Source organism: Perognathus longimembris, chromosome 7 (assembly GCF_023159225.1).
Source record: "Perognathus longimembris pacificus isolate PPM17 chromosome 7, ASM2315922v1, whole genome shotgun sequence".
In the NCBI taxonomy this organism is placed as follows: domain Eukaryota; kingdom Metazoa; phylum Chordata; class Mammalia; order Rodentia; family Heteromyidae; genus Perognathus; species Perognathus longimembris.
The window spans coordinates 28,399,359-28,540,124 of NC_063167.1; the positions used below are offsets into that span (position 1 = coordinate 28,399,359).

At 44.8% G+C, this 140,766-nt stretch overlaps 5 protein-coding genes across 9 annotated transcripts; 2 read left to right on the forward strand and 3 right to left on the reverse strand.

The window, feature by feature from the left end:
- Positions 1–4,555: 4,555 nt before the first annotated feature.
- Cdc20 (cell division cycle 20) lies at positions 4,556–9,684 on the forward strand. The gene is made up of 11 exons (XM_048351077.1): positions 4,556–4,634; positions 4,817–5,049; positions 5,167–5,315; positions 5,414–5,510; positions 5,655–5,783; positions 5,877–6,073; positions 6,190–6,284; positions 6,447–6,675; positions 6,849–6,974; positions 8,809–8,926; positions 9,436–9,684. The coding sequence occupies exons 2-11, from the start codon at positions 4,869–4,871 to the stop codon at positions 9,612–9,614; spliced, it is 1,500 nt and encodes a 499-aa protein (XP_048207034.1). The 5' UTR covers positions 4,556–4,634; positions 4,817–4,868; the 3' UTR covers positions 9,615–9,684.
- A 153-nt stretch (positions 9,685–9,837) lies between these two features.
- Positions 9,838–14,499, reverse strand: Elovl1 (ELOVL fatty acid elongase 1). 2 transcript variants are annotated; one of them, XM_048351086.1, is made up of 8 exons: positions 14,353–14,499; positions 11,929–11,988; positions 11,559–11,749; positions 11,329–11,409; positions 11,144–11,200; positions 10,950–11,055; positions 10,725–10,861; positions 9,838–10,570 (listed from the first exon to the last, which is right to left on the reverse strand). In XM_048351086.1, exons 2-8 carry the CDS (start codon positions 11,972–11,974, stop codon positions 10,349–10,351), a joined length of 840 nt encoding a protein of 279 aa, XP_048207043.1. In that variant the 5' UTR covers positions 11,975–11,988; positions 14,353–14,499; the 3' UTR covers positions 9,838–10,348. The 2 variants fall into 2 exon arrangements, with proteins under 2 accessions (XP_048207043.1, XP_048207044.1); XM_048351087.1 differs by lacking the exon at positions 14,353–14,499 and adding an exon at positions 12,685–12,707.
- A 15,444-nt stretch (positions 14,500–29,943) lies between these two features.
- On the reverse strand, positions 29,944–35,661 carry Med8 (mediator complex subunit 8). 2 transcript variants are annotated; one of them, XM_048351090.1, is made up of 7 exons: positions 35,531–35,661; positions 33,868–33,986; positions 33,056–33,200; positions 32,395–32,535; positions 32,136–32,217; positions 31,538–31,786; positions 29,944–30,232 (listed from the first exon to the last, which is right to left on the reverse strand). In XM_048351090.1, the coding sequence occupies exons 1-7, from the start codon at positions 35,534–35,536 to the stop codon at positions 30,168–30,170; spliced, it is 807 nt and encodes a 268-aa protein (XP_048207047.1). In that variant the 5' UTR covers positions 35,537–35,661; the 3' UTR covers positions 29,944–30,167. The 2 variants fall into 2 exon arrangements, with proteins under 2 accessions (XP_048207047.1, XP_048207046.1); XM_048351089.1 differs by having other exon boundaries at positions 33,868–34,005; positions 35,531–35,573.
- A 4-nt stretch (positions 35,662–35,665) lies between these two features.
- Positions 35,666–93,019, forward strand: Szt2 (SZT2 subunit of KICSTOR complex). 3 transcript variants are annotated; one of them, XM_048351062.1, is made up of 72 exons: positions 35,666–35,787; positions 42,790–42,915; positions 43,361–43,534; positions 43,818–43,988; positions 48,763–48,894; positions 49,840–49,981; positions 50,371–50,477; positions 54,316–54,526; positions 54,738–54,908; positions 55,358–55,592; positions 56,000–56,129; positions 57,014–57,156; positions 57,596–57,748; positions 57,890–58,004; positions 58,225–58,442; positions 58,528–58,743; positions 59,089–59,167; positions 59,438–59,532; positions 59,777–59,945; positions 60,294–60,408; positions 60,518–60,631; positions 60,849–61,019; positions 61,173–61,267; positions 67,567–67,687; positions 67,789–67,953; positions 68,039–68,243; positions 68,475–68,587; positions 68,710–68,956; positions 69,973–70,114; positions 70,262–70,354; positions 70,500–70,578; positions 70,670–70,963; positions 71,109–71,250; positions 71,401–71,508; positions 71,598–71,661; positions 71,889–72,074; positions 72,434–72,601; positions 72,689–72,776; positions 72,846–72,938; positions 73,100–73,301; positions 74,524–74,623; positions 75,631–75,760; positions 77,956–78,108; positions 78,187–78,289; positions 78,374–78,479; positions 78,553–78,664; positions 79,235–79,353; positions 80,025–80,189; positions 80,401–80,485; positions 80,646–80,810; positions 80,918–81,085; positions 81,454–81,584; positions 81,994–82,160; positions 82,292–82,389; positions 82,476–82,608; positions 82,794–82,924; positions 83,040–83,140; positions 83,213–83,389; positions 83,561–83,828; positions 83,907–83,986; positions 84,090–84,215; positions 84,329–84,528; positions 85,312–85,402; positions 85,590–85,670; positions 85,985–86,059; positions 88,999–89,212; positions 89,608–89,761; positions 89,878–90,000; positions 90,092–90,497; positions 90,633–90,749; positions 91,942–92,010; positions 92,164–93,019. In XM_048351062.1, exons 1-72 carry the CDS (start codon positions 35,743–35,745, stop codon positions 92,305–92,307), a joined length of 10,329 nt encoding a protein of 3,442 aa, XP_048207019.1. In that variant the 5' UTR covers positions 35,666–35,742; the 3' UTR covers positions 92,308–93,019. The 3 variants fall into 3 exon arrangements, with proteins under 3 accessions (XP_048207019.1, XP_048207020.1, XP_048207021.1); XM_048351063.1 differs by having other exon boundaries at positions 72,867–72,938; XM_048351064.1 differs by lacking the exons at positions 35,666–35,787; positions 42,790–42,915; positions 43,361–43,534; ... (4 more) ...; positions 54,316–54,526; positions 54,738–54,908 and adding an exon at positions 54,947–55,270.
- Positions 93,013–95,518, reverse strand: Hyi (hydroxypyruvate isomerase (putative)). The gene is made up of 8 exons (XM_048351088.1): positions 95,283–95,518; positions 95,081–95,192; positions 94,065–94,179; positions 93,846–93,924; positions 93,710–93,759; positions 93,540–93,609; positions 93,277–93,411; positions 93,013–93,173 (listed from the first exon to the last, which is right to left on the reverse strand). Exons 1-8 carry the CDS (start codon positions 95,479–95,481, stop codon positions 93,100–93,102), a joined length of 834 nt encoding a protein of 277 aa, XP_048207045.1. The 5' UTR covers positions 95,482–95,518; the 3' UTR covers positions 93,013–93,099.
- Between the last annotated feature and the right edge of the window lie 45,248 nt (positions 95,519–140,766).

Below are 140,766 nucleotides of genomic sequence, written 5' to 3' on the forward strand. Positions count from 1 at the left end.
TTTCACTCAAGACAAGCACTCTACCACTTTGAGCCACAGCACCATTTCCAGTTTTCTAGGGGTTAATTGAAAAGAGTCTCACTCATTTTCCTGCCCCTGCTGGTTTTGAACCTTGATCCTCAAGAAGTAGGGTGGATAAAATTAAGGTCAGATCTATATTTAACTCCAGTCTCTACACTTGCTAACTGCAACCCTAGGTAAATAATTGTCTCTGGACTTCATTTTTCACATGGATAAAGAAGGGATAATAAAAGCACCCCTACAGAGTTGTGAAAATAATTGAGGTCATATAAGTAAAGGGCAGTACCTATCTATAATAAACGCTTAATATATCTGAAGTACTGTTGTAACTATTTCTTCTTCATCTCTTTTCTGATATTTCTTTCATTCTTCTATTCCTTAATTATTATAGACTCTCAAGATTGCATTCTGCCAGGCACTAGTGGCTCATACCTGCAATCCTGTCTATTCAGGATGCTGAGATCTGAGGATATCACTCAAAGCCAGCCTGGGCAGGAAAGTCTGTGAGACTCTTACCTCCAATAAACTACTCAGAAAAAGCCAGAGGTGGATCTGTGGCTTTAGTGATAGAGTGCTAGCCTTGAACAAAAGAAGCTCAGGGACAGTGCCCAGGCCCTGAGTTCAAGCCCCTGGACTAGTAAAAAGAAAAGATGGAATTTTCTGTTGTTGTTGTTGTTTGGGTAGTGCTTGGAATTGGACCTAGGACCTTGCACAGACTAGGTACATAGGCACATGCTTGACCACTGAGCTACATTCCCAGTTCTTTTGTTTATCCTTCAAGACAAAAATCTTACTACATAGCCCAGGCTAACCTTGAACTCTAGATCCTCCTGATTTGGCCTCCTATATACTAAGATTACAGGAATGTGCCACCCCACCTGGCAAGACTCCATTCTTAATCTCCAGTTCTAAGTTTCGCTGCCTTTACAGTATGTTGACCATTCCAAAGTTCTTAGCTCCAGCCCAGACTTCTACACCTGTGATGCTTTGTGCAAGTAGCTGTTTACATGTCTGTTTCTGGCTACTTGTTTCTTGAGGGCAAGGGCCATGACTTGCTTTTCCCACAGTTAGAATATTGCTTGGAGCTTGATAATAGGCCTTCAACAATTTTTTTTCTCTCTTTCTTTTCTTTTTCTTTCTTTCCTTATTTATTGCCAATACTGAGGCTTAAATGCAGGGGCTTGCACTCTAACTTGGCTTTTTCAATCAAAGCCTGGTATTCTACCACAGGAGCTACACCTGTACTTCTGGCTTTTTGTGGTTACCTAGAGATAACCATTTCATGAAGCTTTCTGCCCAGGCTGGCTTCATATCACAACCTTCAGATCTCAGCCTCCTAAGTGCAGGTGTAAGCCACCAGTACCCAATCAGGAAAAAAAAATGTTTACTAAATTAGGGATTCCCCTAGCAAACTCAGATTCTCAAACAAACTTTTTTTGTTTATTTGTTTTGTTTTGTTTCCAGCTACAAATATATCCGCTGTGTTATTCAGGATCTTTGCAGAAGCAGACGGCATACTACTGGGTCATGTGATTCCTTTAATACAGGATACATTTCCAAATGTGAGGACAGGATTTAGGAAAACCATCAAGAAATAGTGAAGTATCCCAGGGATAAGAGCTGGCATCAATCATAGACATCAAGGGGTCAGGAGTTACCCCTTGTGACTACGATACCTAGAGAAAATAACTGACATTTGTAGGCTTTGGTAGGAGGACGCAGCCAGCCTCTGGAGACATGCAAGGAGGAAGTCAGGGGAATAACAGCTCAAGTTCATGCTCCTCAGGAGTCAGAGCATTCAACATGGCTGGAGGAATGCATTATGGATATGCTCTAGCCATTTATTTTCCCCAACCAGACCCTCTCCATCCTTCTCCGTTTTAATTTGTGCTCAGCAAAGCTGATTCATGTGGCTTGTAGAGGTAGATGATTTCCCTGGGCTCTGGTTTCTGTTTACATGTTTAATTATGTCCCCGTCAAAATTTGTATATTGAAGCCTCAACCTCCAGTACCTCAGATGGGACCTTATCTGGAAATGGAGTCATTTTGTATACAATTACTTAAGATGTGATCATTAGCCCTAGTCCAATACGATTTGTATTCTTTAAAAAAATAAAAAGGAAAACTTGTAATCCTAGCTATTTGAGAGAGGTGAAGATCAGAAATGCAATTGAGACCAGCCTAGGGGAAAGAGAGTTAAGAAAGACTCCATCTCAATAGCAAGCGGGGCTTAATGGTTTATGCCTATAAGCATACTTATAGAGGATTAATAGGATCAGTCCAAGGCTGCCTCCAGGGAGACAAAATCAGGACTCAATTAAAAAACAAAACGGGATAAAAGTGTGGCTCAAGTGGTAGAGTGCTTACATAGCAAAGTTAAGACTGAGTTCAAACCATAATGCCCCCTTTTCAAAAAAAAGAAAATTTGGGGGCTGGGGATATAGCCTAGTGGCAAGAGTGCCTGCCTCGGATACCTGAGGCCCTAGGTTCGATTCCCCAGCACCACATATACAGAAAACGGCCAGAAGCGGCGCTGTGGCTCAAGTTGCAGAGTGCTAGCCTTGAGCGGGAAGAAGCCAGGGACAGTGCTCAGGCCCTGAGTCCAAGGCCCAGGACTGGCCAAAAAAAAAAAAAAAAAAAAAAGAAAATTTGACTACCACTACACTGGGAGAAAGCCAAGTGAAGAGGAAAGCAGAAACCACAGGTGGCTAAGGCAGAAGCATGGAACAGATTCTTTGTCATACACAAGTGCTAGGACTATAGTTATATACCATTGCACTTGGCATTTAACTGTTGTGTTTTTTGGGGTTTTTTGTCAGTTGTGGGGCTTGAACTCAGGGCCTGGGCACTGTCTCTGAGCTCTTTTGCTTAAGGCTAGCACTCTACCACTTTGAGCCACAGTGCAACTTCTGGTTTTTGAGTGGTTAGTTGGAGATAAGAATCTCACAGACTATTCTGCCTGGGTTGGCTTCAACTGCAAAACTCAGATCTCAGCTTCCTGAGTAGCTAGGATTACAGGTATGAGCCACCAGCGACCAGCATCTTTACTTTAAAATGTGTGATTTCCTATAGTTTAACCCTCACCCTTCCATGGTTAGTTACACTTAGTCTAGAAGTTGCAAACAGGCCATGTTCTCCCCTCAGATCTGTCAGCTCTTTCCTATAAAGAAACTCTTAGTAATTCACCAGTACCTGGCAGATTAAATCCAGACTACTCAAGATAACACACTAGACCACCATCTCTAAGCTTTCTGGGGTTCTGGAAAGCTTTCTTGGGTTCTGGAGTTCTTAGCATAACTAACTCCTACCTTTTCAAAATAACTACAAACAGAAAACATAAGTGTTTTAATGTGAAAGATAATAACAAGATTAAGTTTGGGCTAAGGCCTGCATATTATTTTTGGTTATCATCAGGGTTGATCTCGGATTAATCACTGAAAGTTTGGCCTTTTCAGCCTTTTTTCCAGACAGCATTTTGTTAGGATTGCAGAGGATAGTTGGATTGCTTGAATCGCAGCTCTACAGTGATTGTGTGCCTTTGCTTAAGTTTTTAACCTCATACTGACGCAGTTTCTTTTTGTCTGTAAAATGAAGATAATTATCTGCTTTACAAGATAAAGATTTAAGCTAAGAAACATGTAAACTGTTTTAACACATTTCATGTATATTTTCAATTTTTTTTTTTATTACTGATGCTTCACCTCTGAAGACGTTAACATAATCCAATCATACTGTTATTAGACCTGGAATCCTACCAACATCCTTTATGACCTCGGGCAGATTGTTTCCCTGGGTTTCCGCTTCTCCCTCTGTAAGACATGAATTTGTTGTCCATAGGGGAATGCACCCAGTAGGTGTGACAGGATCTCCAGTATTTCCTGACAGCTCTAAAACTCCAGGGAGTAAATAAGCTACAGGATCTCCTATGGAGTAGTTTATCTCCCAGATGGGCAGGTTTGATTCCTGATCCTTTTCCCCGGACCTTAGGCAATTCGCGTCCTCTCTTTCAGCTCCATTTTCCCTGTTGTAAAACAAGCAAAACCAAACACACACGTGTTAGTTCCTTTCTAGCTCCGTGCTCCCCAACAACTGCATCTCCCTCTTCCCTTGCCCCATCCCTAACTGCCGTCCTCTCGGGCTTTCTTCTCCTTTCCCGGAGCTGCTCAAGGGCTTGGGATCCCTTCACCACTTTTGTGCATCTGTACCCTAAACACGACCCCTCTCTCCCCGAGCCGGCTCCACGCGTGCTCCTCCCCTCTCTCCCCGAGCCGGCTCCACACGTGCTCCCGCTGCGGGTGCCGGAATGTAAAGGAATGAATGGAAGCCACTCCAGAACGCACGCCCCGCCCCGGACTCCAACTTCCACCGACAGGCTGCGGACCAGTCTCTCACCTTTCATTCAAATCGCGCTCCGCCCAGGACTCTCGTGAGATCTCAGACCTCTCCCACCCGGAAATCCCGCCCCCTAGCTCGTAGAGGCCAATGGGCGAGGGCAACAGTTGCGACGGTTGGGTTTTGAAGGAGCCAATGAGCGCTCAGAGCGGAGAGTTTAAGAGAAACAGGCCCTAGACGCCGGGGCAGATCGGGGCTTGGAGTTCTCTTGGCGTCGCACGGTGGGTACCGGCCGGGCCGAGCTGGGAGCGGCTACTCTTGGGGGACGGGGATGGGGTGGGGGGGGGTGTGACATGCCAAGCTGGAGAGAATTAGGCTGCGGAGGGCGGGGGACTCTGATTGTGAGGCTGGCCGGGAATGGAGGCCCCGCGCCGCCCTCGAGCACGGTCATCTCTTCCTCCAGGGCCCAGCGTGCACCATCTCCAAGCACCCCCTTTTGCCCTCCCGGCGCTCCCATGGCACAGTTCGTGTTCGAGAGCGACCTGCACTCTTTGCTTCAGCTGGACACGCCCATCCCCAATGCACCCCTTGCGCGCTGGCAGCGCAAGGCCAAGGAAGCGGCCGGGCCGGCCCCCTCCCCGATGCGGGCCGCCAACAGATCCCACAGCGCCGGCAGAACCCCAGGCCGGACTCCTGGTTAGTTGGGGGCGCGGCCGAGACACCGGGAGAGAGAGAGGGAGACCCGCCGAGAGCAGCCTTGGCGCTTCGCCCGAAGCCTGGTCAGACCGTCTGGCTTCTCTCTCCCTGCCCCAGGCAAATCTAACTCCAAGGCTCAGACCACTCCTAGCAAGCCTGGCGGTGACCGCTATATCCCCCATCGTAGTGCTTCCCAGATGGAGGTGGCCAGCTTCCTCCTGAGCAAAGAGAACCAGCCTGAAAACAGCGAAACGCCCACCAAGAAGGTATGTTTCCCAATGGGGCAAAAACCCTGAGGTCTGACTGTGTCCTTTGGATGTCAATTTGTCTCACCACCACCCATATATATATATATATATACCAGGAGCATCAAAAAGCCTGGGCTTTGAATCTGAACGGTTTTGATGTGGAGGAAGCCAAGATCCTCCGCCTCAGTGGAAAACCACAGAATGCCCCAGAAGGTAAGATCTAGAGTTCTAAGGAGCTTGGTGTAAGTTCATTGGGTAGGGGTGAGAGGAGGGAGAGAGGGAGAGATGCCTGTCTACTCCCTTCCACTAAGGTTGAGGATAAGGGAGGTGCCAGTTTTCCCCATTCTGTTGCCACAGGTTACCAGAACAGTTTGAAAGTACTCTACAGCCAAAAGGCCACGCCAGGCTCCAGCCGGAAGACCTGCCGTTACATTCCTTCACTGCCAGACCGCATCCTGGATGCTCCTGAAATCCGAAATGACTACTGTAAGTGCAGCCTTGTCAGTGGAAGGAGAAAGATAGCCTGGGAACCAAGCAAACAGGATGCTCATGCTCTTCCATTTTTCTGCCTTTGGCCAGACCTGAACCTTGTGGATTGGAGCTCTGGGAATGTACTGGCTGTGGCACTGGACAATAGTGTGTACTTATGGAGTGCGAGTTCTGGTGACATCCTGCAGCTTTTGCAAATGGAGCAGCCTGGGGACTATGTATCCTCTGTGGCCTGGATCAAAGAGGGCAACTATTTGGCTGTGGGCACTAGCAATGCTGAGGTGCAGGTGAGATTGATCCCTTCACTCTTATGCCCACTTGACCTTGGAGGGGCTTGCTTTGCCCAGCTAGAGGATGTTAATGCCAAGCTCCAGTCTTACATTCTACTGTCTCACCTCTGCAGCTCTGGGATGTACAACAGCAGAAGCGGCTTCGAAACATGACCAGTCACTCTGCTCGAGTAAGCTCCCTAAGTTGGAACAGCTATATCTTGTCCAGGTCAGTGGTTTTGTTTGTTTTTGTGTTGTTTGCTTGTTGTTTTTACTATTTATTCTATAGAAAGTAAGTTTACCCTTTGCCCTTGACATATATACACAGAAGCAGCTTTGGCTTGTATTTTGTGCTTCCATAGAACCTCAATCTCTTCATCCCTTCCCCCAGTGGTTCACGCTCCGGCCACATCCACCACCATGATGTTCGGGTAGCAGAGCACCATGTGGCCACATTAAGTGGCCACAGTCAGGAAGTATGTGGGCTGCGCTGGGCCCCAGATGGACGACATTTGGCCAGTGGTGGCAATGATAACATAGTCAATGTGTGGCCTAGTGCTCCTGGAGAAAGTGGCTGGGCTCCCCTGCAAACATTCACCCAGCACCAAGGGGCTGTCAAGGTAAGAAAGGGGTTGGGCTGAGGTCTCTCCAGCCCTCCAGGACATCCTCGAGGTCTATGAATAGGAGATGGGGTGGTAGCATTAGATAACTGGGTTCATCTGTGGGTCCCCTTTAGTTCCTTGTCTAACTTTACCACCACCTGCTAACTTAACCCTGATTTTATTTCACTTAGGCTGTTGCATGGTGTCCCTGGCAATCTAATATCCTAGCAACAGGAGGAGGCACAAGTGACCGTCACATTCGAATCTGGAATGTCTGCTCTGGAGCCTGTCTGAGTGCTGTGGATGCCCATTCCCAGGTACTCTTTTTATCCGTTCGAGCCTCTCACTCTAGACTGTCCTCACTCTATGCAGTCTTCTGCAACTATGTCTACTTTGTTGTTCTGTACATGAACTTCTGACTTAGCTACCATTCATGAACTCTATTTCTAAGTCTGGCTTAGCTCCTTGCCTTCTTGCTTCAGAATGGCAGAACCTGCTCAGGAATCTGGAATCTGAAAAAAGCCTCCTAGAATCTATTTGTACTCATCAGTATTTTACCAGTTGTTCCTCAGAATATTATTGACATTTATTCATTCTGTGGGCTACTTGACTCATCTCCAAGATTGCTCCTCCTCCTCCCCCCTCCCCCGGAAGACAGAGGGAATACTATGGTTTCAACTCAGGGCCTCATACCTGCTAGGCAAGTTGCTCTACCACTTAAGTCATGCTTGCAGCCCTTTTTTCTTTTAGTTATTTTCTAATAGGCTCTTGCATTTTTACCAGGCCAGCCTAGATCAAGATCCTCCTATTTATGTCTGCCACTTAGCTGGAATGATACATGCAACACCTTAACAATTTATTGGTTGAGCTAGGGTCTAATTTTTTGGCTAGACTGGCCTCAAAGTGCTCCTCTCAATCTCCACCCCTCAAGGAGCTAGGATTACAGGCCATGGCCATTGTATCAGACCAACAATTCAGGGTTTTTCTTCTGATTTGTTTTGTTTTGTTTTTTGCCAGTACTGGGGCTTGAACTCAGGGCCTCAGCACTGTCCCTGGCTTCTTTTTGCTCAAGGCTAACACTCTACCACTTGAGCCACAGCGTCACTTCCGGCTTTTTCTATGTATGTGGTACTGAGGAATCAACCCAGGGCTTCATGTATACGAGGCGAGCACTTTACCACTAGGCCATATTCCCAGCCCCTCTTTTGATTAAAAAAAAAAAAATATATATATATATATATATATGTGTTCCTCCAGTCCCTCAATTCCACATGAGGCTTTAAGTCTCTTAGAGAATGAGTTACTCTTGTGTACAAAGGATCCCAGTTGTGGCCCCACAATATTTTACAAGAAGTAGAGCTCAGGCACTGTGAGCTGTAAATTTAAGTGTGGGGGACAACAGGCCTGGTGAGCACTATTAGAAGCCAAGCACAAGTTGGGTCTCCCTACCCCCTCCCCCCTCAGGCTCCCCAGAGGACATACTGGCAGAATACTTAACCAACCTTAGATCTGAGCTGGCCCACCTCGATCCACCAAGGCAGTGGCTGGAGCAGCGTGCACCCCTGGGGCTGGGGTAGGGCTTGAATCCATACCCACTGCAAGCTTCGAGAAGCTCACAGGAGCCTCCAGAAGGGTCTGGGATTTTTGTTGTTGTTTTGAGTTTTTTTGTTTGTTTTGTTACTGGTAGTATTAGGGGTTTGAGCTCAGGGCTTTGCATGCTAAGCAGGCAGTCTATCATTTAAGTCCTACCCCCAGCCCTTTTCAAAGCATTCTGTATCTCATTTCTAGTCTGATCTGAGTACTGTCCTCTAGTAGCTCCCATCACCTATAACATATAATCCAAATTAATTAGAAGGACACTTGCAGCAATTGCTGGTCAGCCTACCTGCAGTGGCCTTCCTTCTATTCCGTTTACTTCACTGGACTCTACCATCAAATAGCTCAATTTCAAATTCTTACTATCACAAACTTTCATGTAGTTTAGGCAACTTACTGAACGTGATCGACTCATCTGTAAAGTGAAGGATAATTGTCTCATATGGCTTTTGTTGGGACTGATCATGAAAGTCTGTGTAACATCTGGTTGAATACCTAATCCTGATTTGAGTGGCCTTAGCTACATGTCATACCCACGCCACCCTTTCTTCACAGGTGTGTTCCATCCTCTGGTCTCCCCACTACAAGGAGCTCATCTCAGGCCATGGCTTTGCCCAGAACCAGCTGGTTATTTGGAAGTACCCAACCATGGCCAAGGTGGCTGAGCTTAAAGGTAGGTGGCTGAGTGACAGAAGCCAGACAGAAAAGACACATATTTTTTGACTTGATGAACAATAAACAAGTAGGTCAAAACAAACTAATGATTGCCAGGGCAGAAAGGAGAGAGGGTAATGAGAAGTAATGAAATGTTTTGAGACTAGATAGTGATAAAGGTAGCTGTATATTTTAAAGGGTGCATTTTATGCTATGCAAATTATACTTCAATTTGATAAATTGAAGGACAGCTGGTGGCCCCTAGCTAGCTATTTAAGGGGCTGAGATCTGAGGATCAGGGTTCAAAGCCAGCCCAGGCAGGAAACTCTGTGAGACTCTTATCTCCAATTAACAACCAAAAAGCCAAAATTGGAGCTGTGGTTCGAGTGGTAGAATGCTAGCCTGGAGCAAAAAAAGTTCAAGGATAATGCCTAGGCCAACTTCCAGCTCTAGGACTGGCACCAAAAAATAAAATTGAGAGGCTGTGGGTATGTCTACTTTCACAAAAACTGCTCTCACTTGTCCCAGGTCACACAGCCCGGGTCCTCAGTCTGACTATGAGCCCAGATGGGGCCACAGTGGCATCAGCAGCAGCAGATGAGACCCTTCGGCTCTGGCGTTGCTTTGAGCTGGACCCTGCTCGGCGAAAGGAGCGGGAGAAGGCCAGTGCAACTAAAAGCAGCCTCATCCACCAAGGCATCCGTTGAAGACAAACCCATCACCTCAGTTTTGTTCTGGTTTTTTTTATTATTTTCTAATAAAGTAATGTCTCCCTTTCTGTCTTGCATGACCTAAGTCCCAACAGCATCTTCTCCTACTCTTATCACAGCTAGAAATGGCTGTGGGAGCCATCACCATCCCTTCTGTTTAGACAGAGATAATGCCAACTGTACCCCACCTCTACTCACACAGGTCTACACACAGCCTTAGTGGTTTCCTCTGTCACTTTAATTAAGACACAAGTGAATAAGCAGCCTCCAAAGGCTGTATTCCCAGGCCCCCAGCCCACCTAGTCCTTTGGCCCAGAACCATCTGTTTCTGCAAGGGGTGGAAGAGGGAGCTTGAGTCCATAGTGACAGTTTATTGCTGACCTCTTCAGTATGAGGAAAAAGGCCACAAGACCCTAGTGGGGGCCAGCCCTGAGTGTTCCTCTCCCAAGTTTAAGGCAGGGAGGGTGAAGCAAGTGTCCAGCCCTTTACGCCCCTAGCTCTGGTAGCAGAGGGTGGTGAGGCCACATCCCTTGGAGCTGGCCCGAAGAGTGGGTGAGGAACGGAAATGGTGATCCCTGTAGACCCAGCTGTGGGAAGAGAAGGACCCATCCCCTGCTTGGTCCTCACTACATGTGCCCTGGTCACAGGTAGAGGTGGGGAGGACACGGATGGATGCTGCCCAAGGTGCAGTCCGGAGGCACTTTGGTGGGCGCCTATCCAGGCCTTGCTTCTCAGTTGGCCTTGACCTTGTCACCACTTGGAGTTCCATTTTGCTGAAGTGCACGAGGCAGCCGCTTGCCCTTGGTGTAAGAGTGATACCAGAAGTTGGAGAACAGCACGAAGAAGATGGTGCCATACATCCAGATAAGATGGATAATGACGGGGTACTGGTAATCGCAGCTGGGCATGAAGTAGTACTGGGAGATGTGCAGAGAGACCAGGACAAACTGGATCTAAGGCAGAGAAAGGCAAAAAGGTCAAACACCAAGTGAAGAGTAGACAGGGTAGAGGAAGAGTGGAAAGAGGTGGTGTCAATGTTGAAATAGAACAGAGAAAGGCTCCAGACTAAGAATTTTAGGGATAGGTAACAGCTACCAAACTCCTCACCAGCTGAATGGCTGTCATGTGCTTTTTCCACCAAAGGTAGGGCTGAGCCTTGGGTCCAAGGGCAGACAATCCATAGTACAGGTACATGACCACATGCACAGAAGAATTGATCATGGCATGGAAAGAACCCATTCCTCCTGTGAAGGAACCAAATACGATAGGTTAGGCAAGTTGAGCCTCTGCTCTCAGTGCCACCTCTCTTCCCCAACGGCCTTCACCACTCACCTGGAGCAATCTTTATGCCCCACCACCAACTCCAGGGAAGCACTGAGTGATGGAAGACATGTAGGAAGGTCACCTGCCCATCTTTCTTCCGGAGAATGAAGATCACCTAAGAGAAGAAAAGGGAAAGAGCTCAGAACTAGGGCCATTCTCCACCCCATCCCCCAAGTTCTCACAGATATATACTATAAACTCACTGTGTCCATCAGCTCAATGAACTTGGAGAAGAGGAAGAGCCAAGCCACTCGAACCATCTGGAAAAAGTGAGGGCAGCCTTAGTACTGCACATAGTACAATGGACCTCCCCAAATTAGGCCATGAGCAAAAGTCCCACTGTTTACAGCACCCAAGTTTGGTTATGACTTTCTCCCTCCCTACTTACCCGAAGTGCCTCAGGGTTGTTGGAGTAGTCCACAGGGTCACAGCGCCAGGTGTAGGTACTCAGCCAACCAGACATTAGGAACTAGGAAGGGATGTGAATTAAACCACTAGTTTCCCACCTCCCTCACCCCAAGAAATGGATTTAAACTTCTCTGGAAAAAAGATGCTATATTTTGGCCCTGTGGCCCACCCTTCCTGCTGCCAAATGAAAACCTAGGCATTCTGACCCACCTCATAGACAATGTAGATGGAGAGTGCTACCAATGAGAAGTTATAGACAATCATGAAGCTCCGGAGTTGGAAGGGCTTCCGATTGGCCATAATTCGAGGCCCAAGTGAGAGGACGAAGTACACATAGGTCAGGAGGATGGAGGTCATTAGCAGGGGAGATCCCATCAGAGGATAGCTCTGGATTCGAGGATCTGTGAATAAGGATCAAGGAGTCAGGAAGGGTCACAGAGTTCAAAGGGGACTCACTAATCTACAGACATGGGACTCACTAGATCTACAGACATAAAAACAAGGCCAAAGGATTCATTAGAGCATAGCCTTAGACCCTGAGATTAAACCGGGAAAATAAGGAGGAAAGACAGCATCTTACCTGCATGCTTCATCATCATCTGGTAGAAGTTCACAACAGCCTCCATCCTGGCTAAGGATTCTGGGGGAGAGATGAAGGGTGGCTATCAGATAGGGCCCATCACATGCCCCTATCTCACATCTGATAAAGAGAAACAACAGAAAGAACCAGACAACTCTGATGCCTCATTGAGAAAGGACAGGGCTGGGGAAGGAACTCAACAGAGCACTTGCTAGAGCACAAAGCTCTGGGTTAGATTCTATAGCAGCACACACATACAGAGCGGGGAGGGGGGAGAAGGGGAGAGGGGGAGAGAGAGAGAGAGAACAGATAGTGAAAGGAAGGAATTATTGGGGACTAGGAGAGGAGGAAGCAATTTGGTGGAGACATCCTGTCATCCTGGAGAGGGTGAAAGTTGTTCCACCTTTCCTCACCATCCCATACACACTGCTCTTGGCTCCTCTCTAGAGTCTTACTTCTTGACATCTCCTTTTCTTCCACTCTATGATCTCTTCCCTGGTCCCTTTCCACAGCCTTCCATCCTCAACTGATAAAGAGCTCTTCTTCAGAAAGGAACCTACCATCCCTGCCTCCATGGCTCAGAGAGGTCATTCTTCTCTCCAGGACTCCTGCCTATTTCTCTCCCAAGACCCCCTCATCTCCCCAGGATTCTTACCTCCCTGCTTCTTTGTGCCCCTTCCAGAAGCTTAGCAGACTAGGATTCTTCCTCACCCCTATTAGACACGTCTCCCTAGGTCTGTCTTCTGGGGCTCTCACCTCCAGCCTCTCTTCTCTTGCCTTCTCCTCCTTGCTGGTGCTCTCCTCTCCTTTTCTCTCCGGGAATCCTTCCTCTCCTGGAGGCCTGGCTCTTTGAGACTCCTGCCCTGGCGGCTCCACCTGTCTGACTAGATCTGGCAGCAGCCCCGCCCTCGGCCCGCCCCTGCTGTATTGGACATGGGGTAGAGGGTGGGTCTAGGCCACAGGTCAATGCCTAGGGGAGCAGGACCCACCAAGATTGAGAAATCCATGCAAAACTCACCACCTACCAGCCTGGATCAGCCTGATGAGTTAAATTAAGTCCTAGGAGCTCCAGAAAAATCTCCTGGCCCTGGCCCTGGCCCAGGCCTTGGCTCTAGGACTTGCTGAAAATCCACACCCAGCACTCTCCCCTGAACCAACCACTAATTCTCAGTTTGTCCCAATTCAGAATGGGTACAATCACCCTTCCCTTCCTGGGAGTGGCAAAAACACCAGTGGCATGTGAGGAGGTGGGGAAGTGGGGGAGGTCTCAGGAATCTTCCCCTCCCTCTGGGAGGGGTATTAATGGGCTAGGCCCCCTCTTCCTCCAACTCTAAAAAATGTCAGGGAAGGACTCACAAGAATACAAAACCCTCTGCCTAGATCCAAGAGCACCTGGACACTAAGACTGCCTCAGAGAGATCACTCAATAGCTAGGACACCAAATGGTCCCTCTTCCCTCATCCAGAAACCCACCATGGCCAGGCCCCAAGCTCTGTCATCCACACCTTCCCACTCCACACACCTGCCCCCCCCCCCCACATACACACAGAGCTAGCAAACAACCCACACACTTCCAGCTGGCCACAAGTGTCCTGCCTCTGACACAATGTCCAAACTGGCCTCTACAGACTGTGACAGGAGACAGGAGGGCTCCTAAGCCTCACACACCTGCTTGGACTGTAGCCCCACTGGCACCCACACATCACCAGTGGACAGGCCCTGAGCACCATGCACACATGCACAGGGTGAACAAACATCTGGCCATGCACACCACATGTGGAAACATCTCCCTCCCTCACACCAATCTCCTGGCCTGTCCTCATTTCTTCACTTATAGTCAGACTTTGGTTGGTGGCTTATGCTGGGGTAGGGCCTAGTGCCTAGGCTTAGGTGTGTGCTTTCACAGTTCCTGTCCAGCACATGTGAGGTTGCTAGCTCCTTATCTTGCTCAAGCACCCCTCCAGGACCCCTCCCTACCCTACACACAGGCACCCTGAGAGGTGCAGGCTTCTGGAAAGCACCTCTCCCCAAGCTGAAGGGAAATCCGGGTGTGACCCCAGCAGGGGAAAACAGCCGGTTCCTTCCTTCCTTTAAGATAGATGGGAGGTAAAAGGGCATCGGCAAAGGACAGACAAGGGGAAAGAAGGAGAGGACCGCAGGGAGAGGGGTAAGCCCAGAAGTGGTGGAGGAAGGCCTCGGTGTTTGCAACTGGGGACCGACCGAGGAGCGAGGGACCGAGGGAGGGAGGGTGATGGCCAGGGCCGGCCCCAGCAGCTAGGACCTCCCACCCACTCTCCCCAGGAACAGCCTCGCCCACAGCCTGAGCTGGGCAGGGCAGGGCTGGGCAGTGAGGGCAGGGTAGGGGCAGGGCTAGCCAAGCAGGGGGCGCTGGCACGTGGGTCGCCGTGGAAGGTCCAGACTCACCAGTGGGGGCCAGGCGGGCAGCACGGAGGGCTCGGAGGGAACCGGACCAGAGCGAAGTCCCCAAGGCCAGCCTGTCGGCCACTTCCTCATCTGCTGGGCCGACTTTCTGTCACCAGAGGGGGAGGGGGCGGGTCGGGTGGGGGGGCCGCCTGCTGATTGGGCGGCCGGCCTAGGCAGGAGGGCCGTCCAGCGCGGGCTTGGCCGCTGGGGCGGGGGCAGGGGCGGGCCGTCAGATCCTGGGGCAGGAAGCACACCCAGCCCCGGCTCCCCACCCCTTCCCTGGGCCCGCCTTGCCCGTGGCTGAGGCCTGGCCCGCCTGGAGAGCACAGCCTTCAACGGTCCCATTCTTGGTCTTCTAACCAGCCCAGCCACAGGCCCCACAACATCTGCTGTCTGAGGCAGGCGCAGCTTAGAACTCTGGGGAAAGTTCCAAGGTTCAGCTATCACCCCAAAGAGCATCTCTTCCTTGCAACAACCCATCGGCAGGGGAGGGGTGGGGAGGCAGGTCCAGCTGTGCGTATTGAAGGCTGATTCCGGTGGCCCAGAGGGCTTAGTGGGAGGGAGCAGCTGGCCACAGAAACTAACCCTCTCCAAGCCCATAAACTTGGATGAGCTCCATGTTAGGAGCACCAGTTTTCTGGAACGGAGGTGAGAGAATAGAAGCTGCTAGAGGCAAACCCATGAATCACGGACTAAACTGGCCTGCAAGGTAGTGAAAGGGGGAAAAGAGATGGAAATGAAGTTGGCTGTAGCTGAATGTAGGAACTGAAGACCAAATGAGGCATTCTGATTTTTATTCTAGAAGCAGAGAACTGAAGCATATATTAACCACCTGTAGTATTCATGACCATGTTAAGCTCTGGTGACACAGTCCCTACCCTCATAGTTTGCCAAGTCTCCCTAGAGAAACATAACAGGAAACAGATGGGATTGGCAGAGGCAGACAATGTGGGAATTTCCTCAAGATGCACCACCTGCCTATTTAGTTATCAATTCTATGCTCTCTGGCCCCGACTTCCATACACTGGCTAACTAGACTGAATCACTGAAGGTAAGAACCAGGTGTCAGTAAAATGAAACCTCTATCTCCAGCTCCTGAAACAGTGCTTTGCATAAGTGATTCAGGAACCACTTGCAAAATTGGATGATATAAATGTGAACAGAATTCAGACTGAAGAAAGAGGTAGTGGCTACATGGTTGTTTTCATCCTAGAGCCAAAATACATCTCTAAGCCAGTTCATTAGTACCTATTCTTTTTTTTTGTTTTTGTTTTTTTGCCAGTCCTGGGCCTTCTTCCCGCTCAAGGATAGCACTCTGCCACCTGAGCCACAGCGCCCCTTCTGGCCGTTTTCCATATATGTGGTGCTGGGGAATTGAACCGAGAGCTTCATGTGTAGGAGGCAAGCACTCTTGCCACTAGGCCATATTCCCAGCCCCATTAGTACCTATTCTTGACAGGAAATAGCAACCAAAATAAAATCCAACTATTGCAATGATTCAATCTCCTTAGCATTGTATATTAAGGTGCTATTTGATCTAGTCTTCTACCTGGTCCTCTCATTCTACCTATATCACTCTTCAGAGCTACCCCTGTGCTTTAACTGTCTTCCAAGAATGTCAGCCTAGCTGCACACAGATGGCTCATACTTACAATCCTAGCTACTCCAGAGGCTGAGATCTGAATGTCGTGGTTTGAAATAATACCATGCAGGAAATTCTCTTCTCTCCAATTTACCCCCAAAAAAGCTGGCTCAAGTGGTAGAGCTCTAGCCTCAAGCAAAAAAGCTAAGGGACAGTGCCCCAAGTTCAAGCTCCTGTAATACACATACACACACACATACATACACACACACACACACATACACACAGAGGTCAATTTATTTCATACTATTCCAACCTTTAAGCCTTACCCCCTGACTTTCACAAGGGTACAGTCCAGTTTCCCAGACAATTTTCTGTCTTCATTTCCTCCAAAAATTTTCCTGTGATGTAATACCTACATTCCCTTCCCAATGATAAGTTCAGCCCTATTGGTTCCTTCTTTCCTTTAAGATGAATAGAAGGGAAAAGGATGCTGACAAAGGAAAAAGGAAACTCTCATAGTTTTAGTAGGGGAGCTCCTATCCCTCCCCATCCACTCCCCCCCCACCCCACAAGTGGGCTTGAACTCTAGGCTTGGGTGCAGTCCCTGAGCTCTTCAGCTCAAGGCTAGTGCTCTGCCACTTGAGCCACAGCTCCATTTCCAGTTTTCTGGTGGTTAAACGGAGATAAGAGGCTCATGGACTTTGCTGCCTGGGCTGTCTTTGAACTGCGATCCTCAGATCTCAGCCTCGTGAGTAGCTAGGGTTACAGGTGTACCGGCACCCAGCTAGGGAGCTCATATTTTAGTCATCTTTGAATCTCCATCATCTGGCCCAGTTCATTGTCCATCATGTTTATCGGGAGACAGTAGAGCGAATGAGACAAAGTAAGAAAGAAGAGATCAAATTACCCAGAGTCAAGTGGAAAGACAGGAAGAATTCAAATGTTTCTACTTCCCTTAAGGTCAGTATTCATTAAGTCAATTAATATTTATGGACTAATTAAGACATTAAAGCCTAATGTTTTCCAAGTATATTCTAGTAGCTTTGAGGTCAGATCTGACTCCAGGTCATGAGTTTAAATGGTCCAGTGAGTACCTGTGTTACCTTATATATATTACAGGAGCACTATAAAATGGAAATAATAGTACCTATCTCAGAATTATTCGGAGGATTAAAGGAGATAACTCATGTAAAGTACTTTGCATTATCACTTTCTCAATATTAATAGACATGGCAGGAATTAGATGTGGTGAAACACAGCTGTAAATTCCACCACTTGGGAAAGACTGATGCAGAAGGATCTCGAATTTGAGGCTAGCTTGGGCTAAATAGAGAGACTCTGTAAAGACAAATAAAATGAATAAATAAATAAAAGACCAGACAAGCTGGGGAAACAGCCCAATTTCTTAACAAGGCATATGCATGTATGTGGATTCATAAGCATTCACTTAACAAATTTTTCCTAAATAATTTACTGTGTGCCAAGCACTGCTTTAAAAGTACTATACTCTAAAAGCACTCTACTGAAGATAAAGAAGACTATTATAGAATATGAGTCTGTCCCAAAGTCCAAACATATTAGTGACAGGAAACTTCAGCTATACATTTATTCACTTGGGCCACACTGATAAATTACCATGACAGGACCTACATAAATGCTGGCTGACTAAATGAAAAATATTCTCAAAGACTCTTTATTCTGTTCTTCTTAAGAGAAAACATCTTTCACTATCTGATAACAGACCCAAATCGTGATAAATGATATATTTATGCCTTTGAGATTCTTGCTAAACTCCCTAACAGAATAGACAAACATAAAAATAAATAACTCCAGTAGCATATAGTATTTCCACAGAGATAAACACAGAGGGTTATGAAAGCACTGAGGGCAGGTGTTAATCCAAAGTGGGGGTTAATTCTTAAAGACTTTACAAAATTGATGCCTACGGTGAGCATTAAAAAACCCTTTCTAGAATGCAGAAAAAGGCCTTCCAAACAGACAGGAACATATATCTGAAGGCAGGGAAGGTAGACATAAGTAATTTGAAGAACCTTGTGGCCATAGTTAAGTAAGGGTAGTGTGTGTGTGTGTGTGTGTGTGTGTGTGTGTGTGTGTGTGACAAAGGCTTGCTATACAGGTGGTTTACAATCCTCCTACTTCAGTCCTCCCACTTCAGCTTTCTAAGTGTTGGGATTACAAATGTGTGCCACCATGCCTAGCCTGTTTTTATTTTTCAGCTCAGCTGCACATTAGAACTATCTGGGGATAATATCAGTGCCTAGCTCTTATCTCCAGATTGATTCTAATGGCTTTTTTTTAATAGGAAAAGGCTGGAGCCTGTTTATATTTGTGGAAGAGAATATGGGATCTACCATACAGGAAGAGACCTTGGCCTTGGCTATGGACTGAAACACATAGCAATGAAGAGTAAGTCTGTGAGTGGATTGGGAGAAATCAAAGAAGTTTTTATCTAAAGGAGTCAATGTTCCCTTTAGTCAGATGGTGAGACATTCGTTGAGCATGTAGGTATTAAGAATTTTAGGAACTGGTAAAAGTCTAATACCAATGATGATAGATACTGGGTAGGCTCAGTGGACACAGATGAAGGCCCCATAGAGTAGGAGGACAATGAGGAATGATATTCTCTAGCAGAGCTTAGGCCCTCTGTTTTGAGACAAGGTCTCACTATGTAGCCCAGGCTGGCCTTGAATTTGGGATGTTGCCTCCCCAGTACTGGGATTACAGACAGCACCACCAAGCTCAGCTCCCAGCAGACTTTAGGGAAGAAGGAGGGAAGACAGCAGGAAATGAGACTGGGGCAAGGACTTGGAGGTGAGAAGACACAGGGAAGGTTAGACAGAAAGAAAAATCAGGTTGGGGTGAGCTGACAAACTGGAGAAACTGAACCCGCAGGTTCAGGATGAGGATGAAGTACTGGCTAAAATTCCACCTCTTTCGTGAAGCCTTCCTGACTCATGGGAAGTAAGGTGATGACTTCCCCCTGGGTCCCACCCAGGCTGACTCACTCTCCACTCACTGTTCTTGAAGGGGCCCTTCTCTGTCATCTTGCCCCAGAAGATAAAACATGATGTGCTTTCTCAGCTTGCAAGCTGCCCCCTGTAGAAACTCTACCAACTCTATCTATTACCATAATTTTTTGAGGCTCTGTGTTTCTGTACAAAAATTAAGTGGAAGTGGAATCAGAGAAGTAGCAATGGCAGTGAAGAAGAAAGCAGAATATGCCTACTTGTTTGTGTGAGTGAGTGAGCAAGTGAGTGGAACAGTGGAGAGAAGACAGTATTGGATATACCATGCAATCAACTACAAAGAACAAGAAGTGACAATCTTGGACAAGGGGCAGTAGGAATAGCAGGTGGAGTTGAGAGAAGTTTCCTGGGGTCTGTGTCAAAATTCTCTCTTCCCCATCTTGCAACAGCAAGAGGCACTTTCTACCTATTACCCACACAGAGGAGCTGAAGGAAGGTTGTATCCATGAGGACAGGGGAGCTGAGATGAGGGCAAAGGGTTTGCCAGTTAATCATTCCTCATGTCTCTGAGCTTCAGTCAGCTAACTTGTGTCCTCTTCCTGTGGACATTGGGATCATAGACTGAGGCTGGAAATACATGAGACTTGCAGAAAGGATAAACTACAGACAAATGCTCCTCTTCATTTGAATTTGAAGGTGTGCCTGGATCTCTAAAAGGTCATTGGGTAGCCAGTGCCACATACTATGGGTAGCATTTAGTGTTCACTGAACTCAAGAAACACAGGAAAGGGGAGGGAAGCTTCCTGAAGAGAGAAAAGGGGTGGCTTTTTGTTTGCGAATAAGCCAGAGCAGACTATAAGGATGGAAGGAGAGTTAGCAAGATATGTGAGAAGGACGAGGGGGAGAAAAGAGAAGTATAGTATTCTATCCCATTCTTTCTTTGACAAGCTGCTTTCCATCTGCTCTTATTGAACCTGGTAAGGTCGGTACTATTATCCCTCTTAGCAGATGAAGAACATGAAATCAGAGAAGTTGATTTACACAGCAAGCAAGCATGAAGCAACACATAAGTATTTCAGGCAAAGGAAAATACATAGGGCAAAGGGATGGATAGAACCAGAAAAGCATAAGACAAGTACAGAGAACTGTAAGGGATTCTGTTTGTTTAAAGCAAATGGTGAATGAAAGGTCTTCATATAATAGGTTAAAAAGTAGGTGGGAGTCCAATGTGGTGGCTCATGTTTATAATTCTAGCTAAGCAGAAGGCTGAGATTGGAGATTCAACAACAGTCAAAAATTCATGACACCTCATCTCAATAGAAAAAGCTGGAGGTGGTAGCATGAACATATGATCCTAGCTATGATGGGAAACATAAATAGAAGGACTGCAGTTCAGGCTAGTCTAGGTTTTTGAAAGCAAGACTCTTATCTCAAAAATAACCAAAGCAAAAAGGGTTGGAGACATGGCTCAAGTGGTAGAGTGCCTACCTGGCAAGCAGAAAACCATTCCAGTACTGCAAACAAAACAAAGTAGGTTGGCCTAAAGTCATGATTTTGGATAGAAAATAAGGTGTTGTTTGTATAAGACCATCTCTGAAGATTTTTTAGGTTGATTTGATCCCCACTGTGCTTTGAAAGACAAACTTGCCACCAAGGTATATTATCAAGAGGAAAATAGAAAGAGAAGGAGAGCCGCTGGGACCCATTCAGGGATACAGGTGTGCAGATGTGACACAGCAAGGACTGACCTAGATCAATAGTGGAGAGAAGGAAGTGGTGATAAAGCAGAGAGTGGGCCCAGAAGTGACACAAGGTGGGCACACTGGGTAACACAGGTGGAACACATAGAGAACATGAATGTAGTTTGGAATACTCCGAGAGTGAGGTGAGATAGCACAGCCAACAATCTGCAACAGGATACTGCAAATTCAGGAGAAACGATGGGACTCAAGAAAAATATGAAAGGATTAGGATTTTCTAAAGAGGTGAAATGAAAGCAATAGTACTATGGGAGCTCTAGCTTTGGTTTAACTTTGGTTGTGTTCAGACATTTGCCTATCCTTAGCTTTTATTTCTTTTAAGGAATTCCTCCCTTCTCCTTGAGCTCATTAATACTGCTGCCCGCCCTATCCCCTACTAACCCAAGCTCTTAATGGCATTTCATCTAGCAAATCAACTTCTTCCATGAGGTGAGCTACATGATGTAGAGTGGAGAAACACAGACTGCTCAGACATTTAAGTCCTTAGGCCTATCAAAAACCATCCATATAACCCAAATACAAGTATAGATCCTATTTTTTTATTAGACAACCATAATGCCTTCTAACTGTAAGGTGTTGTAACCAAAAACAAGTTTTATAGGTGGGCACTGGTGGGTCATGCCTATAAACCTAGCTACTCAGGAGGCTGAGATAAGGGATAGCACCCAACCCCCGAGTTCAAGTTCCATGAGTGAAAAAAACCAAAAAAACAATTTTATGGAATGAAAGTAATTTCTCAGGAGAAAGAACAAGAGGAAAATAATAGCATTTGAAGGATAACTATGTACCTGAATAATGTTGAATGTTCTTCTTAGAAGCTTAGGCTTCTTAATTTTTAAATTTTAAATCTGCTTGATTGAAGGTACTCTTTGAGATCAGTACCATCATTGCCTTCTGCAGAGATTCCTGGAAATGAAATGACTTGTTCAAGATCCCACAATTGGTGCCACAGCCAGCATTTGAACTTATTAAAAAAAAAAACTTCAATGGAGCTGAGCATGGTGGCATATGCCTATAATCCCAGCACTTTGGAGATAGAAGCAGGAGAACTGTGAATCCATTGTGAGCACTGTCTATATGGTGTGTTCCAAGTTAGCCTGGGGTACTGGGCAAAATAGCAAGATCTTATCTCAAAGGAAATATTGCAATAGAATTATGAGTGCTGTAATGGAAGTGCGTAGAGGGTTCACAGGTAGTCTGAGAATAGTCAGGTATACATGAAGTAGGTGACATTTAAACTGAAAGGATGAATTATCCACCATATGAACAAGGGAGCAAGAAAGGGGACAGATATTTGGAGTGAGTATGTTAAGTCATGGGAACTGAGGCAGCTCTTGACACCCCACCACCCCCGCCAGGTATTTCTATATGGCTATAGCTGAGAACACTTACAGCAAAGTGACAAGGAAGGCAGAGATGGTACGAGCCAAGGAGTGAAGGGTTGTTGATGGCAAGAATGAAAGATAAGCATGGGACCAAAGAGCTCTGGTTTTGACATCCAGACAGAGAAGCTCGTGGTGACTTGAGCCTGACCTAGCAAACAAGCATAGACCAGAAAGGTAGAGACCCATCACAACTACAGAGAAAAATCTATCAGTAGTGAAGGATCCCTGTTTAGAACAGAATGCAGGAAGACTATGGAACTGAGTCTTTAGCTAGCCTGGACAGGCAGGAGATACTTTTTAGAAGTAATTTTTCTAAAAGAACATTTTAGGTGAAGGAGCTTATCATTGAGGCTCAACTCAAAATGATACAATTTAAGACCAAACTGTGGCTTAAGAGAACTCAGGTAACATCTAAGTAGGAGAAATAAAAGTCACAAAAAAAAGACACAAAATTGATTCGTCATGTTAGGCTATCCCATATAAAAATGTTCCAGGGCCTTCTCTGTACTAATTGCTAGGGAGATACCATGGGAAACAAAACTGGCACAAAATGTGCCTCCTGAGGACAGTTTCTGAGGCACAGGAAAGCTTCAGGAAGAAGTTCCAACCTCTCAGAAGGAGTTGTCAATCATTTATTCAAACAATGACTAATGTTGTGGGGCTAGCTAATGTGTACTGAGGCTCTCGGATTGTCAGGAACTATCTTAAGCACTTTATATGCATTGACCTACTGAAGTCTCCTAGCCTATCCTCTATAGTCCTATCCTCTATAGGACTAAGGAATTGGAGGCAGAGAGAAGTAACTACTCAAGGCTACACAGCTAGTGACTGTGCAAAGATTTAAACCCAAGCATTTGGGGCTGGGAATGTAGCTTAGTGGTAGAGTGCTTGCCTAGCATGCATGAAGCCCTGGGTCCAATTCCTCAGTACCACATAAACAGAAAAGGCTGGAAGTGGTGCTGTGGCTCAAGTGATAGAGTGCTAGCCTTGAGCAAAAGAAGCTCAGGGGCAGTGCCCAAGCCCTGAGTTCAAGCCCCAGGACTGGCAAAAAAATAAACCTATAGGTATTCTGCCAATATAATCTATTCATTCAACTTGTTACTTTATGTTACCTCTCCAAAGCTATATCACAATGGAAACAACAATACTCCCATTATTAGGGTTTCTGATAGGCCAGATGCTATAATATGTCAGGCACACATTATCTTGCCAAAGATCACATTGTTCTCAGGTAGAAGAAGTATGATCAAACTGACAGTTCAGGGTATTTAGACTTGAAACAGGGTACTCAGACAATAAAGTATAGTAAGAGCTAGAATAGATTTGCACAAGGTGCAAAGGTGAAGCATAATAGAGGAGGTGACTGACCTTTTCCAGTGGGAGTAGCATTGAGCTGGGAACAGCCTGGAACATTAGAAAGTATCACAGTGATTTAAGAGCTGAGTTTTGAAAGATAGTTTTTGTCAGATAGCATGAGGGTACAACATAGAGGAGTAGTGGAGATAAAGGACTGGAGGCTTGAAAGTCAATTACCTTCTGGAAACTAAGCTGTTCCCACCGCAATATCGAAGGTGAAACAGGAGGAGGTAGGGGGCTGTATCATAGACTCTTACTTGCCTTTCCAGGAAATGTGAGCTATTTCTAAAAACTTTTCCAATGGGTAAATATTGCTAAGGAATCTGGTGTCTAACTCTGAAGTTCTTCAGATGAGCAGGAATTCTTTGAAGACTATTTCCTGATAATAATGCATGAATACTAAATACTTCTTACCCAGGTGCTGGTGGCTCATGCCTATAATCCTAGATATTCAAGAGGCTGAGACCTAAGGATCTCAGTTCAAAGCCAACAGGAAAGTTCATGAGACTGTTATCTCCAATTAACCACCAGAAAACTGGAAGCGGTGCTGTGGCTCAAGTGGGAGAACACTAGCCTTGAGCTGAAGAGCTCAAGAACAGCGCCCAGGCCCAGAATTCAAGCCCCATCACCAACCAAAAAATAAATAAGAAGTAAATTTGCACTCCTTATTTTAAACTGCCTGCCCTCAAGTAAAATGAACACTTTGGGATGAATTTATCATGTGATTTTCACATGCTTTGCACATTGCCCTTGCCAAACTGCCAGGTATGTGGGCCCCAGCTTAGAAACACTGGAAGAAAACTGTCAAGAGAATTTTAATCAAAGGATCTGATCTGAACTGTTGAAAGGTCAATCTGGAAGGTTTTTAGAAGAGAAAATGGAATTTCCAGGACTAGAACAAGGGAGTCTGAAGAATATTTTTATTGAGAGAGACCCACTGTATTAATTGTAAGGCAGGATGGATACCAATGAATCATAAACAGAATTATATTGAGGAGACAAACTGATAGGATTCAGTATCTGATTAGCTATAGAAGAGGTAGGGACATGGAAGAGAAAGAGTGTAGGATAGTCCCATATTCCTGGCTTAGATAATGCCCAGAAAAACTGGAAAAAGAAGTTACGGGGGAGAGGGGATGGCTGGATTTGTACATCTATAACCTAAGGAGTCCTATAGGTACAGATACTTGATGGTATTCTGCAGCTCAGCAAAAACATCCAGGCTGTTTATATACATAGGAATAGTGGTCATAGAGAGAATAGGCTTATCACAGGAAGAAAAGAGGGTTAACGACAAATCTTTGAGAAAAAACATTCACAAAGCATGCAGAAGGTCTCAAGTCTAGAAGTTGAAAAAAAGGAATGGCCAGAGGTGAAAGAACAAGTTAACTTTGTACCATAGAAGTTGAGAGAAAAAGAGACTTAAAGGAAATGGTCAGCATTGTTAAATGCTGTCAGGAAATTTGGTAATATAATTCAAGGGCTAAGATGTGGCTCAAGTAGTAGAGGACCTGCCTGACACATGGGAAGTCCTGAGTTCAAACCCCAATATTGAAGAAAAAAAGAATTAAGTTAGAGAGAGGGCATATAGAGCCAATAAGGATTTGTAACACCGAAGACACATAAAAACATTAAGTAATAGTACTAACAATACTTGTCTGCAATCTTAGCTAAGGAGGCTGAGATCTGAGGATCATGATTAAAGCCATCCTGGGCAGAAAAGTGTGAAACTCTTACCTCAAGTTAACCATCCAAAAGCCAGAAGTAAAAGTATGCCTCAAGTGGCAGAGTGTAAGCCTTGATTGAAAAAGACAATTGAGAGTGTGAGACCCTGAGTTTAAGTCCCAGGACCAGCTTGTGCATGTGTATATGTGTACACACACACACACACACACACACACACACACACACACACACACACACAGAATAGGTGGTCAAGTCAGGCACCGGTGGCTCACACCTGTAATCTTAGCTATTTAGGAGGCTGAGACATGAGGATCATGGTTCAAAGCCAGCCCAGGCAGGAAAGTCCCTGAGATGCTTAACCCCAGAAAACTAGAAATGGAGTTGTAGCTCAAACTGGTGAAGTGCTAGATTTAAGCAAAAAAACCTTCAGGACAGCACCCAGGCCCAAGACCAAAACAAAAAATAAATAAAACAACAAAAAAAGAATAGGTGGTCAGAGAAATGAACAAAAGATAGCTTACATGCTGGGGAGGGACAAAGTACAATGAAGAATAAAAAAGACTACAAACTAAAGAATTAGGGTGTGAACAAGGCAAGACAGAGGAATGGCAGAAAGAAAGTAGGAAGGGGAATGGCCCAGGGTACTTCATATTTAGTTCAGTAGGGGAAGTTACTATAATGGGGAAGAAGTCTAAATTCTCCCTCTGTTGGAGGAGTTTCTCCATGTATACATCTTATACATGGGAGAGACAGGTATGTGTAGGAAGGTGATTTCTGACATACATGTACCTTGATGTTAAAACATCTCTTTGGGGCTGGGGATATAGCCTAGTGGCAAGAGTGCCTGCCTCGGATACACGAGGCCCTAGGTTCGATTCCCCAGCACCACATATACAGAAAACGGCCAGAAGCGGCGCTGTGGCTCAAGTGGCAGAGTGCTAGCCTTGAGCGGGAAGAAGCCAGGGACAGTGCTCAGGCCCTGAGTCCAAGGCCCAGGACTGGCCAAAAAAAACAAACAAACAAACAAAAAAAAAAACATCTCTTTGTTGAATCTTCATCAGAGAATAGTATGAAAGCCTGAAAACTGCTAGGGAAGTGGCCTACAGAGATCTTGGTTGCAAAAGGGAACTTTAGGAACAGTTTGGAGGGGACTTAGGGAATTTGGATTGATCTAGGAAAACATTGGCCTAACTATATAGCATGGCCCTATAGTAAGGAAAACAAACCAAACCAAAAACTAAAAAACCTGCACAAGTTTGTCAGAGACTTTCAACCTAGAAAGATCAATGGGACCACTTAGGTAAAAACAAAACAAAACAAAAAACAAAAAAAAACACTGAGACCCAAGATAGTCAGGGAACTCGTGTAAGCCGTGCCTAGGAAGCTGCCACATCCAAATAGTAGCTGATATCCTGAAAACACTCAAGAACAAAGAAAATAGCTAGGTGCCGATGGCCCACACCTGTAATCCTAGCTACTTAGGAGGCTGAAAATTGCAGTTCAAAGCCAGACCAGGAAGAAAAGTCTATGAGCCTCTTATCTCCAATTAACCAGAAAAAAAAAAAATCAAAAGTCAAAAGTAGAGCTGTTGCTAGAATGCTGCCCAAGCGGTAGAGTGCTAGCCTTGAGCAAAAAAAAAAGCTAATGGAGGGGCTAGAAATATAGCCTAGTGGTAAAGAGTGCTTGCCTCGTATACATGAAGCCTGGGTTAGATTCCTCAGCACCACATATATAGAAAAGGCCAGAAGTGGCGCTGTGGCTCAAGTGGCAGAGTGCTAGCCTCGAGCAAAAAGAAGCCAGGGACAGTGCTCAGGCCCTGAGTCCAAGGCCCAGGACTGGCAAAAAAAAAAAAAGCTAAGGGATAGCATCCAGGCCTGAGTTCATACCCTAGTACAGGCACCAAAAGAAAAAGAGAAAGAAAGAGAGGGAGGGAAGGAGGGTTCTTAGAAGGGAGGGAGGGAAGGAAAAGAAATAGAAATTGTCCAAGGGAAAAAGAAAAGTTTGTCCTGTAGGACAAAGCACATGGTGATGTGATGGAGTACTAGGGTCTTGTCAAATGGGCTGGAAAATTGCCACCTTTTCTAATTTACATGGTGGCAAAACTTTTCCAAGTGCGTGCATTCCAGACTTTCACAAAAGAGCCAATCAAACCTCTGTAAGTTGGGGCTATGAAGTCTCAAGCATGACCAGAAAATGGACAACTCTTGGTCCTATTCTTGGCCAACACTAAACTACAAGGTTTAGCATCTGGGGCTACCCCCATTCCAAATCTGAAGCAGATAGAAAACACAGCCCTTAGTAGTTTCCTATGGACAGTCATCAGGAGCTGACCCAGGGTGGGCGTTTGGAAGGATTCAGCCTGTCCTGCCTGGTGCTGGGATCAGCTTACACGGCCCCTGTGTCCACAAGACACAGAGAATACATTGTCCATAAGGAGGATTATTCTGCACAAGAAAATCAGACAAAGGGAGAAGTTGTTTCCAGCTGCCTGGGGGAGGTGGAAAGAGAATGGGAAAAGAGCTGAGCCTTGCACTAGGGCATTCTTGCAGAGTTCGGCTTCTTCCTTGTAGCTACAGGACAGGAGGTGGACAATCACATCCCGCCCCCCCCCCCCCCCCATCCAGGCCATGTGCTGGGATCCATTATAGAGCTAGATGGAGCACTTGGCTACAACCTATCAATCAATCTTAGATGTTTTCCAAAGCAGTGAATGGTTGAGTGAGGGGAACCTGTTAAGTAGGGCAGCAATCCGCACTGGAAGGAAAACAGAACAAGGTGACCTGAGCAATGAGTAGAAGGAGGTTCATGAATGAATGAATCTTAGCTTCAGGGAAGTACTGGAGAGGGAAGTCTTAGGCAATGGATGATAGACTGACATTGATTCAATAACCTTCCGCCTTCAGCAGGATGAACTGTGCTATGTAAGCACTTGAAATTTCACAGCTGCCTCTTCTTTCTCCATCAAGAAACATATAATAATCCTTTGTTCCAGAGTTTCCAAAAGTAGGAGAAAGTGCAGTCTCTGAGAAAAAGTTGGCAATCAGAATCAGAAAAAAAGAATACCAGAGTAGGGCAAAAATCACCTTTTGCCAATCTAAATCTGAGTAGAGAACTGTCATGCATGTCCTCTTCTTTTCACAGGAAACTCCACATACACCCCCTCCCAAGGGAGCAAGTGGCATGGCTGTCAAGATCTATTTTCTCCATTGAGGTGTTCACTAAGTTATATGGGCCCCAAAAGGGAGTTGTGACAAGAGGGAGTTGTGTTTTCTTTTTGGAAGAGATGAAAATGAGAGCGTGTGCTCCTAGAATGACTTTGGAGGTGTGAGCACCTCCATAGCATGGAGTGTTTCTTAAGGGCACAGAATGTAAGTGAGGCCTTGCATTTATTCCTGCTGGAAGATGTTCTACTTTGAAAGGAAAAGGAACCCATTTCAACAGGATGGTGGGAATGGGGGCCCAGAATCAGCCTGGGCTACAAAGAAACTTGGGCTTAGAGCCAGGTATGCTGGTCTGTGCCTTTAATTATAGAACTGGGGAGGATTACAAGTTCTGCACAGATCTGGGCTGTAGTGAGACCCTCTCACAAAAACAACAGGTCTTTGGGGTTGATACCAATGGTGGAGTAAAAGACAGCATTCACTGGAAGATGATCTGGGGGTCTAAAAAAATCCAGCTGGTGCTCTACCCAATATTGAAGTTAGCTTTGACATTGAGTGGAAGGGAAGAGCTGAGAAGATAATACCTCAATGGGCTGTTAGGTCAGGTCTGTTTAAGTGGGAGAAAGGTCTGGGGCCCAAGATATGATGGCCGGACTCTCCTACTGTAGTGTATTGTGGTCACTGAGCTTTGTGGACACATTTACTTGTATTGATGGACCAAATGACATCTGGAACCACTTTTCCAGACCTCTGCTGCCACAGTCTGGCAGAATATTGTCTAATACTGATCAAAGGTCAAAGGACCAGTGTGTGACAAAAGAGAAGAAACAATAGCATCTGGTGGGTATAAACTGGAAATCTCTGGGATCAAAAATAATTAAAGAAATGTTTTATAGAGATCAAATTAGAATTGCTTTTGAAGCACTGTTGACATTCCCTATATCAACTCTCATAAAATGCTGTTAGATAACCCTGAGCCAGTGAATATCAATATAAATAACTTTATTTAATAGAGAAATAATTTTGGTCTACTTTTGCTGACTTAACCCCTGCTCCTGCCTATAAAGGAGTGCTGAAAAAGGCAGCATTGCTGGCTGCCCAAAGCACTCTGTTCTTTAATTCTGTAAAAGCAAAGCTACTGGAGCCTGTGGCTTGGTGAAATGGGGGAAAGGCACTTCCTGAGAAATCTCCTATCTACTGGTCCCTTGACATCTTCCTTCTTGTGTATAGGGCAGAAAAAAAGGATGGAGACTATTACTTATTTTCCAAATAAAAGCTGTATTAAGCCAGTTCAGAAGATGAAGAGCAGCACAGACCCACGCTTATCAGAGCTATAGGTACAAGGTTTGTCCTAGCCCAGAAACTTCGTCACTTGTAGTCTAAAGGGCCAGCAGGATGGAACATGAGCAGGAGTGCTTACAGAAACAATATGCCTCCAAGGACATACAGGCTGCTTTGGTTTCTGGAAGCATAAAATCAGCCCAGGTTTATGTGATCCTGTGTCTATCAGCTTCTCTACTGACATGGAGCAGTATCAGGTAAGGTTGAGTTTTGGATCAAGGACTAGGGGAGGGTGGGGCAGAAAAATGGCTTTAAAAACTATCATTTATTGAGTACCCATTATTTCACATACTGTGCTAAGTGTTGTTTTGTTTGTTTACAATTTTTTTCTCATTTTAATCCTCACAACAACCTTATGAGGTAGGTATTACCATCATTTACAAATAAGAAAACAGGACCAGAAAAATTACATCATTGTTCAATGTCACATAGCTATTCACCAGTGAAGCTGGGACGCGTTGCTGAGAGCCTATATGCGTTTTATGGGGTCTACAGGAAAAATGTAATTTCACTGCCCACCACAGATCACCTGGGAGTGGAGGCTGCTGTCCATGCTACCGTTGGTAAGGATGCATTGAAGCTGATTTGATGTTGGTTTTTATTCCACTTGGCATTTTCCCTAAAAGGAACACAAAGAAAGATATCTGAAGCAAGGTAAGACTTTCACAATAAGCCAAAAAAAGTGGTCTCTTGGGTTCTGTCCTGCCATCATCTCTCATAGTTGGCAGAGATCAAGGATGTGGTTCTTCAATCAGATCCCTGTCTAAAGTTATCTAGGAGGAAGTGATGATTTGGTAGAGCAGTGGCAGGAATCAGAGCATGGTCTCCTGCTTATCTATTTCTGGAAAAGACAGCTAAACCTGGGGCACCAGTTTAACATTATAGGTAATAAGGTACTATCTGCTCTTATTTTAAGGTTTGGGTTGTTTTATCTTTTCCTAGAAAGTCTGGGATAAATCCCTGCTTCTTGCATCTTAACTCCTCCAAACTGTTATTAAAATTCTAAAGGGGCTGGGAATGTGGCTCAGAGGTAGAGTGCTCGCCTAGCATGCATGAAGTTCTGCATTCAATTCCTCAGTACCACATAAACAGAAAAAGCCAGAAGTGGCGCTATGGCTCAAATGGTAGAGTGCTAGCCTTGAGCAAAAGAAGCTCAGAGACAGTGCCCAGGCCCTGAGTTCAAGCGCCAGGACTGGCAAAAAAAAAATACTAGAAAGTGAACACAAAAGAAGACAAGAATCCAGGTGCTGGGGGCTCACATCTATAATCCTAGCTACTCAGGAGATCTGAGGATTGTGGTATGAAGCTAGCTGGGGCAGCAAAGTCCATGAAACTCTTATCTCCAATTAAGCACCAAAAATACTGGAAGTGGAGCTGTGGCTCAAGCAGTAGAGTGCTAGCCTTGAGGGGAAAAAAAAGCTTAGGGACAGTGCCTGGGTCCCAAATTCAAGCCTTAAACCTGGCACAAAAAAGAAAAAAGAAAAGTATGAAGCCAAGAGCAACAGGAATAGACAGAGAGTAATAAGAGAAAACCAACTTTTCCTGTGTAGGAAAAGTACTTGCTTGTCAACTCGTGATTTACCTACCAAATGGTCTTGATTAAAATCTGACTACTGATTTCTCTACACTGACCACACACTTAATATCCTGAGTAAATGGGACAGGACAACTGAGACAGAAGAGATGAGGGTGGGAGGCAAGAGTAGTTTCTGCTACACAAAGTTCTTTATCTGGTGCCTATTACAATCTCAAGTGAGCTTTTTTTTAGCTGCTGAAAATTGTTTTTTGAGTCACTTTTTTTTTTTTTTTTTTTTTTTGCATTGAGTCACAATATAGAAAAGGGAAAATCTTCAGGTCTGAGAATGCTAGGGACCTAGTTCATATACTTCATTCCTATGTATTTGTTCAACCACTGCCACCTTACCTGGTTGACCTGCTTGGGCCATTTGCACCCCACTAAGCATTGGCTGCTGCTGGCTTGCAGCACCTCCCATCTGTACTTGCTGCAGTCCTGAGGCTCCTGCAAGGATTGTCCCAGTTCCTGGCTGGCCTGGTTGGCCAGGACCACTGCTGCCTGAAGGTCTCCAATTAGACAGCCCCTTCCCAAAGGCAACAGCTGCTACCAAGGCATTGGTGTCTGCAGGGTTGAAGGTCTGTTTGTTTGGCCGAAGACCTGAAATAAAAGTGGGCAATCCTGAAATATGTGTCTGGCTTAGCTAAACTTAACAGCTGAAAGACCAGTAATGAGTGCCAAAACTTGAAGTTCTGACTTCAGTAGCATCTAGGCTCCCTTACAACTCAGGGAAAGAGCCAGAAGATCCCAAGTCTATCATTGAGTCTCCATCCCACTTTGTCATTTATCTGATGTGCTCCAAGACTGGCCTTAAACCTACAACATGGATGCAAATCCTTCCCTAAGCAGTTTATGCTGTTCTGTTGTCTTCACTTCACCATCTGAACCACCATTCCTAGCCCAGTGATCTTATACACCTCTGCCTGTTTTAACACCAACCCCTCCTTACCTCCACTCTCTGATTCTCTCTCCTCTTTACTGATTTTTTCCAGAAGGTTTGAGCACATTTTATTCAAGCTCTGGATTTGCTTCTGTAACACAAATTTGATAGTGATTAAGGTAAGCAAGACATGGTTATGGAGAAGTTTCTTCTCTGTGCTTTCATAGACAAGCCAGGTGGGATGAGCTGTGTATCCCTATTAGTGGTGATAGCTTTCTTCTTGTGATGGGATAGGGATGAGGGCAACAGATCAGTGACACTGTCCAACCTGAGCTACATCAGCACCAATTCGGGCAGCATCTGTTGTTAGTTGCTTCTCTTGCTCTTCAACTTCTGGATCAGGCTTGGTTCTCAGATGGTCAGGAACCACCTCATGGCTGAAAACAGGTACCCGTCCTTCAGTCTGCCGCTGTAACACAAATTTTATTGGGTCTATTGGGTCCAAGAAGATTGAGCCTGCTTTTCACAGGCAGACAATGCATGTTCATGTAAAACACAACCTGAGACAGAGTAACTAGCTTCCTAGGACACTGTCCCATTCACTTGCCTTTTTATAACCTAACTCTATCATACTTCAGGGCAAATTAAACACTCTCTCTCTCTCCCTGAAACATTTTAATTAAATAACTGAAAGATGGGAATAGACAAGATCACAAAAGGACAGACCTTTTCCCCCTCAAAAACGGTATCACAAGAGAAAGGTCTTTCTTTTCCTTGGTGACATAGCCTCAGAATTTTAGAGTATTTGAGAGTGGCTCTCTCACTTCTAGAAGGGGAAAAAAAAGCAAGATTTCTAAAATACAATCTTTGGTTCTTATTGCCACCTACTACCCCACACACAGAGCTTCAGAACAATTAATCCATAATTATGCTCTAAATTTTCATTTAAGAACTTATTTTTCCAAGTTGGATCCTTTTTCTCTTCTTACCATGAGATCTTCATCCCGGTCTGGAGACAACACCAGAGGTATGATGACCTGATTACGGAACAGCGGTGTCTTCTCATGCTTCAAGACCTTGTTCAGAGTGTTCAACTGTCCAGACAGCAAGGCAAAGCTGTCCAGGACAGAGGGCCTAGCAATGGTAAAAATATGTCAGAATGTTCTGCTCTTTCTCTGTCCTGTAATCTTGAAGAGGTCCGTCAGACTAGGAACACTCCCAAACACCTGATAGCTGGATGACTACTAGCCTGGATGAGAACCAGATTAGCTAACAGGAAGAGTAGCTTTGAAAAAAGGATGCCCTTTCAATTTCTGAAATAGATGGAGAAAGTAGTTCACAGTTTGACTGGGTTGAGAACAGTGGCAAAACAGGAACCATGGCTATACTGTTACAAGTGAAAACTGAGAAGCTAGGGGAAGAAATAGTATCCACTATTTCAGAGGAGGCTGGATGTTAACATTCAGTCACATCTATAGGAACAAATCTAGCACTAATAGAGCTAAGATTGGTCCTCCAGTGAAAGAAGACCTCCTTACCAAAAAATAAAATAAATTAAAATTTTTTTAAAATCAAAGAACCAAAACCTAGAAACAACCTGTTTAAAGAAACTGGGCATTTCTCTACTTCCTTGCCATTGAGGCTGTAAGCCAAACTGTGCATTAAATATTGGGCAACTCAGCTCTTTCCAAATCAAAAGATGTTTGATAAATGGTTACATCACTGAACATGTCCTATCCATCAGGGGGTCTGGTTCCCCCCACCCATGAAACCCTCCCTGGCTTGCCCTGGCAACCCTTACCAAGTCAGCCGGTCATACTCGTTCTCCAACTTGTAAATGAAACTCCCTAGTGAGTTCTTCAGATCAGCCACTTGATTGAGCAGTGCATCTAATGATGCCTCAAGCTGCTTCTCCTCCCTCTGCATCAATAGTAACAGGCTGGTTACCCAGAGAGATGAGTATAACACATTCAGAAGAAAGCTGAACAGGTATGTTGTTTTCTATCTTTGGCATTTGTGTTACACACAGCATCAACTCTGACCTCAAGTCCTCCTACCAACTGATTTCTTCTCTTAACACCTCCTAATCCATGTATACTTAGCATTAGGTATACCCTGTTCTGCTTCACGGAGAAATACTTGTCAGACCTAATTCCTAAAGTTATCTAATGGGTACTTCTGAACCACATATACACTTTTTTCCCTGCCTTAGAATATGACTTATGACTATTTTCTGCTTTGCAGTACTGGGGTTTGAACTCAAGGTCTTGTGCTTGCTAGGCAGGTCCCCTATTACTTGAGCCACTCTCCAGGCCAGCTGACTATTTTTGTCAAACACATAGTCTCTGGAAAATCTGTCTATACCATAGGTATATTCTGAACACTAGCTCTGTCCTGCTTCTCAGCTCTTCATGTATCCTTACCATTGATATTTCAATCTTCTCCCTGATGACTTAATGTATACTCACTCTGTGCTAATATTTTTGTGTTCCTTTCACAAGCTCAACCATCCACAAACATTTACCAAAGCCGAGCATCGGTGGCTCACCCCATCTGGTCACACCACCTAGTCATGTCTTGCTACTCAGATGTCTGATGTCTGAGAACTGACATTTAGAACCAGCCTGAGCAGACAAAATTGCAAGTCTCTTAAGTCCAATTATCCAGCCAAAAGCTAGACGTGGAGGTGTGGCTCAAATTGTAGAACACTAACCCCATGGGGGGTGGAGGGAAGAAGCTGAGTAAGAATATGTTCAAACCCCAGTGACAGACTACTAGGTGCCAACACTAAAAGAAAAACAAAAACCAAGAATTCCTGAATGTGTTTCTTATCTCTGGGAAGTCTAAAAATCACTTCTTTGTCATATATTATCTGTGCTCTCCTATTTTATGTCAGTGCTTCACACTTAACAATTATTGGGCACCAGCTGAGAAGAATGATGCAAAACCATCTTGCAAATCCCACACAGCGACTGATAGGGACTTGATTCTAGGTTCCACCCACAGCATCAGATTACAAACCGTTTAGCTTCAACCCTCAGCTTCTCTCTCCAATTACAGATTCCCTATTACACTTGTATCCAACAGCCCAGATTGGCCTGAGTCAGCCCATCACTTTCTTCAGCTGTCTTTCCTTGGAATTTCATCTCAGCTTTTCCAAATGACAACCTGATCCTTTCTCACACCCCGGCAGCTCGGTGTTGCCTCACTACCTCCCAGGTTAGCCGAGCTGTCTCTTCTGTCAGCCGGGCTCAACCCCCACCTCTCTGGGACACAGCTATCGGTCCCCGTAAGCCTCGCTTCACCCTCCTCCCCCCCCCCCCACGTCCTCTTTCCTTCCACAGCCACGAGTTCTGCCCACTCCGCTCAGTCCCAATTCTTCACTGTCCTCAGCCAGCCCACTCTCAGTCGGGTTGCCCAAGGTTAACTAGCTGCCAATAGAATCAACCAGGTTCCCTCCTCACCTGCATCCTAGCGGCCCAAATAGAAGCGGCGACCTCCACTTCCGGTTTCTCCGCTTGTTAGGCACCGCCTCCAGAGGGCTTCATTCACCAATCAGAGAGCTCAGAACTCGGCCTTCCCAGTGACTTCCGGTTCCTATTGGGTGCAAAGGTAGCTAGGTCAGGGGTCAAAAGAGGCACTACCTCCCTGGGCCGGGCCGGGCCGGGCAGGGCAGATGCTGGTGGGCTGTACGATGGCCTCGGAGCACCCGGAGCTGGAGGTGAGGGTGGGCGGGCGGGCGGGTGGGTGGATGGATGTGCGCAGCTCTGGGCCCCCGGACTCGAGGGGGCGGATTCGAAGGGCAGGTGTGGCTCAGGCCTCCTCCCGCATAGCCTGGCCAGTGACCAGCCCAGGCCCGGAAGGCTGGACGAACCATCACGGTCGGCGATTTCCTCCGGAGACTAGAAAAGTTACTCTGTGTTTTATTGACTGCAGTTTTATCCTAGTCGCCAGCACGTTGGCCTCATGGTAGTGGTATTAACAAACCTCGTGTTTTAATTAATTGTTCCCGTTTTAGTGGGCAGGTTAGCAGCCGACTGTCTTTGCCGGTTCCAGCATTTCATCAGACGCCAGGAATGCAATAGACAAACATGCGTTGATGTAGTTCTGTCGCTCGTGATTCCTGAAAAATGTTTCCTCGCGAAGTGAGACCTCGTTGTAATTATTGACGCTACCATTTAGCGATCTGCGCAACTCTTAACTTCCCAGATCCCCGTTCCTTCTTTATAAAATATCTGTCCCATGCTGTGATGTAAATGTATTAAGCCAAAAAAGGCACATGAGTTATCTCTGTATATGTACTTTGTCATTCAGATCTGTGCAAGGAAGGTGGCAATGTTCTCATTTACAAAGAAGAAAACTGAAAAGTAAGATGAAGTACCTGACCTCTTCACTGGGAAATAGACTGTAGGTTTCTTAGATTTGAAGGGGGCGGGGGGGGGGGTGTCTTAGATTGGATAGATGCCAGGCACTACAAGAGAATATAGCAGGTGATGAGAAGGACAAGGGTTGTGTATAATGATATAGAGAGTGGCCATTACTTTCTGAATACTTACTGCATGCCAGGTACCATTCTAAGCACTTTACTGATATTTCTCCGAATTCTAGAAAGCATAACTCCTCTTGTTTTGTTTTTGCCAGTCCTGGGGCTTGAATTTAGAGCCTGAGCACTGTCCCTGGCTTCTTTTTGCTCAAGGCTATCTATCACTCTACCACTTGAGTTACCGCACCGCTTCTGGCTATTTCTATATATGTGGTGCTGAGGAATCAAACCCAGGGCTTCATGTATGTCAGGCAAGCACTCTTATCACTAGGCCATATTCCCAGCCCCAGCATAACCCCTCCTTTCCAGTGGAAATAACTGAGGCACAGAGCTATTAAAAGTAACAAAGTAGCCAGGCTCTGGAGGCTGAGAACTGAGAATGTACTTTCAGCCTGGGCAGGAAAGTCAGTGAAACCCTTATCTCTAATTAAACACCAAAAAAGCTGGAAATGGAACTGTGGTGTCAGTGTGGAGTGCTAGCCTTGAGCAAAAAGCACCTCAGGGAAGGTGTCCAGGCCCTGAATTCAGGCCCAGGACTGGCTCAGGGGAGGTAAGAAGAGGGAGGGAACTAGCTTGAAAAAAAATAATAAAGTAACACACAGTACTAAGTTATTAAGGCTAAGATTCTGGAGCCAGACCATGATTAATTGTAGTGTAAATAAAGTAGTAACAGGATGGCAAATGTCTACCTTAATGGTATGTGTGTGAGAGAGACACCCAACATTGAATATGGTTGATTGTTGATATTAAGAAATTACCTTGTTGAAAAGATTAAGATATGTTCAGAAGTGTGATGGATTAGCTCATGAACGAGAAATACCAATATTGAGAAAAACTGAAAAATTTAGAATATTATTTCTGAATGGGTTAAAATGAGAATCTGTGGGGTAAATAAAACATGTCTTTCAGGCAGATGATCTAAAAAGCAGTACTGTTCTACAGAAAACTGATGTAAGCCATAAATGTAATGTTAAATAAATAGTAGTTGACAGCTAAAATTTACAGCATTTGTTAAAAGCGCTTTTGTTTGCAGTGCTAAGGATTGAACCCAAAGTCTCCTGCATGCTAGCTAGGCAAAGAGCTTTACCTGAGCCACATCCCTTCCTTTTTTTTTTTTTTTTTTTTGTCGGTCCTGGGTCTTGAACTCTGGGTCTGGGTACTATCCCTGATCTCTTCAGCTCAAGGCTAGCTCTCTGCCACTTGAGCCACAGTGCTCAAGTGCACGGTTTTCTGATGGCTAATTGAAGATAAGAGTCTCAAGGACCTTTCCTGCCTGGGCTGGCTTTGAACCGAAATCCTCAGATCTCAGCCTCCTTAGTAGCTAGGATTATAGTCATGAGCCACCCATGCCTAACGTTACATCCCCTTTCTATGTTTATTAAGTTCTTAATTTGAATTTCTGAAAATTTTATCTCAGAAAGTAAAGGGAGCCAAGAGTTCTGCTCCTGGAAATGTGACTGGGGATGAGGAGAATGCAATAAATTTTAAAAGGAAAGTGGCTTAGAGGATGTTAAGATCCTAAAAATTGGCATGGTAAGATTTAGGAAATCATCAAATACTTAAGATGTTTTGTGGGTGCTGCTATGAACTCAAAATCGTGTTAAGTATCAGGGTAAATACATGGCAGTGTTAGACTGGTATTTCCTATAAGTGCTATAAAAGAGTGAGGAGGATGTTTAACAGGTTTTTGTTTGTTTTGTGCCAGTCCTGGGGCTTGAAATCAGAGTGTGGGCACTGTTCCTTAGCTTTCTTTGCTCAAGGCTAGTGATCTACCACTTGAGCTACATGCTCTACTTCTGGCTTTTTGGTGGGTATTTGGAGGTAAGAGTGTATAGACTTTCCTGCCTGGGCGAGCTTCAAACCCTGATTCCCAGATCTCAGCCTCCCAAGTAGCTAGGATTACAAGCAAGAGGCACCAGGTCCTCACATGCCTAATAGTTGTCTTTTTAAAAATTATTATTATTGTTAATATATAGGTGGGGTTACAGTTAGATAAGTTTCCTGCCCTGCTGGCTTTGAACCACAATCCTCAGATCTCAGCCTCCTGAGTAGCTAGGATTACAGGTATGAGCCACTGGTACCCAGCATGTTTAACAGTTTAAGAAGTTAGGGGAGGAGGGCTTCTTGTTTTTGGTGTTTGGGTTTTGTTTTTTTTTGCCAGTCTTGGGGCTTGGACTCAGGGCCTGAGCACTGTCCCTGGCTTCTTTTAGCTCAAGGCTAGCACTGTACCTCTTGAGCCACACTGGCTTTTTCTGTTTATGTGGTGCTGAGGAATCGAACCCAGGATTTCATGCATGCTAGGCAAGCACTCTACTGCTAAGCCACATTCCCAGCCCAAGGAGGGCTTCTTGAAGAAATGGCATTTATGTTTACTAAATATCTAATACTTATAAAGTCCTTGTGAAGTAGACACTATTTTTACCTCAACTCACAGATGAGGCACAGATAGGTTAATCTCTATGCCAAAGCTACGTATGTACTGAAAGCCATAGAACTACGTCCTGTGTATGCTAACACTAGAGTACATGCGCTTACCTGAGTTTTGGTGATGTGGGTGTGTAGGAATGGTGAGAGGTGAGACTAGATAAGATTCAATTTAGGGCTGTGTTGGAAGCTGAGGACTTTGGCATAAGTATAATGATAAAGAGGCTTCAGATCATTGGAATAGGGAGAAGTATACATTATTTTGTGGGAGTCTGGTGACAGAAAAATAGCCATGGGCTAAAAATGGGTTCAAAAAAATAATTCAAGCCTGCCCAGTCAGGAAATTCCATGAGATCTGATCTCCAATTAACCACCAGAAAACCAGAAGTGGCACAGTGGCTCCAAGTGGTAGAGTGCTAGCCTTGGGCAAAAGAGCTCAGGGACAGGACTCAGGCCCTGAGTTCAAGCCCCACAATTATCAACAACAAAAAAATAACAATAATAATTCAGATCTTAATCTCAAAGGAGCAGAAAGCAAAAACTAGAAAACAACAAACTAATTAAATGGACCATGTTTCATTCATCCTGGTATCCAGTAATGTTCTGTTTATCTTGATATAAATGGTATGTAGGCCTCAGTAAATATTTCATAGAATGATAGCCTTCCTCTACCATTGTACTGACTGACCCATTTAATTGCAACAACATCCTTATGAAAATATTCTTCTTTTTTTTTTTTTTCCAGTCCTGGGGCGTGGGATTCAGGGCCTGAGCACTGTCCCTGAGCTTCTTTTTGCTCAAGGCTAGCACTCTACCACTTGAGCCACAGCAACACTTCCAGCTTTTTCTGTTTATGTGGTGCTGAGGAATCGAATCCAGGGCTTCATGCATGCTAGGCAAGCACTTTACCTAATAGGCCATATTCCCAGCCCATAATTTGAGAATTCTTAAACAGGAAAAATCCTTTGAGATGCTTGTTAAAATGTAGATTCTTGAGCTCTGTCAACTCTTAGTTTACTTAAATGCCTCTAGTCAAGGTCACCATCATCTCCCCTCAATGTTAGAGGTTGTCTTTATGAATCATATGGTAGCCAGAGAGTTTTCTTTTACTTTAAATGCCAACAAATTGCTTTACCGGAGCCTTTTGCTTGCCTTTACTCTTAGGATAGAATCTAAAATCCCAACCAGAGCCTACTGCAGCAGAGTGTAGGGAAGCAGTATAATAGACAGTTGTGGGCTAGGAATGTGGTGTAGTGGTAGAATGCTTGCCTAGCATGCATGAAGCCCTGGGTTCAATTCCTCAGCACCACATAAACAGAAAAGGCCAGAAGTGGTGTTGTCACTCTAGTGCTGGTAGAATGCTAGTCTTGAGCAAAAAGAAGCTCAGGGACAGTGCTCAGGCTCTGAGTTTAAGCCTCAGGACTGGCAAAAAGAAAAAGAAAATAGTTTTTCCCATATAGATGTTGTAGAAACAAAGCACAAATATGACAGAGTTACAGAATATCAGCCCTTGCCAGTACTATGGCTTGACCTTAGGGCCTCAGCCTCACGGCTAGCATTCTACTACTTGAGCCACAGCCCCCACCTGACTTCCACTGCTTCATTAGACATGGAGTATCTCTCTGTCTAGGGTGGCTTTGAACTGTTTTCTCAACCTCCTGAATATAGAGGATTACAGTATAGGCGTGAGCTATGGCCACCTGGCATACCTATTATGTTCCTTCTTGTTAGTACTTTAGACCTTTTCCGTACTTTTTTTTGTTTGTTCATTGTTGTTTTATCTGTTCTAGGGTTTTAACTCAAGGATTTGTTCTTCCTTGGTAGGTGTTCTGGCTCTGCCTGGTTCTAGCTGGAGCCACACTTTCAGTTCTGTTTTTAAGATAAGGTCTTATTACATAGTCGAAGCTGACTCAATTTTCAGTTCTTTTGTCTCAGCCCCCCAAGTGCTAAGGTTATAGCTATATAGCATTGTGCTTGACCATTTCTTCTCTTCTTTTTAATTTAGTATTTTATTGTAATTGTAAAAGTGATGTACAAAGTGATTGCAGTTACATGAGGTAAAGAGTACATTTCTTTTTGGACATTGTCACCCCTTCCCTCACTCCCAGTTTGTTTCTCCTCTTAAGAGAGGAACAGACATTTGTCACTCAGTAGATGGGCTTTACTCATCAGGCATTGGTTTGATATCTGACTTTTATACTAACTACTCCGTTCAAACTTCATTTTCCTCCTACAAAATATTTAACTATGAAGACCAAGTTTACTTATATGAAACATCTAGTGTAAGACCTACTAATAATCTGTAATAGTTCACTTTTGCTATGTTCTTATGAAGTACCTGGCACTGTATGGGCACTTCATATGCGTGATTCACTTGATCCACATAACAGCACTTTAGATAGGTATTAGGATTAGTTCTATTTTACATGTGAAGACCTGGAAGCTTAAGGAGGTTAAATGCCTTTCCCATAGGCTCACAGCTAGCAAGTCAGCCTAGGTTGACTCATTCAGTTGACTCTAGGTTGACTCTACAGAGTACTATGAATACAATTTAAGTGTTCAATAGGTGTGAATTCCTCCTTGCCTTGTACTGTCAATTTTGTCTTTTTTCTGTATCTGTTTTTGTGTCTTTTTACCCTTGCCTTTTGTCTTGGAGAAGAAGACTATTTATGTCCTCATCTGTTGCTTCTCTGCTCTCTAGACTTTTCTGGCATCAGGCACCCTTCCTTACCATTTTTCCAGTGCTATTTCAATCTCTTTCCTGCATATTTTCTCATTTGAGGCAGGGAGGGATCTTCCTTTCAGCATTAGTATTTATCAACAGGCAGTCATTGGCTTCTGTTCATGTCTTTGCTACCCTGTCTTCAATGCTTCTAGCTGAAGTACTTGCCCTCACTGTCAGGAACACAGGAGGAGAAATGTATGGCTTGTCTAGAACAGCCAGAGTAGGAAGTAAGGCTGGGAGAATGATGACCCTCCCTTCCTCTGTGAACAGTAGGCAGGCTGATCTTCTGGGATTTCAGGATTGAGAGATGAAAAACCTTATGGAGGGTATCAGAAAGCTGCTGATTGGTAAGTCAGTGGACTGATAAAGGCTTGCTAGATTTGGCAGTGCTGGCCAGGTGATAGGTTTCTTCATCTCAGTAATACAGCCACCATGGTATATATGTCAACCAGGGAAAAATGTCACATTCATCCCAAGTCCAAGCTTTGGCAGGGCTTGTATAGTGGAAGGACAAGGACGTGAACAAGGGAACTGAGGCTCATTGGAACATTGCAGTGACCATCTCTGAGGTGTGGAGGAAAGGAATTAAGGCATCTGGGTGGAGATTTGAGATACTGTCTTGGGAGGCTTACATTCAAGGACTGCCATATATTCATGTAGCACTCATTTATGAAACATTTAGGGACCCTATGGTTAATTATGACATTGAGTGTCATCTTTTAAATTAATTTGCCAAGTATGAGTTCAAAAGCAGGACACAATCTCTGTCCTTAAGATCTTATAGTTTACAGGAGAAACTCAAATGTTTGTAGAAGCAATGTGGGAAGTTCACTTCATCTGTCTATTGGAGAAGGAGAGGAGAGTGGAGAATTGACTTGCTGGAAATAGCATGCATGGTAGCAAGAAGAGACTCAATCTCTTCTGCCTGGCCTCTTGCATACAGAGTGTGAGCTTCTTGGTTGCACAGGATCTGTGTATATGGGGAATCCAGTCCCCTTTGTTTTTAGATTTATTAATGTGTCTGTTCTTAGGTGGAAGAAGCTGGGCAGGTGTTCCTGTTGATGAAAAAAGATTATCGAATCTCCCGAAATGTCCGCCTGGCTTGGTTTCTCAATCATCTGCATCAAACTGTTCAGGCCACACCCCAGGAGTTACTGGTGAGGCCTAGAATAGGTGACGTATAAGGGATTATCCCAGAAAGATTGATTTTTCTTTTCAGAGCCCTGACTCTGAGGGGTCCATGTCTGGGAGGGACAAGTGACTTTGACCACACTTTCCTAAAGGAAATGTGTTTGGTAATTTTTCCAGATAGTGGAGGAAAAGATATATGGTTGGTTTATAGAAATGGAGCCAATGATGGGTCATTTGGGATATAAAAGACAGATCCAGGGAGCACTCCATTTGCACGATTTCACTTGATTCACACAATAACAGCACTTTAGATTGGTACTGGAATTATTTCCATTTGTACAACACTTAAGTCTTCAAGAGGTTAAGTGCCTTTTATATGAACTCACAACTAATGAATGATTGAATTGGGGTTCAGGGTAGAAAATGATGACTCTTCCTGACCTTTCTGTTTTTCTCCATCTTAATTGTCAGCTTCAGTCTGAACAGGAGTTGGAAGTCCTCAGTGTCCTTCCCCCCGGGTGGCAGCCCGATGAACCAGTGGTCCCAAGGCCATTTCTTCTAGTACCTTCCACCCGGGTTACCTTCCTGGCTTGGCAGTATCGCTTTGTTATTGAGCTGGACCTTAGCCCATCTACTAGCATTGTGGTGAGCACTTGGAAAGTGGCATTGGGAGGGAAGGATGGGATGGGATGGGATGTCCTGGGGAGGTTAAAAAAAAATGTCCCTACCCTACCATTGTGGGAAGCAGAAAGACTTCATAGAGGAGTGGTGAGCTTTCAAAGACAGATTCCACTGTATGTGATGCACTATTCTAGGGGGCATAATTAACCATAGGGTGCTGCTGACCCACAGAAGCTGATTGTTTCTGTCCTCTGCTTAAAGCTGCCTTTGACCCTGCTGGAGAGATCTTTCTCTGTTTTGCCCTCAGGATGATTCCACAGGAGAGATCCTGTTTGATGAAGTTTTCCATGCCCTATCCCGCTGTCTGGGAGGTCTGCTTCAGCCATTCCAAGTGCCTGGATCTTGCATTGACTTCCAGCCTGAGATCTATGTAACTATACAGGCCTATTCTTCAATCATTGGCCTGCAGTCCCACCAGGTATTGTATCTTCTATCCCAGTTTCTACCCTCAGACCACATTTCTGATAGTCTATTGGACCACATCCTTATCATTTGTAGCCAGGTACCCAGTTCTCTGTTTTCTTATTCCCATGAGTCTCCCCCATTGAAAAGAACCAGTTTCTCTGGTTTTAAAGAGCCTCCTCATGAACTTTAGTTGGCATTGATTGGACAAATACCTCACCTTCACCACAAATCACTTTGAGTCTGACCCTTGGATTTCTCTTTTTTTCTGTTTCCTCCCCAGCTCCTTTAGTTGTGTCATGATCTTTTGGAAATGATCTTTTGGAATAGTTTTGTGATTTTGAGCTGCTATAGATCCACAGAAACATAATCTATTTTAAGGACAGAGTAGATAATTTTCTGAGGGACTTATTATGGTATAATGCTGACCATGTGGATAATGACAGAGCTTCTCCACCACTCAGACAGGTGATCATAAGACACTCCTTTTGGATAATGGCCAAGTTTGTTACAAGAATATCTGTTTTTTTTTTTTTGTTTTTTTTGGCCAGTCCTGGGCCTTGGACTCAGGGCCTGAGCACTGTCCCTGGCTTCTTCCCGCTCAAGGCTAGCACTCTGCCACTTGAGTCACAGCGCCGCTTCTGGCCGTTTTCTGTATATGTGGTGCTGGGGAATCGAACCTAGGGCCTCGTGTATCCGAGGCAGGCACTCTTGCCACTAGGCTATATCCCCAGCCCCAAGAATATCTGTTTTTAACTTAGATAAGCATTGGCCCAGTTTCTCCTTATCAAATCTTTTTTTTTTTTTTTTTTTTTTTTGGCCAGTCCTGGGCCTTGGACTCAGGGCCTGAGCACCGTCCCTAGCTTCTTCCCGCTCAGGGCTAGCACTCCGCCCCTTGAGCCACAGCGCCGCTTCTGGCCGTTTTCCGTATATGTGGTGCTGGGGAATCGAACCTAGGGCCTCGTGTATCCGAGGCAGGCACTCTTGCCACTAGGCTATATCCCCAGCCCCAAGAATATCTGTTTTTAACTTAGATAAGCATTGGCCCAGTTTCTCCTTATCAAATCTTTTTTTTTTTTTTGGCCAGTCCTGGGCCTTGGACTCAGGGCCTGAGCACCGTCCCTAGCTTCTTCCCGCTCAGGGCTAGCACTCCGCCCCTTGAGCCACAGCGCCGCTTCTGGCCGTTTTCCGTATATGTGGTGCTGGGGAATCGAACCTAGGGCCTCGTGTATCCGAGGCAGGCACTCTTGCCACTAGGCTATATCCCCAGCCCCACCTTATCAAATCTTTAACCATCTTCAACTCATTGGTTAGGGGCTTGCCCTCAAAACTATTTCTGATAGCTAAACTCTATTAGTTTATTTGAGAGATGAATGCCAAAAACAGCACCTGCAGGTCTGAAATGTACAATACCAGTAGATATGTACTAAGTCCTAGGGCAGGGACTGCCAGCTGTCTGTCCAAATTTTTTTTTTTTTTTTTTTTTTTTTTGGCCAGTCCTAGGGCTTGGACTCAGGGCCTGAGCACTGTCCCTGGCTTCTTCTTGCTCAAGGCTAGCACTCTGCTACTTGAGCCACAGTGCCACTTCTGGCCATTTTCTGTATATGTGGTGCTGGGGAATCGAACCTAGGGCCTCATGCATACGAGGCAAGCACTCTAGCCACTAGGCCATATCCCCAGCCCTGTCTGTCCAAATTTAAAGTGCTCTCCTGCTACAGCCATTAGCCTAGTGCCTGTGGGCCACTTCCCTGAATGGATCCCAAACTTTGAAGAGATATTGATGGCCAAGACAAAGAGAGTGTCAGGTAATCACTCAAAACTTGGTTCTACTTGGCAAACACTGAAGGCTAAACTATGCCAAGCCCAGGGTAGTTCCCTGGAAACAGAGAAATCGGATATTATCCTTGTTCTAGTAGGAGGAATTGAGAGTTTATAGGGGGAGACAGATATTAAAGGAAATTACATCAATTGAGTATTAAAAGGGCATTGATAAATTATGATTCATATGCTCTGGGAACATTAAGAGGAGTTGGGACAGCCAAAGAGATGTCCTTTAAAATACATCTACATTTGAGCTGAGTCTTGAAGAAAGAATTGAGGTTATCTGTTCAAAGAAGGAGAAATGGCTTTTCAGGGAGAGAGACTAACAGAGACAGAAAGACAGCAAAGACACAGTTGTGAATCTGCACTCTAAATCATAGGTGTTTTAGAGAGATACATATTGTTTGGTAAAAGTTTGGATATAAGAAATTAATGGTAAAAGGAGACTGGAAACATAACTGGGAGTCAAGTATGAATGACTGAATGCCATGCTACAAACTTTGCCCTTTATAGTGGGGTTCAGTGCAGTAGTTAAGAGCACTGGATAATTGTGTATGCTTCCTGGCAGTATCACTTCCTTGGCTTTGTGCCCTTAAGCCAGTTACCTAACTTCTCTGTACATCTATATCTTTTCTCCAAAATGAAGATATTAAAAAGCACTTGTATTACAGAGTGATTGAATTAATGAAAGTGAAGCATTTAGATTAGTGCCTGCCACATAGAAAACATGCAAATGGTAGCTATTAAAATAATTATAGGTAGTAGGGGCCACTGAACGTTTTGAATGGACAGCAACAAAATAAGATTTATGTGCAGGGAAGATCACATTTGTTTGTGGTCAGTATGAAGGATAGATTAGGGGAGGACAAAGTCTCAATTTGGAGATAACAGGCAGATTACTGTAGCATGGGAAAGAAGATAAGGCCTGACAAGGGCAGCAGCTGTAGGGAAGGAAAGGATTTCTTTAGTTAAGCCTCCAGGGCCACTTGTCAGCCCAGAGCTGGACTCCCATGTTTTCTCCATAGTTCCTATAAAAAAGGAAAAAATAAAATGTAAAATTGCATTTATGTCCATTGTAACAGACCCTTGAAGCTACTTTAAATGCAAATGAAGTTATATTATTCTCTGAAATATATTCATAATATATACTCTGAAAACCCTATTGTTTACATTTTATGGATTTTCCTTCTATCTAGTGTTTGTGTGTTGATCTTCCCTCATACACCTTTTGATCCAAAAAGAGGAGACTGGTCAGGTACATTCTAGATCCTTGGCTTCATGTCTTGCTTTTTAAAATACAGACATTTTCTATGTTAGAAAACGTTCTTTGCAAACATGATTCTAATGGCAACTTTCATTCTATTTTATCTTGATATAGTTATTTTTATATATTGATATTTATAAATTAAGTTGTGTCACATTTCACTCTTCTAAACAATACGTGTATGAATATTTTTCTCACCTGTGGTGATACTGATACTTCTAATACTTCTGTTTGTGTTTGTCATTCTCACAGATATACAGTGGGGCAATGTCCAACTTTCCCTGTCTGTCCCCATCCCCTTACCTAGGTAGGAATAAGCAGAAATAGTTGTTCTGCAGGAAGGAGGGGTCAGAGGAAGTGAGCCTGTGGTACAGGGGATGGGGAAGAGAGAGGGGCAAGATCCTGAGGTCCACCAAGGGCTGCTAGGCCCATCTGCAGTATACTTACACACACTAGAAGTAGAAGAAAAGGAGTCCATGAAGAGAGGATGAGAAACAAGGTTAAGATGAGATGGAGAGACTGGCTCTAGGGGAAAAGTGGAGTAAAAGAAATCCTTCCCTGGGCTGGGGATATGGCCTAGTGGCAAGAGTGCTTGCCTCGTGTACATGAGGCCCTGGGTTCAATTCCCCAGCACCACATATACAGAAAATGGCCAGAAGTGGCGCTGTGGCTCAAGTGGCAGAGTGCTAGCCTTGAGCAAAAAGAAGCCAGGGACAGTTCTCAGGCCCTGAGTCCAGGCCCCAGGACTGGCCAAAAAAAAAAAAAAGAAAGAAAGAAATCCTTCCCTTAGTTCTTCAAGGAAGAGCAAGAATTTGGGTAACTGTACACATATAAGCAGATCTCAAGGCTGATTTTCAAAGGGGTGGAATGTAGTACATCTTCTAGGATGGGATGTCAAAGAGGTGTTCCTAGTGGCTGACTTCCTTTCTCTTTTTTTTTTTTTGGCCAGTCCTGGGCCTTGGACTCAGGGCCTAAGCACTGTCCCTGGCTTCTTCCCGCTCAAGGCTAGCACTCTGCCACTTGAGCCACAGCGCCGCTTCTGGCCGTTTTCTGTATATGTGGTGCTGGGGAATCGAACCTAGGGCCTCGTGTATCCGAGGCAGGCACTCTTGCCACTAGGCTATATCCCAGCCCTCTTTTAAGAGGGCATAGGAGTTACTTGCTGAGGGTAAAGTAAGGGAAGGAACTTTTCTTAGGAGAATAAAAGATAATGAGCTAAAAGATCAGGATGGCTTCTATGCGGCAGTGTACTTAGAAAAAAAAAAAGGAATGAATGAACAAAAATCAGAATGGAAAATATTTTGTCTGGCTGAAGTGGAATGATTTTACAGATGACATCCTCTAGCCTAAAATGGAGGGAGCTGGAAGATCTTATGGCACCCCCAAGAGGGAAGTTGGAAAAGCCCAGGGTAGCCAACCATGGTGGGAAGAAAGTTGACTCCAGATTAAGGTGACTGAATGGCTTAGGGCCTCGAGCTAAATTACGGTATACCTGAGCTGAGGACTGCTGGAGTAGATGATCCATGAAGGAGAAGATGGCTGTGGAGTTATAAATTTGATCCTAGCTGGATAAGAGTCAGGATTACCTAGAGGGAGCTATGGAAAATAAATAGAGCAGAGGTGTAGTATCTAGTATTCTACTTCCTCCCCCTCACTGCTACACCACAGACAACTCTTGGCTCAGCCTATCCTCTGTGTTTGTCAGGTATTGGTGCAGGGCTGCCTCTTGGACCCTTCCCAGCGGGAGGCATTCCTGCAGCAGGTGTATGCACAGCTCTGCCTCTTCGAGGATAAGGTGGCTACCATGCTGCAGCAGCAATACGATCCCCAGAGCCAGGTATGTGGAAGACAAGAGTGGCAGAGACCATTTTAAAAGGCTCTAAAAAGAGCCTGGGTAGAACAAGCCAAGGAGGGATATGCTAGTGATAACAATCATGATGAGCTTCCAGCTGGAAGACAATGACTTATGTACACTCCCAAAATACAGAGTTTTTTTGCTGGAAAAAGTATGAAGGCCAATGGGCGCTCATGCTTGTAATCCAACCTACTCAAAAGGTTGAGATCTAAGGATTGTAGTTTGAAGCCAGCTAGGGCAGGAAAGTCTGTGAGACTATCTCCAGTAAATGAACTAAATGCTAGAAGTGAAGCTGTGACTCAAGGGGTAGTACACTAGCCTGAGCAAAAATGTTCAGGGACAGTGCTCAAGCCCTTAAGCCCAAAAGAACAAAACAAAAAACAGTGTAAAGGCCATTTATGTGTGTTTTTTCTAGTCCTGGATTTCCCTGCCTTAGTGGATCCAAAAAGTGATTATGGATAGATTTGATCTCTAGTTAGCATTTACCATCTGGGATAAAGTTACTTCTACTTACTAGAGTGCCCTAGAAGTGGTTAGGCAAATGGGAGTTGTGTGCCTAATGTTTATAACAGTTATGGTTAAAGGTGGAGAAACTCTACCTTGTTATACAGTCTGATGCTTTGTGTTAAATTCCCTTCTGAGGTTCATCAACTAAGCATACACTTCAGGAAGGAGCACAGCAGACCTCTGCTACACAGTAAGGGGCCAGAGTCTTCACAGAACTAGTCATATCTGACCTGTCTATCCAACCAGGACTATAAATTCTGGTTTGTGGGCTAGGGGTTTAGCTTAGTGGTAGACCACATGCCCATCATGTGAAGCTCTAGGTTCAATCCCTAGCGCTGCCACAAATTAATTATCCTTTCATTGTGGATGGAACAATAACAACATGTGTCACATTCTGTCTTTTCTATAATTTGGGGCCAGGCAGAAGACCAGTCCTCGGACTCTGGGGAGCCTTTGGGCCGGAAGGTGGGAGTCTCCATGGTGACAGCTGATCTTGGGCTGGTCAGTATGATTCGTCAGGGCATCTTGGCACTGCAGTTACTGCCTTCTAACTCTAGTGCAGGTTAGTAGAAGGAATATTGGTGGGAATGGGGAAATAGGGATTCAAGAAAGGTATGGGTTATTAGGAACGCTAGGCGTTCCCCAGGATCAATGAAGTCATGGAAGAAAATCATTTGCTTGTTTGCTAAATACAAGTCTACTTCTGTACTAGTGCATATCTCAAGTTCAGTGACCCTAGAGGGAGGGACATCATCTATGGGACGTTTACCAGGAGAGACTAGTCTGGCACCAAGAGAGAGAGAAACAAAGGAAGAGAAAGAAAGGTGTTTGAGGTTTATAAAATGCTTGGTGAGCAGACACTGAGATCTTCAGGAATCTGTCAGATGAGTGCCTCCCTGTGACTTTGGTCTGGCTAGTACTTCCAGGTCTGAGTCTTATTTTCTCCTTAAGGTATCATTGTGATTACTGATGGGGTGACCAGTGTCCCTGATGTTGCTGTCTGTGAGACACTTCTGAATCAGCTTCGCAGTGGCACTGTGGCCTGTTCCTTTGTGCAGGTAAGGACTTTCAAGGAAGGGAGGGAAGCAGAATAGCTCACAAAGTAAGCATAGTTACTTTCTTAAAGGCAAGATTTCTCAAGTGAAGCTGATAACCTGATTAGCTGGGGAAACGTGCCAGGTCTAGAGCAGGGTAGGTGTCAGTGGCGGGAGAGGACTTTTGTCCTCATCTCCTTTCTTTAGGATTGGGAAGACAGCATGTTGACAGTAAAAAGAAGAGAAAGTCTGAAAACTGAGTCAGTTCTAGTCCTGCCTGTCTCATTTAGGCTAGTTGTTATTGCTAATCCAGTTCAAACTAAGCAAAGGAGGGAAGGAAGGCATATTCAGACAATTGCAGCTTATTTCAATGGACAGATTGTAAGAAAGAAAGCAAGGGTGGAGGGGTAGGCATAGCCAGAGCATAAAAAACTGGTTCTGCCATATTGAGATTTACAAAATGCTTTGGTGGGCAGACGCTAAGGTGTCTGCATAATTTTATGAGTGATGCAGGTGATATGTAACAAAAGTCACGAATTGGGTTTTGCTGCTGGGTGAAGAACATGAATAGTGGCAGGACAGTATTTATTGCAGGGTTCAGGACAGAGGGAATTAGAGCTAAAAAGGTTCAGAAAATGAAAAGGTAGCATCCATATAATTTATGAAGCTGGGTGTGGCACAGGTCTATAACCTAACACTGGGAAAGTTGAGGAAAGACGATCATGAGTTTGATGTCAGCCTAGATTACATTTTTAAGACTTCCATCTCAAACATCAACCTCAAAAAAAAAAAAGGAAAGAACATGATTAGCAAAATAGGGGCAGGTGAGGAAGAAAGAAGAGCTACTGTTGTTTCCAAGTTTTTTTGTTTTTTTTTGGCCAGTCCTGGGCCTTGGACTCAGGGCCTGAGCACTGTCCCTGGCTTCTTCCCGCTCAAGGCTAGCACTCTGCCACCTGAGCCACAGCGCCCCTTCTGGCCGTTTTCCATATATGTGGTGCTGGGGAATCGAACCTAGGGCCTCGTGTATCCGAGGCAGGCACTCTTTTTTTTTTTTTTTTTTTTTTTTTTTTGCCAGTCCTGGGCCTTGGACTCAGGGCCTGAACACTGTTCCCTGGCTTCCTTTTGCTCAAGGCTAGCACTCTGCCACTTGAGCCACAGCGCCGCTTCTGGCCGTTTTCTGTATATGTGGTGCTGGGGAATCGAACCTAGGGCCTCGTGTATCCGAGGCAGGCACTCTTGCCGCTAGGCTATATCCCCAGCCCCAAGGCAGGCACTCTTGCCACTAGGCTATATCCCCAGCCCTGTTTCCAAGTTTTTGACATCAGCGATAACTGGGTTACAGGCAGAAAACAAGTAAAGAAGCTGTTAAGACTAGAGTGAATGCAGGTGTTGCAGTTGTGTTTAAAATGCTTAGCAGGTAATAACTTTCCCTTTGGAATTAGGCCTGGCTAGTCTGAATCCTTGTTCTACTTACTATTGGGTTGTGACAGTGAGCACATCACTTCCACTTTAAGTTGGGTTCATTTGTAAATGGAAGGTGAGATGATACATTTGGAGTACAGAGCATAGTACATAGTTACATGATTAATAACTACTGTTCATAGTAATTAGCAATTGGACATGCAGATCCTGATCCAGGAAACAGTAGTTGAGAGGTAGATGGTGACACCATTAATGTTTAAAGGTCTCTCACAGGAAGAGGAAGCAGACAGGAGAATGAAGGAAACGAAGTTTGAGAAGAACCTGGAGATTCTAATGTGAGAAAAGTCAAGAGTTTCAGAAGAACGGAGTAGTTAACATTTTAAGACACATGAGAAAGATCAAGGCGGGGGGGGGGGGGGCTGGGAGTATGGCCTAGTAGTAGAGTGCTTGCCTAGCATGCATGAAGCCCTGGGTTCAATTCCTCAGCACCACATATACAGAAAAGGCTGGAAGTGGCGCTGTGACTCAAGAGGTAGAGTGCTAGCCTTGAGCAAAAAGAAGCCAGGGACAGTGCTCAGGCCCTGAGTTCAAGCCCCATGACTGGGGAAAAAAAAAAAAAAAGAAAAAGATCAAGTGGGAAGAGGAATTTAAAGCACCCTTTGGATTTTGGTGGTTTCCAAATCACAAGGAAGTTTTTCTGAGGCATTTCAATGAAGTGGTGATGAGGGAAATGATTGCTACAGGTAGAAGAGAAGGAGGTAATGACAATTGTTGATAAAAGAAAGTAGGCTGTTCAGATCAAGTAGGGAACACGAGCTAGAATGGTAGCCATAGGGAAGTACAGAGTAGGGGGGTGTTGTTCTGTTCTGTTTGAAGTTAAGCATGATTTTGAGGGGCCATAGTGAAAGGGGATAGGGAATGAAAAGGTGTCAGTGGGCGTCATAGCCCACAGAACCACCTCCAGGTTATAACCCAAGACACTTGTAGCAGCTGCACGTTGTTGTTAGGTGCCGCCATCTTAGCCACACATGGCCCCAAGACTGAGAAACAGGCAGGGCCAACTAGTTGACTTCCAGGTGTGCCCCACAAAAAGGGATCTTGATAAAACCCCTAAATTGACAGGAGGACCCTGCCTCTACAAATAGATCAAGAGAGTCTTTTCAGAGCAGAAAAGCATCATTTTCTTTCTCTGAGATTCAAAAGTAGAGTGACTAGCAGAGCGGTAGGGTACCTGAGTTCAAACTTGCATACTAAATGAAAAAAAAAAAAGTACAAGATTGAAGTGATTAAATTCCACTAGCGACCTCTGATTCCTCCAAGAAGTAAAGTGAGCGTGAATATATAAGGAAGGGAGATCTGCATTAGGAAGAAGAAATGGTCCTGCAGACTGCCTTGAAGCAATAGCTGGATAGTGTGTCATGTTTTAATGTGTTATCAGGCTATACAAAGGTAGGTTTCTTCATTAGGACATCATTGTCAGAATCAATGTAAAGGTAGTGATCCTAGTTGGGATTTTGAGGTAGGAGGAGAAAAAGTGAAAAGGGCCAGGGACTTAGGAATGATGTTTATGAAGTTGCTTGGATATAGGGCTCAGGCTGGATTGAGAAAGGAGGAAGAAGATGGTATCGATGGACTTGGACAGAGCAGAGGCTGGAGGCCTGGCCAATCTAGTGAGGTCAAAGTGCTGCTATACAAGAGTGGGTAGAAGGAAGCTAAAGGTAGAATGCTATATCATGGGATGTGGCAATTTGGAATTGCAAAGATGAGTTTGTTTCAAATGAAGCCAAGGGCCAAGCATGTAGTCAGTATGCAAGTAAACTGAAGAAAAACAAGAGTTAAAGAAGTCAGTGGCCCGGGAACTGAATGAGTCATCTAGACCAGCAAACATTTGCTGAAAAGGCCTGATAGAAGATATGTAAGTTTTGTGGTCCACTCAGTCTTTCATAGCTATTTGGCTTTGCTATGGTAGTGTGAAAGCAATCACAGAAAGGCAGTGAATGGTCATGGTTGTGTTCCGATAAAACTTTATTGACGAACATAGGTTAATGGGCTGTATTAGGGCTGATCTTTAGCCTTAGTGTTGGCATTACCAGAAAACTTATTTGCAACGCAGACACTCTCAGACCCACCCGTTATATTTTAACAAAATCCTTGGGAGTTTTATCTGTACCCTAAAGTTTAAATATAACTGAAGTCTCAGGATGATAACAAGAAGCCAATGAACCAGTTGCCAAAATCCTTAGTGAAGGAATGGAAGCATATTTGATGTTAAGGATGAAGAGCAGAGGATAGTGTGACCAACTGGCATCGGCATTAGGCAGAAAGGCTCCACAAAAGAGCAGTGGTCTGTCCTGGAGCTGGCAGCCCCTTTCCCTCAGTGGTCAAGGGGAGAGGAATACTTCCATTGGAGCAGATCTCTACTTGCTCATTTCTTTTCCAGGTAGGAGGGGTTTACTCTTATGACTGCAGTTTTGGCCATGTGCCCAATGTGGAATTGATGAAGTTCATTGCGATGGCAACGTTTGGCTCCTACCTATCCACTTGTCCTGAACCTGGGCCAGGCAACCTGGGTTTGACTGTCTACCACCGAGCGTTTCTGTTCTATTCATTCCTGCGCAGTGGGGAGGCACTGAACCCTGAATATTACTGCGGTAAGAGTCAGGCTGGGTAGGCTTGGGAAGGAAGGAATGTAGGATGGGCCCAGAGATAATATGGTCTAGGGTTAGGGACTGGAAATCTCACTGAGCCCCAGGCTGCTCTAACACTATTCTCCCAAATGATTTCTGTGTACCCACTTCCCCTAGATACCTGTCCTCTAATAGCTCACTGCCTTGACCTTCCCTATCCTCACTCATCCTCCAGGCTCTCAGCACCGATTGTTTAATGAGCACTTAGTTTCTGCAAGCAGCAACCCAGCCTTGGCCTTGCGCCGGAAGAAGCACACAGAGAAGGAGGTGCCAGCTGACTTGATCAGCACTGTGTCTGTACGCCTGCGAGAGGGCTACAGTGTCCGAGAAATTACTCTGGCCAAAGGTAAGGGTCTCTAGGCCTCACTATGATTTCATAGCCCTCTGAGTGCTCAAATGTGGGTAGATTTGCAGAACAAGGCAGACACTCAGCTCTCATTGAGGAATGTCACCATGAGAGCCTCTGCTTATTAAGGCAGGAGAGCTTTGAGCTATTTTCAGGGCTGAGTTCTCCTAGCATGTGGCTTCCCAATTCCATATCCTTTAGCCAAAGTGGGTCAGCTGAGAGGGATCTGGTGTGCTGAACTGGGCTTTGTTTTCAGGTTACTCTTGTAACTTCTATTTGCATCCTTTGGGAGGTTCTGACTCTGAAACCCATGGAACCATGCTTGGAACCTTTGACCAAGCCAGTAGTGTTCTATGAGATAGGTGAGGCTTCAGATAGGACTCAAGGCTCAGGCCTTGAGGACTCCTATATTGCCTTCCCCTCACTGGCCTTCCTGCTCCCCATTGAAGGAGGGTCCCAACTGGAGGTGAAGCTGGTGCTGCTTTGGAAACACAACATGCGCATTGAGTATGTGGCTGTGGCACCCTGGCCCCTGGAGCCTGAGGGCCCTCAAGGAACACGGGTAGAAGTGACAATGGAAGGTGGCTATGACATTTTGCATGATGTCTCCTGTACACTAAGGCAACCCATCCGCTCATTGTATCGCACCCATGTTATTCGCCGTTTCTGGAACACATTACAGAGGTAAGTGAGGTCACCACTTGATGAGTTATTCCCCCATTTATTGGGTAGAGGGACAGGTTTGCGAAGCTGGGAACTTGAGGGGAGTCAGTGAACAGGCTTATGTCCAGGGTGTTTTTCTTTTGTTGTATGCCAGTACTAGGGCTTGAACTCAGGACCTCAAACTCTGGCTTAGCTTTTTCCACTCAAGGCTGGTACTCTAGCACTTGAACAACATCTCTAATTCTGGCTTTTTGCTGATTAGTTGGAAATAAGAGTCTCACATATTTTTCTGCTTCGGCTGGCTTCAAACCACAATCATCAGATCTCAGCCTCCAGGGTAGCAAGGACTGTAGGCGTGAGCACTGGCACCCAGCTTGTCCAGAGTTTCTACTTCCTCATTCAGCAGTCATCTGTGACTTGTTCTGCAGCATTAACCAGACAGACCAGATGTTAGCCCACCTTCAGTCCTTCTCTTCGGTGCCAGAACATTTCACCCTCCCAGACAGCACCAAGAGTGGAGTGCCCCTCTTCTACATCCCTCCAGGCTCCACCACCCCGGTGAGTGGCTCTGATGCTCAGTATCCTCTCTCATGCCTACCCAGACTGGAGCTGGCACAGCAGCTGGAACCCATGATCACTTCTTTTCCCTCTCTGTCAAATCTGAGGCCCCCTGTCCAAAGGCCTCAACTTCAGCTTTAAAAGCATCTCTTCTCCCCCTCCTAAGACCCTGGGGAAGAGAACAATCTAAGAGACTGCCCTTAACAGACCATAGATGCATGACATCTTGCAGTTGGTGGCGTTCCAACAAGCTATAAGCTTCCTCGCCCCGTTTCCATGCAGCATCTTTTATAGCTTCTTTTTTTTTTTTTTTTTTTTTTTTGCCAGTACTGGGCCTTGGACTCAGGGCCTGAGCACTGTCCCTGGCTTCTTTTTGCTCAAGGCTAGCACTCTGCCACTTGAGTCACAGCGCTACTTCTGGCCATTTTCTGTATATGTGGTGCTGGGGAATCGAACCCAGGGCTTCATGTATACTAGGCAAGCGCTCTTGCCACTAGGCTATATCCCCAGCCCGCTATAGCTTCTTTTGTCTTTTGCTTTCTTCACACTTGGTCCATGGCACTGATGGGTATACAGACCGCACAAGCAGTGGCTTGCATTACTCAGCAGCTTTCCTCTAAAGTTAGTGACATAAGCCAGGAAGATTCCATCCTCTTAGTGGACCAGCTTTAATAAGCTCTGAAGTCTGTCTCTGACTCAATCATCTTAATCCAGCCTTTATACTGGAAACCATTTTTGCCTCCATCCCAGGCTGGGCTATAACCCTTAACATTAACCCACTGCTGACTCTGACCTCCTGAATTGTCTGGGCTCTGTTTGCTCTTTGGAAGTTGTATCCTGCTTGTCCACAAATGCTTCTCTACAACTGCCTTTTCTGTCCCCAGGTGCTCTCCCTTCAGCCCAGTGGTTCCGACTCATCCCATGCCCAGTTTGCTGCCTATTGGAAGCCAGTGCTATCCATGGATGCTAATTCATGGCAGCGGTGGCTGCACATGCATCGCCTGGTGCTAATTCTGGAGCATGACACGTGGGTACCCTCAGGATGAGGGCCATGGTTTGGGTGGAGGAGCAAGAGCCAAAGGATAGAAAATGGTGGGAAGAGAGCACCAATTATTACCAATTTTCCTGTTCATTGGCCCTTATCACCTTAAGCAGGCCTATAAGAGAGAGATGGTCATCTTTCCTTTCCTCAAGACCAGGTCTAGGGACTGGGAATATGGCCTTGTGGCAAGAGTGCTTGCCTCGTATGCGTGAAGCCCTGGGTTTGATTCCTCAGTACCACATAAACAGAAAAGGCCAGAAGTGGCACTGTGGCTCAAGTGGGAGTGTGCTAGCCTTGAGCAAAAAGAAGCCAGGGACAGTGCCCAGGCCCTGAGTTCAAGCCCTAGGACTGGCAAAGCAAAAACAAAAAGAAGAAGAAGAACAGGTCTAGGAGGTCTGATCCCACTGTACACCCCTATTCCTAGACCAATCCCCAAGCACTTGCATACCCCGGGCAGCAATGGACGCTACAGCACTGTCCAGTGCAGGATCTCACACTCCTCGCTGACCTCTCTGCTTCGTGATTGGAGCAGTTTTGTGCTGGTTGAGGGCTATTCTTATGTCAAGCTGCTTTCCAGGTGGGCATTGTGATGTTCCTCACCCTTCCCCCATCATCTCATCCTGCATCTTCTCCTCTAACACCATGCCTCACCCTTACCTCCTCCTAAGCCCATTTGCTCCCAGCATAGGACTGTTGACTCACTCTCATTTCTCCCCAGTGCCCCAGACCAGCCCCCTTCCTCCTTCTACATGGTCCGCATCATTTCCAAGGCCCCGTGCATGGTTCTTCGCCTGGGTTTTCCCATTGGCACGCCAGCTCAGGCCCGGCACAAGGTGAGCTGGACCCTGACTGACTTCAAGACTGAGGATCCCTGGGGTATAGACAAACCCTGTTTTCCTCATCACCACAGGACCAAGTCTAGTAGGAAATGTTACCCCCAAGCCAACTAAAGCTTGAGAAATATGAAGGAGGCTTCTCTTGCCATGTAGGCCTCTCTCCCCAGACTTGGGAAGAGTTGGGAATAGTAGGGCATTGGCCTCATTTTCTCTACAGATCGTGTCAGACTTGCGGGAAGAGATCCTTCGCCTTCGTTTTCCCCATCGAGTACAAAGTAAAGAGCCTACACCAAAAGTGAAACGAAAAGGGCTGGGAGGTGTTGGTGGGGGCAATTCTCCCTCCAAGTCACCCCCCATGCTGGGACCACAGCAGGCCCTGTCAGACCGGCCCTGCCTTGTGGTCCTCCATAAGCCACTGGACAAGCTCCTCATTAGGTTTGTTTGGAAAACGGGGAGGGGGCCAGGAACCTGAAGGATGGCTGTGAATGGAGGTCAAGTAGGGAGTTGCCCCATTTTCCAGGTATGAGAAGTTACCTCTGGACTACCGAGCACCCTTCTTGCTGACACTGGAGCCACCAGGACCATTGCCTTTGGTGTCAGGCCGCTCAGCCTCATCTAGTCTAGCATCGCTGTCACGCTACCTCTACCACCAGCGCTGGCTGTGGAGTGTCCCATCAGGCCTGGCCCCAACGCTGCCACTCAGTGCCATCGCCCAGCTCCTCTCTGTCCTCACTGAGTATGTTACCTGGGCCTTCCAGGATTCTGGGGCAGGGTGAAAACAATGTGAATTCTGGATTTGGACACTGGCAGGCAGCTAAACCATACATTTCCCCTCTCCAAGCCCCAGTGGCAAGTACAGAGCAGGACTTGTGCTACTGCCCTCCTCATCTGTCCCCTGCCAACTGCTTATTTTGGCCACTGGCTTGGACCTGTGCCCTAAAGGACTGTTAATCTGGGCAGGGCCTGCACTGGTCTAGGCTGCCATGATGACTGCTGGGGGCTAGGTTTGTTGGGGCTCTATACTGAGTGTTTGTTCTTTCCTTTTCTTACTCTGATTCTGCCCCACTTTTATGGGTTTCAGAGTCCGACTTTCTGAAGGGTTCCATTTTGCCTGCAGTGGGGAGGGAATCATCAACATGGTCCTGGAGCTTCCAATTCAGGTATGTGGCAGTCTTCGTGATAGCTAACCCTAATGTCCATCAAAATCTAGAGACCCTCACCTTAGAGCTGTGGAGGGCTGTGGAGGGCTGTGGAGGGCTGCTGTGAAGTGTGTCTCACAGGAATCAGAGAACTTGGTTCCAGGACCAAGGCCTGAGGCCAGAGTCATAGGATCCTGTAGTGAGAGGATTCGATTTCTGAAGGCCATATCCAGGTCAGGCCAGGTCTCTGTACCATCCATGATTTACCCGGTGTCTCCCATGTATCCTTAGAATGAGCCACTGGGGCAAGCCGCTGCAGAAGAAAAGCACACGTGTGTTGTCCAGTATATCCTCTTTCCTCCTCACTCTACCTCCACCAAAGACAGGTAAGGCTCAGCCCTCTTTGAGAGGCATATCTCTGCACAAGCTTCCTCTTCATAGGGTCCCCTAAATGTCTAGCTCCCTTATCTTGAGATGATCTCCATCTCAATCCTGGAGGAAGGGCTGCTAATTTTAATTGTGTTACCAGTCCTTCAGCCTCATGCCTGCCTCGTTCTCCATGAGGCCCAACCCCTGCCAAGAGGCTCGTAGATTCCCTCTTGATCAGGCTCAGATCTCTTCCTCCTTTAGCTTCTCAACAGATGATGACAATGATGTGGAGGTAGAGGCGCTGGAGGGGGACTCTGAGCTCAATCTGGTCACTGAGGTGTGGGTGGAGCCACAATACGGGCGAGTGGGACCTGGCCCTGAAAGCTGGAAGCACCTACAGAACTTGACATACTCTGAGATCCCTCAAGCTGTAAGTGACCTCTGAACTATACCCCACCTCTTTTTTTTTTATTATCTATCCATCATTTATTCTTATTTGGCAAACATCAGGTGATAGGAGCAAAGGGTACATTGCTCACTACAGTTACACAATCATCTTTGCTGTATACAAGTTGTAAACATATTTAAGTTCATAAAATTCTGAGTGGAAAACATTCTATACCCCACCTCTTACTGGATTGTATCTCCTTTGGATACTGAAGCCTATGGGCTTCCTGGCCCTCTGAGTCTCTATCTACAATTATTTGGACTTCCTGGAGAGCCAGAGAAGGCCAGGGCTAGAAGAGGATAACTCCTGACCTCTGATGTTTTCTCCTAGCTCCATCCAAGGGATGCTGCCTGTATAGGCTCCATGCTGAGTTTTGAATACCTGATACAGCTATGCCAGAGCAAGGAATGGGGTCCTCTGCCCCCAGAGCCACGAGTCTCAGATGGTCAGTGGGGAAGGTGGCTCACTGGGTGGAACCGAGAGTGAGTAGAATGAAGGAAGCCACAAATAGATAATCTAGGTCTTGCTGTGTATCCTTCACCGTTCCCTCCCAGGACTGGATCAGGGAGGAGACACCTGTGTCCACGAGATCCCCTTTCACTTTGACCTACTAGGATTGCTCCCACAGTGCCAGCAGCTGCAGATGTTCTTCCTTCTGCTGTCCAGAGGTGGGTGATTTTAGTACCCACTCACCCTCACTGGGGGGCCAGCAAGCCAGGCCTTAAGGATATAGAGAACTGAGCACATATGAGTCCAGGAAGAACAAGTGCAGGATGTAGGGTAGGGGAGGCTAAGGTTGGAGGAAGGGCTTTGCTGGTTAGGGTGGACCCATGGGCTGTGGGCAGCAGGAGGCTCTCAGTGCTGAGCAGAGTATGTGTTGGGCAGAGCCAGAGGGTGTCCCTCTCGCCGAGGGGCCCTGTGCCACCAACGACATGGTGCTGTGCCTGCTGCACAGCTGCCTGGGACAGGAGCTGAGTGACCGGGAGATCCCACTGGCCCCTGCTGACCATGCTGCCTTCTTGAGCGAACTGTTGAGGCGGACCTGCTACGATCCAGGTGAACTCCCCACCTCTGAATGCCAGACTCCAACCCTTCCCCTATCCCCCTGGGTGGTTTCTGCCTTTAAGCGCTGGCCTCCCCATTCTCTTCCAATCAGAGCCCTGCCTCCAAGCTGGCTTTTCCTTCTTTGCCCTCTCTACTCCATTGTAGGTACAGAGGCCCCACCTACTGGGGGTGATGGGATCCTGAAGAATCAAGTAGTTGAGAGCACCCAGGCCCCTGGAGACCCAGCCCTTCCTTCCTTGGTGAGCACTGGTTCTTCCCTGTGAGCCCTTGTTATACCGGCTCCTTTCATCACCACACACCCGTGCCCATGCCAAATTTTCTTTCTTTCTTTGGTGGTGAGCATCACACCCAGATTTTTATTTGTTGAGATAGCGTCTCAAACTTGTAGCCCAGGCTAACCTAGAACCACAATTTGCTAACTTTCCAAGTAATTAGGATTACAGGTGTAAGCTACTGTGCCTGGCTCACAGCACTTTTCTTTCTTCCTTTTTTTTTTTTAAATTAGCATACATTAGTTGTACAAGGGCAAGTTCATTGTGACATTTCTACACATGTAAACAATGTATCTTGGTCATCCTCCTTCCCTCTGTCCCTCTCCATCTCCTCCACTTTCTTAAAACAATTTCAAAAGGTCTGACTCCTCTATTTCAATACATGTAAATAAATTATGTCAACTGTATTCATCCCCATTCATCTCTTAGCCCTCTTACTAATGGCCACCCCCTCCCTGTCATTCCTGTGTGTGCACACACACGCGTGTGTCTTAACTGCACCAAGAATTTTCACTATGGTATTTCAAATGTGCATATATTATGTTTTGCTCAGAAAAACCCTCTCTGTTGCTTTCTCTGCCCCTGCCCCCCCAGCCCTGTCCCCTATTAATCAGTATCTTTCACTGAGGTTTTTTTATGCCTTATTCATACATAGGTACACTGTATTTTGAAATTATTCACATTCTATCATTTTTTCTCTACCCCTTTCTCGACTCATGTTCTATATCGTATTTATGTGTATAAATTTATGCCTCTGGCATGTGTGTGGTATATGTGAATATGCATGTTTTTTAGGTGTAGCTTCTACATCTAAGCAAAAGCATATGGTATATGGCTTTTTGAGTTTGGCTTATCTCATGCAACATGATGTTCTCAGGTTGTAGATGACATTATTTTGTTTTTCTTTATTACTGTGTGATATTCTATGGTATGTATGTACCATAGCTTTTTTATCCATTCATCTGCTCATTCCACTGTTTGGCTAGTATGAACAGTGTTGCAATAGACATGAGTAGGCAGGTGTCTTTCTTACATATTTTTTGCATTTTTTGGAGTATATGCCTAGTAGTGCTATGGCAGAGTCATAGATAGGTCTGATTTTAGCCTTTTGAGAAACCTCCATACTTATTTCCAACAATTATACTGGTATATTCTCACCAGTAATATATGAGGGTTCCTTTATCCCCATATCCTCACCAGCTTTTGTTGTTTTCTTGATGATTACCATTGTTAAATGGAATGGTAGTGCAGTTTTGACTTACATTTCCTTTATGGTTAAGAATATCGAAGACTTCTTCATGAATTGGTTGGCCTTTCTATTTCTCCTTCTGAGAACTTTCTGTTCAATTCACTTGCCATTTATTAATTGGATTATTATTTATCTCTTATTATTATTTATCTCTTTTGTTTCTTCTATCTCTTTGTATATTTTAGTTATTAATCTTTCATCTTTTGACTAGCTGGGGAAGATTTTTCTCTCATTCTGTAGGCTGTCTTTTGGTTCTGGTAACCGTTTTCTTTTGCTGTGCAGAAACTTCTATGTGTGCCATTATTGAGGCTTGAACTCAGGGCTTCATGCTCTCACTTGCCTTTTATTTGTTTGTTTTTTCTTTCACTCTTAGCTGGTCCTCTACAACCTGAACCACTCTTCCAGTTCTAGCTTTTTGCTGGCTAATTGGAAATAAGAGTCTTTGGGCCAGTGCTGTAATCTACCTACTTAGGAGGCTGATCTTTTTCAAAAGACCTACTTGTTGTTTTGCTGCTTCTTTATATAGTTTTTATTTCATTCATTTCTGTCTTTATCTTTACTGTTTCTGTCTATGAATTTTGGATTTGGCTTGTTTCTGTTTGTTTTAAAAGATTTTCTAGAAGTTTGCATTTTTAGGCTGTTTGAAAGCTTTATGTTCTTTTGATGTAGGTACTCATAGCTATACATTTTCCTGTTAAACTACACTGCCTCTGCTATATCCCAAAGGTTGTGGTAGGTTGTGTTTTCATTTTCATTAGATGGAAGGGACTATTTGATTTCTCTTTTTATTTCTTTAGTGATCCACTCATCATTCAACAAATGTATTGTTCGTCCTCCATGTGTTTGTTTTCTGTGGAATCTGTGGTCTGCTGTTGAGTTCTAGTTAAATTCTATTATAGTCTGATAGAATACAGAGAGTTATTTCAATTTTCTTATATTTCCCTAGCCTCGCTTTATTTCCTGGAGTATGATCTATTTTGGAGAAGGTTCCATGGGCTGCTGAAAAGAATGTGTATTATATTGCTACTGAATGAAATACTATGTAAATACCTGCTTAACCCATTTAGCCTATGGTATCATTTAGTTCTGTGGGGGGTTTTTGACCAATGCTGGGGCTTGAACTCCGGGCCTCAGCACTGTCCCTGGCTTCTTTTTCTCAAGGCTAGCACTCTACCACTTGAGCCACAGCATCACTTCTGGCTTTTTCTATATATGTGGTACTGAGGAATCGAACCCAGGGCTTCATGTATATGAAGCGAGCACTTTACCACTAGGCCATATTCCCAGCCCCTGTGGTTTCTTTTGATCTTTGAATGATATGTTTATTGGTGAGAGTGGTTTACTGAAGTTTCACTATTATTATGCTTGTAAGTCCCAAAGTGTGCCAGTTTGGGGTGGATCCTTCCCTTTATTAGCATAAAGTAACTTTTGTCTCTTCTGACTGATTTCTGTTTGAAGTCTTTTATCAGGTATAGGTAAAGCTACTTCTGCCTGTTTTCAGGGTACCTGTGCTTTTTCTATTCTTTCAGCCTATATTTGTCTTTGTCAGTGGCAATGTGTTTCTTGTAGACAACACATGGCTTAATCTTGGTTTTTAATCCAAATTGCCATTTTACATCTTTTGAGTTAAGACAATTAACATAAATATTGAAAGGTATGTCATATTTCCTGTCATCTTGTTGTTTTTAATGATACTTTCTTTCCTATTCCTTCTTTTCTAATCTACTTATCTAGTTGGGTTTATACTTTCCTGTATTTTCTTTCCTTTTTTTTTTTTTTTAAATCATTCCTGGGCTTGAACTCTAAAAGGCTTGCAATTATATATTACTTGGCTCCTCTCTTTTGAAGTTTTCCATATTCTTTGTTCTATATATTTGCATATACAAACACTGTAATGTGTCTAGGGATGTATCTTCTCTGACCTTGCCAATTTGGTTCACACAGATGACCTCTTTCTTGAAGCTAGGGATGTTTTCTGCTATTACTTTATTGAATAGGTTTTCAATACCTTTCGTTTGTATTTCTTCCCCTCTTTTTGTACCCACAGATTTATGTTTGATCTTTTTGTTGTTTTGTTTTGTTTTGTGTTTTGCCAGTCCTGGGGCTTGAACTCAGGACCTGAGCTTTTTGCTCGAGGCTAGCATTCTACCACTTGTGCCACAACGCCACTTCTGGTTTATATATATTATGTATTATATATTATATATATAATATATATATTATATATATATATATTGCTGAGGAATCGAGCCCAGGGCTTCATGTATACAAAGTGAGCACTTTACCATTAGGCCGTATTCCCAGCCCCAGGTTTGATCTTTTGATGAGGTCTGAGAGTACTTGCAAATTCCACTCCTATTTTTTCCCAAAGTGTTTGACTTGTGTTTTTCCTCTGCATTATCTTCAACCCCTAATTACCTGGTACAAGTTTTCGACTTGTTTTATTACCTGAGCTTTTGATTGAGTTTTTTGTTTGGGCTTTTAAAATCCTCATGTCCAGGATCTCAACTTGATTTATTGAATTCCTCTCTTCCTTCTTCTGGTGCTGGTACTGCAGCGTGAACTCAGGGCCTATGGTCATGTCTGGCCCTCTACCACTTAAGCTATACCTCCTGTTCTGGCTTTTTGTTGGCTAATTTTAGACAAGATTCTCGAGGATTTGTCTGCCTGGGCTGGATTTGAGTTGAAATCCCCAGATTTCATCCTCTTGAGTAGCTAGGGTTTCAGACATGAGCTACCCATGCCCAGTTTGAATTTATCTTTTATAACCTGCTTGTCTTCTTTATTTTATTCAGCTATTTGTGTTCTCTGTTTTTAATATTTCATTATAATAAAAGTGATATACAGAAGGGTTACAGTTAAATAAGTCAGACTAGTATACTTATTTTTAGACAGTGTCACCCCTTCCCACACTCTCTCCTAGTATTTATATTCTCTTGTTTGAATCCTCTCCGAATTTATTCAGGTGCTTAAACATTACCTTCTTTATTTTATTGAGCATTCTTGTCATTGTTTTTTGAGCTCTTTATTTGAACTTTTTCATAACTCTCACTTCAAGTCTTTATAGTGGAGTTACTGGCTTTGGAAGGAGACATGTTGTCTTGTTTATTTATGAATTTAGTGCCTCTGGAACTTACACATCTGGGTCTAAGGTTTTGTGGCGATTTTATTCTCCCAGCTTTTTAGTTGGTGATTTCTTACAGATTACTTAAGATTGGATAATCACTGGGTTCCTATTAATAGATATGAAGGGTGAGTCTCAGTTGTTAAATAATTCTGATACTCAAGATACCGTGTACATAACTCTTCTCCACTCAAGGTGAAGAAGATAGTCTGTAAAAGCTGTGGCAGTTGATAAACCACACCACTTTATATTTGTGGCTATCTGTAATGAAAAGTACTACTCTGTCACCACTAGTCTGATATCTTTAGATGAATATAGAAACAAATAGGTATCTTCATGACCCAGGAACACCTTAATTAACCAGAGTGGTAATAGGAAGGAGATAGCAGAGCTACTGCTCATGAATACTAGGTGTTTTGTTATACAGGGAAGGAACTTGTGGGAAATAAGTCTAATAGGAAAAGTTAAAGAGGAAATGGATTGAGTTAGTAAGGAAACAAAAATCTAGCTAACATACCAGGTAGGGTAGGCAAAATTAAGAGAATTACACATATACAATAACAATGAAGAAACAAAAGGAAGCAAAAAGAAAGCCAAGTAGAACTCAAAACACCGAACATGAAACAAAAACACATAAAAGGAATGATATTCAGGCACTTAATGAGAGTATAGCTGATGAGAAAAGATTAAGGTTATGGGAACAGAGGTAGAAGGAAATGTGGGTAACAAAATAGTTATACTTGGTAGATAGAAGTAAAGTATACATGAGGAAGAGCTAGTAAATGAGGATGAAAGTATTGAATATTGAAAGGTAGATGTTATTGTACAGATATTTGATGAATTCAAAGAAAAGGAAGGGAGGAGGGATAAACAGAACTTTTTGAAAAGTGAACCGAAAAGGGCTAAATGGCTTATACTAAAAAGTGAAACTAAAAAGTAAATGGCTTATGTCAGACACACAGAAAAAAGTATACAGTTAAACAAATAAAAAAGTTAAAACCAAGCTGGACACTGGTGGCTCATGCCTATAATCCTAGCTACCAGGAGGCTCAGATCTAAGGATCACAGTTTGAAGCTAGCCTAGGCAGAAAAGTTCCCGTGAGACTCTTACTTCCAGTTAACCACTCAAAACCCACTTGGCATTGTGGCTCTCATGGTAGAACACTAGATTTGAGCACAAAGGGGCTGAGAGACAATGCCCAGGCCCTGAGTGCCCAGGCTTCAACTCAGGGCTTGGGCACTGTCCTTGAGCCTAAACCCTACAACTGACCAAGAAAGAAAGGTAAAACTGAAATAGTAAATTAGACATGTAAAAAAGTATGAGTTTTTAAATTATTCTTTTATGTATATATGTAAATATATTTCTATATATGCATGTATATTTGAATATATGTATGCATATTTATACTTGTATATATACCTGTGTGTGTGTATACACATACCCATACCCATATACTGCTGCAAGGTGCAGGGGGCTGTGGAAATAGTGTGTTCTTTAGATCTGGGTTTGAGGGCTCTATCCTCCTCAGCAGTCAGCACTCGGAGCTTGTATAAAAAGTAATTCATAGAACTCCCATTCAAAAGTTCATTTTATCCTAGCCTCTGGCTATGCAGTTCTCTCCTAGCCAGTGAGGGTGGAGTCGTGGAAAATTACCACACCCCTACCTTCAGAGTCTCTGCTGCCTGTTTGTTATAGAGCCTGAGCTCTGTGACCTGGCCAGTAGTCTCTGAGCTCCTTGACTTCCAGATAGCTGCTGCCTTGTGGGATCCTAGCTGTCTCTGATAGTGGCTTTTTCTGGGCATTATGAATGGCCAAGATTCAGCTCTCTGTGGGAGAAAACAATGGCCAACAGATCTTGTAGGTTGCTCTAATAGTCTGTTTCTCTCTTACAGAGTATGGGTCTTGAAACTTTAAGGCCTCTCATCTCTACCCAACCCCCTCAGTGGCGCTGCTATGCAAGGCTTGTGACCCCACAACATATGTTTCTGACTTTTCTCCCAGCGACTTTCTCAGGTACCAACTGCTAACCTTCCTCACTAATCACTTTTGGTATAAAACCTTGAGCTCACTCACTGGCCTATCAGATAGCCCTGATTTTTTTGTCTCTTCCGCAGATGTTCAACGTCTGGCTGCTTGCGGCTTGGAGGGCCCCTTTCAAGAGGAAGCAAAGCCTAAGTTTGGGGATTGGAGTGGAGTCCCCAACCTGAAAGAGATGGAAGGAACTGGGATCAAGGCTACAAAGCCGCAAGTCCCTGTTCTCAGTATAACCCCAGCTGATGGTAAGGCTGCTGATGGAAGTCAGTTAAGTGGGAATGGGATGGGCAAATAGAGGGTGTGAAGACTATGGGACATCTTTCCTCACAGACAGTGTCTATGATCAAGGCGAGCCAAGCCTACCCTTCCGTCGGGATTTACCGGCTTATACTGGGCGTCAGATTTCCCAGACAGAGGGTACAGAGGGACTGCGGACTCGGTGTCCTGTCTACATCTATAACTGTTCATTGGAAGCACTAAGAGAGCAAATGGTTGGCGTACAGCCCCCTCAGGCACCTCGAGACCTCATCTTTAGGTGAGTGAGTGCCCTTGACTTTGACCTGATGTCTTTCCCAGACAGTTTGGACATACATTCAGTGGTAGTCAACAGGAACTTAGCTTCCTAGGTGCATCCCACCAGCTTCTTGGTTAGTTTTCTTCAAGTCATTTGAACATGCTATGGATGATCCGCTGGAGTACAGGCGGCTGATGAGTTCAAGGTACCCCTTAGGGGAGTTGTCTAAGCTGTTTTCCCTCCCATTCCTAGGACTCAGTTCCTGGACCATCCCTCTGCCTCAGTGTGGATGGAACCCAGGTATAAAGAGGCAGCCACACATTGTACCTTGCTACAGGAGCATGCACAACGGTGCTATGTTCGTGGTGAGTAAGAAGGCCTTGTAAAGGACTGGATCAGTGGGAGCAGATAAGTGGAGATGGCAGGTGGGGAATGGAGAGACTGTTCCAGAGCTGACCCTGACCATGGTCCACCCTACTTCCATCAGGGCTGTTCCGGAGCTTACAGCAGGCACAGAATGTGACTTGCCAGGATTTGCTGACAGCAGTGGATGCCTGTGAGGAGCTACTACAAGAAATAGACATCACCTCTTTCTTGCTTGCACTGTGTGGCCACACTTGGGGTTTGCCTCATGCACCCCCAAGCCCTGGTCCTCTAAGCCCAGGGCCCTTCAGCAGCAGCATTGAGGAGGGCCCAGAGCCTCGAGAACGAGCTATCTTAGCTTCTGAGTCCAGGTTAGGGTTGTTCTTGAATGATGTTGGGGCAGGAAGGCACACAGATCAAGTCCTTATTCAAAGGCATAGCCAGATATAGTGGCCCACATCTGTTTTCCCAGCTACTTGGGAAGAAGAGGCAGGAGGATCACAAGTTACTGTACCAACAAAATACAAACAAAAGGCTAGAGTTGTTGCCTAAGCGGTAGAGTACTTGCCTAGCATGTTTGAAACCTTAGGTTCAGTCCCTAGTACTGGGGGTTAGAGGAGGGAGGAATGGGGGACCTTCCAATCCAGGAATGTAGCATGGCATGTTACTAGCTTTCTACCTGCCATACAGGATGCTTTCTCCCACTTGGCTCTAGCAGCAGTCTCACTCCCAGGCCAGTGCCCAGGACTTAGCTTCTTTGATGTGGTGTAATGAGCCACGTCACAGCTATCGAGTTCCCAGTTACCAAAGTTCACTTTGGCAAAGTGGAGGCTTTCTTTGAGGCCCTCCATAGAATAGTAACAGTCTCCCAAACTAATTTGTGTATATCATCAAGTCAAAACCTATTTTGCTCACAGTGAGCCCCTCCCTTAAGGCTTGACAGGTTCCAGGTGAAGGACTGGAGGGAAAAAGCAAGCAAGCAGACAGCTCTTGTGTTAGCCTCCACAGTGTGTTGCCATTGGAACTAGAGTGGTGGGGATACTCCTCGGTCAGAACTTGGGAGTTCCCAATTCTCATGCCCCCAAAGTGAATGCACAACCAGCCTTGCTTCTGTACATGCCTTCTCCATTCATCCTCCACCTAGTGAGACAAATCAGAAAACTACCATCATCCATACTTTGTTTCACAGAAATGTCTGGCCCTTAGATGTGGAGGTTAGAACTCAAATGAGTGGGTTGGTTCCCCTTGCTTGTGTCACCACACAGCTGTGGTGCTACACTACACAGGTGGAGACCAGTGTGCACTGCTCCCCAGTTGGGAAGCAGACACTTTAACACTTACTAGTTCTTAACACTGGTTTGCTTTCTCCCCAACCTCAACTACTCAGTATAGAGACAGAGGACCTAAGTGAGCCAGAGTTTCAGAGCACCCGTGTCCTTGGTAATTCAGACCCTGGCCCAGAGATCTTTCTGACAGATGTCTGCCAGCTCAGAGGGGAAGCACACGATGCCCTTCATGGTCTCATCCAGGTGAGGACAAAAGAGGGATAGAGTCCTACTCATTCAGAGGACAGTGTTCTCCGGGTTGAGGGTATGCATCTGTCTTGTTCTAGCAAAAAAGACTAATGTTCTTCCAGGGCAGACTGACATCATAGCTCTTTTTAAACCCCACAACAGGAGAAGTTCCTAGAGATCAGCCGTCTCCACTTCCGCACAGTACCCTCCAATCCCCACTACTTCTTCTACTGCCCTCCCTCCAGTAGGCGAGAGGTGAGTGGCTTTCTTCCTTCCGGCTCTTGTGTCCCCATCCCAGAGCCCCCAAGGACCTACCTGGATCCTCTTGAAGCCTGAGTATGGCTCTTGTCCTGCTTGGAGCCGCTGTATTTTTCTTAATTTTTTTTTTTTTTTTGGCCAGGATGAGGGTCCCCGGGACACAGTAGACAGAAAAGTCAGTGACCTTGAGTTTTCAGAGGCTGAGCTCATGGGAGAAGAAGGTGTGTGATCAAGGTGGGGGAGGCTGTATGTCAGGCCCCAGGGACCTCCACTGCCATCCTTGTCTGTTGACCATGTTCCATGCCCCACCAGGATATACATCTGCCTGTTGTGTGGTCACTGAGAGTGACCCAGAGCTGGAAGTGGAATACCGAGAGAGCCGTGAACCTGACCTGGGGCTCACAGGGCTAGACTCTGCCTCACTGTCAGACGCAGACACTGTTAATCCTGATGAAGACTCCTTCAGTATCTTGGGAGGCGACTCACCCACTGGGCCTGAAAGCCTCATGCATGACCTGCCACCCCTCTTCCTACACCTTACATGCTCTGTGCGGCTGCGTGGGCAGCACAGCTCAGTACCTGTGTGCAGCCTGCCCACCTGCCTGAGTGAGTTTTGGGGAACCCAGGGGGTAAGGCCAGAGTTCATAGTAAAGCTTGCTTACCTGTCTGGAAGTAGAGGACAGCCTGGGAGTACGGAAGCTATGCTTTTCCCAGGGTCCCCAGCAACCTCTTAACTGTCCCTCTCTCCCAGGTCAGGTGCTTTCTAGTCTGGAAGGACCCCCAATTGGAGGCCGAGTTCTCCTAAGAGACCTCAGTATCACTCTGGATGTCTTTGTGCTGACTTTGCCACTAGAAGTGGAGCTCCCTCCCGCCTCGGACCCTCAGCACCATCGGTGTGGCAGCCAGCTTGGTAGGGGGTGGGGGGCCTGGGACCTTGTGGAAATTGGGGACCATTAGAAGGGGACCTGGGGACTAAGGAGACCTGGAGGATACACTGGGAGAATATTACCCCCTGACCTTTGACTTTTGCTCATCCTGTTCAGGTCAACATCTGAGAGCAGTGCTTCATTCCCACGGTCCCCAGGGCAACCATCATCCTTAAGATCAGATGATGGCCTGGGGCCCCCACTTCCACCCCCAGAAGAAGAGAGGTATATGTTCTTACGCTCCTCTCAGAGTTCCTCATTTCCTTCCGTTTCATTTTTCTGGAAACTAGTATCTAAACCTTTCTTCCATTTAGGCACTCGGGACTATCCAATTTAACCATACCCCACAGACTGGCTATTGAAACCACCATGAGTGAGGTGAGGGCCTTCTATGCCCCAGCATGAGCAGCAGACGCCTAATGCTGTAATCCATACCCCTTCCATCATATGAATGAGATGAGGTACCCTTTTATTCTGATATTGAAAGGAGGTCTGGAAGGCATCTCTCAGGATTCTCAGTCTAGAAGACAGAGTATCTTCTAAAATGTTCTGGTCTAGAATTGAGATAAAGCTTCATTAAGCGAGGGGTTGCGCTCTGCCTGTAGATCCGCTGGTTGTTGGAAGATGAGATGGTGGGGGCACTGCGAAGAGGGGGCATTCCCCAGAGCCCTGCCCTGCATCGAGCGGCTGCCCACATCCATAGCTCTCCCGGGCGCTCCACCTGCCTTCGACAAACCCTTCCACTGAGTTTTGTGTTTGGGCCAGAGCGCTCCCTCACTCAATTCAAGGAGGTAAGCTGCCTTCAAAGTACTTTATGGTTGGATTGGGCCCAATCTTCCTGGACCCCAGGCACAGAACTAGAAGATTTTCTTAGTGTGAGTCCATAGAATTATCCTTCCTGTCTCCCCCCTCATCATATTGTCTGCCCCCTCATCCCTATGCCTGGCAGCCCAACTCAATGGAAAGAGTCCCAGCTTCTGACCTTGTCACTGGGCCTGTTGCCAAATCACCAACCTTTTCTTACCTAAGCAGTGAGGTTGTTGGCATCTGCTTCACCTGATAGTTGAAGTGTCTGGTAAGGAAGCGTAGGATGCTGTGTATTGGGAAGGCTGCTTTTGCTTAAGCTATGACCTTGGCTCCTGCTCCCCAGGAGTTCCGCCACCTCTACCTTCCTGGACACATTCTCCTTGAGGACCCTGACAGTGGCTTCTTCTTTGTGGCAGTTGGCCAACAGCCAGGTGGGCCCCAAGGGGAGACCCCTTCAGAGGCCTGGGCTTGGCACAGCCATGAGGACAGGGCTGAAGGTGGTGAAGGGGAGGTAAGTCTGACCCGGGGGTGGGGGAGGGGAAGAAGGGTGGCAATGTGTATGTGGTACTATACATCAGTCTTGATTTCTGTCCCTCAGGCCCTGACAGCCAGCCCCCATGCCCTTGGCTCCCCGGAAGATTCTGAGTGCACCCCCATCATCAGTCTGCCGAGCCTACCAGAGGAAGGTAAGAGGCTGTAAATCTGGCCCAGCTTCTGTTTCTAGAGGCCCTAGAAAATATCCAGAGAAGTTCCAGATGTTTCCCTTCTCTGTCCAGGGAGTCAACCTGGGCCCAGCCGGGGACCAAGCCTCATGTCCAGTCAAGGCAGTGTGGACTCAGATCACCTAGGTAAGCTGGGGCAGAAGTGGAGAATTTGAAGATGACGGCAGGTGGTCTAGGACTGTACAGAGAAAGATCTGGGCAGGGGCATCAGAAGGAGCTCATTTGAAGGGAATCATTAAGCTCAAGCTGAGCTAAGGATGAGTTAAACTTCATTATGTTTGACACAGGTTATGATGGTGGAAGCAGCGGCTCTGACAGTGAGGAGCCCAATGAGACGCTTGGTGAGAAGGCTTCCTTCACACTGCGGACTCCACCTGGGCCAGCACCTCCTCAGCCTTCATTCTCAGGCCTGCCTGGGCCTTGCTTGCCTGACTTCTGGCTTATTGCTCGAGTACTGCAAGATCGTGTGGAAGTGTATGCACATGCACGGTAAGTGGAAGCCTTACCGGAAGTTAAGGAAGGAAGGCCTACATCCAGGCCTCATTTAGCCACTTTTTCATGTTCCCACAAGACCTGACTGGTGTTATTAAGAGTTAGACTTGAGACTGAGAGCTTCAGTCTAATTTGTACTCTTAAGACTGAAGCTCCAGATTGCTTCCCAGATCTTCCTAGCAAAGCACACTGCTCTCACCTTTCTTAATGGAGTAGCAAAGCTAATGGGGATTTTGGCTTCCAACTGAGCATTAACATTTACAATTCAGAGCAGCTTCAAAGAATGATATAACAATGGAGTAATAAAGCCAGGCACCAGTGGCTCACACCTGTTATCTTAGCTACTCAGGAGGCTGAGTTCTGAGAATCAAGGTTTGAAGCCAGCCCAGGCAAGAAAGACTGTTAGACTTTTTTCTCCCCTTTGGCCAGTCCTGGAGCTTGAACTCATGCTGCTTTTGCTCAAGCTTAGCACTCTACCCCTTGAGCTACAGTGCCATTTTGGCTTTTTCTAAGTAGTTTATTGGAGATAAGAGTCTCGCTGACTTTTTCTGCCCAGGCTGGCTCCAGACCGAGATCCTCAGATCTCAGCCTCCTGAGTAGCTAAGATTACAGGTGTGAGACTTATCTCCAATTAGCCACCACAAAACTGGAAGTGCAGCTGTGGCTCAAAGTGTGGTAGAGTGTTAGCTTTGAGCAGATAGTGCCCAGGCCTTGAATTCAAGCCCTCATGACTGTCAAAAACAAACAAAAAAAGGAGCATTCTATAGGCACTCTTCAAGCATTTTACATGGTTCAGCTTATCTAATATGTATAACAGCCCTACACTATATTATCCTGAGGATATGAAGGAAGTAACTGCATAAAAGCAGTGAAATACTTGCCCAAGGTCACATAAGTGGTCAAGCCAGATTATAGCTAGCCATCTACTTAAATGTTCTCTGTTCTTGGGAATGGGGTTGAGAGAAGAAAAGACTACTCTGATGAAGAGCCTCTGTGTATGATGCAAGTGTTAGTGTAGTACCATCTTGGAGCAGGTAGTGAGGCAGGCATGATGCTGAGCCTTCTAGAACTGCTCTTGAGAATTCCATTTTCTCCCTTTCCTGTCAGTTTCACTTCCCTTTGTCCAGTCCTGCTTCCTTCTTGTTGTTCCCCAGCTCACATTCATGACACAACTCCCTCTCCACCACAGTTCTGTGTCTGATCCATCCATCCTTCCTAGGAGCCTGATTCGAGAGGATGGGGGACCTGGCACTGAGTGTCGCCATCTGCAGCAGCTCCTGGTGAGGCGAGTTGGGGAGATCTGCAGGGAAGTCAACCAGGTAAGAGTAGCCAGGGCCAGGGTTCTCCTGCACTTCAATACAACAGACCAAAAGAGCAAGTGGTTTCCAGAAACTTGACTTTTAGAGGCTGTCAGTGTATCTCAGACTCAGTAACTATGGGCTATTCTCTTTGACCCATTCTGTAGTTACTCCTTACCAATCAGGAAGCTCTCCAACCCATCCCCAGAAATGGAGTTACCTTTTTTTTTTGTTGTTGTTAGTAATGGAGCTTGAACTCAGGGCCTGAATGCTGTCCCTAAGATCTTTTTGTTCAAGGCTAGTGCTCTACCACTTTGAGCCATAGCATCACTTTTGATTTTCTGATGGTTAATTAGAGTTAAGAGTCTCATGGACTTTCCTGCCCAGGCTGGCTTCAAACCTTGATCCTCAGAGCTCATCCTCCTGAGTAGTTAGGATTACAGGAATGAACCACCAGCACCCAGCTGAGTTACCTTTTTATTTCTTAGCAGTAACTGCAACATTCCCTACCCTTGCACTGTGTGCCAGCACTAGAGATTTACTTTGAAACTGATTCTGTGGAGCTTAGAGGGACAGAGATATTGAATAAAAGTATACAAATTACTTCAGTGATGGTTGTGAAGAATTCTCAGAGGACAAGCAGAGACTGCTATGAGAACATATAATAAGGGAGAAGCTGACCATCCAAAGTAGTTTTTAGCTTGAGGAGTGAAGGAGGGTTTCTAGATTCTGACCAAGAGAAAGGACAAGTGCTCTTCACTGGGTTTACTTTCAGACCTGAGCTCATTTAGAGCAGGGCACTAGCTCGTATTACTGAGGTCCTTTTATGTGGATGGTGGTATTGTTTTGGTTTTGAGATAGGTTCTCAGTATGTAGCCCAGTCTGGTCTCCTAATTTTGACCTCTTATTTTGACCTTCAGTAATGGTAGTCAAAATGGTGGGCATTCTCTCTGGCCTCTGGTCCTCCTGACCCTTATCCATTTAGTTGGAGGAATTTTGGTTTTCTTACGTCTTACTCTTTTTCCCAGCGACTGCTCCTTCAGGACCTGCATGACAGTCATGTATGTAACTCCCTTCTGGTGGCAGAGAGTGAGGAAGATCTGTGGCGTAGCGAGACACCCTTCCACTCCCGTCAGCGGGCACTGCTACCTAGTGACGGTAGGACCCCACCCAACAGACTCCCCCACACAGTGGTGCCACTGCTCTTCCTTATATCTAGTCCTTGGATTAGAGTCATGGGTAAGTTAGGATGCCTGAATCCTACTCCTGCTAGGTCATCAGTGACTTTCATGAAAGCAGTTTCATTGGAGAGATGGAAGCTGATAACATGAAAAAGTCAAGATAGAGAGGAGGGAAGAGAATAACTGTTATTTCAAGTCGTGTTGAAAAAAAGAGAACAACTGAAGGAAGATAGAGGCAAGGAAGGAACTTTAATACAGAGACTTGTGTATGTTTATGTTCCATAGTGATAGTGCCAATAAGCAGGAAGATTAACAGCTGGGAATCACATGGCTCCTTACGCTCAAGCCTCCAAATGGCCTTTCTTTTTTTTTTTTTTTTAGCCAGTCCTTGGGCTTGGACTCAGGGCCTGAGCACTGTCCCTGGCTTCTTTTTGCTCAAGGCTAGCACTCTGCCACTTGGGCCACAGCGCCACTTCTGGCCATTTTCTGTATATGTGGTGCTGGGGAATCGAACCCAGGGCCTCATGTATATGAGGCAAGCACTCTTGCCACTAGGCCATATCCCCAGCCCCAAATGGCCTTTCTTGATACTGACTGTGGTGGTTTGGTTTGGTTTGGTTTGGGGGCTTGAACTCAAGGCCTCTCAGCTTTTTTCACTCAAGGCTGATGCTCTACCACTTAAGCCAGACCACCACTTCTGTGGCTTTTTGCTGGTTAAGTAGGGATAAGACTGTCATGGATAGCTGGGCACCAATGGCTCATGCCTGTAATCCAAGCTCCTCAGGAGGCTGAAATCTGAAGATCACAGCCCAGGCTGGCTTTAAACCTTGATTCTCATATCTCAGCCTCTTAAGTAGCTAAGATTACAGATGTGAGCCACCAGTGCCCAGCTTTGATATCCAAAGTGTTTCTCTTTCTCGTAGAGGAGTAGACAGGGATGAAGAGTCTAAAAGAGTGAGAAAAAGTAGGCCAGTTCCCACATGGAAGAAAAACAGAAAGGAGAGGCTGTGGTCCTGTAGAAGGATTTGCTTTTTGACTGGCTGTCCCTCTAGACAGTCAGGCACAGTGCTCCTTTGAGTGTTTGGGGATTTTATGTCATGGTAAGGAACTGGTAAGTAAATCTACTTGAGCTGGTAATAGGAGTCTCAACACTTCCTTCCCCTTCTTTTACTTTTAACCTCTTTTCCTAGCCCCTAGAGGAGAAACCAAATCTTGTTCTTTTACAATTCTTCCTTCTGGCTTAAAATCAGACCACTCTTTATTTTTAACATTCTCAAGAATGCCAGGACAATGCCTCTCAGCACATCTTGGGACGTTTCCTCGTATTAAAGCAGAAACCCCATAACTTGAGGACTCACATGATTTTCAAGACAGTTTCTGCAACCTGAGAACATGGCTAGGACAACAAAGCACCTCTACTTCAGGGTGACTCCTACCAGCCTGGGATGTTAGACCAGTCAGAATCCAGACACAGCTTTTCTTCATTTTAGTTGCTATCTTTTTCCCTGAAACCCTTAGCAACAGCATTCTGTGCCAGTTTCTATGCAGAAACTCTGAAGTCTCCTGAGTATCCTGTTTGTTGCTGACATCTGACAGCATTTCTGGGAAACAAGACTTTTCACCTACTGAAGGTTCCTTGTCCACCTACAAACCTGACAAAGATCAAACAAGGCATTGGACTGTGGCCATGGCTCTTAAGTATTGTCATACCACCCTTTGGTATATCTATCCTCCAAAGCACAGGATATATTTTCCCCCACTCCACAGCTGGAATACATAAATAACCTTAGCCTTTCTGTTTTAATGAGGCTACTGTTGCAGCTTCCTTTGAGGATGATGGCTAATAGGGCTCCCGACATATGTCATAACAGGGCCCAAACCCCTTGGCATCGTCTTCAGAATTGCCTCATGCTTTGCTTTTGTCAACACTTGTCCTTGGTTCCTTCTCAAGTCTCCTTGAGATGGTTCTGAAAGCCTCCGTGTGTGACCTGGCTTCCTAAGGACATGCCTTTGCCTTGCCATGCCTTGTCACCAAAGATCAGCTTTCCCTGACAAGCAGATAGACAGGGTCAAGAGATCTGGGGATGCTGAGAATAAGTGGCTAGTTCCCAGGTGAGCATTCTGGTGAAGAGCTAGGAATCTTGTTCCTAATCCATGTTTTCTCTCCTCCAGATTATGCTGCTGATGAGAGCTGTGCACCCCGAGGGTATCTGGCAGCCACCATGCAGTTTGTCCCTGGCCATTTCTCCTGTGATGTTGTATGGGGAACTGTGATCCGAGTCCATTCACGCCTCAAGATGGGGCCTAGTATGGGGGTCTCTCGGGGTATGTAATTGGCACGAGACAGCAGGTGGTGGGTGAAAGTAGGGAAGGGAATTTTTTAAGTCCATGTTACTCCCCTAGCCATACAGGCCCTGCGCTCTGTGCTCAATGCCTTTTCTGTGGTGAACCGGAAGAATATGTTTGTTTATCAAGAGCGAGCAACCAAGGCTGTATATTATCTCCGGTATGTAGATCCTGAAAAGATGGGTTAAAGTTAGGGACGAGTTGAAGTCAAGAGACATGTTCATACCTCGCCACTCTTTCTCAGGCTCCTGGAGACATCTTGCAGTGACCGGCCATGGGAAGGAGATAGCCTGCCCCCTTCCCTAGCTCTGTCCCGGAGCCAGGAGCCTATCTACTCTGAGGAAGCCTCGGCATGTATTATTCCCACTCCTCATTTCCCCTGTGCTCCCTAGAGCTAGAACCTGACCGTATTTGTCCCTGCAGGGTCCTCGTTCTCCCATGGACATGGCTTCCAGCCGCAGTTCAGATGCTGCTCGCCCTGTGGGCCAAGTGGACAGACATATCCAGTTATTGGTACATGGTGTCGGGCAGGCAGGTAAACACTGAAAGGTTTGGAAGTGACTCATTATATCCCAGAATCCTTGAGAACTTCTCTCAGAGTCGCCTCCTACTCTGCCCTGAGCCCCCTCTTCCAGTTACTGCTATGAGCAGGAGCTAGGTGGGGGAGGACAGACTCCAGTAACACTTAGGTGGATTGGAATAAGAGCCAACTGAGATACAATGGGAAGAAGAGCTGGGTGACTATAGGATAGTTGGCTCCATTGGTCTGAGACCAGGGGTGGACTAGAGTGAAGATGAAGAGTTCGTTTTGGGCTATGTTGAGTCTAAAGTATCTAGGTAAGGTGTGCCAGGTCGCAGGCTAACACTGTTACATGCCTTCTTCTCAACATTCACAACACACATGCGGGGTTGATGAGTGCACCGAGCCTTTGAAGTAAAATTTTTCATGTGCCCATAGGTACAATGAGTAGCTTGGCAGAACTAGACCCTACTTCTGGCACCTTCCAGCGCTGGCACTCCCCACAGCCGCCAGTATATGAGGGTTGGCATGGGGGCAGCTGGATCTTATACCAATGTCCCTGTCTTTGGCAATGGCTTTGTGCAGGCCCTGAGATCACAGATGAGCTAGTGCGGGTCCTGCGTCGGCGCCTGGATGAGGCCACGCTGGATGTCATCACAGTCATGCTGGTCCGGAACTGCAAGCTGACACCAGCTGACGTGGGGGTCAGTTCCTTCCACACGCTCCTTCTCAGGCCCAGCTGTAGGTATCTGACCAATCTAGGCTGGAGCTTAACACATTCAGCTGACTTCCCTTTTGCCGGGCTAAATTTACCTCCCCCGGTGTGGGGATGCTAAGCTTACTCCCTTATCAGTGCTCCCCTTTTCACCCTCTCCCCTGGGCACCCGACCAGCAGGCGGCCAAGGTGGAGCGAAGGGACACAGGCTAGCCTAAGGTGCACGTGGCCAAACGAGATCCCCTTTTCCTCCCTCCTTACCCACCAAGGAAGCCAGGCGCAGACGGATCTCGGAGATGCTTCGGAGAGCAATCCAGTTTAATCGGGAGGGACTCACAGTAATATAGTAGTGATGACGAGGATTGAGCTTGTCCATCCAAGAGCAGCTCCCAAGGACCTCCCTCATGGGTTAACGTCACTTCCCATAGTACCGCCCTCTGGGCAAAGCGCGTGAAAAGGGAGCACACGGTGCTTGCTGGCGCAAGGTGGGGGATGATCTCAAAGCTATCCCTTCTGGTTCTGGACCCAGAAGGAGATAGGTGTGGCTCACTTCCACACTGCCCCAGGGCTGGCCGAAGGGCGGCGTCTCGGGAGCGCTCTCCTCGCCCTTCCCCCCCTTAAGGCCAAGATGAATCCCCAACACCCTTTTCTGATTTTCAGTTCATTCAGCCTCCCGGAAGTCTCCCCTCAGAAGTGCTACATCTGGCCCTGCCCTGCTCCTGTAGGCCCTGGCTTCCAGCCCTGGCCTGGTACCTGAGGCAAAATCTGCTCATCTTCCTGCACTCTCCAAAGTACACAGACAGCAACAGCCGGAACCACTTCAAAGTGAGATTGTCTTCACCCCTCTCCACATTCATGTGGACTCATCCCTTATCACCCTGACTACTCCCATGTGTCTTTGCCCATGGGCCTGTATGCACCCAGCCCTCTACATACCTTCATTTTCTGCCTCTGCCCTCCTGGTCTCCCATGTGCACTTATTCCTGTGCACACTCTGGATGCCTGTCTCAGTGCTCCATGCCTTTTCTCTCCCCAGCATCCACTCCCACCACAAGGTGGCCTTCCTGACTTGGACATCTACTTGTATAACAAGCCTGGTGGACAGGGCACTGGAGGCAAAGGTATAATGCAGGGCATGAGCCTATGGTACTGCCCAGTATGGGAAAGACTTTTCTGATCTGGTGGCTGAGAGAGCCTTTGCTAGCCTTGCAACTGAAGGGGTTCTTGGGAGGGGAGGTCTGCAAGTGCCAAAGCTAAGCCTTCCCATGGGTTTCTATGCAGGGGTCGCCTGTATCACTCTAGCCTTTGTGGATGACACAGGAGCCCCCATTTCACTGGCACTGTGGCCCCCATCTTCTCCGGGGCCCCTAGACCCACTGCAAGAAGAAGAATTTGAGCAACTGACTCAGGTCACTCGCTGCCCAGTCACAACAGACAGTGCTTCAGGTGAGGTGACTTGATGAAAGAATGAAGTGTTCAATCAGTGGAATGCAAGAGTGGCGAGTTGGGTGGCATCTAGGGGACCCTCAAGTAATTCCCATTCTTTTCTCCAGCTCAAAATGGGGCCCCAAGGCTTCGCCTGGATGTGTGGGAAAAGGGGAACATCAGTATAGTGCAGCTGGAGGAGAAGCTACGGGGAGCAGCTCGTCAGGCCTTGGCCGATGCCATTATGGAGCTGCAGTTATTGCCAGCTTCACTGTGTACAGAGGACACCCCCCCAGGTATGTGAGTCAAAATCCCTGGTCATAGGTTGTTTCCCATTCTCCCCCATTCTCAATACATGCTATATTTCAGAAAAGACAGTATGGTAGGTAAGGGAACAAAAGCAGGGTTCAGAGAAAGCATCACAAATGTTTCATCAAATGTAGGCATGAACAATCATCCATCACCTTGTCAGTACATCATCAAGGTAAAGCAGGGACAGTGTACACATGGTAGCCGGCATCAGCTGAGGAAGGAGATCACCTCAAGATCTTACCTCACACATGCAGCTCCACACTCTCAGCTGCATATACTCAGTAGCAGATAAAGTGGCCAGGTACTCTCATGCCTGATTAGTGACATGGTCTGTGATGTCTGGTATCCACAGGAAGTCTCAGCAGCGGGTCATTGGAAGCCAAGAGTTCTGCAGGCCGAGCCAGTACCTTTCCTTCTCCTGGCTCTGGGGAGCCTGTGACTCCACCAAGCAAAGCTGGCCGGCGTAGTTTCTGGGATATGCTGGTAATGAGAGAAAGTGGTGAAGTTGCCCTCAACCTTGTTGCCTGTCTCCTAAATCCTTCAATCCCACCCCAACCCCACCGCCACTCCCCAGCCTTGCTTTGAGATAAAACTGCTCTGTCCTTTAGATGGGAGTTTGCACAACATGGTGAACTTTCACAGATGTAGAGAGCCCAACTTATTCAATGCTTTTGCTTCCATTTTTTATGTTGGATCCTCATAATAGCCAGTAAGATAAGTAGAGCTTTAACTTATCAGGAAGATGCTCAGTAAAGTTAAGTAACCTTCCCAGGTCTGTTTAGTCACAAGGATGCCAAGGCTAGAGCCTAGGCCTCCAGAACCACCAGACTTGGCAATCCTTACCCCTTTGTTCCCAATAGTAGCCCTTCCTCATTCCCTACATTATCCCTAGAGTAAAACAGAATATGGAGACTTGGGTTCTCCCAAAACAACTGATGACATTGTCCTGGATCGTCCTGAAGACACTCGGGGTCGGAGGCGACATAAAACTGAAAATGTTCGGACACCAGGTGGAACTGAGCGAGCATCAGGCCCAGATTCGGGAGCCCAGAGACAAAGGTATATGTGTGTGCTATGATATTGCATCATGGGAAGGTATAGGTGTAAAGTCACAGAGCGGTGTGTGATTTGCATAAACTTATCAGTGTCCTGTATGGATGTGGAAGTTCTTACTCCTGCTCTATCTTTAGACGCCGGACAACACAGCTAGAAGAGGGCGAGGTGGGGACCCTGCACCCTGTGTTTGCTTGTGTCATTCAACGCTGGATGGGGTTTATGGTTCAGATTGGTGAGACCTCCCAGCCCCTCTCTGTCCCTCAACCCCCTGTCCTGGTCCCCATCCTGCAGCCCCACAGTTACTTCTCTGTCCCCCAGGTTGTGCCTCAGTGTCCAGAAGCTCCACCCACATGGTGTCCAGGTTCCTTCTTCCATCCATCTTGTCTGAGTTCACCACTCTGGTCACCTCCATGGCTGGAGACACTAGTGTCCGTGTCTTTGAGCAACATTTGTAAGTTTGGGTTCTCATGGAATTGGAGGGAACTTCCTCAGACCTCCTAAAAGCTGGGGACTGTAGGAAGCCCAACTTAGAGAGGCTGAGCTAGGAGAGGTGGCAGCCAGCACCAGAGAAGAGAAAAGCTGTAGAATGGGGCCATGAATGGTTTCCCTCTTTTGACTGCTCCTCCTTCTCATTAGGGGTTCAGAACCAGGGAACTTCAGTCCCTGCACCCCTGGGCAACTGGCCCCAGCTCCTCGCCCAACAGCTGAGCGACATCTCCTGCTTCTAGGAAGGAACTTCATGCAGTGGAGGAAACCAACCCAGCAGGGTGAGGGTGTGACCAAGGGGAGTGACTACTGGCTGGTCGCTGACCTTGCAGTGGGGAAGATGGGGTCAAAGGGGTCTGCTCATAGGTCCCCATTGTGTCCTTTTCCACCCTGTAGCTGCCAAAGCCCTGCAGCGCTTCGAGTCAGGAGGTGATGGGAGCTCAGGACGAAATGCTCCCCGGCAGAGGCTCTTGCTGCTTGAGGTGGTGGACAAAAAGGTCAGTATCAGGTCAGGAACTGGAAGGGAAGAGGGTGGCTACAATCTCACTAACCCTGACTTCTAACTATAGCTACAGCTGCTCACCTACAACTGGGCTCCAGACCTGGGGGCAGCCTTGGGCCGAGCACTGGTTCGCCTCGTGCAATGGCAGAACGCACGGGCACATCTCATCTTCTGCCTGCTCAGCCAGAAGCTGGGGCTGTTCCATCATTATGGCCAGTTGGACTTCCCTGTACGTGATGAAAAGGTACCCGCTGCCTGCCTCCCTCTTCTTTTGCTTCCCGCTGAAGTCAGTTAAAGAAAGCAGGAGAGCAGGGACAAACGTAAGAACAGAAGTATTAGGGAAGTATAGTCAGAGGGGAAACCCAGAAATGAAGAGAGGGTTTGTGAGCCAACTGCGATGCTCCATGTCTCTCAGGAGCCAAATCCGTTTCTGCTGCCGACCATGGAAGTGGAGACCCTCATACGGAGTGCAAGTCCCCCACTGAGCCGGGAGCAAGGCCGGCTGAGTGGATCCTCTCGTGGTGGGGGTCCCCTGCCCCTGGACACATTTCCCTTTGATGAGGCCCTGAGAGACATCACTGCTGCCCGCCCCAGCTCCACAGTTGGTCCTGTACCCAGACCTCCGGATCCTGTCACATACCATGGACAACAGTTTCTGGAAATCAAGATGACAGAGCGCAGAGGTGAGGACTTTGATCCAGGCAGTTGTAAGGGGAAATCTGTGGGCAGCTCCTGGGGCTACTAATGCTTTCCACCCCCAGAGCTGGAGCGCCAATTGAAGATGGAGAACATGTTTGTAACCTGGCAGCAGCGTTCTGCCCCCGCCAGCATGCCAATTAGTGTGAGTGACCCCCATTTTGACCCCAGCCTACATCTTCCATGAACACCCAGTGACTCTTCCTTAGCCATTGCTCCAGAGCTTACTGTCTCCTGAATGTCCCCAGGCTGGGGAGCTGGAGACCCTGAAGCAGTCATCTCGCCTGGTCCATTACTGTGCAACAGCCCTGCTCTTTGACCCAGCTGCCTGGCTGCATGGACCCCCAGAGACCTCTGGACCCCTGGAAGGGCAGGTGAGGCTCTAGTCTTAGATTTCTTCCTGAAATCTGCTTACCTCACTGTGACTGCTCCTCCTCTGTCTTCAAGGGGTTGACAGTGGGTAGAGCCTTAATGTCCACTTCCACAGAGGCGCCATCGCCCCGAGTCAGGATCTGGGAACAGAGAGGCCGCTGCAAGCTGTGAAGCCTTGGATGTGCCTCCGCCAGGAGCCCGGGAGGAGCCATGGCTGAAGGAGCTGAGCGTGGCCTTCATGCAGCAATATGTACAATATCTACAGAGCATAGGCTTTGCGCTGGTACCCCTGCGGCCTCCCTCACCCTCCCGCAGGTGAGCCCACCTCCCTTTCCATACCCCCTCTCCTCTTCGAGTGAGACTCCATGAACACCCTCCTCACATCTTGCTTTGACAACTTGGCCTTAGGCTTATTCATCCCACTCTACTGGGCTGGCACACATCTCTGAGGCTCTTGGACGAACGCTTTCCTACAAACCTCATTGTGTGTCCTGCAGACTTCATATGACTTGTGAAACTCAGGAGCACAGTTTACACAAAGCCGTGTACATTCTCACAGAGTTTATGTCCACCTGTTCCTTAAACCTACACAGGTGAATCTCTTAAGCTTTTGGGTCTGAGTCTAACCAACTCCTGTCCTGATCATCCCACTAGCCTTTCCTGAGATTTGGTATGGTTTCTCTTCAGGACCAGATGCCTTTCCTCATCGAGGCCCTCTGCACTGGGCCTCCTTACATCTTTGTCCATGACCAGTTTTGTCCATAGTCACTTCCTGGCCAGTAGTGACAGGCCTGAGTCTTTTTTTTTTGTCACTAGTTCACCATTTATTATTTTTTTAAAATAATTACTTATTTATTGTCAAAGTGATTACAGAGGGGTGCCTGAGTCTTTAAGGAGGCAGCCCTCTGTCCCCACCCTCCATCTCCTCTGAGCTCAGCTTGCTTTCCCAGATAGCAGGCCCCAGCCTTGCTGCTTTCTCTCTGGGCATCCCTGAGCAAGTACTTTCCTGTAGGTCCATTTCCTTTTCATGGGAAATAGCCACTGTCCTTCTGGTAGCCACTGTCCTTCACCTGTCTGATCTGCTTTCCTTTTCTATAGCACCAGCCGTCTGCGGGCCATGGCTATCCTTGGAACAGAGGGCCGAAGTTCCTTCTCTTGCCCTAAAGCTAAAACTGAGGGGAGTCCTAAGGTAACTGATGATCCTATCATGGTGATATCAGCAATGTCATAGACATACCAGTCACTGACCCTGAATTATCTCCCCATGGTGAGGTCAGTGACCCTGAATGATGTACTGAGATCACCAATCCTAGACTGACATCGTTAGTAACCTTAGGGACGTGTGCCAAAACATGCCCCATTTTTCCCTTCTTCAGAGCTCTAGCTCTCCTGTTACCACCTACCACCTGCAGCGGGCACTGCCTGGGGGCATCATCCTCATGGAGCTGACTTTCCAGGTGAGCAGGGGAACACTGAGTGGGAACAGTCAGACCCAAGTCTTGCCTTCCTGACCTTGTTTGTTGTTGTTGGTTGTGGATCCTGGGCACTGTCCCTGAGCACTTTTGCTCAAGGCTTGTGCTCTACTCACTTTAAGCCACAACACCACTTCCTGTTTTCTGGTGGTTAATTGGAGAGTCTCATGGACATTCCTGCCTGGGCTGGTTTCGAACCATGATCCTCAGATCTCAGTCTCCTAAGTAGCCAGGATTACAGGTGTGAGCCTCTGGCACCCGGCCCTCCTGGTGTAAATTTAATCTTACCCTCTTTCTAGGGCTGCTACTTCTGTGTCAAACAGTTTGCCCTGGAATGTTCCAGAATCCCAATGGGACAGGCTGTCAACTCTCAGGTAAGTGATAGGGACAGAGGAATATGGGCCCCATGGCCCCAAGACCTACTTAGGGGGCAATAACAGTTGGCAGTGTGACGTAGTGATTGACCTACTCCTGTGGCATGGCCAGGACAGTGGTCATTCCACATTCTGTACTATGACTGGACCACCTGCTGGTCTGACCTTTGGTATTCCAAAGCTTCATTGAGCTGCAGCACCGAAATAAAAAACCAGTCAGCACAGTGACTGGTCTAGTCCAAGGATCACTGGGCATTGGCAATAGGCAGCACAGTGATCATCCATAACATGATTATCTGAACACTGAAGACATCTGAACACAGTGGTTAATGGGTCATGTTCAGGTCAATTCCATGCACAGTCCTGGTCTAATCTAGAGCTGGAGACAGCCTGCCATTACCAATATTAGTCACCCATACAGTGTACCCTGGCACTAGGTTATTATTTATGTCCCTGTCAGTCTGCCTCAAGGCAAGGCCTCATTACCCCAGGAGGGGTAGCAAGCATTCACAAGTGCTTAGAATGAGTTGAGAATCTAGCAGGTTCAGGGACCTGAAGCCCTTGCTGCACTTAGTTGGACTTCCCAGGTTGGAAAAGAATGCCACAGTAGAACCTACCCTTGAACCCACATGTACTTTCTGAGAGATGAGGCTACAGCTGGGTCCAGTGCAAGCAGTGAGCTCTCATATCTGGACGGCACAAATCCAGTACCAGATGGTTGCCTTTGTCTTGAGTGTGGTTACCTAGTCACAGATTACACAATGATATGACCCAGAAAGCATGGTGACTATGGGTGTAAAACCTACCTGGGCCAGAGTGCTCAGAAGCACAGTGCATGGAAGGTACTCCTTCACATTTTCCTATGGGAATGGAGGGAAGGACCCACCCCATGACTCCCCTGAGCTTCCTCTTGCTTCCCTGTCCCCAGATCTCGATCCTCTGGCTCTCTGTCCCTACTTTTATCTCCTCTCTAACCCTTTCTGATTTCTACGTTGCTTCATGATTGTCATTGTTCATTAAGTGCTTAGTGGATGTACTAAGTAAAAAGAAGTAGATAAGGAGACTGGAGGTTAAATACTGTCTTGGGACACACAGCTAGGCAATGGAAATCTTGGGCATGAAATCTAAGTCTCTGTAATACTGATGATCATCCTTGTTTACTTCAGTTCATCATATTGCCTCTAATTTTATAAGACCTATATGTAATTTCCATGGTAGATGAGAAAACTGAAGCACAGAGAAGGTGTGAGTTACCAAGGTTATACAGCTAGCCTGAGTCCTCTATAGCTGTTTCCTTTTCTATAGCTGTTTCTATAGCTGTTTCTCTTAAGCCCAGTGACCCCAAGAGTAGCCATATGGATTCTGCCATGTCAGAACTGTACATCCAGTTGTTAGTAACAGAGATTTCCAACAAGAGAAACATAGCTCCATGTCCCTTCCTGCCTTCCTTCCATCAGTGGTTCATTCAGGAAGGTATCTATCAGAGGAGACTCTGGCCTAGCCATGGCAGGTGTGTCAGAGGAAGTCAGTGGCCCATGCTTATAATCCTACCTATTCAGGAGGCTAAGATCTGAGAATCATAGCTCAGAGCCAGCCCGGGAAGACAAAGCTAAGACACTATCTCCAAATAATCAGCAAAAAGCTAGAAATGGAAGTGTAGCTCAAGTGGTAGAGAAAAAACAAAGTGAGAGCAGGAGGCCCTGAGTTCAAGCCCTGGTATGGGCACCAAAAAAAACCCATAAATAACCAGGTCAAAAGGCTGGAGGGCCTGGCGCTAGTGGTTCACACCTGTAATCCTACCTATTCAGAAGGCTGAGATCTGAGGATTGCGATTTGAAGCCATCCCAGGCACTCCAATAAATTACTGAAAGGCCAGAAGTGAAGCTGTGGCTGAAGTGGCCAAATGCTAGCTTTGAGCAAACAAGCTCTGGGACAGCACCCAAGCCCTGAGTTCACACACCAGGATCGGCATACATACCTGTGTGCTTGCTTGCACGCACGCGCGCACACACACAGCTGGAGGTATGACACAAGTGCTAGCAGGCCTGCCTAGTAAGTTCAAGGTCTTGAATTCAAACCCCTAGTACTGCCCAATAATAGTAATGAGTGAGGGAGATCACGTTCTAGGCACCTGGTACACTAGTACAAAGTACAGAGTAGATAATATGTGCTCTCCTAGGGAAAGGCAGGCAGTTTAATGAGCAGACAATGCTGGAGAGATGAAAGTCCCTGGAAAAGTGTTTTGGTCATCTCCCCCCACACCCACGTGGGGCTTGAACTCTGGGCCTGGGCACTGTCCCTGAGCTCTTCAGCTCAAGGCTAGTGCACTACCACTCGAGCCACAGCACCACTCTGGTTTTTCTGGTGGTTCATTGGAGATAAGAGTCTCACAGACTTTCCTGCCCCAGGGTGGCTTTGAACTGCGATCCTCAGATCTCAGCCTCCTGAATAGGTAGGATTATAGGCGTGTGCCACTGGCGTCCAGCTTGGAAAAGTTTTCTAATAGGCATTGTATACCTGGATCCTCACCTTACTTTCTGTAACACTATCTTCTAGTATACTTTGTAATTATTCATTTATTCTAATATTTATTGTCCTATCTCCTTCAACTAAATTGTAAACTCCTTAGGTTTCCCTGCCCACGATCTGTTCTCCACTGTATATCCAATAGTGAGTAGCCACTAGTGGATACCTCGGCAGATTTTTGCTGCATTGAATCTGTGTCAGACTCTAGTGGAATCTGAGATTTAGGATAAAAAGGCCACTACTTTAAGTGATCCCAGATTTGTGTAAACAGTTATAACACAGCAATAAAGTGTGCATAGCTGTGTACAAACAGGACTCTGTCAAGCTCCCCTTCTCCCTGGAAGGAGGGGAGTGTGGACCCAAGCAGCCTGTGCTACTACAGCCTAACTCTGCTGCCTGCTGCCTGTCCCCAGCTATCCATGCTGTTCACGGAGGAATGTGACAAGGTGCGGGACCTGATGCATGTGCACTCCTTCAGCTATGACTTCCACCTGCGCCTGGTGCACCAGCACGTGCTGGGTACCCACTTGGTACTGCGGCACGGCTACCACCTCACTACCTTCCTGAGACACTTCCTGGCCCACCACCCTGATGGACCCCATTTTGGCCGCAATCACATTTACCAAGGTCAGTGCTCAAAGGCACTGGGGGACCAAGAAAGATGGCTGTGAGGTGTCTCCAGACCAGGGCTGGTGAGATCAGCTCCTGGACAAGTAGTCCCCAGCTGATAACCACGCATATTGCCCATCCCATGTCCCATGTTTCCATGTGCCTCGGCCTGAAGTTCTTCATGGTTTTCTATCAGAACCCAGACCCTGCATCATGCATACCCTGTCTGTATTCTCAGCCACTTTTATCTCATCCCAGTGTTCCTCGGGATGTTCCTCGGGATCTCCCTAAGAAAGCTGAGCAACTCTGCCTATCAGTCAACCTTAGCCATCCCAAGCCCTGCCCTGCCCTGCCAGGTTGAAGGTACATGTCCCAGGCTTAGTGTCTGCTGTTTCCTGGAACTTGCCCCTTAGGGACGCTGGAGCTCCCCACGCCACTCATTGCTGCCCACCAGCTATACAACTATGTGGCCGACCATGCCAGCTCTTACCACATGAAGCCACTGCGCATGGCCCGACCAGGGGGCCCAGAACATAATGAATATGCTCTGGTATCTGCATGGCACAGGTAAGGCTCATCTAGCACAGTCTGATGGGGCTGAGGTTGGGACCACACTGGCAGTAGGCAAGAGGTCAATTTCATTAGAACCCCAGACTTCAATCCTCTCCACCCCCACTGCACAGCTCTGGCTCCTACTTGGACTCAGAGGGACTTCGCCATCAGGATGACTTCGATGTGTCGCTGCTGGTCTGTCACTGTGCTGTGCCCTTTGAGGAGCAGGGAGAGGCTGAACGGCATGTTTTACGGTCAGCATGAGCTCACTTCCTAGCCTCTCCCCCTTCCCCCCCGGCTCTTGCCCTGTCTTTTTTGCCTACTCAGGCTCTTCCCCCACTCTAGGCTGCAGTTCTTTGTGGTGCTCACCAGCCAACGAGAGCTCTTCCCCAGACTCACTGCTGATATGCGCAGGTTCCGAAAGCCACCCAGATTGCCCCCTGAGCCCGAGGCTCCTGGGAGTGCAGCCAGCAGCCCTGGGGAGGCCTCGGGGCTTGTCCCAGCCCCTGGGCCAGCTCCTCTGTTCCCACCCCTGGCTGCAGAGGTGGGCATGGCCCGGGCACGGCTGGCTCAGCTGGTTCGGCTGGCTGGTGGTCACTGCCGGCGGGACACCCTCTGGAAGCGCCTCTTCTTGCTGGAGCCACCAGGGCCTGACAGGCTGAGGCTGGGAGGACGCCTAGCTCTGGCAGAGCTGGAGGAGCTCTTGGAGGCAGTCCATGCCAAATCCATTGGGGACATTGACCCTCAGTTGGTAAGAGACCGTATGTAGTAAGGGCTGGGTGGGTGCCAGGAATGCCACAGGCAGCCAGAGTGGAGAGTAAGGGAGTCCAGGTAACTCTGGGACAGAAGAAGCCAGGCCTGTGACATGAACTTCCCCTCCCCCCAGGACTGCTTCCTGACCATGACAGTCTCCTGGTACCAGAGCCTGATCAAGGTTCTCCTAAGCCGCTTCCCCCAGAGCTGCCGCCATTTCCAGAGCCCAGACTTGGGAACTCAGTACCTGGTGAGTCCCCTCACTCCTCTGGAAGGAAGCGGCAGACATCTTCATTAAAGATGGCAGGGAGCACCAGCATGGCCAAACAAACTCCTCTCCAACCCAGGACTCCACAGATACATTTAAAACCTCAGAGCACTGGGCATCATCTCCTGATTTGTGATTTGCTGAGGGCAAAGCTCCTGGTTGGGGCTAGAGAGCCTGAAGGCAAACAGCCTCTGATACTGGCAACCTAGGGAGCTCTCAGGACTTCAGCAGTGGTTGGTCACAGAGATTGGAGTCCCAGAAGGGAGCTCTTGGGTGTAACACCTGCTCTTCACACCAGCAGTGACAGCATCACCTAGAAACCTACTGAAATACAGATGTTCAGGTTTCATCCCACATTGACTCGGGATCTGTCTCAGATATCCCTAGGTGACCTGGATGTCTGTAGAGTTTGAAGGCACAGCTGTGAAGGACAGGCAGAGAGGAAAGCACTTCAGTAATGGGCTGATGGGCATGCACACAGGGAATTAGAGACTAAAGAAATAGGAACGTACAAGAGGAGACATTAAGCAAGAAAGTAGAAGTTGGAATCTGGTGAAGTGGGCCCATAATAAGGTGTAAGGGGGGCGAGGATTGTGGGGTATAACAGGTCATCCAGCGAAACTGAGGTCCATTAAGACAGGACTACAGTGGTATAGGTAAAGCAGGAGCAGGTTTAGGGGAAGAGTGATGTACTCTGCTCAGAGTAAGTTGAGTGTGCAACCTACAGGATGTTCACTGTCTCGAAACTGTATGAACATCTGGGACCAGACAAGAGAAACCTAAGCAGCAGCCTTATGAACAGATGGTACTGATACCTTGGGAGGGGCAAAAACCACCCAGGGAGTAGATCCCAAAGCCAAGCCTTAGCTAACACCCAGACATCAGGGGACAGTTGGGGGGGTGGGGGTAGGGGGACAGAGATAAATGAGACTCGAGCCTAAAGGAGAGGGCTGTACCTATGGTAGAGAACTCTTCAACCGGCTTTGGTGTGGCAGGCTCTTGTAGAGTCCTGGACCACTCTGAGGAGGCTGTAACAGGCAGACTGGGATGGTTTGGAGGCACAGCCCTGAGTGACCTGGGAGTGCAGGTGGGCCCTTCATCCACGCAGGAAGCCCTGCAGGAGTCTGTTCCCCTCAGGTGGGACAAAGCTGTCTTCATCTCATTGCCACTGCAGGTTGTGCTGAATCAGAAGTTCACTGACTGTTTCGTGCTAGTGTTTCTGGACTCCCACTTGGGAAAGACGGTGAGAACAGGAAGTGGGGGGGCTTTCACGTCAGACCAGTGGGAGGCTGTACCCCACATGCTCTCCCTACTGAGGATGGGGTGACCCTTTTTCCTGGGCCCTATTCCCTGTTCTACCCATGGCCTTCTCTCACCCCCACTATCTTCCCCATAGTCGCTGACGGTAGTTTTCAGAGAGCCCTTCCCAGTTCAGCCTCAGGACAGCGACAGCCCCCCTGCCCAGCTGGTGTCCACCTACCACCACTTGGAATCCGTCATCAACACAGCATGCTTCACCCTCTGGACCCGCCTCCTCTGAGGAAATGAGTCACTGAGTCACTGTTCATCAAAGCATGGATCTATAAGACTGTCTACTTGAGGCAGGATGGATCAGCCCTTTTGGGGCATAGGGAAAGCTTGGGCACTGAGTGACCCCAACAGTTAGTGAATGTCTGAGATTCTCTGCTGGAGCCTACCCTCCCAAAACACTCATAACCACTTACCAGCCAGGACTCTTAAGAGTCGGATCAGCTCCCTAGGTGCCCATTCCCTCTCAGGCCCCGGGGCCTTTCCAGAGTGGATTACTCTTTCCTGTCCTCCTCATGGGATCCAGAGAGTTCTTTGAACCAAGTGGCAAGCATTCATCCGTTAAAAGCTCTGCCTGAATCCTGCCTCACAGTATTTGGCCACTGCTAGCCACATGCTCCCAGTTGGCCGTCTAGTCTTTATTTCCACTTGGACATCACTGCTGAACATTGCCACTGTCATAAGACACCTTGGTTCCAATCCCAGCTTTGCCTCTGAAGCATCTGCGGCCAGTTTCAAGTCCTTGTACTCTCAGACCCTTGGTTCCTCTTCTGTAAATAAGGAGGGCTCAGTTCTCCGGTCTCCACAGCAGTCCTGGCACTGGCCGGAGGATCTGAGCATAAGCTCTGTGTTCCTTCTCAATGGGAGGGAAGCAACCCAGAGACACAGAAGCATTAGACACTGTGTGTCCTCTACCCTAATAACATACACATATGAAAATGCTCGGCAGGTTGTCTTTAATTCCGGGGAGGAGATAAGCGGCTCACTCACTGTCCAGAGAAGGATTCAGGTGATGTACAGGACCTCATGGGCCAGCCTGTGGTTGGCCTCGCCTATCCCAGTATGAACGCAGCCAACTTAGACCCTCCACTGTGTCTCCTGTGTGGAAAGACAGTGGCATCTCAACCCACAGCAGAAAAAAAAGCCCTGTCCAACACTTGTTCCTCCATTCCTCTTCCCCTGGCCATACCCGGAACCTTACCTTGAGGCCGATACTCACAGCCCACAAAACCTTGGTAGCCTTCATCTTCCAGCAGCTGGAACAGGTAGGGGAAGTCCAGCTCTCCAGGGCTGTCTGGCTCCCCTCGACCTGGGACCTGTGCCACCTGCACATGCCCTGTGGACAGATGGGGAGAAATAAACGACCCAGACTACTGCTGAGGCCTGAGGGGCAGAGTGGAGAGTTGGAAGGGTAGGCGACCACAGGAAGCAGCACCAGACCAGGAGAGAGCAATTGCCTCTCACCAACAATGGGCAGGAACTCCCGGATATTTCCTGTCAGGTTTCCATCCATGATCTGCCAGTGGAATATATCCTGAGGAAGAGACTACTACAGTCAGACCCCTCAGGTGACTCAACTATTCTTCCCAGACCAGGAAATAGGGTTCTCCAAGCACCCCCTTCTTCCTACTCACCATTTGTAGTTGGAGGTTGGGTCTTCCAACCTTCTGTAAGATGGCTGACGCTGTAAGAAGCCAATAAGTGGGGTTATGAGATTCAAGGGGAACATAGGAACCAAAGACAGGAGGCGGCACAGGGCTGGGGTCCTACCCTGCTGGGGCGTGTCCAGGAAGTATCGGGGATCAGTAATGCGGGTGTTAATGGGCTCCAGCAGTCCCACGAGGTTCTCCTAGCACCATGTTGGATGCTGTGAATAGAGCTCCCCACATTCATGCCCTATCAGTCGCCAACACCACCTGTCTCTAACCTGGACCAGTGCCCAACCTGGTGCCTCAATTGCACACACACACACACGTTTCCACTTCTCACCTGAGCCAGAACATCAGCTGCATGCCTCAGGTTCTCCAGAAAAACTGTCTCCATCTCATCCCTGACTGCACCTCCATCAGCCCCCTGGGGTACCCGGCCAGCCATTAAGTGAATCCTGTGGGGAAGATGGGACTGGAAGCCTCACACTGCCTTGCTCCTTCTCCCGGTCTCCTGTCCATACCCCTGGCCACAATGCTAAGACTTCTCAGACACTTGGATGTTTTTCGCCCAGGTCCAGCTGCTTCCTTAGGGTCAACCCATCCTCCTGCCTGAGGGACCTCAGTCCATCCCTTACACCCTCCTGCACCTTTCAGCCTTCCTTTTCCCTTAGTCCTCAGCTTAAGAGCAAATTTGAGGTTCATCTTTTAAAATGACTTTGCCCTTGTGTGCACTGTGTGCAGCTTGCTTCCACTTCCTCTCCTCGCATCTGTTTCTTGGCTTCTTCCAGGTCTGTTTTCTGCCCCTACCACTCACGAACAGTAATGAGCCCCTTGTTACCAGTTTCTTCTCAACAAACCTATTTGACCTCTGCAGAATCTGACATTTACCCATTCCCATTTTAAGGCGTGGTTCCACCCTCTCCCATCACCTTCAGATCTCTTCAGATTCAGCATCCAGCTTCGTATACGACAGACATTCAGACCCTCCTAACCCCAGCTGTCTACCCCTCCAGCCTCATAAACTCCAGCTGAACCCTCAAACCTTCCTCTTGCTTCTGGCCCACGGCATCCTTGGCTAGATTAGTATACCTGCCGACAGTGAGGCAGGGCCTAAGCCGGCTCAAGCAGCACTAAAAAAGCAGCTTTCTGCCCATCCAAACGGTGAGGTGCTGACCCTGCGCCTAGAGTTTCCTTGCCCTCCTCCAATGGATCATCGGCCGGATTGCCCTCACTATTTCCCTGATCACCAGGATGGGGCCGGGCATGAGATGGGCCTGGAAGAGCAGCCAGCAAAACGACACTGGCAGATACATGCAGAGAGGGCCAGGATTACCGGGGCGAAGGGGCAGGCAGTACCTGGGACAGCCCAGGGCCTTGGCGTACAGGACAGCCTGCTCCAGCCCCTCGCGGAAGGCCGCCTGCCTGCCGGGGACGGCGCCCAGCCCCATTTCCCCCTTCTCTGCGTCCCCTGCGGAGAGAGCGAGCGTCAGTGGGGGGTCGGGCCCAGCGGCCGCGGCCTCCCGCTCCGCCCCGCCGCGCCGCACCGCGCCGCGCGCACCAGGCGGCGTGTTGATCAGCACCAGCCGCAGCCCCGCATCCCGCGCCGCGCGCGCCAGCGCCTCGGGCGGTTCCGAGTACGGCCAGGCCACCTCGGCGGCCTCGAAACCCGCGCGGCCCGCGGCCCGCAGGCGCGCGGGGAGCCCGGGGAGCTCCGGGAACAACCAGGATAGATTGGCGGAGAAGCGGAGCGGAGCCATGCCGCGGCCGGAGGGGCGGGGCGGGGCGGACGGGTCAGAGTCCGACCGCCGCCGGAAGGCGGGAGGCGGGCTCCGCCCTCCGAGGACTCGTGTGTGCGCGCGGCGTCGGGCGTAATGGGCGCTGGGCGCCACGGTCCCGGACCGCGCGGACCCGGGAGAGCCCGGGAGCGGTGGCCGGCCGGCCGGGGCGCCGGGAGCCGCACGCTGGCTGCCCCAAGCCCCGCTAAAAGGAAGCGAGGACTTTTAACGCTGTTTCTCCACATCGCAAAAGAGAAGTCTGTTCACTGAGGAACAGGTGGAAGCCATGACCACCAGTTACCACACCCCTAACCTGTTCACTTCCTCCTGCAGATTTAAGAAAATAATAAATGCAGGGCTTTGGGTTCTCCAGAAAGTTCTGATCATATTGTATATGCAGGTTTATATAGCCTATCTTTTTTTTCAAGCAATATTTTGTGAGCATTTCCCCATGTTCTTCAATAATCTTGAGTCACTGCTTTTTGTTACACACCTAGACCGCCCACATTTATCCTGGTGTGTGTGTGTGTGTGTGTGTGTGTGTGTTTGCGCGCGCACTTTAATCCACTCATGCCCTTCCCCCCACCCCCACCGGTCTCTAGGTCTCTTCCTTAGATTCCATCTCTAGAGATGTCTGTTCGTTGGTATTTGCCTTCATAAAGGAAACTCTCCCACTATTGGTCACTGCCTTAAGCAGCACGGTTGTTGGGGCTGCAGGCAGACATCGAATCCACGACCAACAGAAGAAGCCTCTTACTTGAGGGGTTTGGAAAAATATCATCCAACAAGATTCTCCTACCAAGAGTGAAGATTAAGCTGGTGGCTTATGGTGTAACTCCCACCCATCCCGTGTGCAAGACAACAAACTCAAACCTCAGTTCCAAACCAAGAGCCTAGAGCTGGTCTTGCCAGATGACGGGATATACTAACTAAAGAAAAAAAGAGTTAACTAGTAAGGAAAAGCTAGAGCATAGAGGAGGATAACGTGAGTCCTGTAAGTAGAGGTGGCATATTGAAAAATCCTGCTATATACCAGGGCTTGAAATCCCAGTGTTTCCTGGCTGCCTGCACTTCCCAAGGCAAGGATCTTTCCACACTCAGGTGTTTCCTCATCTGTGTAGCCTGTGTGTCTTGTGATAATTAAAATTAATCCACTTTCACTTGACTAGACAAATTCCTACAACATAGCCAGGCACTGGTGGCTCATGTCTGTAATGCTAGTTACTCAATCTGAGGATTGAAGTTCAAAGCCAGCCCCAGCAGGAAAGTCCTTAAGACTCTTATCTCCAATTAATCACCAAAAAAAAGTCATAAGTGCGGAAGTGGCGCTGAGGCTCAAGTGGTAAAGTGCTGCTAGCCTTGAGCAAAAGAGCTCAGAGTCAGCACCCAGGCCAAGAGTTCAAACCCCATGATTGCCAAAGGGAAAAAAAAAAAGTTTGAATGTAAACTTATACTTCAACAATCAATGAGTAAAAGTAATCCTTAACTGTCTTCTTTGTTAACACTGACAAGCTCAAAGTGCACCTAGCACCCAGCTTCCAGTGTTTAGTCTATGACTGATCAATCCTATCTCACTTAACTTAGACCCACTCAGACACCTGGGGTCCAGGCTCATCCTGGTGCTTAGCAGGTTCCATTTCTTCAGCTCTAGCTCCAAGGACAGACTCATCAGCTAACACTGATCACTTGACTTCTTGCCCATTTGCAACTGACTTTGTTCTTAAACATTTGACTTGTTCTGGCCAAGTTGGTCTGCATAGGGCCCAATCTGGATATGACCTCATAAAGTTTAGTATTTGACTCAATCAGCAGGTTTATACACCATTGTCAATCCAAAGTGAAATCTAAGGGGGAAATTCCTTTATTAACACTTCACTGTAAATCCCTGAGTATACAAATTCTATTTTAAGACTTTAATAGCACCATCTCCTGGGCTCTGAATCAAGATCAAAATATATCCAGCCCACAATGATACACCACTTTTCTTCCTATATATTCCTTGAGGGCAGCAGAGGTAGTGTATAAAATAGACATACATGACTTACTTTTCTCTTAATTTCCTTCTAACACCTTTACTATAATAAATATATAGGGGCTGGAGATATGGCCTAGTGGCAAGAGTGCTTGCCTCATATAATAAATATATAAGAAGTACAACATCCATGAACATTATTTCCATTTATCTTTCCTCCCTCTTGCTCTTGCTTTTCTCTTCTCTCTCTGGTCATTTTCTTTTTCTTCTTTCTCTCGTTGTCGTCATCGTCCTCCTCCTCTTTTTCCTTTTTCTGTCTCTCCAGTTTTTTCAGAGCTAGGAATTAAATTGAGGGCCCTGTGCATCCTAAACTTTCTCTATGCTGAGCTACATACTCTCCCAGCACTCCCAGCCCCCCAAATTATTTTTATTCATCATTTTATTGTCTATCTATGTCTTCTACCACTTTGCAGCATAAGCATCACTAAATTATCATTACTGGTTATGCTTTTGCATTTGCTTTCTTTTTTGTGCTCGTCCCTGGAGCTTAAATTCAAAGCCTGGGCTCTATCCCTGAGCTTTTGTGCTCAAGGTGAGCACTCTACCACTTTGAGCCACAGCTCCATTTCTGGCTTTTTGATAGTTAATTGGAGATAGTCTCATAGACTTTCCTGCCTCAGTGGCTTTGAATCTCAATCTTTACAGCTCAGCCTCCTGAGTAACTAAGATAATAGGCATGCATTTAACTTTTAACAAGAGAATTTGTGCAGGTAGAGTATTTTTGTTAAGGTAATAACAATCTGTAAAGAGTTATACAAATGATGGCTAAAACCTATGTATAAAGTTCAGATTCTCATTTGATCACTGGATAGTACTTTCCAATGTGGTAAAACACATTACAAATGATGAGTGAAAAACAAATCAAACCTCAATAAAATTTCATCTGATACCTTTCAGAATGGCAAAAAATTAAAAAATCAAACATCAAATATTGGATAGGATTTGGAAAACGGGAACTTTACTCATTGTTGATTAGAATGTAAATGACCACAACTATTCTGGAAAACAATTTGGCATTCTCTCTTAAAGCTGATATGCCTTTTGTTCCAACAGTTCCTTTTCCAGGTATAAACTGAAGAAATTGGCACAATTGTGCCAGGAGCAAGCCTTGTCATATTCATAAAAGCATTATTTATGCAGTTACTAAGATGTAACTAGACCAAATATCCGTCAAGACATAGATAGATGAGTTGAATACCATATTGCATAGAGAAGTAAGGAGACAGCCGGAGGTTCAAATGATATGTTTGAGTTTGTTCTTGTATTTGAACGATATGTGAAGAACTTAGTGAAGTTTGTTTCGAATTGAAAACGTCAGTGTGAAGACATCAAGTGGATAAATGTTCAGAGAAAAAAATCTTGAGAGAAATATAGACAGTATGCTTCCATTTATATAAAGTCAAAGGCAGGGAAATCCAAATGATATCTTGTATAGGAATAAAAATATCTGTGATAAAACAATGAAGCAGATAAAGTGAACGATGATCACAAAGTTCAGCAGACTGTTTTCTGGAGAGGGTAGAAATGCAGTCATGTGTGTTCATTTTTATCACTTTTCTTTATTTGTATTTTATAGATACCACTTTTGTGTATGACTTTAATATTTAATAAAAACAAGAAATTAAAAACCTGTAGAAAATGCTAACTCCTATTAGCACATTTTATATTAACATTTTCATTGTGATACCATTATTATCTCATGGTTTTTCTATAGATTCACTTGTATTGTCTGTATAGTTTAGATTGTCACTGCTCAGTATAGTAATCTTATTGTATTATGTGTTCAGAACCTCTAGTAGGCAGCCATAAAATGGTTCTCAAAGATCTCTGCTTCCTTGTATTCATGCTTCTGGGTATTCCTCTTCCCTTAAATATGTTATCCACACACAGACTAGGGAAAGTAGTGAGACAATCACCTCAGAAATTAGGTTAGAGAAAGCCTGGGCTTCTGTCTTGGGTACCATCATTTTCATTCGTCTGCTCTGAGGAAACCAGCTGCCATGTTGTTCATTTTGGCTCATGCTGGCCTGTGGAAACACCCGTGAGTCAAAGAACTGATTTCTCAGTTTTTATGGACTAAATGTGCTTCTCCTACTCAATTTCATATGTGAAGTCTGAGCCAAATCTTTTGTTTTTGTGACAAATATCTTAGAGAAACAAGTGAAAAGTAGTAACGATTTGTTTTGGCTTGTAGTTTCAGAGGTTTCTGTTGCTAGACCGATACCTTGGGGCCTGAGATGAGTCAGAATATCAAGAAGGCAGGAGCATATGGCAGGAGCTGCTCACCTCATGGTGGCCAGGAAACAGAGAGGAGTAGCAGGAAGGGTCCAGGGCCTGCAATACTCTCCATGGTCCCCTTAGTAACACACTTCCTCCAACTTCTGGGCCCCACACTCTACAATTCTACCATCTTCTGACAGTCTGTTCAAAATTTGAACCCACCAATGGATTAACCTATTGATTAGGTCAGAGCCTTCTAGATCTAATCGTCTCTTGGAAAGCCCTGAGATATACTTCAAATGGTCCTTTACTAATCTACCTAGGTGAATCTTAATCCAGTCAAGTTGACAAGATTAATCATTACAAGCTCTAATCTCCAATGTGATGATATTTTAAAATGAGGCCTTTGGGAGATAATTAGGTTCAGATGAGATCATGAGAATAAGACCCCATGATGGGAGTACTGTCCTTTAAGGAGAGGAAGAGAAACCAGCGCAGTGCCCTCCCTTTCTCTACCATGTATAGATACAAAGAGATCTGAAAACCAGGAAGAGACACTTCCTTAGGAACTAAATCTGCTGGTATTGTGGTCTCTGATTTCCCAGCCTCCAGAACTCTAACAAATAAATGCATCTTGTTTTAGCTACCCAGTCTATGGTATTTTGTTCCAGCAGCCTCTATTAGGCAGTTTTCCATTACTGCAACACATACCTGAGACAACCAACTTACAAAGAGAAAAGGTTCATTTTGGCCCATGCTTTCAGAGGTTTCAGTCCATGATTGTCCCTCTCACTTTGGACCTGTGGCAAAGCAGCACCTCATGGCAGTAGCACATGGTGGAACAAAACTGCTCACTTCAAAGCCAGGAAGTGCAAGAGAGAAAGAAGGAGGAGGTAGTGTCCGAATCATCTTTAAGGCACCCCCTCCCCCAATTACCTGAAGACCTCTCACCGAGCCCTACCTCTTAAAGTTTCCACCATTTTCTAATAGTGTCAAATTAGGGACTAAACCTTTACCAAAGAAGCCTGACTATTACATAGCTTGGCCTGACTATAGCACAGCACAAGCTGACTGACAACCCAAGCTATCAGCTGGCAAGGACCTGAGGCTTCCTGCCAGTCACAAGAATAAGCTTGGAAGTAGATTCTCCCAACTGAGCTTTACTGTGAGTGTACCCTAACCAACAGCTGGATTAGAGCCTTGTGAGAGACTTTGAGTTAGAGGTACTCAACTAACCTCCATCTGGTTACCTGATCCATAGAAACTCTTGGTAGAAAAATACTATTTTGAGGCACTAAATTTTGGCATCATCTGTTAGCTGCTTTAGGTGACTGATAGAGGATCTCTGTTTTTTTTTTCTGGGAACAGTTCCCTTGTTTAAGGGGACTACAGCATATCAATTTCACTGTGGTTTCACCATTAGGTGTGAATGGGTGTTGTCACTTATGTGATTCTTATTTCCAAGCCATAGTGATGGGTCAATGGTAGACCAACCATAATACCTGTTATAAACAGCACTGTCTATTCAGCATTTATCCCCTCTTCTCTCCTTACTGATAGAACCACATGCGTAGGGACAATCAGATCTGGAGAACAAAGCTAATGCTAGAGAGATATGGCAAAGGCGAACTGAAAGAGGCACTATGTTCAGCACTTAAAGCCCCTGTAAGGGGATAAACTAGGATGACTTTCTGGCTTCATCTGAACTCTTCCCATACTAAAGATGTCCTAGAACTCACTCACTTGCCTTTCTCATCCCAAGGTCCAACATTATGCACATTTCAGTAAATACTTGGTTACCTAAGTTACTTAAAGACCTGACCTTAAGCTGGGCACTGGTGGCTCAGGCCTGCAATCCTAGCCACTCAGGAGGCTGAGATCTGAGTATTGAAGTTCAAAGCCAGCCCAGGCACAGACGTCTGTGAGACTCTTATCTCCAATAAACTACTCAGAAAAGGCCAGAAATGGTGCTGTGGCTCAAGAGGTAGAGTACTACTAGCCTTGAGCAAAAGAAGTTTAGGGACAGTGCCCACCCAAGCCCTGAGTTCAAGCCCCATGACCAGAAAACAAAACAAAAATTCCTGACCTTTTGATACTGAGGTTATGTATTTACATCATTTCTTGAATTTGTATAATGTCACATATCTTGTGAAAAGCTAACACGATAGCAACATAAAGATTTCAGTGTCTAAGAGGGAACCTTTGTCTTTCAAAGTCATGGATTATTCTAATGTTTTACTTCACCCACTTTTCATTAAACCCTTCATGATCTTGCTGTATACAAGATCATATTCATTTCTCTTTAACTTCCTTATTTGAGCCACTGGTTTTTCTATCACTTTTGTGCAGCATGCACAAACTAGATTTCAGATATCATGCTATATATTTTCACACCCAACCATGAGTTCAGTTACAGCTGTGTAGATTTAAGAATATCAACATTCAAGTGTCACTCTATTACTATTATTTTTGAGCCATTGAGCCTACATTTCTAACTCTTTGGAATTGAGTTTCCCTACTTTACTCAATTTTACAAGTAATAACCCATAGCGTATGGATTCACGACAGCTTGTAACAGTGTCAAAAAGGGAACTAAATCTTGGGTACATTTTTTTCCTTTCATAGATTTCTACTGTATTCAAGCACTAACACAAGAATATCTATGGTAAATCTACATTAAGATTCTGTAAGTAAAATGTCAGCAAATTTAAACAGAATAATCTCACACACACAGTACATTGAATAATAACATCATTATACAAAACAGCATTGAATCACTTTACAAAATTTGTGCTGGCATGAGCAATCATCTATATTCTTGGAAGGATATTATAATATTTGCAGTTCTGTGTTATATACCATGATCTTTGAGAAGGAGTTCCTATAACTGGCCCTTTATACTTAATTTCTCTTCAATTACTGAGTGGTTGGATCATATCCAGAAATTCTTCTCATTCTCCTTGCTTACATATGTATGCTTAGTGACAAACAAAGGCTTTTGGCAGTCTAATGGAAAGCTAACTAATTGCACACTCACCCTCAGGCAAACCTTTAAACTTAGTAACATCCTGCATACATATGGTTTAAAGAATACAGGTGTAAATTTTTTTTAAGTTTTTTAAGTTGGCAATTTTGAAAAACCTCAGTAACCCTGACTACGGATTTCTTTTTCCTCTTCATGTTTAATTTTTACATTCCTGGATACTAGTCAAGGTGTTATGTATATATTTCTGCAACTTGATGGTTTTTTTCCATATAGCATTATATGTAGGAGGTACTTCCTTACAAAATATATAAAACCAGCCTCCCTTATTATTCTCTCTCACTTTCATCATGATTTCTCTGCACTTTATTCCAGAATCAGAAGATTTTGTTGTTTCCCCAATGGAAAAACAAGATTTCTTCCATGTCTTCACTGTTACAAACAACAAACATCCTTGTGTATGTATATATGTGTAGTATATATACATATATGTATATATACAAATACGCTATATATACATACATACTATATATACATATGTACAAATATAGTTTGTGTGTGTGTTTGTGTGTGTATACAAACATGAATATAAATTCCCACATATGTTAGCACAGGTTTAGGCAAGTCACACCAGAGGATCACAAGAGCCCAATAGCTATACCCTTATGAACACATAAGATGATGCTAAGTGAGGGCTGGGGATATAGCCTAGTGGCAAGAGTGCCTGCCTCGGATACACGAGGCCCTAGGTTCGATTCCCCAGCACCACATATACAGAAAACGGCCAGAAGCGGCGCTGTGGCTCAAGTGGCAGAGTGCTAGCCTTGAGTGGGAAGAAGCCAGGGACAGTGCTCAGGCCCTGAGTCCAAGGCCCAGGACTGGCCAAAAAAAAAAAAAAAAAAAGATGATGCTAAGTGAAATGAACTCCATGTTATGGAAACGATTGTTATATCACTGTTGTAACTACTTTCAACGTGCTATGTGTAACTGTAGCTTCTATTATTGATGATCTTCTTGTATCCCCTTCCTGTGGTTGTACCTACACTATCTCTGTATCTTATCTGAGTATATTGGAAACCGTGTATACTGGTATTAGAACTAGGAAATTGAAAGGGAATACCAAAATAAAGAGACACAGGGTAAAAAAAGACAAACAACTACAAAAGCAATACTTGCAAAACTGGTGTAAATGAACTGAACAACTCATGGGGGGAAGGGAAAGGGGGAGGAGAGAGGGGGGAATGAGGGATGAGGTAACAAACAGTACAACAAATGTATCCAATGCCTAACGTATGAAACTGTAACCTCTCTGTACATCAGTTTGATAATAAAATTTTTTTTAAAAAATTCCCACATATGGACTTGCTGGGTCAAAGGATACATACATTAAAATTACAGTTCAGTCCTACATTGCCTTTCTATTTCATCAATTTATACTCCTAAACTCCTGTAACCATTTCACCACTGAAGCTTTATCACTAGATAATAGCAATTTTCAAAATATTTGTCAGCCCAAAGGAAGAAATTTCTTTTAAATCAGTTCTTTGATTAACATTCAATTGAACTTCCTTTCCCAGATGTTTAGTAGTGGTTAATAATTTTATGGTTGAAAGTAGCTAAATGAAGAGTGTACTCAAGGCCCTGGGTTCAATTCCCAGCCCCGCTTTTTTAAAACTTTCTATGTGAAATATTTATCTGTGTCTACTCTTCAGTGGGAGTCTTAGGTTTTGATTAAGCTGTTTGCAAGTGTTCCTTTATTAGAATGTTGAATATTTAAATAATTGGCTGCTTTTGTCCTTTTTTTTTCCTTTTTCTCTTTTTTTTTTAAATTTATTTTTGAGATAGGGTCTTGTTTTAATGTCCAGGCTGATCTTGAACTCCTGGGCTGAAGGGATTCCATTGACCTCAGTCTTCTAAATGCTGATACAGTGTGCCACCAGGCTAACCTGATGTTGTTGTTGTTTTTTAAAGTGCTATTGGATGCTCAATATGTTAACACTGTCAGGGTTCATGTCCCCTTGGGAGAAGATTCCTTCCAGAATAAGTCTCCTGAGCTCTTGCAACAATTTTTGGTGTCTCTCTGGGACTGGGAATTGACTCAACTGGCAGCTGACTTCGGCAGAAAGAAGGATTTAAACATCTCAGTTCAGTTCTGTCCTTTACCAGCTCCGTGCGTCAGCAAACATCCTGTGCTTGCTCCACCCTGGGACAGTCCTCTTGGGGTCTCTCAGAAATGACCCCCGGGGTGACATGTTAGCAAGCCTGCTTGCCTAGCAGACCTAAGCCATATTGCCCAGTATCAGTTTTGATGGCAATAAAAGTAATATTTGTATCCCCATCTGCCACAGTCCTCTGTCTATCTCTTAATAGGTTCTTGTATCAGTCCAAACAGAAAACAGATGGCACATTCAAATTAGTATAATTCTGGAGATTTAATAACAGGACTATTTGTGAAGGTGTGGGCAGGAAGTTGGGGAGATACATGAGATTCTGCAGCAACCTAAAGCCCACCAGTAGGCTAAAAGGGTAAGAAGGGTAGGTTTGAACTCCAGGAGCAGAGGGCTAGGTAGCGCCCCAGAGGAGAAGAAGCTGTCAACGGAAGGACACTGACAACTTGAGGCAGACTTCCGGGAGAAAACTTCTGAAAAAAATACACTGACCTTTTTCACTCCTCTGAACCCTGCTATATAAACCAAGCAGAGCCCAAAGGTCAGTACAACCAGAGTGGCTCCAGCTACTAAGACGGGAAGGGGCATGGGCAGGTCTGAGCACAAACTGAATGTATGTGGCATGGTTTTCCCATGGGGTGCACTTATCACACAACCTGCCTTTGGCTACCATATTTTTCAGACCATTTTAATTTGGCGTAATCTCTCCAGAATCCTAAAGCAGAACGACTGGTTCTTTAAAGAAAGAACTGGGGAACAGCCAGTAGAGGTCAAGAAGGTAGTATATGGAAAATGCCTGCCCAAACTCCTGTCCCCTTGCAGAAGTAAATACACTCCCCCTGCCCACCCAGTTATTCAATCCAACACTACTCCAGGGGCTTCTGCAGATATAATTAAGGTCCCAAGTCAGTCACAGCGATATTACCCTGGGTAAGCCTGACTTAACCAAGTGAATTCTTCAAAAGAACTAGGCTTTTCCTGGTAAAAAGAGATTTAAGGTTTGATAAATAAAGACTTCTCTGGGGCTGGGAATATGGCCCAGTAGCAAGAGTGCTTGCCTACCATACATGAAGCCCTGGGTTCAATTCCCCAGCACCACGTATATAGAAAATGGCCAGGAGTGGCACTGTGGCTCAAGTAGTAGAGTGCTAGCCTTGAGCAAGAAGAAGCCAGGGACAGTGCTCAGGCCCTGAGTCCAAGGCCCAGGACTGGTCAAAAAAAAAAAAAAAAAAAAAAAGACTTCTCTGTTGATAGCACTGAAAATGGAGAAGCTATGTGGCAAGGAATATAGGTGGCTTCCAGGAGTTAAAAATAGCCTTTAGCTCACAACCAACAAAGAAATGGGGGCTTCAGTCCTCTGACCACAGGGAACTACACTCTGCCATGACTATGTGAACTTAGGAGAGGACTCTGGGCTCCAGATGGGAATATTGCTCATTTAACACCTTGATTTTGGCCATTTGACATCTTCAGCAGAGAGTCTAGACATGCGTGCCAGGCCTGGACTTCTGGCCTCCAAAACTGAGAGCTAATGATTGGGCCATTGCTTTAAGCTAAATGTGTGGTAATTTATTAGCACCCGAGACTAACACAAGGAGACAGCAGTAACACAAAACACAGTCCCCCCCATCTGGAGCTTGTAATGGGGCCTAAATTGGTGATCACCTCTGCCAGCCTCCATCACTCAGTTGCATGTTCCCTGTGACCCCATCTGGGACTTCAGCTGGGTGGGTTTCCTTACCTGATTGGATGACCCAACTTTTGCTATCGCAGGATCTCCACGATGTGTCCTAAACACAATCCTCCTCCTCCTCGCTTAACCCACAAGGCATCAGCAACATCCTCCCTCTGACCTGGGGATTGAGATCCATCACCCCAGCCAAGAAGGAGATCTCTCACTTGCCTGTCCATTGGGATCATGATCACTTTTCCTGGTGGAAGTTCGGAGCCTCTTATCAGCTAACTTCACAGCTGCATGGTTACCCTGGAAAACGACTACAGGTCATTCTGGAGAAGACGTCTCGGATCGGAGAGCAACCTGGTGCTGCTCAGTAGGTGCTGAGAGGAGACACACAGTATGTATCTTGTGGCTGCCTGTCATAGTCTCATGTGAGGGGATCTGAGTCTTTGAACTTACTTAGTTCAAACTTTAGTACGAATTGGGATCATCCGAAAGGCATATAGAAATGCAGGCGCCCACGTTGCTGCTTCCCCTACAGATCTGAAGTTAGGCTCGAGAATCTGCAGTTGCAAGAAGTTCCCAGGTGATGCTGATGGCTGCTGGTTCAGGGACCACATCTAGACACCACCTGCCTAACATGCCATAATCTACCATTTTCCCCTCAATGTTTCACTGTATCCTTTAGCAAGCTCTGGAGACTTTTTTAAGCATGGCCTTACAGTTATCAATGGGACCTTCTTAAGGGGCTCAGAGCGACAAAAGATGAGGAGATCAGTCAGACCTGAGGAGAATTAGCCTCAGCTGGTGAGGCAACTGCCCTGCCTACCTATACTGTAAGGCTTTTATTCAGAGTAAGGCTAGCTCATCAGAATAAGAAGTTGAGAGGGGTCTGGAGGTTCAAGTTTTCAGCCCTCCTCTCCTCTCCTCTCCTCTCCTCTCCTCTCCTCTCCTCTCCTCTCCTCTCCTCTCCTCTCCTCTCCTCTCCTCTTCTCTCCTCTCCTCTCCTCTTCTCTGCTCTCTTCTCCTCTTTCTCTCTCTCTGTCTTTCATTTTTAGTGCTAGGGATCAAGTCCGGGACCTTGTATATATTAAGCAAATTCTCTACCACTGGGCTATAGACCATCATGTATTTGGGGAGCGAACTAAATCCTTCTCCATGCATCCCCTTCTCTTATCTTCAGAGTCTTTCTCTTCCCACTATTAAACTTGTTTTGGCGTAAGGGACTTGGCAGGGCTATTTCATTAGTGCTGCCATTTTATAGCTCTTAAAACCAGCCTTTAGGTTTGGCTTTAGCCATATTGACCCTACAATGAGGGGATCCTTTCATACTGTCATGAAGGCGGCATTCTAGTTTTTCCATGGCTTTGGTTTTCTCTTTTTTCCCCTGTATGTAGGATGATGAAAAAGAATACATTTAGTTTGGCTGCTGTGTGCATACTGCTGTTGCTATAGCAAGTAAGTGCCCAAGTACCTCACCTCACATGCTTTGCCCTCCGCCTACATTTCATCACTCACTCCCGCCATGGGTACTCTCAGCAAAAATCATGCAACTGTGTGCCATGGACCATCCACTTCTGAATTGGTCTCCGGCACCACTATCACTCTTTCTCAAAGACAAGAGCCATTGAATTCCACAATCCCATTCTGACAGATTAATTCCTGTCCAGTTGCTGTATCAGTCTGTGTTCAAAAGAAACACAAATGTCCGGGCACCTGTGGCTCATGCCTGTAATCCCAGCTACTCAGGAAGCTAAGATCTGAAAATTGTGGTTCAAAGCCAGCCTGGGCAGAAAAGTCCCCATGAGACTCTTATCTCCAACTAACCACCCAAAAACTGGAAGTGATGCTGTGGCTCAAGTGGTAGAGTGCTAGCCTTGAGCACAAAGAGGCTCGGGGACAGCACTCAGGCCCTGAGTTCAAGCCCCACAACTAACATGAAAAAAAAAAAAGGTACACTGAAAGTTTCATAATTCAAGGAGGATTTTAGGAAAGGATGTTTTATGAAGGTTTGGACAGGGGGACCCCTCCCCCCAGGGATAATGTCATATTCCAGAACTAATAACCACAGAATTATTAACATCCTTAGGCCTGAAAAAGATTAAAGAAAGCAAGTAGTTACTGGTATCAAATAGGAAATTTCTGTAGAGTAGTCCAACTAGACAAAAGCAATAACTTCTCATCAGAGGATATAAGTAGCCCATGTTAGCAAACCTTTAAGATCTTTCTCTCTCTCTTTCTGTCCCTCTCCCTCTTCCTTTCTCCCCTCTCTCTGCTCAGGATATGCATCAGTGAAACGAATCCATGAGTAGATTCCATGCATATCAACATTCCTAGGCAAAAAGCAGGCTAGACAAGGGTTAGTAGAGAGTTGCAGTGGTGACTGTTGCTTTAAATTTTTCTGATACTCATGCAGTTTATTTTTCTTCATATCTAAGTTTACTGTCTGGCTCTTTGTTTTCTGTTTGTTTTACCTAGTTTTTGTTCTGAGATTTCTCTATCCTTACCTTCTTTGGGACAAATTAGTTTTTATTATTCCATTTTTTCCTCCATTGTGTTAGACTTTTTGTCACTGTGACAAGTACCTGAGGAAAAAATAAATAAATAAATTAAGAGAGGAAAGATTTATTTTTGGCTCATGGTTTCCGAGGCTCCTTCTATGGTCAACTGGTTCCATTGATGGGGGCCTGAGGGGAGGCTAGGCAATTGCGGAAGGGAGCATGTGGGGGAAGCAGAGCAGCTCACCTCATGGTAGGCAGGAAGCAGAGAGAATGGCTGTGCCCATTGGCTTCTTCTGCTTCCACTCCACCTAGGCCCCCACCCCAGTGGACTGTGCCACTCACATTACAGTCAGGTTTTCCCTCCGCTGCTGTCTAATGCACCAGCCTTCTCTGGAAACATCCTGACAGACATACCCAGAAAACATGTTACTAGCTTCTTAGGTGCTTCTCAATCCAATAAGACTGATAATTGATCAATCATCACACCTATTACTTTGTCATTTTTACATTCTTTTAGTCATTTGGTGGTTACTACAGGCACAGATAGTTACATGTAGAAATATGTGTGTAGTGCTGAGAATATGGCCTAGTGGCAAGAGTGCTTGCCTCATATACATGAAGCCCTGGGTTCAATTCCTCAGCACCACATATACAGAAAATGGCTAGAAGTGGCGCTGTGGCTCAAGTGGCAGAGTACTAGCCTTGAGAAAAAGAAGCTAGGTACAGTGCTCAGGCCCTGAATCCAAGCCCCAGGACTGGCCAAAAAAAAAAGAAAGAAAGAAAGAAATATGTGTATATCTACGTCACACAATCATAGGATATATACAAACATATGTCTGTGTACACAGGCTGATAGGCACACATATATTTCTATATTCTGTCAGTGGAGAAGGTCTTGAAGAAATGATACCCTAACAGCTAAGAGCAGGCCTAGCACCTAGGTCTAATCCATTTTCAAATAAAGAAACCGAAGTATCTTGAAGAAATGGATGACCAAAGTCAAGAAAGAAAATACACAAGATGAACCAGCATTTTTATATAGTTCCATATAGTAGAGAAGCATTTAAGACATGACAAGGAAGCCAGGCATGGTGGCTTGCACCTGTAATCCTAGCACTCAGGAGGCTAAAAGGATGCAATCCTAGTACTCAAGAAGGCTGAAGTAAAAGCATGGTGAGTCTGAAGCCAGCTTAAACTACATAGTGAGTCCCTCTATCAAAAATCAAAACACACACACAAAAAAAAAAAGGAATGACAAGGACTGAGGTGTAGTGTACCATAAAATGTCAGATGTAAGAAATATGCCATAAAAAATAAGATGTTAACAACAGAGCAAATGGAAATTATAAGGTACATGGGAGCTATATACAGACTTCTCAACTTTTCTGTAAGTCTAGAGCTATTCTAAAATTTAAAAGTATATTTTAAAACACAATCCAGTCATGTAGCTCTCACCTATTACCCCAGTTGTTCAGGAGGGAGCAGAGATCCAAGGTCATCTGGTACAAAAAGTTCAAGGGACCATGCTGGTCATCCCAGCTACTCCAGCATTCATAGGAAGGAACTTTGTCCACGGCTGGCCCCAGGCAAAAAGTGAGACTCTATCTGCAACTTTACCTAATACAAAAAGGACTGGAGGTATGACTGAACTGGTAGAGCGCTTGAAGGTACAAGGCCCTGAGCTCACCTCCCAATATTACTAAATAAACAAGCCTCCCTGAGACTCGACAAATGGGACTACTACAAATTAAAAAGTTTCTGCACAGCTAAGGACATAGCCACCAAAATAGAAAGACAGCCAACCATATGGGAAAGGATCTTTACCAGCACAGCAACAGACAAAGGCCTAATATCTGTCATCTACAGAGAACTCAAAAAACTAAGCCCCTCCAAGCCCAATAAACCAATTAGGAAATGGGCAAAGGAGCTAAAGAGAGACTTCACAAGAGAAGAGATAAAAATGTTAAAGAAACATATGAGGAAATGTTCAACATCCCTGGTAGTAAAGGAAATGCAAATAAAAACAACCCTGAGATACCACCTCACTCCAGTCAGAATGGCCTATACTCTGAACTCAGGCAACAACAAATGCTGGAGGGGGTGCGGGGAAAGAGGAACCCTTCTCCATTGTTGGTGGGAGTGCAAATTAGTACAACCACTTTGGAGATCAGTATGGAGGTTTCTCAAAAAGCTCAATATAGACCTACCCTATGACCCAGCCATACCACTCCTAGGCATCTATTCAGAACAGCAGGCCCCAAGATATCAAAAAGACATTTGCACTTCCATTTTTATTGCTGCACAATTTACAATAGACAAAATATGGAAACAACCCAGATGCCCCTCCACAGATGAATGGATCCAAAAATTATGGTACCTATACACAATGGAATACTACATAGCGATTAAGAATGGTGAAATATTGTTATTTGCAGGGAAATGGTCAGAATTTGAACAAATAATGTTGAGTGAGACAAGCCTAGAACACAGAAAACAAAGGGGCAGGATCTCCCTGATATATGACTGTTAAGATGGGGTGATGGGGAGACAGTAGAGACTAGGTCTGTGAAACCAAAAACTGCTTGTCAAATGGTATTTCCCACAGGATTGGGTCAGCAACCCAACATTATGTAACTAAAACCAAACAACTACTCAACATATAAAGGTCAAAAATTGACCTCTCAGTGGAATACAATAGCTTAAAAGCTATGTATGTACGTTCATGTTAGACAACTGTCAACATATTGTCTAATGTTGACATTACATTTAAAGCCCTAGGCAAATTTTCTTGGGCATAGGCCACGTGGCTACTGTATATGTTCTTGGTACATTGGATATTGTATATATGTACCTGACCTAGGGAAGGGAAAGAAAAACAGGGTGTAAGATATCACAAGAAATGTACACACTGCCCTACTATGTAACTGTACCCTCTTTGCACAACACCTTGTCAAAAAAATTTTGTTTAATTAATAAATAAATTTAAAAAAAACAAGCCTCCCTGGGACACATGCTGAGGTCTATTTACTTTCATTACATCCTGTTTGGGAATACTCTGCTTTTTTTTCTATCTGATACTGATAATTGGCATTTTTCATCTGCTTTGCAAACTCTCCACCGAAATCTCTGAATCTACAGCTCCTATTCCTCCTCAAGCTCCTGCTAAACTTACCTTAGATCTTCTCTCTCACACCTTCGTCTTTCCTAACCTTTCCCATTTTCACTATCATGGTTTCTATTTAATGCATTCTGGGTAGCTTCTGAGGTTTATCTTCTCTTTCACCTGGGTATAAACTACCCTTTTAAGCTCTTTATTTTTCCCCATTTTATTTTTTTACTATCTAGAAGTTTCTTATCAACTCTGCCTCATCCTTCTTGACATTCTATTGCTCCTTTGTCAGGGCTTTGATGTCTTTGGTATTACTTTAAACATAGTAGATACATATTTTATGTTCTGTCTGATCAATCTGGTAGCTGTCATACACAGAAGTCTAATTCTGCTGTGCATTGTTTCTGTCAATTCATACACTTACTGACTGAAGTTTTTTTAAAAATGTGTATGAACTCATATTCTTTGGGAATTTATCTGCGGGATTGAGGTCTGTATGAAAACGTGTTCCTCCATGGAAAATTTGTGTTTTCTTCTGCTGAGAAATGGAGGGCCCTGCAGTCCCAGAATAACTTTGAATTTCAGGCTTAAAGATTCACAGTTAGGAGTCCACTATCCTCACTGTTTTTTTCTGTTGATTGGGAATTTTCTAGCTTCTTTATGTCTCTAAGTTATCCTAAGGTATAATTTTTTCCCCATTTTATGTGTGGGGGTTCCAGTCCAACTTCCCTGGCCCTTAGAACTCCAACTTCAGCTCCTGTCCTCTGCATTTCAGCTGGCCTCCAAGGACTGGCAGAGTTTGCCATGCGAAGGCAGCCTCCAGCTGGAATTTTCCTGAAGTAGAACTTTCTCCTTGTTTCTGATCATTTTCCTTCCTTTCCTGACAACATTGCCATGCCTTTAAAAAGAAAATGCTTTTTGTACTTCATCCAGCATTTTAAGTACTCTATACTGAGAGTTTCTCCAGACAGCTATTGCTGGAAATAGATTACAGTCATTCCTCCCTATCTTGAGGGATTGGCTCCAAGACCACCCAAGCATGCCAAAATCCACGGCTGCCTAGGTCCCTTATATAAAACCATGTCAACTTTGCATAGAATCTACAAACATTCCCCCCGGCACACTTTAAATCACCTCTAGATTACTTATAATAGGTAATACAGTGCAAATGTCATCTAAATTGTCAGACTGTATTGTCTAGGTAATAATAACAAGGAAAAAATCTTTTAAAAATTTTATTGTTAAGGTGATGTATAGAGGAGTTGCAGTTACATAAGTCAGGTAATGAGTACATTTCTTTTCAAACAGTATCACCTCTTCCCTAGTTTTCTCCCAGTTAGGAAAAAAATCTTTACATGTTCAATACAGATATGTTTTTTCCCCCAAGTATTTGCAATCTGACTTTGGTTGGATGCAAAAACCAGAATTGTGGAGGGCTAACTGTATTTATATTTTTTTAGCCATCTGGGATTAGTTTTTAAATATGATGAAAGGCAGGAATCTAAGAGTCCTGGTACCATTTTTATTGTTTATTCCTTTTCCTCAGAAGTGGTATTCTTTTCTTTCTTTCCTTCTTCCTTCCTTCCTCCCTTTCTTTCTTCCTTATTTTCTTTCTTTCTTTCTTTCTTTCTTTCTTTCTTTCTTTCTCTCTTTCTTTCTCTCTCTCTTTCTTTCTCTCTCTTTCTTTCTTTCTTTCTTTCTTTCTTTCTTTCTTTCTTTCTTTCTTTCTTTCTTTCTTTCTTTCTTTCTTTCTTTCTTTCTTTCTTTCTTTCTTTCTTTCTTTCTTCTTCCGTCTTTATTTTGTTGGTTGTGGGCTTGAACTAAGGGTCTGGGTGCTGTCCCTGAGCACTTTTTTGCTCAAGGCTAGTGTTCAACCACTCTGAGCCACAGCACCACTTCCGGTTTTCTGGTTTTATGTCTGAACTGGCTTTTAACTGTGAACCTCAGATCTCAGCCTTCTGAGTAGCTAGGATTATAGGTGTGAGCCACTGGTACCTGGGTAAGTGATATATTTAAAATCAACATTGTCCCCTACACTATATTCAATGAAATAAAACACTGACATCACAGGCTATGATATTAGAACACATTTACATTATATATTCTATAATACAAATAGTATACATAATAGAATGTCCAATTTATATTATATATAACTTGCATATAGTAGAATGTATAATTTATATAATAGATATTATAGAAATTATATATAACATGTAAATTTATACTATTTAAGCTATATATAATTAAGTTATGTATAATATATACTATATAAATATGGATATGTATATTATATAAATAAAATTTGTATATTTTATATTCTGTAATAATCACTATTTTTACAACTACATATAGAGCTAAATAATTAACATAAAAAGTTGAGACATACATAGCCATAATTAGATAGCCTGCAAATTATAATCATAAATAAAATTTGAAAGAAACATTGCCCACTAGTATATTCTTTTTTTTCCCCCCAGTCCTGAGACTTGCACTCAAGGCCAGGATGCTGTCAGTTAGCTTTTGTGCTCAAGGCTAGCACTCTACCACTTGAGCCACAGTTCCACTTCCTATTAGTTTCAAATGTCAATCCTCAGATCTGGGCCTCCGCAGTAACTAGTGTTAAAGGTATAAGCCACTTGTTCCTGGCTCCTGTGTATAGTTTTATAAATTGACAAGCTCTCAAAATCTTTATAACTAAGTTTTATTTCCTAATAATTCAATTTTATGACTTGATGGATGGATGCTGAAGGTAACTAGATCTCTCCTAACCTACAGACGGTGCAAACAGAAGTCAATAGCATTCAACCAAAAATCATACAGGGACATAGCTTAACATCAATTTAAAGACTACATCAACTTTATATCAGCCAAATTCATACCCAAGGAAGGAAAACAGAACATATTGCAAAACAATTTACCATCTTTTTTAAAAATAAATTTTAGTATAAATGGAGTGAATTATACACTGTTCAGTCTCATTCACATATAGACAGATAGACATTAAAAGAAAACATCTGTTGCAGTTTTCATAACATAAATTTATATTTTCAATCATGCTAAATTGCTACTTGAGAAGCATAATCCCAAGGAAACAATAATTTCTGAAGTCCTAGAAACACTGGGTTTTATTTGATTAGTTCTCAATCAAACTAAAAATATCAAAGGAGACCTCTAGCATAAAGCTTTTTTATTTATTTATTTACTTTTATGTCAATCCTGGGGTTTAAACTCAGGGCCTGGATGCTGTCCCTGAGGGTTTTTTGTTTTTGTTTTCAGTTGTGGGGCTTGAACTCAGGGCCTAAGTGCTGTCCCTGAGCTCTTTTTTTCGAAGCTACTGCTCTACCACTTTGAGTCACAGTTCCACTTCCAGTTTTTGAGTAGTGAATTGGAGATAAGAGTCTCATGGGAACTTTTCTGCTCAGGTTGGCTTGGAACCATGATCTTCCCATCTCAGCCTCCTGACTGTAGATATGAGCCAACAGCACCTGACTGTACCAGAGGTGTTTTGCTCAGTATGTGCTCTACCACTTGAGCTCCAGCTCCAGTTTTTTTTGGTGGTTAATTGGGGATAAGAGACTCATAGACTTTACTGCCTGGGATGATTTCAAACTGTGATCCTCAGATCTCAGCCTCCTGAGTAGCTAAGAGTATGGTTATGAGCCACTACATATTTTTAAAGATTTTAAAAAGTTTTACTCAGCAAATGAACTCATTGGGGAAAATATTTCTTGGTTATTAGGGTGAATTTTGTATACAATAAAATACTCAGATTTTACTGCTCTGACAAGAACATATAGCCCAGTAATAACCATAATTAAAATATTAAATATTTCTATCACCCGAGGAAGTTCCCTTAAGTTCCCATACTTCAGAATCTCCCACCCGTACCTCCAGAGGTAACCACTGTTATGACTCTACCACTGTAGCTTAGTTTTGACTCAATCATGCATTGGAGAAGTTTTCTGTAGAGGAAGAGTAAATACTACTGGCTTCTCAAGCCACATACAGTTTCTCTCAATTCCCTCCTCTCTTCCTTTTCCTTTACACTGCTTAAAAACAGTAATGATTGAGGATGTGATGTTACGCAGTAGTAGAGCACTTACCTAGCAGGTGCAAGGGTCTGGTTTGAGCCACAGTACCACTAGGAAAAAAAAAATGTCAAACCATGCTTACTTAAGTTATACAGAAATAGACATTAAGCCAGTGAACTAAAGTCTACAATCTCCTATAAATAGCTCATCAAATAAATATTATTTTGACCAGGCTTAACCATGCTTAACACTTAATCCAGGTTATTATGCATATTGTAGAGTTGTGTTTTGTTTTTTTGTTTTGTTTTGGCCAGTCCTGGGCCTTGGACTCAGGGCCTGAGCACTGTCCCTGGCTTCCTTTTTGCTCAAGGCTAGCACTCTGCCACTTGAGCCACAGCGCCACTTCTGGCCGTTTTCTGTATATGTGGTGCTGGGGAATTGAACCCAGGGCCTCATGTATACGAGGCAAGCTCTCTCGCCACTAGGCCATATCCCCAGCCCTATTGTAGAGTTTTCTTTTCATTGCTTTGGCTTGTAAATTTTTGTCTGTTTTTCTTCCATTTGTTTCTGTAGTTCAGTAGGTGTGTGTGTGTGTGTGTGTGTGTGTGTGTGTGTGTGTGTGTGTGTGTGTGTGTGCTGTCCTGGAGCTTGAACTCAGGGCCTGGGTGCTATCCCTGAGCTTTTTTCATTCATGCTATCACACTACCAAATTGAGCCACAACTCCACTTCTAGCTTTTTGCTGGTTAATTGGAGAAGAACCAATTGGTTAATTGGCGTGAACCACCAGCACCCAGCTCAATGTTTGTTGGGGACAGCTGTGCCTTTAAGAGGCCACAGCTGGCTTTAGCCTTTAACAGGAAGAGAAGCCCCAGCCTTGTGATCCCCGCCCACAGAGGAAGTTACATGACATCACCTGATGGGCAGCCCAGCTCATCCAATCAGTTAATCACCACAAGTCCTTCCCTTTCCCACCATTACCGCTATATAAACCCCCCCTCCCAATTAAATCCCTGTAGACCCATTCAACCATCCAACCGTCTCCCCGATGTCTTTGTCCTGCAGCTCCTGACACATTATAGGGGGCCGAGGAATGGATTTCGGCATCCCACTTCAGCTTAGAGCAGTCCGGTGAGGACACGCCTTACTCCTTCTTCTGGTATGAGGGGTAGGGTGGAGCTTCTTCCATAGAATTGAGGTTCAGGCATTCCCCCTGGAGATAGGGGGGGAAAGGGTCCTAGAGATCCCAACATTTGGGCATCTCCTCCGGAGAAGTGAGGGGAAGGGATCCTCAAAGGCCCCGACATAATGTTGTTGTTGTTTTTAATGTATTGACAATGGTGAAGCCATTACCATAATGAATTTTAGGCTCTTTCACCCTTCCTTGCCTATAAGAGCATAACCTATTAGCAATCACTCCTGCCAACACAATACCAGCCCTACCCAGCCATTAACACAATTTCTTTTCTATTCTATTTCACAAACATAGAATCACACAGTATTGTATCTGACTTCTTTTGTATGTGTGGTGTCAGCCTTGTCTGACTTCTTCACTTTTTTTTTTTTTTTTACCAGTCCTAGGGCTTGAACTCAGGGCCTGAGTACTGTCCCTGGCTTCCTTTTGCTCAAGGGTAGCATTCTACCTCTTGAGCCACAGTACCACTTCCAACTTTTTCTGTTTATATGGTGTTGAGAAATTGAAGCCAGGACTTCATGCTAGGCATGCTAGGCAAGCACTCTACTGCTAAGCCACATTCCCAGCCTCAACTGTCCAACTTCTTTAACTTAATATGTTTGTAATATTTTTTACTTATTTTTTTGCCAGTCCAGGGTCTTGAACTCAGGGCCTGAGCACTATCCCTGGTTTCTTTTTGCTCAAGGCTAGCACTACACCACTTGAGCCACAGCATCATTTCTGGCTTTTTCGATGTAAGTGGTGCTGGAGAATCGAACCTAGGGCTTCATGTATATGAGGCAAGCACACTACCACTATGCCATATTCCCAGCCCCTATATTTGTAAAATGTATCCATATTGTACCATGTATGGGTATTTATTCCTTGTTATTGCCAAATAAGTCTCCATTGTATTAATAGCCCAAATTTATTTATTCATTTATTTGTGTATCTATTCTTTAGTTGGTGGACACTAGATTGCCTCCACTTTTAGGCTATTACGAATAACTGCTAAGGATATTCGAGTGCAAGTTTTTGGATGAATATGTTTTCATCTCTCTTTGTATATACAGAGGAGTTTCATTGGGGAATCTGTGGTAATTCCTGTGTTTAAACTTTGATGGCTACACCGTTTTATATCAACAATGTATGAGAATTCCAATTTTTCATGGTCTTGCAAATAGTTATTAACTTCTCATTTTATTATAACCATTCCAGTGATGTGAGATGGTATTTAATTTTGTGGTTCTGATTTGCGCTTCCTTGGTAGTGGGTGATACTGAGCATCTTTTCATGTGTTTACTGATAATTCACACTTCATCCTTAGACTCCATTAGTTTTTTTAGCTTTCCTTCTTTTATCATTATGTAGTTGTTTTCCTAGAAGTTGCAGTATTAATCCTAAACCTATAAGCATAATCTACTGTAAATTAATGTCATACTGAATCATAAGATAATGTATAATAATGTAATTCTATCTCCATCCCATTCTTTCTGTCATTTTTGCTCTGTTTTATTTCTACCTATTGTACAATCCCACAGTGCATTGTGATTGTTTATTTTAAACATATAATTGGCTTTTAAATAATTTAAGAAAAAATAGTAGTTTTATATTTAAATGTATATCCATCCTTTCCAGTAGTTTTCAGTTCCTCCTTGCAAATTCATTTTCCCATCTGCTAATTCTTCCCTTCCATCTGAAGAACTTCCTTTACTACATCTCATAGTACAGTTTGTGGGCAATGAATTTTCTCAGCTTGTACTCATCTGAAAATGTCTTTATTCCACTTTCATTTTTAAAATATGTTTTTTTTTTACTCAATGTGGAAGTGTAAGTTGATGATCCTTTTCTTTCAACACTTTAAATATGTCATTCCCTTTTCTTCTGGATTGTATTGTTTTTAGTGAGAAGTTGGCTGATACTCTTACAAGTGTTCTCCTATGTATAATATACTTTTCCTTCTTGGCTCCTTTTAAGATTTATTTCTTGGGGATGTGGCTCAAGTTGTAGATCATTAGTCTAGCAAGTGTAAGCCCTTAGGTTTAGCCTTCAGTTGATCAAAAAATATATTTAAGTTAAATATTATTTAGTTTTGGTGTTCAACAGCTTGACTCCACTGTTCATAGATATGATTCTCTTTGCATTTAGCCTGAGAATTCCTAAGGTTCTTGGATCTAAAACTGCTATCTATTTTGAATCAAATTTAGAACAATTTCAAGCAAAATTCCTCTAAATAGAATTCAAACATGTTTTCTGCTTCATGCTATTTCTCTTTTTCTAAAGGATCCAGTTACGTGGGTGTTATCTCTTGATGCTAACTTATATATCATTGATGAGCTGTTATTTCTCTCTTTTTCTTCTTTTTTTCCTGTGTTCAGTTTAGTTTATTTATATTTTCCTAAGATCCTAAATCTTTAACTTGAATGTGTCCGATCTTATTCTTAAATATTTTTGTTTTTAATTGACACATAGTAATTGTATATATTTGTGGAGCACAGTGCAACATTTTCATCATGTATCCTTTGTCCAACCATCAAATAGATCAAGATAGTTAGCATATCTCTCTTCCCAAACACTTAGTTCTTTGCCTTAGAAATATTCAAAGTCTTCTCTATTCACTATTTTGAAATTTAGTTAAGTCATCATAGTTATCCTACTGTTGCTTAAATTCTAGAAGTTATCTCTGAATGTAAGTACATCTCTGTACCCTCTAACCACATCTCTACCTTGTCTTGTACCTTTCCCAGATGCACCCATTTCTCCATCCCCTTCCCCTACTTTCCCCAGACTCTCCCACCCTTAGCCTCCTCAGTAGCTATGATTACAGGTGTGAACCACCAATACCTGGTTATTAATTTTTAATCCTAACTTACTGTCTTTTTAACTGTGTAAACTGCATTTGCATATTTTTATAACTTCTATCTATTGATATTTATATGTGGTAAATGTAAGATTGTATTCTTAAGAGTACATCCTTCTCATTATCATACTTCCATCATTCTCATACTTCATCCATATACTTTCCTTTGGTTTGTTAGACAGTGCTCCGAAGATATTTAAAATAGTCCGTCATCTGGACTTCCTCAGAGACAGTTTCTATTGGTTTCTTTTTCTTTTCTTTCTTTTTTTTTTTTGGTAAATATTTTCTCATTTTTTTTCTTTTGCATGTCTCATAATTTTTTACTGAAAAGGGGACTTTGGATTGGAGGTTTGACTTAGTGTGAATTCCTAAGTTCAAACCCTAGTACCACAAAACAAAAATACAGGCAGGACTTTTTTTTTTTTTTTTTTTTTGGCCAGTCCTGGGCCTTGGACTCAGGGCCTGAGCACTGTCCCTGGCTTCTTTTTGCTCAAGGCTAGCACTCTGCCACTTGAGCCACAGCACCACTTCTGGCCATTTTCTATATTATGTGGTGCTGGGGAATCAAACCCAGGGCTTCATGTATATGAGGCAAGCACTCTTGCCACTAGGCCACATTCCCAGCCCCCAGGCAGGACTTTTAAAATGCCATTTAACTCTAGAAATCAGATTTTCTTCCCTCTTCTCCAGTGCTTGTTATTGTTGCTGCTTACTGAAGTTATTTATGTAGTGGCTTCTCTGAACTATCTAATCTATAAAGTCTATATTCACTGTGTATGTGAGTTAACTTAGAGGTCAACAGTTTGAGTCAAGATTTCCTTAAATAACTAGAAGTTGAAAAGCATCCTAATTCTTACCCAAGGTATTTGTGTGTGTGTGTGATCCAAACAATTTTCACCCTACCTTGCCCCTACAGAACTGTAAAGCCACAAGCAGAAACTGATGGTATTCTTTCATTCTTTCCTGTAAATGCATTCAGTCCTACAAATGCATATGGTCTTGTAGATTACAAAGAGTAATGGTTGAGATTTTCATGGTTCCTCTGAACATCTTCCCAACTGTTTTTTGCACTCCAAAGAAAAAATATACTCCAAATTGGCCTGCAACTTGCTTAAACTCATGGCCCTCCTTCCTTAATCTCCTGAGTGCTGGAATTACAGTGGGTAGACCACCATACTTGCCTGTAAGCTTTTACCCAATTTACCCACTGCCTTGGTTTACCATTTTGGTAAAACACTTGCTGTAATTATTTTTGCCAACAACTGCTTTCAACAAACATCCCTCTCACCCCCAGGGAGAAGGTTGTTCATGTTGGGTTAGCTTTAAGCCAGCCTTATAAGTGGAGTCTCAAGGGAATCATTAGACAAGTCAAACAGGAAAATGCAAAACTGTTTGTTTTCAAGGTCACTACTGAGGTAGAGAGTGAAAAATGAGAGTGCTACAGAGCTCCTGTTTTTGAGATTTAACTCCCTTCTTTGTAAAGAATATTCCCCCTAGTTTATTGTAAACCTTTGGCTCATTTTCAGAGTTCTCAAAAAATTATTCTAGCCAGGAGCTAGCTGGTGCCTCACCTCTGTAATCCTAACTACTCAGGAGGTTGAGATCCTAGGATCCCACTTTAACGCCATCCCAGGCAGGAAAAAGTCCATGAGATTCTTATATCCAATTAATCACCAAAAAACTGGAAGTGGTATTGTGGCTCAAAGTGGTAGAGTGCTAGCCTTGAGCAAAAGAACTCAAAGACAGTGCCCAAGCCCAAAGTTCAAGCCCCATGACCAACAAAAAAAAAAAGAGAGAGAGAGAGAGAGAGAGAGAGAGAGAGAGAGAGAAGATTCTTTTTTCTCTATTTTTTGTTGTTGATGCTACTTATTTTATGAAGAGGTAATGTTTAGAAAAGTGGTGTGTGTGTGTGTGTGCGTGTGTGTTGGTCCTTGGCTTGAATTCAGGGCATGGACACTGTTTCTGAGCTTTTGTGCTCAAGGCTAGTGCTGTACCACTTAGAGCCACAGCTCCATTTCCAGTATTTTGGTAGTTATTTAGAGATAAGTATCACATGGATTTTTCTGCCTCAGTTGGCTTTGAACCCTGATCCTCAGATCTCAGCTTCCTGAGTAGCAAGGATTATAGCTATGAGACACCAACACTCAGCATTAAAAGTCTTTTTAAAGTCCATTTTTGGGCTGGGAATATGGCCTAGTGGCAAGACTGCTTGCCTTATATACATGAAGCCCTCGGTTTGATTCCCCAGCACCACACATATAGAAAACAGCCAGAAGTGGCGCTATGGCTCAAGTGGCAGAGTGCTAGCCTTGAGCAAAAAGAAGCCAGAGACAGTGCCCAGGCCCTGAGTCCAAGCTCTAGGACTGGCCAAAAAAAAAAAAAAAAGTCCATTTTCCCAGCTTGCTTTTTCCCAATCCTATCAAAGAGTATTTTCATTTGTTAGTATATTTTTCAGTTCAGATATTCAATTCATTTTATAAATGTATGTACATTCATTTATATATTTGAATATATTCATTTATATGTGTATATATGTATATATACAGGCAAACTTTATTCAGACATAATTTATAACCTACCCAGTTGAATTGTATAATTCCCATTCACAGAGTTATAAGGTAATCATAAGGTTGTGGCTCTTTCGTTGCAGTTTTAATATCCTTACTGATATTATCTCTCTTAACATGTTATTTTTATGCTCTTCTGTGGATTTGTTGACATAGTTATCAATTATCTTCTCTGTTAACTCCAACAGCGAGCTCTCCAAGCATTTTTTCTACTTTTTTCTTAATTAAGCATACCATTTTTCTGCTTCTTCACCTGTCTAATAACTTTTAGTGCATATAGGACTGTAAGTAGACTGTTGTAGAGATTCTAGATTTAGTTATATTCCTTTGAACAGAGTTGTATTTTATTCTAATAGGCAGTTAAATTCCTGGCATATCCTAGTCATCGGCATGAAAGCTTGGTTTGATGCTTCATCAGGATTTATTTATCTTACTTTTGTTACTATTCCTAGGTATAATTTCTTAAATCTGGCCATGGTCCCTTTGTTCAGAAAGTCTGACTTGTTTGCCAAACTTCTCCAACACAATGAGACTCAAACTCCAAACACTATTACTCCTGAAGTGGAAAGAAACACAGTTTGCACTCAGCTCTTTCTGGCTTCCAGCAGTTGTTTTCCCACAGTCTCTCTGGAGTCTCTTCAATCATAGAGTTCTGGAATCAGCAAGGAGATGAGGGAAATTTACATATAGATTTGGTGCTTAGCCCTCAGTAGTTCCTCCTGTTTCTGATTTTTCCTTCCTCACTTTCCTACTGCTCTGGCAGGCCCAAACTCTGTCCTCTGAATCCTCAGGCTGTGGCATTCTATTTGTTTTCTATTTCTATGTTCCTCGAGAATGAGGAGGTGCTCTCCAAGGAGAAGCCATAAAATTGTGCATGTCACACCCAGCAAGACTCCCCTTCTTGTTAGAACTGACTTCCCTTAGGTTTCTGCTTTTTGTTCATTTTTACTCAAGTTTTTGTTTTGACATTCTCCCATAGATTTAAGCCATTTTTTAAAAATTTAAGGCAGAATTTATGTTTGTTTGTTTTTTGTCTTAGAACTAGTCAGACACAGCTATTTTGTCAATACTAGAAGTCAGGACCTTGTTCTAAAACTATTACCTTTTAATATTGTTGACTAAGACAATGTCATGTATAATCTACTGTATAATACAAGTGATAAATGCGTATTTAAAAATTGGCTAAGGATACAGAAATATGCAAAGGAAAAAATAATCATTTTAATTCTTTCATTGCAGCCCCCCCCCCGGCCCCACCTGCCCCCAACAGTTTGGTATTTATCCTTCCAGCACACACACACACACACACACACACACACACACACACTACACACTTATATTGCTTTCCTGTAAATGGTATGTATTATTACCTTTTTTAAACTTAATTTTATTGTCAAAGTGAGGTACAGAGGGGTTACAGTTACATAAGTAAGGTAGTGAGTATATTTCTTGTCAAACTTGTTACCCCTTCCCTCATTTTTCTCACATTTACCCTCTCCCTCAACCCCCTCATTACCTGTTTTGTTGTTTTGTTTTTGTTTTTTTGAGTGATGGTAGCACATTTTGGCCTCAAACCCTTAATCTTTGTACCAGAGGTGCTAGGTTGATAGGCATGCATCACCACATCCTGCTAATTATAAACATTATTTGATAGTTTGCCTTTATTATCAATTTCTTTTTTTAGTTTTTCTGAGTACTCATTTTTCTTTCTTTTTTAAGTCTAAACTCAGGGCTTTGTACTTGCTTGATAGGCACTCTACCACTGAGCCATGCCTTTAGGCTTTTTGGAGGCTGGTTATTTTAAGATAAGGTCTTATCCTGGTACATGCTTGGATTTTATTTATTTATTTATTTATTTATTTATTTATTTATTTATTTTTGCCAGTCCTGGGCCTTGGACTCAGGGCCTGAGCACTGTCCCTGGCTTCTTTTTGTCAAGGCTAGCACTCTGCCACTTGAGCCACAGCACCACTTCTGGCCATTTTCTATATATGTGATGCTGGGGAATTGAACCCAGGGCTTCATGTATACAAGGTAAGCACGCTTGCCACTAGACCATATTCCCTGCCCATGCATGGATTTTGATCTGCCTATTTTAGGATCTCTATTGTAGCTAGGATGACAAGTGTCATGCCCCCCCCTTCTCAGTTGTTGATTGAAAGAGGGTCTCATAAACTTCTCTACCCATGCTGGTACTGAACCAAAGTTTTCCAAATCTCATCCTCCCAGTAGCTAGAATTACAGGTGTGAGCCACTAGCATTTAGCTCATACTCACTCTATCATATATTCACAGAAGGCTACAGATATATATATATGTATATATATATACATATATATATGTATATATATATCAGATGCTCCTCTAAGTCCTAGGGATAAATAAGGTAACCAAACAATGAGGCGGCAGGGGGGGGGGGGGATAGGCTGGGAATATGGCTTAGTGGCAAGAGTGCTTACCTTATATACATGAAGCCCTGGGTTCAATTCCCCAGCACCACATATATAGAAAATGGCCAGAAGTGGAAGTGGCGCTGTGGCTCAAGTGGTAGAGTGCTTTCCTTGAGCAAAAAGAAGCCAGGGACAGTACTCAGGCCCTGAGTCCAAGGCCCACAACTGCCCCCCCCCCAAAAAAAACCCGAAACAATAGAGGGAAAAATAATATTTATCAGGGGTAAGAGAGGTGAATTGGGCATAAGGAAGCAATAGAAAAAACAGGCAAGGTGTTAAATCCTCCGGGGAAAATTAAGTGGGAAAGGCAAGAATAGTTGTAGCCATCTTGGAGGAGAAAGGATTTCTGAACTGTAAAAGATTTGAAATAAGGAAGGGCTTGTTCAAAAGGTGACATTTGAGCAGACTCAGAATAAGTGAGATGATATAGGAAAATAATCTTCTGAGCCATAGGAAGGGTAAGAACAAAGACTTTCCAGGAGCATGTAGCATGTTATTGAGAATAATAAAGAACTTGATGTGTTTGAACCAGAGTGCGTGAGGGGATAGTCACTGTTGATGAGGTTAGATTGCTGGTGAGGACCAACCAGATAGTACCAAGTGCTGGAGGCCACTGTTGTCCCCTATCCCTCCTGGTCATTCCATGGAGTGAGTAGTTGAGCTTCCTTGAGACACATGGTTTTTTGTGTTAGTTTTGGGGTTTTTTTGGTCTATCATGGGGCTTGAACTCTAGGCCTGGGCGCTGTCCCTGAACTCTTCAGCTCAAGGCTCTACCACATTGAGCCACAACACTACTTCCATTTTTCTAGTGTTGGTTAATTGGAGATAAGAGTCTCACTGGCTTTCCTGCCTGGGCTGGCTTTGAACCCCAATCCTCAGATCTCAGCCTCCTGATTAGGATTACAGGCGTGGGGCACCATGTTTTCTTTTCAGCTAAAATCACATGATGTTGCTGTGGAACCCTGCCCCTACAAATCAAAGAATATTCTGTCTTTAAAATTGTTAGTCTGGATCTTTCAGCTACAAATCAGTTACTGCTCTTAGGACACAATATCATATGAAAATGCTCTGGTCAAAAGACATGGCCTTCTCTATGATTTCCTGACTACTTATTTGTAGTCTAGACTTCAACTTCTTTCATGAGACTCTCCACTAGAAACCATGGGGTCCTTCATGCCAATATACCCATACCTGAATTGTTTGCTTTCTCAAAGACAAAGCTACCATCCCACAGAGAGATGCCTTTTTATGAAGCTGCCGAAGGCTCCTTTTTACCCTTCTGCTAGGACAAGGGAGGCCTACCTAAGATCCACTGCCATAAATAATGGACACCCCTGAAATTGTCCTTTCCTGAATGGAGGAGGTCTGCTTCAAGGTGAAACATTAAGTCCCGGAGAGACAAGAAGCAATTCCTTGGTATTCTCCTACATATGGATGTACTATAATTTAATTGATCTTTCCTCTACTTTGGGATATTTGTTTCCCTCCTTTTTATTATTATAAATAATTCTACGATGAATGCCTTGGCATGGGTACAAGACATTTCTGTAGACTAGATTTCTGAAAGCAGAATTGTTGGGTCAAATGTCATATGTATTTAAATTTAAAACATCCTCAAATTGCTTTACAAAAATGTTCTGCCAGTTTTTATTCCTATGAGAATGTCTGTTCCTACTCCATCACCATCACTGAATATTAAGAATCATTTCTCACCTTTGATAGTAATATTGTTTCAATTTCCATATCTCTGATTATTACTGAGGTTGAACATGTTTTTATGGTTATTGGCCATTTTTCTTTTTATGAGACCTGACTATTCATAACCTTTGCTTATTTTTCTATTGAGTAGTTTGTCATTTCCTTATCTTATATATGATGCTTTAGGTTGATTTCTAAGTATTTTGAAGATGAGGTTGTAAATTGATTACTACAGACAAAAAGGAAAGCTATTGATTTTTAGCAAGTTTTGTCTTATTTCTGGCATCTATCCTGAATATTTGCCTTGATTTTAATAGCTTTATACTTGATTATCTTTCTTTTCCTGGAAAACCATCATATTATTTGCAAATAATGTTTTGTTGTGATTACTGATGTTTTTCTATTCACTATGTTTTCTGGTGTTTTTTTTAATAACATCTTGTTTGGATGCTGGGGGTGGGTTATTTGTTTTGTTTTTGTTTGCTTGCTTGTTTGGTTTTGCTCTGTGTGTGTGTGTGTGTGTGTGTGTGTGTGTGTGTGTGTGTGCTGGGGTTTGGGGTTTGGTTTGTGTTGTGTGTTTTTTGAGACAGGGTCTCATTATGTATCACATCCTTCAGCTCTCTCAATCCTCCAGCCTGGGTTTCCCAAAAGTCTGGAGTTACAGGCATGCAACACCTAGCATAGCTCGTCTGTGTGTGTATGTGTGTGTGTGTGTCAGAGAGACAGAGAGATCAAAACTGGGGGCTTTGCACCTGCTAGATACGTGCTCTGTCACCAAGCTACACACCTAAGCACTACTTTGTTCCTTTTATAATATGGAAGTTATGCATTCTATTTCTGTGCTCATGATGGTTTCTGGAAATACAGTTTTCTGTCAGTGTCAAGAATCAATTCATACCCTCCCCCACCAAACAAGATCATTAATTCACTTGAGCCCTTCTTCACATTCCTAGTTACCATTATTTAATTGAAATCACTTGAGATCTTAGTACCAGGTTTTAAGAAAAGTCATTTTACACATTGAATCTCTATTTCTTAAAAGTCCTTTAATTTCCACTTTTGCTCTATAAAATGCTCTTTTTTCTTTTTCGTGATTTGAAAGGTTGTAATGCTGTTTTTACTGTTACTACTAATCGACTTTTGTATTTACCAAATATATTCATAAACCTCTTTCTCCAGTGACAGAGTTAAGAGCAATCAATATCTCCTCCTTCTTCTACTTTATGTCTAATGAAGATTTTAGTGTTCTTCCACCTGCCTTGCCCTCTTCTTTCTCATTTTCAATCTCTTCAAATTTACTGTGGGTTTATAAATCCAACTTGCATTTCAATCATACACCTCTTTTTTAAAGCATAGATGTTTTGGCTCAATTCCTATGATATATTTAGTTGGCTTTAGTGTTCACCTCTAATCTTTTATATTGTAATTTCCCATTTCCAAGTTCTTAATTTTAATTCATCTCTTGAGCAACTGAAGTATGTTTTCAAGTTGTTTACTTCAGGTGAGTACATGGGTGGTACATTTTCTACACCCTTCTCTATAAATATGGAATATATTTCTGTTGTCTTCCCACAGGAAGGGTAACTTGCTGGGAACAAAATTCTTGTGCTGCCATCTCTCTTTCCACAAACTACAACCATTGCTCTTTATCTCTTGGCATGTAGAAACATTGAGGCAAAGCCTAAGACTAGCCTAATGTTTTCTATCCAATAACCCAATTTCATAAGCGAATTCAAGGAATTAATATTTACCTGCATCTTTGAAAACAAAAGTTTTTCATTATCAAGATATATCCTGGTATATTTTCTTCAGAACTCATTGATCCATGTACTCTGCCATTTTAGCCTAGGAAATAAACTTCTCTTCCTCTCTTCCCCTTCCTTCCTTCTTTCCTTCCTTCTTCCCTTCTTCCTTCCTTCCTTCCTTCCTTCCTTCTTCCTTCCTTCCTTCCTTCCTTCCTTTCATTCTTTGTGTCCTGGGGTTTGAACTCAGGGACTGGGTGTGTCCCTGAGCCTCTTTTGCTCAAGGCCAGAACCCTACTAATTAAGCCACAGCTCCACTTCTGGCTTTTGGGTGGTTAATTGCTGATAAGAGCCTCATAGATTTGCCTGAGTTGGCTTTGAATTGTGATCCTCAGAACTCAGACTCCTGAGCAGCTAGGATTACAGGTGTGAGCCACCGGCACGTGCCAGAAAATCAACTTCTTTGGGGTATGTAAATATGATTCGCATTCTTTTGATTAATGATTATAAGTATTTCTTGAATAATTCCCTTCTGTCTATCGTCTCTCACCAAGGTACCTTCCCTCCACCTCAACTTATATCTACAACTCTTGTTTACTGCTGTGAGCACTGGAACATGACCCAAACCTTTAGTTTAGCCACTGAACCCTTAGAAGAGTGTCCTTACCTTCCAGCCACCCTCATCTCCCAATATGCTCCCCTGTATCTCCTAGGATCCAGACACACTGTTGTCCTCTGGCTCCTTTATCTGGGCCTCCTCTCTCCAGCCTTCTCTCCACTTGCTGCTCCCTCCTGGCCCTGGCCTGCCAGGGCCTCTATGTTCTTTAGATCTCAATGTAAATGTTGCCTACAAGGAAATCCTCCCTGGCGCTCCTGCACCCATTCTACTATGTCCTGTTTTCACCCCTAAGCCATATCTTGTTATTTTATTTTATTTTGTACTAGTACTGGAGCTTAAACAAAATGCCTCACTCTCTTGGATGCCTTTTTTCCAAAGCTGGTGCAATACCATTTAAGCCACACCTCCACCCCTGGATTTTTCCTGGCTAATTCGAGATAAGAGTCTCATGGTCTTTTCTGCCCTGGTTGGCTAGAAACTAGAGATATCAGATATCCACCTCAGATATCCACTTCTTGAATTACTAGGATTACAGGCTTGAGCCACCAGTGCACCATTTTTTACAAGTGGCTTCCATGCATCACATCAACTAAAGAGACTAACTTTTCTGCCCACCTGGGGCTTAATTTTATATAAATTCCCTCATGATGCCTCTTAAAAGTATTATTAAGCCAAATTATTGTGGAATTCATTTTTTTATGTGTCTTCCTCAGAAAACAGTCATCTCTGTGAGAGCAGGGATCAAATCTACTTGATCACCTTTTTTTTCTTTTTCAAGTTCTGGGTATGAAACCCAAGGCCTCATACTTGCTAGGCCAATGTTTCCCCACTGAGCTATATCTCCAGCCATGATTTCCATTTGTAGCTCTAGTATATAAGAACATTCATTCAGGGTAGATAATAAACACTCAATAAAAGTTTGATGGACACATGCTCCTGTAGAAGTCAGGACTCAAGTTGCAATCTATCTCAAATGTGCTCCTCCAAGGAGAAAAAAGAAAGAAGAGGAAGAAAGGAAGGAAGGAAGGAAGGAAGGAAGGAAGGAAGGAAGGAAGGAAGGAAGGAAGGAAGGAAGGAAGGAAGGAAGGAAAGAAGGAAGGAAATGAAGGAAAAGTAAAGTGGATTAATTAGCTCACTAACTGAGAAGCCTGTGGGCAGCTCTAGCATCATACACAGCTGGATCCAGAGTCTTACTGATGCCAACAGGGCTCCGTTAGCTCCCCTCTGAGTGTTGATCTTATTCTTTCCAGCTCTAGATGGATTTCCTCCATGTTGCCAGGGGAGATAGGTACTGACAGTTCCAAATGCACATATTCTCAGCTTAGCAACACCAGGAGGGGGAAAAAAAAGCACTGCTTCTCTTTGTGTGTGTATGCATCTGTATGTATGCAGAGCCCAGACAACTGAAGACCTGTCCAGCTTAGATCCCTTAGCCCAATGTCCAAGGGCTATTCTGAATGGCTAAGGCCTGGTGGTCTTTAGAATGTGAAGCAGCCATCAGGTGGAGAGCATACCTTTACACCATTATGTCTCAGAGTTCAGGAGGAATTTTCTAAAGAAATAAGAATACATGTTACCAACAGAAAGAATGAAATATACTACTAGGACAAAAGAGCAGGTTAGCAGAAACTGCTATCTGATTTCAGGTGTCAAGGAGTGAGCGCTTTGTTTAGAGGGGGCTCCCTGCCTGGGCTCCAGGGATAGGTATGGGCTAACTCCCATTATGTACCTGGCATGCTCTCAACACTTGCTGTGTCATTCTAGAGGCTACAGCTTCAAGGGTCATGCTGTTCTGAGGCCACTGCACACTACTTTTGTATAACTCCAAGCTAGACTCTAGGTTCAGATCATGATAAACAGGTGTACTCACTTGCCCGAAAGTCTAACAGGAATATTCCCCAGCCAGGCAGGATATAGGATAATTCTTCACTATGCAGAACTCTCCAGAGTACACCAAGCATCCATCATCCCTGGCACCTGACCACTAAATGCCAATGGCACCCTTTAATCATTGGGACAACCAAGAAGTGCTCCACAAATTTTCTAAGCACCTGTTAAGGGACTGTCTGAACACAGCATCTCATCTTTTAAAGACTTTGAACCTAGGTTTATTGCTCTGCATCCCCAAGCTCTACCTGGATCCTGAGTTCTTCCCTGTGCATATAGAAAATGCCTCCAGGAAGGCAGCAACGACAGTGTAGATCAAGGGAAGGTTGACCTTGGTTCTGCTTAGAATGTTTCCAATAGTTTCTCACCACTGGGAACAACTCTGAGAGCAAAGCCCCTTGAGGTCATGCCGACACCTCGCAGTATCTCATCTGTAATGCAGCTGTGGTGGTCAGAGATTCTACATTCACATACAAGCCATTCAAGCATGTGAGCCTTTTTTTTTTTAATGTCTCCAGAGCCTGAGCATTTATATAGAGATACACAATTCTATTATAAGAGACTGTTCTCCTTTTTATTACTGTTAAACTGTTGAGGATGTGTGTGTGTGTGTGTGTGTGTGTGTGTGTGTGTGCGTGTGTGTGCATACTGTCTCTTAGCTTTTTTTGCTCATGGCTGGCACTCTACCACTTGAACCACATCTGCACAACCACCTTTTTTTCTTGTTAATTGGAGATAAGAGTCTCGTGGATTTTCCTGACCAAGCTATCTCCAAACCTCGATTCTCAGATCTCAGCCTTCTGAGTAGCTAGGATTTACAGGCCTGTCGAGTATGGACATTTTAACATGTTGAACATTTAAAACTATATATGGATAGTAGATAATATTGTTTATGCCTTTATCTCAAGCTAGCCAAGAAGATGTTATAAAATACTTATTATCACTATGTATTAGGTATGATAGAGTTGAGAACAATAAATACAGGTTTGGCAGATGTCAGCAACAAGCAGGAATTATTTTTCTGGTCAAAACCATCATACTGCTGGACACTGATGGCTCAGGCCTGTCACCCTAACTAATCAGGAGGCTGAGATCTGAGGATCACAGTTTGAAACCAGCTGAGGCAGAGAAGTCTCTTAAGACTCTTATCTCCAATTAGCCAGCAAAAAGCTAGAAATGGGAAAACGTGGCTCAACTGGTAGAGCACCAAGTTTGAATGAAAAAGCCAAATGAAATCCCAAGGCCCTGACACAGACACACACACAGACTCACACAGACACACACACACACACACACACACACACGAAAATGTTACTTTTCTCAATATCACACCTGTATTTAAAGACATTTAACTTGTGTTTTGCTAAGCTTATCAGCTTTTGATCCTGGAATTCCAAGAGCAGCCATAATTCTCTGTTCACCTGTTCCCATCACAAGCATCACTTCTAGACGTTTATTTTCCCTGGTTAGCCAGCCCTGGAGATGAAAGTCTTGGTAGTGGCAGACACAGAAGCTGTGGGTTCAAGTTCAACACAAGCACTAATGTAGTTCCCAATCACATCTATGTCCTCTATAATATATCCCTGGCCAGGGTCTAGTTTATCCAGCTTACTAGAACCCGACTGGCTAGAGATGGTCCCCAGTGCAGCAAAGCCCCTGTACCTCCATCCCTACTGGACTATCTCCGAATCTCAGAGCCATTCTCCCACACTAACCACCTTCTACCCTCTCTCAGGCTGCATACAGTCATGTTTGTCCTGGAAAATGAGGAGCAGAAATAGGAGGCCTTCATTTGGATTCTGAGCACAGGGCCCTCCCTCACGTCCACACTCGAACCTTCTCTGGATTTCAGCAGCTTATCGTGTCACTGGTGTATGAGTGGGCTACACTGCACTGTGCCTGCCCCACCCCCACCCCACCCCCGACAGCCTTGAGGCCAGTCCCTGCATGTTGCTGCATCCCAATGAAACCAAATTCCAGCTCCAAAGACAGTGATAGATAATGTGAGTTTTCTCAAAGATTTTGTGAGATGACAGAGGAGTCATAATGCTCCCCACAAGTGCCTTTCCCCACTAGTTCTATCCCCAGCAGCTGCTCATCTGTCTCCTGGCTCTCCAGCCTTTCTTCCTTACCCTCAGCATCCATGGTGGCTCTAGTCTTCTCCTTCATTCTCCTTCACAAAGTCAGCATGTAGAAATCTATCAATGCTAGCCAGACAGAGGCCACCAGCAATTCCCCTCGCATCTCTTGGGAGGTCTTGGTTCAGCTCTCTAAGCTCCTGCTTGAAGAATGCAATTTTCTCGTGTCCCGAAGGCTCCTCTTACTCAAGCCTGGCCCCACTGCACCCTCCTTCTTTCCCATCTGTCCTTTTCTGATTCTCTTTGGGTAGGATGCCCTTGTCAGCCCCAACCTGGCTTGCTAGGAACTCTGGGCGACTACCAAAGCCTTTGTTGAGGGAGGAGGTAACAAACAGTACAAGAAATGTACCCAAGGCCTAACGTATGAAACTATAACCTCTCTGTACACCACTTTGACAATAAATCAGAGGGGGGGAAAAGCCTTTGGTGATGCTCTGGAGCATGTGTGCAGACCGAGAGTCCTGAGACTCACCTAAAACAGAACTGGCAAGCTCAACCTGGTGCGTAGAGCAGCTTCTCCACCTAGTCTCCAAGTGTTTGCCAAGCTCTTCTCATATCACAGACTGCCACAAGATGCCCTTCTTTGCCATAACACATGCATGTTTGTGGAACTGGAAAGGATGAAGAGTATCCTCTCTGGGCTGTTCTGGGTTATCCTCAACACTGTATTACCCTTGCTGGCATATATGGAGGTGTCAGAAGACCCAGAAATTTATATGAAATAAACTTGCCACCTTAGAAACAATTTGGAAGTTGTATCTAACCAGATTCAGGGTGTGAACAGGGTGCTGGTGGCTTATACCTGTAATCCTAACTACTCAGAAATCTGAAACCTGAGAAAACATGGTTCAAAGCCAGCTCAGATAGAAAATCTATGAGACTCATATGTCCAATTAACCAGTAGTAAACTAGAAGTGGAGTTATAGATAGTGATAGAGTGCTAGCATTAAGTGAAAAAACTACAGGACAGCACCCAGGTCCTGAGTTCAAACCCTAGTCCTGACCAAAAAAAAAAAAAAAAAAAAGTTTGTCCTGCATCAGTTCTAGACCCCACATCTGTCTCCTCTGATCCCAACCTTCATTTAAGTTGCTTCTCTCATCTCCTGTCTGCACCAGAAACTGGAATGCAGATGTGTCTCTGGATTCTAGAAGGTCTAACACTGTTCAGGAAAACGCACCTAAATGATTCCCATGCCAACTAGTTCAGCCATCCCAGATTCTCAAGTCTTTGCCACACACGTGTGCAAGAACACTGCCCTCACTCTACTGACCTGGAGTTCTTTCTAATGGTGTCAGAACTAGCTGTGCTGGAATCTTAGGTTGGGAGTCAGACAGGTTGGATCTCCAAAAGCAAATCTGACATGTATTCACATGTAAGCGATTTAAGAAGTTTTCAGGGAAAATCAGTAGATGAGTCAGGGACAGAGACCAAGAAGTGAAGGAAGAACACTTAAGCAATGTCTCACAGAGGGTGACTGTAGCTCTGTGCCACAGGAGCTTTGCAAGAGGCACAGGACACATGTAGGGGTGCCATGTCCAAAGAGAAGGGGAGCTACAGAATATATGGCCTAAACCTTTTTTGTTTCTGCCCCTGCCTCATGTAAATTCCCAAGCACATCTCTGTGTCTTTATTTACTGTTGATTCTAGGGGCCTGGCTCGGCTGGCAAGGATGGAGTGCAGACTGTTGGAGGTGAATGAACTCCAGTCGCTGGTATGCAGGTTGAGCACTAATCACATCGCTACCTAGTCTCTCTATTATGTTTTTCAATGCAGGCTGCATTTCCTCTCTGAGGCCTGCTACCCTGTCACATTTCTCTGGCAGGTTCTAAGTCATCTCCTCTCTTGGGAGCAGAGTCCCTTGTTCGCTTGGAAGCCTGTCTGCTGGCATCTGTTTTACCTGCATATGAAGCTGGGACTCAAACTGGTTCAAACACATATTAAATTAGCATATGTATCTAATTCCTCCTGCTCCAGAAAAGGACCCAGCTCCTTAAGAAAAACTGTGAGTTTCAAGCATGTTCTCACCTGTATGTAATCCAGGAGACTGCAATTTGAGGATTGAGATTCAAAGCCAGCCCAGGCAGGAAAGTCCCTAAGACTCTTATCTCTAATTAACTACCCAAAAGCCAAAATGAAGCTGTGGTTCAAGTAGTAGAGTACTACTAGCCTTGAATGAAAAAGCCAAGGCACAAGAAAAAGAAAATAGGGAGAGAGGGAGTGAGGGAGGAAGGAAGATATTGTCAGTTGTGGCTATAATTTCCTCAGAAAGGGGGAAAACTCTCTACATAAAAGGTAGCAAGGGCCATGGACATTCCACATGCCCCTCTAGACAGGTGGGGATGTCCATCCTTTAATCCTTAAAAATGGCTGATGGGTTTCCCACCAGCCATTTGATTTCCCACCTTGGTTCTGAATGGTCCCCTATCAAATAGGGGGGGTTCCTTAGTGCTAAGCCATCTTCTGCCAATCTGGGACTGCCAAATTCGTTTTGAAACCCTGTGTCCAATCTGCAGCCATGGCTCTGCACCTGGTTGAAGGGTAAGGAACCTTTTAGTTGTGTTGATAGGAAGATGGACTCAAATTAAGTAAAGGGAAATTTACTGGTTCGCTAATGAAAAGTCACAAGGGTTGTTAGCTTCAGGCTGACTTGGATCCAAGTGCTTAGCGGAAGGGTTGAAAACCCTGTAAGAGCTAGAATACAGATGCCTCTCCAGGTTCTAAAAGGAAAACATGGATACATTGACCTTGAAGTCAAATCTGTTAGGAAAAATGATGCCTTTTTTTTTTTTTTTTTTTTAGAATAAGCCATCCTTAATTGTTTGTATATGGCTTCTTTTACTCTATAACCATTGCACTGGGTAGTTGCATCAGAGATTACCTGAACAACAGAGCATAAAAATTTTACTATTGGTTCTTTCTTGGGGAAAGGAGAAATACTGAGGCATGAACTTAGGGCCTCATACTTACTAGGCAAGCACTCTATCATTTGAGCCATGCCCCTCAGCCCTTTTCTGCTTTAATTGTTTTTCAGATAGGGCCTTAGGCTTTTTGCCTGGCCTCAGACTTTGATCCTACTACTTCTGCCTCCTGAGTATCTGGGATTATGGGCATAAATCACTGTGTTTGGCCTTTGCTATTGGCTCTTTATGGAAAAAGTCTGTCATCACCTGGCTTAAGCAGTATGGAGGGACCCCCCCCGCTTTATCTCTTCTTGCCTGAAGGTTGTTGTCAGTTCTTCTTACCCCTGTACCTAAACTACAAAGACTGAGAATGGCTGTGGTGTGATTCCCCAAGTGAAAACTGGAATGCAGTCACCAAGAGGAGGATAAATGCTTCTGAGCAGACCAAAACAGCAGATGTCCGCTCTACAGGCTCTGATCTTATTTTCTGTGCAGTGTTACACTGAGCCACCATGCTGACAAACCATAAACCATTTGGAGTTGAGCCTTTAGTTCAGTTGCACACTGAGTGAGACTGTCCCCATGTACCCCCCTTGTTGTTAAGGCCTGAACAAGATCAATAAGCAGCCGAGGCTCCAGCTCAACTATCAAGACAGATAGAGCACCATCAGCAACAGCATCCCCAGGGCTTTGTATGAATTAGAGCCATCTCTGTACCACCCCACTGCCCTTTTTGATCTGGATAGAGCATTCCAAGCACATTGAACAAAGTTCTGTTAAATCCCTTGGGTTGAGGCATTCCCTTTGAGGAGCGATCATAGTCTTGCCAATTGAAATTCTGCTGGTAAAATGATCTTTGAAATCTTACAACATCTTGGTAAGGAAGGCCTAAAAACAGGAAGCTCATAAATCTGGAAGAAACTTCTCTCACCATACCTCCACTACAGAGAATTCTTCTCAACCCTCAGTGGGCTGCCTCAGCTCCGGAGGAAGTGCCTTCCCATTCTGTTTGTCCAGCTTCAGAGGACAATGATCAAGCACTCCATTTTCTAAGAGCCTCACTCTGAGTCATCTCCAGAAGGCTGGTGAGTGAAGAGTGCTTTCCACGCAACACCCTGGGCGCAGGTGTGGAGTTTTATTTGGATGTCCTCTGCCATTCTTGGGCCAGAGGAATCATGCCCTAATTAGCCCCAGCATCTGTTCCTTCCCCAAGGCCTGAAGTCATCATGCGTAGACCTCTGTGCCACTGGGAAGCCTTTTGAAACAGTACCAACTGCTTCCACAGTCCATTCATGAGGCACACAGTATTCTGTGCCACATCCAATCACTAGGGCTATCTATGTCATTTCTACAATCAAGCATTCTAGCTGCAAAGGGGCTTTGTAACCTTCATGCCAGAAGGCCCTATCCCCCCTCCCACCATCCACCACAACTCCACATCTTCCTGCTAAACTCTTTGACAATCCCCCCACTCCTACCTGGGATGGGGAAGTAGATTTGGGTGAAATAAGTCAAGATTGTAAGTACAGTTTCTGAGGGTTGCTCCGGCTGTCAGCCAAACTTCTTTTCCAGGCCCATTCCTCAGTCCTAAGGGCCTAGATGTCCTCATTAAAGATGGCTTCAGTGACATGAGGAAGTGACCTTTGGAACACAGCAGCTGCACCTTCAGAGAACATCATAATGCTAAAATTTCAGGCCACTGGAGCTTCCATCCTGCCTGTTCCCAAATAGCTCCTAATTTCCAATTCAGTGCTGGTAAGCAAGGGGCATGACAGGGTGTCCTAGATGGCACTCCACTTTCATACTCTTTAGATTTATTCTTAGTACCCATGTCAGCAAGAAAACCTCCAGTAGAGTTGAGGGTATAGCTCAGTGGTAGAGTGCTTGCCTAGCATGTACAAGGACCTAGGTTCCATCCTCAGCTCTGCAAGAATAAAGCTGTGTGTGTGTGTGTGTGTGTCCACACACATGCACACTGGTCTTAGGGCTTGAACTCAGGGCCTGGGTGCTGGCTGTCCCTGAGCTTTTTTAGCTCAAGCCTAGCACTCTACCACTACCATTTCCAGCTTTTTTTTTTGGTGATTAATTGGAGATAAGAGTCTCATTAACTTTCTTACCTGGGCTGGCTTCCAACTGTGATCTCAGATCTCAGCCTCTTGAGTAGATAGGATTATAGGCATGAGCCACCAGTGTCCCACCATGGTGTTGTTATTTCCTTTGACATAATATAATACCATAATATAGTTCCATAATACCATAATATAATTCCATCTGTCCTACATCAAGGTTGACAGCTTGCATTTCTTCCTTTAGGGAAACACCTTTCCTTCATCTCCTGTAGTTTAGGAGACACTGATTTCCTACTCAGTTCCCATAAACCCAGGACCTGAAGGCCTTGAGAATCACTGAAAAATAGCCTATTCCATTTCTCTAGCCGTAGCAATTAGTTCAGGGATGAGCACATGACCAAGTAAGCCATTCAGAATCTTCCCTGGGAGTTTTCTGTTAGAACTATGAAGAAAAGACTCTTTTTGTCCTCTGAGAGTGCAGGCTGGAGATATCTGTGGCCATTTCACTTTCTACTTGAAGGAATAATTAATAGAATATATTATATATGAATACAATTAATAATAATACATAGAAGAGAATGAGGCCAATAAGCAACATAATCCAAAAAATAAGCAGTGATGAGACATAGATACAGAGTCAGGGAGACCTGATGAACATGAGTTGAGTCCCTGCACCAGCCATTTCTGAATATCTGTACTTATAGGAAATTAAATATTATAAGCCTCCAAATTTCATCTTTATTTAAAACTGTAGTTGGAATGAGAGGTTTCAATAGCAATAGATAAGGAATCTTGAGAGAATGAGAAGTTACTGACTAAGGACTTTTGAGAGAATACAAAGTATTGGACCTGACTGAATTATTTTAATATGGTTAAGATTAGGAGTAAGGGGGAGAGAAAGAGAGTTTAGAGAGAGTTTAGAGAGAGAGAACCATACAAAGTTAAGAGCTTATTTCAAATTACATTTATTCTTATGTTACATCTTAACATCATAATACTGAGTAGTTTGTATGCAAGAAGCTCTCCTATAATATTCTACTCTAACAACAATGTTTTATTATTTTAGAACCCTTAACCTTAAGACTATGATGCTTGTTTATTGTAGAAAATTATATTTACTCACTGTAAGTTTGTTACAGGAAATTGAACTTTCCATCAACCTTTTAATATTTAACCCTCTGAGCCTGACTGTAGTGTTCTTGTTTTATTTGAAGTAGCACAAGAGTGGTAGGGTTCATTGGCATTAGGAGAGAGCATTCGTAAGGTTTTTTGTTTCCCTTGCATACATTACATAAGAAAAACAAATACTAATTACAAGAGACACCTACTGAAAACACAGTATAGAATTTAAATTTTCTCTTTTACATCCTGGACTTTTCAATTCCATAGACTAGCACATTGTTCTTTCTTTTCCAAGTGTCATGGGGAAAAACCCTGGCTAATATACCCTCTAACGGTGAGTGGCTACGGAGACAAAGGTGAGTTCGCCAGGTGAGTACAAGAGCATGGATCTCTGGTGTTCTGAATACCATCTTTCAGGGCCTGTAGCTGCCCTCAACATGTAGAGATCCTTGGACACTGGCTCTGAGCTAACACTGACTGTACAATTCCAAGATGTCCTTGTGGTCCACTAGCTCGATTGGGAGTGTATGATATGGGGACCAGGGAAGGCCTTAACTTGAGTCCACTTCCCAGAAGCCTAGCAAGGTCCCATCCCAATCATTCTTCTAAGCTCCATAGCACCAGCAGCTCCAGATTCCCACTCCAGATCCTGGCCTATTGAGAATTCAGAGCACCCCCTCCACACCTTAGGAAAGACCTAGAGTGAGTTCCTACAGTTCTCCCTCCCCTGAACAAAATGAAAGCAATACAACACCTCTGAAATCACTAAAAACTTGAAATACATAGAATTCATGATTCTTTGTCCATACCATTTAATTCTCCACAGCCAAAGAAAGATAGAGACCTTGGAAGATGGCAGTGGAAAATCACATGCTTTAGTAATGGCTGTAGTTCTTGTACTAGGTTTGCTCAGGCCAAGTATGTCCACACAGCTGCATTCACTGAACACCTCCTTTTGAGGTTGTGGCTATCTGGTTGGATCCTTACATTCTCAAAAATTGCACCACTAAGCTCCAATACCAGGGGTAATGGTAGCCTCTACCACACCTGGCTCCCCATTCTGGCTCATGTTGGATGTCTTACTTCTCTTACCATTTCTTGTGTTTCAGATACTATGATGGAGCATGACGGCTTTATTTCACTGATGTGATAGAACTTGGTCACAGCTGATACCAGCCTTGTCAACACTTCTTGATTATTTCACTTCAGTATTACACTCCATGTGTGGAAGGAAGGAAACAGTTGTTTACTATAAACACCATACTACTAGCCAGCAAAACGAACACTCAAAGGAACAATGCACAAATCTATTGGTGAC

Bases quoted from the DNA above. Each gene is read 5' to 3' on its own strand.
- Hyi (XM_048351088.1), bottom strand. From the start codon at position 95,481: ATGGCTCCGCTCCGCTTCTCCGCCAATCTATCCTGGTTGTTCCCGGAG. The intron at 93,925-94,064 runs GTGAGAAGTGGA...ACATGGTGCTAG, and splicing joins CAGCTGATGTTCTGGCTCAG to GAGAACCTCGTGGGACTGCT. The intron at 93,412-93,539 runs GTGAGAGGCAAT...ATCTGTCCACAG, and splicing joins GGAGTTCCTGCCCATTGTTG to GGCATGTGCAGGTGGCACAG.
- Szt2 (XM_048351062.1), top strand. From the start codon at position 35,743: ATGCTGGTGGGCTGTACGATGGCCTCGGAGCACCCGGAGCTGGAG. The intron at 74,624-75,630 runs GTAAGAGTAGCC...TCTTTTTCCCAG, and splicing joins TCTGCAGGGAAGTCAACCAG to CGACTGCTCCTTCAGGACCT. The intron at 83,141-83,212 runs GTCAGTATCAGG...TTCTAACTATAG, and splicing joins TTGAGGTGGTGGACAAAAAG to CTACAGCTGCTCACCTACAA.
- Med8 (XM_048351090.1), bottom strand. The intron at 32,536-33,055 runs GTAAGAAGAGAA...TTTGTGTTACAG, and splicing joins ACCGGGATGAAGATCTCATG to CGGCAGACTGAAGGACGGGT. The intron at 31,787-32,135 runs GTAAGGAGGGGT...CTTTTATTTCAG, and splicing joins GAGAGAATCAGAGAGTGGAG to GTCTTCGGCCAAACAAACAG.
- Elovl1 (XM_048351086.1), bottom strand. From the start codon at position 11,974: ATGGAGGCTGTTGTGAACTTCTACCAGATGATGATGAAGCATGCAG. The intron at 11,410-11,558 runs GTGGGTCAGAAT...ATCCCTTCCTAG, and splicing joins CCATCTACATTGTCTATGAG to TTCCTAATGTCTGGTTGGCT. The intron at 11,201-11,328 runs GTAAGTAGGGAG...CACTTTTTCCAG, and splicing joins ACAACCCTGAGGCACTTCGG to ATGGTTCGAGTGGCTTGGCT.
- Cdc20 (XM_048351077.1), top strand. From the start codon at position 4,869: ATGGCACAGTTCGTGTTCGAGAGCGACCTGCACTCTTTGCTTCAGCTG. The intron at 5,050-5,166 runs GTTAGTTGGGGG...TCCCTGCCCCAG, and splicing joins AACCCCAGGCCGGACTCCTG to GCAAATCTAACTCCAAGGCT. The intron at 8,927-9,435 runs GTAGGTGGCTGA...CACTTGTCCCAG, and splicing joins CAAGGTGGCTGAGCTTAAAG to GTCACACAGCCCGGGTCCTC.